At 43.1% G+C, this 144,179-nt stretch overlaps 2 protein-coding genes and 1 long non-coding RNA gene across 3 annotated transcripts in view; 1 reads left to right on the forward strand and 2 right to left on the reverse strand.

The window, feature by feature from the left end:
- Positions 1-12,356: 12,356 nt before the first annotated feature.
- On the reverse strand, positions 12,357-86,152 carry CWF19L2 (CWF19 like cell cycle control factor 2). The gene is made up of 18 exons (XM_081860201.1): positions 85,968-86,152; positions 77,120-77,230; positions 75,521-75,637; positions 71,273-71,386; positions 66,043-66,162; positions 64,251-64,335; positions 61,964-62,079; positions 59,391-60,187; positions 54,820-54,916; positions 54,364-54,456; positions 36,513-36,635; positions 35,600-35,737; positions 29,491-29,703; positions 24,896-25,012; positions 18,663-18,818; positions 15,555-15,635; positions 13,539-13,640; positions 12,357-12,916 (listed from the first exon to the last, which is right to left on the reverse strand). Exons 1-18 carry the CDS (start codon positions 86,049-86,051, stop codon positions 12,776-12,778), a joined length of 2,805 nt encoding a protein of 934 aa, XP_081716327.1. The 5' UTR covers positions 86,052-86,152; the 3' UTR covers positions 12,357-12,775.
- On the forward strand, positions 15,647-18,737 carry LOC309341411. The gene is made up of 3 exons (XR_014156313.1): positions 15,647-16,220; positions 16,587-17,844; positions 18,616-18,737. It is a non-coding gene; the product is annotated as an uncharacterized lncRNA (long non-coding RNA).
- A 17,320-nt stretch (positions 86,153-103,472) lies between the features above and the next one.
- The window catches only part of ALKBH8 (alkB homolog 8, tRNA methyltransferase), a 73,183-nt gene continuing 32,476 nt past the window's right edge, over positions 103,473-144,179 (reverse strand). Inside the window, 5 exon segments of the mRNA XM_081860351.1 lie at positions 103,473-104,170; positions 106,379-106,528; positions 113,322-113,578; positions 116,692-116,843; positions 119,517-119,623. Of these exon segments, the coding sequence (XP_081716477.1) occupies positions 103,616-104,170; positions 106,379-106,528; positions 113,322-113,578; positions 116,692-116,843; positions 119,517-119,623 (1,221 nt within the window). The 3' untranslated portion in view covers positions 103,473-103,615.

Here is a 144,179-nt window from a genome sequence, read left to right on the forward strand (position 1 = left end):
TGAGGGCCCCAGCCATCTCTATTTGACCCTCAGGGCTCTCCCCACACCCACCCTGCAGGCCCCCATTCCTCACTGGCCCTGCCTTTTCTGCTCCATGAGTATTTTCACTTGCCTGGAATGTGCCTTTGAATACTGACCTTGCTTCTTGTTTGCCTGGATGGAGGATTGAGAAGGATGTATGAGCATGCGTACGACGCAGCTACATTAGGGGGGGAAAGCATTATAAATGTGTTATAACACTATGACACCAGATAGTGCTGTAGTGTTCGATTCTTCGGCAATGCGATTTTGCATTGAGCTTTACAAAGCGTTTTCCTAAAACATTTTTTTTATGTGTCTAGATCCAGCCATAGACTCACCTATTACATAAACGTAAAATTCACACCAGTTGTTCCACCCACTTTTGCCCCTGGCCCCTGTTACTACTGGTATGTGGCCCCCTGAATGTAGTCCAACCTGAAAATGGGTCCCCAGCCCTTCTCTAGGGGAGGCCTTACTCCCTGGTTGACCTGACTTGGGGTAACAATTAAAATTAGAGGATAGGTCCTGCTGGTTAGGACCAAAGGCTTATCTCAGGTGAGGGGAACCTTTGGCCCTCAATCTGTTGCTGAACTACAACTCCCATCAACCCCAGCAAGCATGGCCAATGACTAGGGATGATGGGAGTGTGGGAACGTTTAGGGATGCGGGGGAGGATATATTGTCTAAGATATCCTATCCCAACTTGTCTTTACAAGGTCAACAAAATCAGCAGTTAACATTCCCCCCCTTTTTTAAACACACGCACAGCAGATAGCTTGCTCAGACTCATTAGAGTCTCTGTAAATATTTCCTGGTATTTTCCCTGTTTAATCCCTCCTAAAATAAGACGCTACGCAGTCTTAGATCATAGATCATAGAACATAGAATCATAGAGTTGGAAGAGACCACAAGGGCCATCGAGTCCAACCCCCTGCCAAGCAGGAAACACCATCAGAGCACTCCTGACATATGGTTGTCAAGCCTCTGCTTAAAGACCTCCAAAGAAGGAGACTCCACCACACTCCTTGGCAGCAAATTCCACTGTCGAACAGCTCTTACTGTCAGGAAGTTCTTCCTAATATTTAGGTGGAATCTTCTTTCTTGTAGTTTGGAACCATTGCTCCGTGTCTGCTTCTCTGGAGCAGCAGAAAACAACCTTTCCCCCTCCTCTATGTGACATCCTTTTATATATTTGAACATGGCTATCATATCACCCCTTAACCTCCTCTTCTCCAGGCTAAACATGCCCAGCTCCCTTAGCCGTTCCTCATAAGGCATCGTTTCCAGGCCTTTGACCATTTTGGTTGCCCTCCTCTGGACACGTTCCAGTTTGTCAGTGTCCTTCTTGAACTGTGGTGCCCAGAACTGGACAAAGTACTCCAGGTGAGGTCTGACCAGAGCAGAATACAGTGGCACTATTACTTCCCTTGATCTAGATGCTATACTCCTATTGATGCAGCCCAGAATTGCATTGGCTTTTTTAGCTGCCGCGTCACACTGTTGGCTCATGTCAAGTTTGTGGTCAACCAAGACTCCTAGATCCTTTTCACATGTACTGCTCTCAAGCCAGGTGTCACCCATCTTGTATTTGTGCCTCTCATTTTTTTTGCCCAAGTGCAATACTTTACATTTCTCCCTGTTAAAATTCATCTTGTTTGTTTTGGCCCAGTTCTCTAATCTGTCAAGGTCATTTTGAAGTGTGATCCTGTCCTCTGGGGTGTTAGCCACCCCTCCCAGTTTGGTGTCATCTGCAAATTTGATCAGGATGCCCTTGAGTCCATCTTCCAAGTCGTTGATAAAGATGTTGAATAAGACCGGGCCCAAGACAGAACCCTGTGGCACCCTACTAGTCACTCTTCTCCAGGATGATGAGCACCCTTTGGGTTCGGTCAGTCAGCCAGTCTTCTGTAAAGTCTTCTGTAAATTGATGAGCACCCTTTGGGTTCGGTCAGTCAACCAGTCTTCTGTAAAGTATAAAATGTTTACTCACAAGTAATTATCTGTTAACACAAAGATTCCCAGAAGGCAGACTTTAAAAGTTAGAACATCATTTAAATGTGGTGACTATCTCATGGGAGAAAGCCCCTCTTTTCTTCTGTTGGCCTTGAGCCAAGAGTGCATTTTAGTAGTGCTGTTGTTAAGATGGCATCGATAGAGACAAGAGAGACAAGATGGCCACCAGCCTGTGGTTCTGGTTCTTTCTACTTCAGGAGGGGCCACACCCATCTCAAGTTACACATAGGAAGTTTCGTCTCAATCCTGGAAAGCGGGAAGTTCCAGCTGGAGGACTGAAACAACCTTCATATCTTCTCTAGCAATGTTGTGTTTGACTGCACCTGATTCTTACATCCCACAGGGAGGTGTAGTTCAACAATAGCTGGAGGGCTGGAGGTTCTCCACACCTGGTTTATCTAGCCCATCATCCTGTTTCTATAGGGACCAACCAGGTGCCTATGGGAAGCCTTCAAACAGGAGATAAAGGCAAGAGTCCTCTCCTGCTGCTGTCCCCCAGTATGTGGTATTCAGAGGAATATTAGTAGCCATTGATAAGCCCCATTTTAAAGCTGCTCAAGTTACCACATCTTTGAACAGCAAGCACCATGATTTAACTGTGTGCAGTGTGAAGAACAAAAAATTCCTTCCAGTAGCACCTTAAAGACCAACTAAGTTAGTTCTAGGTATGAGCTTTCGTGTGCATGCACACTTCTTCAGATACCTGTATCTTCAGGTATCTGAAGAAGTGTGCATGCACACGAAAGCTCATACCTAGAACTAACTTAGTTGGTCTTTAAGGTGCTACTGGAAGGAATTTTTTGTTTTTGTTTTTTTGTTTTTTTATAAATATTTATTAAAGTTTTTAAATATAAATGCACAAATAATAAACGATCTTACTTCTATCACAACAATTTCATCACTTCTTTGGACTCCCTCACGTCTCCCGCTCCCATTTACATCGTTAAAATTTTTTTCCAAACAAATTATCAACTTGTTTACAATCTCATGTCCACTCATTCAAATATAATCTAGCACTTCTTCCAAAAAACTTTATATTTTCTTTAGTCTCACTTATCATCAAATTTAAATCTAGTTTAGTGGTGGCCAGTTTTTTATAATCTAGCATCCTTCTTAACATTCAACCAAATTACAATGTTTTTGTAGATACATCTTGAATTTCTCCCAGTCTTCCTCCATCTTCTCTTCTCCCAGATCACGGATTCTGACAGTCATCTCGGCCAGTTGCATATAGTCCATCAGCTGCATCTGCCACTCTTCCAGTGTGGGTAGATCTTGAGTTTTCCAATTTTTTGCGATGAGAATCCTTGCTGCCGTTGTTGCATACATAAAAAATGTTCGATCCTTCTTTAACACCTTCTGGCCGACAATACCCAGAAGGCAGGCCTCTGGTTTCTTTGTGAAGGTATACTTAAATACCTTTTTCAGCTCATTATATATCATTTCCCAGAAGACCTTCACCTTAGGGCATGTCCACCAGAGGTGAAAGAATGTTCCTTCATTTTCTTTACATTTCCAACATTTATTATCAGACGAATGGTATATTTTGGCAAGTTTAACTGGGGTCATGTACCATCTATATATCATTTTCATTACATTTTCCTTCAGAGCATTACATGCGGTGAAGTTCAGCCCAGTGGTCCACAACCTTTCCCAGTCCTCAAACATAATGTTATGCCCAATGTCCTGTGCCCATTTTATCATAGCCGATTTAACCATTTCGTCTTGTGTATTCCATTCTAACAGCAAGTTATACATTCTAGATAGTACCTTGGTCTTTGGTTCTAACAATTCTGTTTCTAACTTCAATTTCTCCACCCGGAACCCTAACTTTTTGTCATTTTTAAAAACTTCTTTAATCTGAGCATAATGTAACCAGTCTCGCACCTTATCCTTCATTTTCTCCAAACTCTTCAATTTCCAATTGTCTCCATCTTTTTCTAATATTTCCCAATATTTTGGCCATTTGGCCTCCATATTGGGTCTTTTTCAGGCCTTAGCCTCCAGAGGTGGGAATTTTTTGTTTTGACTATGGCAGACCAACACGGCTACCTATCTGTAACCAGTGTGAAGAAGTATTTTATTTTGTCTGTCCCAAATCTTCCACCCTTCGGTTTGAGAGGAATTGGATTAGGAGGGCTGGGAGACACTGGAAGGGTATGCATTCAGGGGTGAAGTCAAACCGTTGGAGAGCTGCAGTGTCTGCTGTGGCTGTAGAGACCAATACAAGAGAGACATGTTTTGTTGCAGCCGGGGCAGATGAAGGCATCTGGTTGTGCTGTTGCAGATGCACCAGGACGTTTCTTCTTTTTTTCCTTTGACATTATGAGAGGGGGAGGAAAACACCCCTCTTGCATCACTGGTGTTCTGACCACTTCGGGTTAAGAGGTAGAAATGAGCCATATGACCAGTTAGGAACAGCTGCTTGATTGAGTGTTAACGAAGATTTGGAAAGCTTCTGCCACAGCTTTTTCATGCATTACCATTATCAAAGTTCAGACAAAAGTAGGACTGAGAAGGGGGGGGGGGAATCTCAGGCATAGAGTTTATAAGTGTTAATGTTCAACTGAAGGAAGAGGGAATTTACATGGCCTTCAGAACTGCAGGAGGAAAACAAAGTTTGAAGCAGAATAGGAAAATGCAAGAACAATGTAAGCTTTTTGCAATACCTGCCCTGTGACATTATTTGACCAGGAAGTCCTCAAGTACTTGGCTCAGTAAATAATCCCTTGTTTACATTTCTTAAAAAGGGAAAACACCACATCCTTCTCAGACTACAACTCCCATCTGTGGCGTTCATACGGAGCCCTTGGTCGTCTCACGGACTATTGACCCGTACACCACTAATCCGCTGCCACCAACCAGGTCCTCCCTGGTAAAATCACTTCAGTCTCAGTCAGCTTTCCAATTCATAAAGAAGAGTGTGTTTTATTTCAGACATAAAACAAAACTTTTACAGCATTCCAAACGGTGTTGCTCTTTACTTTCTTAGTCTGATGTTCCTCTCTCTATCTCTTCTACCTCCTCACACTCAAGAACCCACTGCCCTCTCTATTACCAACTGCCTTTCCCAACCAGCCAACCCACAAATCCAACCACCCACCCACCCACAACTCCCAACAAACTCCTCCCAGAACTAGTTTTATAGACCCACTGACTCCACCCCCCTGGGTCCTGTCTGTGCAACCTATTTAACTATTTCCCCTCCAGCACTCTCTCATATATGTTAACGTCACACCATCATCTCTGCCCATTGGGCCATGCTAGCTGATGCTGATGGGAGTTGTGGTCCACAGCATTTGGCAGGCCACAGATTCCCCACCATTGATAGAGAAAAGTGATTTGAGTAAACGTGAGCAAGGCATGCTCAACACTTTAATACCTACAAAAATGCTGGTGACTTATGTTGTAAGGGTTTAAACACACTCACTCGGTCACCCATAACCCCCCTAAGTATTAAAATCTACTTTTAGCTTTTCTTTTCTTTTCCTTTTTTGAATGGGAAGGGAGAACATTTGCTTTTCACACACAACTCAGCATCCAGTTGTATCCAGGGTCAAGATATATTTATTCATACAGGTGTCAGATGACAAGTTAAACAATCTGTTGCTTCTCTACTGTACAAAACATGGCTCCCTTGAGAAATAAAAGATACGAAGAAAAGATCAGAAAGCTCTTGAAAGAACAGTTGAGAAAACAGAAAGCTTCTTGAAGAAACAAAATAAAAAGTATAGCCAACATCTCATTATTTTATTCTTGTAAATCTCCCATGTTTCCTGGAAAAAACAGGAGGATTCCAATATTCCGAAAGAAGAATGCAGATTCTATTTTTACTGTTTAGTTTTACATAAGAGTGGGTTTTCAAATTGTAGGTGTGTTTACCGCTAGGGACTCGGGTGGCGCTGTGGTGTAAACCACTAAGCCTTGGGCTTGCCAATCGGAAGGTGGGCAGTTCGAATCCCCGCGATGGGGTGAGCTACCATTGCTCGGTCCCTGCTCCTGCCAACCTGGCAGTTCAAAAGCACATCAAAGTGCAAGTAGATAAATAGGTACCGCTCCAGCGGGAAGGTAAACGGCGTTTCCATGCACTGCTGTGGTTTCGCTAGAAGTGGCTTAGTCATGCTGGCCATATGACCCGGAAAAACTGTCTTGCGACAAAGGCCAGCTCCCTTGGCCTGTAAAGCGAGATGAGCAACCCCCGAGTCGTTCACGACTGGACTTAACTGCCAGGGGTCCTTTACCTTTTTACTGCTACTCCCTGCCAACTTCAAGAAATCCAGAAATTCGCCTCTAGCTAGGGCTGCTTATATGCACACAGCAGCACATGAAAAAACTGGAGACGGTGGAGTGAGCAGAATGAAACGTCCTGAGCAGGTCAGTTTTCAGTGTGCATGTTTTACAGTGTAAGTTTCCAGTCCTCATGATGCAAATATACTGTGCAATGTTTGATGGAGCCTCAGAAACCAGGACCATAGGAAGCTGCCTTACACCAAGACAGACCATTGGTTTATCTAGCTCAGTATTGTTGACACTGGCAACTTGCCAAAGTTTGAGGCGGAAGTCTTCCCTGGCCTCAACTGAGGACACTGGGGATTGAGCTTGCAACCTTCTGTAAGCACAGCATGTACCCATCACCTTCTCCCTCCCAGGAGCCATCATGGAGGGACTGGTCATGGAACAGCAGATGCAAAAATAAGTTATGCAACTAGAAACTAGAAAGGAGAGCAACTTGGCTGCTCTGTCCCTAAAGCCTTTGGCGAAGCTGAGATTTTGCCTCAATCCCCATTCCATCCTATGACGTTAGCCCTGTGTTCAGAAGTGCCAGCCATATATTCAGGAAATAGGTATTTGACAAAGTTCTGAATTGCAGGTGCACTTGCACCATTCAGACCTCCTGCCCAGTGTGTGGATACTTACATAGACACACACACACACACACACACACACACACACTCAAAATTGAACCCAAGAAATCAGAAGTATTCGTAATTCTGAACTTTGAGCTCTTCAGATTGTCCCTTTCCTTCTTGTCAAACGTTCGCCTGCTCTAAAATCTACCTTTTTGCACATTGAGTCATTGACAGGTGTTTATAACCAGGTAAAAACATGTTTCAGCTGCCATTTTAGCTGCTGTATCTAAAGTTAGGATAGGATCATATTCACAGCATTGTGGGCTGTGGATTGGCATTTTGATTCACCGGCAAACCTGCCAGCCAGAGTTCTCATCCCGTTTTCAAAGCTCTTCCTGTTTTAATCTAAAATTTTGGAAAGCTTTTTCAGCTTCCCTCCTAGGATGACCGAAGCACAGAGGTGGGGAAAACAGGATCTCCCTCTGAAACACACGGAATCCAAAGCTTCTATCTCCAAGCTCCTATTGTTCTTCAGCTCCCAATTCTGATAAGTCCAAGTGATCATGGATTATCAGATTTTTGTAATCCAGCAACACGAGTTTAAGGATATATTGGAGTAACCCAGCCTTTGCCAAGCCGGCACCCTTCATATTATTTGGACTTCAATTTGCACATTGGCCATGTAGGTCAGGACTGATTGTAATTCACCCACCAATTAATTGAACCAGGACGGTAATGTGTTTATTTATTTGAGGCATCTGTAATACCTCCTTGACCCCACCCTACCCACCACCCACCCCCGGATAGCACAATAAACATTAAAAGGACGGTTAATGAAAATTTACAACAAAACAGGCAGGCAAAGCGAAAATAAAATATAATCATGCACTTCATTCTTCCCCATTCTTCTTTTGCTTGGGCAAAACGGCACATCTTTAACCTTTAACCAGGATGAAAACAATGTAGAGGATTATGCACTTTGGAAAGGAGACTATTCCAAAGCTCTGGGTCACCACATAGAAAGCCCTTCTCCAGACCCCTGCATTGCAAATCTCGCTCCACAAGTGGCCACCAAGAGTGTTGTCTCTGCAGCTTGGTATGGGGGGTGGGCAACATTCTTTCAGATATTTGAGACCCAAGCTGTCTGAGGCACACACTCTGTGCTGTTATAGAAGTACCTTGAATTGGGCCTGAAGTATCACAGGCAGCCAATGAAACTTTTAAAGTTGGCATTATTTGCAAGTGACTAGGAGGAGCACCTGCTAGTGCCTTGGCTGCCACATCCTGCGCGAGTTGTAACCCCCAGGCAGTTTTCCAGAAATGCCCATTTACTCCTCGGTAATGCATTCTCTACTAGGTTGCCACTACACACACTGAAGTCTCAATGCAGAAACTCAATGCAGAAAGACAGTGCTGCTGTCTGAGTCTGAAGAGAGAAATGCTACAAGAATCAGTATGTGCTGCGTATATGTACAGATCATGTGTGACAAGATGCAGTTATACGCCCCACAAAGGACTAATTTAATATAGAGTCAAAAGTCTGTGCAATTTCAGAATGAGAAGCCTATCCAAGTAAGACGCAAAGCCTCTGAAAGTGGAGGCCACAGCACAGTGGGAGAGCAGAGTTTGCAAGCAAGTGTAGGGTTCAAACATCAGCTTCTCAAGCTAAGGGGGGGTGGGGTGCGAATCCAGCTGGAGGACTGGGGAAAGCATCTTTGCCAGAGAACTGCTGCTGGAGTATACAAGCATAGGTCTGCTTCAGGCAAGTCAGCTTAATGTGTTCTTTGAAAACCTTGAAATAAATTCTACGCCATCTCCCAAGGCATCAAGCATGCTATTTGCAGGAGCCTCTTACAAGCCCAATTGTGAAGGGAAGCGAACTAACAATACTGCTTGCCTCCTTCAGTACTGCAAAAGGAGCCACAAAGACTATCATGGGGATAATGGCTGCAGTTCTTTTCCCTTGCATAGGACAACTTACACTGCAAATATCCAAGGAGCTGCCTCTTTTTGTCTGACCAGTTTCTGATACTTATCTTGGTCACTTAAAAAAGAAAAAAAAATCCCAGATTCTCTCCCTCGGGGTCAATGCTCTAGTTTCAGCTTTTCATTTCAGCTGGAAATTCCAGGGTTTTTAAATGACCGGGCCAAGCGACTCCCAGTATAGCATGACTTGGAAAGTTTATATTTGCTTTGGCTGGACTCTTGCCCCTTAACAGCAGCCAAGGCTCTCCTAGTCAAGTGCATACTTTAACATTCTCACCATATAAATGAAATGTATTTTGCATTGTATAACAAAGCAAACAAAAGGAGATACCTTTCTCCTTTAACCTCTGGAGCCACCCAGTAAGCCATCGGGAAGACAGAAGTCAGATAGTTGGCAAACTTAATGCAAGTGGGTGTTGAACTGTATTTGAGCCCAGATGATCGTTTAATGCAGATACAGCCAAGGAGGGAGAATTTATAGTGTGCATGATGGAGTCCTGTGCTGAAAGTTTAGGCTTAGAATGGGAAGGAACCTCAAAGGTAATCTTGTACAACCCTGTTGATGCAAAAAATTCTGCACTATGACATCTCTGACAGGTGGTCACACAACTTCTCCTTATCTATTATGTTTTCCTCTTTCAATTTTTGTTATTGATTTTCCACATTTATAACAAATATAACATGTAAAAAACACAAAACAAATCATCTTACAATACTAAAAGAAAAAAAAGTCATTACTTCTAGAATCCAAGTTAACTTTCATTGTAGTCAGACTTCCTTGATTCCCCCCTAACTGAATTTAATTGTAACACCTTTGTAACAGTTCTCCAAAATCCTCTTTCTAATACAACTCCAAAAACTCCAACATCTTCATCTGCCATTCTTCTACCGTTGGTATTTCTTGGGACTTCCAATTTTTTGCTAATAGCAGTCTTGCCGCTATTAAGTGGCATACAAAAATAATCTAACATCTTTTTGGGGCAATTCCAAAATCACAGAGCCTAGGACTTGCCGATCAGAAGGTCAGCGGTTCGAATCCCCGTGACGGGGTGGGCTCCCGTTGCTCGGTCCCTGCTCCTGCCAACCTAGCAGTTCGAAAGCACTTCAAAGTGCAAGTAGATAAATAGGTTCCGCTCCAATGGGAAGGTAAACGGCGTTTCCGTGTGCTGCTCTGGTTCGCCAGAAGCAGCTAAGTCATGCTGGCCACATGACCGGAAGCTGTATGCCGGCTCCCTCGGCCAATAAAGTGAGATGAGCGCCACAACCCCAGAGTCAGTCATGACTGGACCTAACAGTCAGGGTTCCCTTTACCTTTACCTAATCCTATTATTCCAAGTACAAAGGCTTCTGGTTTCTTAACAAATGTATTTTTCAACATTTTTTTTGACTCATTATAAATCTTTTCCCAGAAGTCCTTAACCTTAGGACACGTCCACCACATATGATAAAAGGTGCCTTCTTTTTCTTTCTCCTTATCTATTATGGCAAACCCACCCCAGTATATTCCACTGTTGAGCACCTTGCACTATCAGGAAGTTTCTCCAAAGGCTGAAATCTCATTTCTTGTCCTTTGAACCTCACTTTCCCCTGGCAGACCGAGAAGGAATGTCCAGTAATTAATCTGTTAGACCTGCAGGCATTGGTTATCTCTGCTTAAGACAGGAGAGGTTCAGATTCCTGAATAGGTATGTTGTCTGCTGGGTCTCCTGCTGCTGTAGCTTCCAAAGTAATGGGGACTTCCATACAATGCAGGGGTAGTCCACATGGTGCCCTCCAGGTGGACTAGAATTCCCATCAGCCTCAACCACCATGGACAGGGATGATGGATGTTGTAGCTCACAACATCTCAAAGGCATCATATTGGCTAACGTCAAGTCATCAATTTAGAATACAGTACTTGGCTCCATGCACTATTTTCCATGAAAAAAGAAATCATCACATGGATGTGTCATTGTCAAAGAGCGAGCCAGAAGTAAATCACACCATTCAAAGTCTGAGTTAACTCTTTATTAGCAAAATCACCATCTTCACAGACTTGATGCAGTGTCAGGCCCAATGAGCACAGCAGCTCATCCCTGGTAGGTCTGGCCCCTTGAATCAGTGGCCAATACTGAAAGTCCCCACCTCCCCACAGCCGTCTAAGTTCCCCCCGCCTCTAGGGCTTTTCCCAAGCAGAGACGACTTTGCCTGTGTGCAGCCAACCTCTCCCTTGGTGGTTTCCCAGCTGGTTCCTCCCACCATTCCTCTGCGTCCAACCAGTCCATGGCACAAATTTAGAGACTGGGCACTTTCAAAGTAGCTGATCCAGTTTTCTGGGATCCCAAGAATCTTGAAATAGTAACTTGTGTGCAGTGCACATGTGAACTATAGCTACAGTCCACCGTGGTTTGCAGCAGAATAACCAATGTATTCTAAGCACAAGTGTAATTCAGTTTTTGGCAGTGTTGTGACTTCCCCAAGGAGTTTCCCCAACCCAGCTTAAATTCCTGTAAACTTTACAAGTACTTTCCTTTAACCACCCAAATCTGAACAAGCCATTCTACTGCACAGGGAAGGGAATGTGTTATAATAATAATAATAATAATAATTTATTATTTGTACCCCGCCCATCTGGCTGGGTTTCCCCAGCCACTCTGGGCGGCTTCCATAAAAACCAGAGATACACTAAAATATCACAGATTAAAAACTTCCCTGAACAGGGCTGCCTTAAGATGTCTTCTGCGTGATGACTGGGGCCCCACTCCCAGGCAGCCCTGATCTAGCCCCTTCAAAACAAAACATAAACTATACAGAACCAATAAAACAACAACAACAACAAAAAGGAACAGCCAAAACCATAAACAAAACAGGTTCAAATACTTGTTTTGACATAACCTGTGAATGCATTTCCATCATGAGAGCAGAGCTAATATACTGTGTGCCCATGTGACAAAAGTAGCCTGCACTGTTTACCTTCCCGTCGCAGCAGTACCTATTTATCTACTTGCACTGGTGTGCTTTCAAACTGTTAGGTTGGCAGAAGCTGGGACAGAGCAGTGGGAGCTCATCCCATTGCGCAAATTCGAACTGCTGAACTTCCGATCGGCAACCCCAAGAGGCTCAGTGGTTTAGACCACAGCGCAACCCACGTCCCCTATTCAATTTCCACTATCTGAATATTATCAAACACAGATTTCTGGACCATCTATGTACCTTTCCTGGGATTCCTCCACGCCACTGTGCCATTTGAAATATTAATTCAGTTGCGAGGCAGAAATTCCCTTCCTGCAGAAATGACCTAAGTCATGCTTTACCCTTTCCAGTTTACTTTGTTCCAAACCTTTATTTTGTTGCTTCACTGAAAAACTGTTAGTTGCTGGACTTCAACAGGAGAGTGAATCATCTTGTCTCAAGATTCCTGCCTAGCTCAATTCTCTCTCTACCTAGTCACTCTCTCTTTGGGAGAATACTGGCATTTCCATTTTCACAAGGCTGTTGAGAAAGGTATTTGCCTAAGTAGTCTTTAATGCTGTTTAGCCAGTTTTAGAGATATTTTCTCTCTTTGACGTTTAAATGTCAATAAATCAATTTTCTTTTTAAGTGCACAGTGTGCATCTGACAGCACCTCCCAGAGGCCATGATTTAAACAAGGTATTATGAAAAGGGCTTTAAGAAAAAAAGCACACAGCAGAAAATATGAGGCATTAAATATAAATAAATGACATTGTGTTGAAATCAATTTTCCTTGTAAATAACTCAAATTAAATGTATGAACTGCATTCTTTTAAAATATATTCCCCCCCCCCTAAAAGTGTTCACTAGGAATGTAGAAAACATCCTGTCATCCTTAACACATGCCTTTCTATAAAATGGATTGATTTTATGGATCTTGATGGTCTGTTGGCAGGTACTGCATCGTCAAAGCTTCACTCTTTGCTTTTGGTGAAATCGTACGGTTTCCACCTCTGAGCAAAATGCAACACCTTTTTCCTCTGGTCCTCAAAGTTTTCTCGCAGTCCCTTTCTCCACAGCCTGGGCTCCAAATCCAGCATGCCGCCAATTATTTCCTTTTAAAGCAGGACAGACAGAGAAGAATATTACTGCTCTTAATTAACCTTGGAAACTCACACCTGTTCAAAACAAGGACTACAAAGTACAATTGGATTGATTGGGGGGGGGGTCATTCCAGCTCTGCATTTTAACAAGTGACTCACCCACATGTGCTCTATGCAAACTACTTCCTTTAAGGACTACGGGGGTGGAGTGGGAACAGGAGATTTAAACTGACAGCCACATCCCCTGCAAATCTACCCACAGCATTAGAAATTCTGTTTGTGGGGGGGAAAGAAGATTAAGTTATTCCCTAAATCCATTATTGAGGCCCCCCCCCTCTCTCCACTCACAATATTGATCCTGCTAAAAAAAATTAGTCCTTTACCTCCAGGCAAACATTTATTACAACTCTCACTTTGAATGGTAAGATCTCAACTTCATATAGAATGGCTAATTACACAACTCAAACCCTGAGATAACAAACATTCTTCATGTCCCTGGGATGTTATAAAGCACACAGTAACAAAACTGCCATGTATATTCAACTTTGCTAATATATGCAGTGAGCTTCTCAGAATGGAGCGTGCAGGAGGGTCTGCCACATCAGCCTCTTTGAACAGGTGACATCATAAATACCTTTCCAAAATAAAGGGGGAACTTGCGATGATCTTCAACGACATGAGCAAAGCCCCCTTGTAGGCCGAAGTCTACGGAGAAATAAGGCAAACCTTTCGGAACCTAAAAAGACAGAGAGGCCATTCATTATTTCATGCAAAGGAAAGACAGTTCATGGGGCTGTCTTTTGAAGCTTAAAAAACTGACAACCAGCTCATTCAGACATATCTTGGAGGCTGATGAAGCAAAAATCAACACATACACACACAATTCTTAAACCCTGAACTGCAAGGAACGGAACTATGAAGGGCAGAAACATGCCAATAAGATATCAGGGTCAGGAACTCATGGTTAAGTTCCCTCCTCACTAACTACAAACCTTGGCTACAGCTCACGTTTGGAAAACACACCAAGGCACACTTTGGCTTAGGTCAGAGCCACAGAGCGTTGAAGTAAGAAGGAGTAAGAAGGAGCAAAACGGCTGCATGATCTTCCCCCAGGAGACAGCAAGTTTGTCTTGCTGTCCCAATAAGCCATAGTTTGGCTTACCACGACGTGCAAACTGGACACAAACACAATGTCCTTTTACTACTAATAATAATACAGTCAGACCTCTTCTTACGTCCACCTCTGCTTGCGTCCATTTCGCCCAATATCCGCAGCAAACCCGGAAGTAACTGGTGGGTTTGCCACCGTTCGTGCACGCATAGGAGTGGCGATCGCCGTTTGCACATGCGCAGAAGCGAGCAATCACCAACCGCGCCTGCGCACAATGGCGCCTCTCTCAGCAACCCATTTCCACCTCCGGACAGACCTCCGGAATGGATTATGGTCGCAGGTAGAGGTTCCACTGTACTTTATTATTTATACCCCGCCCATTTGGCTGGGTTTCCCCAGCCACTCTGAGCAGCTTGCAACAAAATATTAAAGATAAAATAAAACATCAAACATTAAAAACTTCCCTGAACAGGAATAATAATAATTTACTAACAATTCCTCATGCTTTTTTATGGATTTTAAATATGCCGTCGTAGCGCACACAGTTTTCTTCTGCTGAGAAAAGGTCCAATTAAAAAAAGGATAAATGTAAACCAAAGAGTAGCAGTAAATAAAACTCTATACACTAGAATTCCCTCTGGGGAAGCATCAAGTGCTTATGACCCTTCCACTAACTCTGAAATGTGAATATGGTCCACACTGTCACTGAAAAGGACACATGAAGACTAATACTGAGAGGCAATGAACCATCAGATGCCCTGAATAAGGACCAGGAAATAGGCAGAAAACTGGGAGCAAGAGCAAGATAAACAGTACAATTCCCATCATCCCTGACCACTGGTCCTGTTAGCTAAGGATGATGGGAATTGTAGTCCCAAACATCTGGAGGGCCGGAGTTTGCCTATGCCTGAACTACAACTTCCAGCAGCCTTTCTGCACGACAAACTATATTCAGCAGCCGTCCTTGTGAAAAGAAGTCTATAGATTTCAGAGCTTTGCCTCTTGCCCCAGCCCTTGAGAAGGATATAAACCATCTTGTTGATTGGAAAGGAGGCTGCATGGATGCCAAGCAAAGACAACCATTTCCGTAAGCCATTGTTACATAAGGGCAGGCTATGCAGTGTGATCCTATACACGCTTATTCCAAAGTAATTCCTGCTGAGTCAGCGGGGTTTATACCCTAGCAAGTGTGTTTAGGATTGCAGCCCTAGACATTCTAATACTTGAGTCGAAACATTAATACGAAACCCTCAGCCATAACAGCTAGTGCCTTGAAAAACCAGGAGTAATATTTAAAAGGTTTGCGTTATTGACGTCAATTTATCCATTTTAACTTTCAGAACTCCAGCAGAAGATCTTTGTATTAACACCACTGCAACGGTATTTGACTCGTGAACTAAAATCTCACGTCTTACATAAACTGTACTTTAACTGTTCTGTGTCTTTTAAAACCAGCATCTTTTAAAACTTTTTTTTTGAAAATGAGAACAAAAAATAACAACTGGCCACATGTTATAAGGGACAAGCTTCAATACATACCGACTTGCGAACATCTTTTGAAGATAGATCAATCAGCTTTTTATTCATGGACCATTCTTCATCAGACTCCATTATGGCTTTCTGAAAAAATATTGCAACAACATATGAAACACTTTCAGAATGACACCATATGCCATAAAGTAGAACTTGATTTGTAATAAATAAATAAAAAGCAGTTAGAATACTGCATAATTTCAAGAACGAATATTAATTTTATAATGCCAGAAACTAACTTTGTGACATTTCTCCAATTTGTAGAATTCAATTTACATGCATTAATGCATAATGAAGACTGATTTTAGACTAATTTTATTCAGTGCCTTTCACTTTTTATAGCTTCACAACTGCGGTCTAACTTGGGCCTGGTACAATTACCTTGAAATGAGAATTTTCAGCTTGCCAAATTAAAAAGGCCACAGGAATTAATTAAGTTATATTGGCTCTTTTTTGTACATAAGAAAAACCAAAGGTAAAGGTCATGCTTTTGTTGCCAATGTTAATTAAAATCTAGCATACATATATTTTAAGTCGCTACTGCCACAAAACACCATCTAAATAGTTCCAAGTCTAAACCATGTTCAGACACTCAGCAGAGCTTCTATGTTAAGAGTGCTGCCCTATACTCCTCTAGATGCAGTGAAATAATGAAAGCTGCCTTGTACAGTGGTGCCCCGCAAGACGAATGCCTCGCAAGATGGAAAACTCGCTAGACAAAAGAGTTTTCCGTTTTGGAGGTGCTTCGCAAAACGAATTTCCTATGGGCTTGCTTCGCAAGACGAAAATGTCTTGCGAGTTCCTGCGGGTTTTTTCCCCTTTTCCCCCCCTTTTTCTAAGCCGCTAAGCCGCTTATCTGCTTATCCGCTAAGCCAATAAGCCACTAAAAGCCGCTAATAGCGCTAATAGCGCTAATAGCGCTAATAGCGCTAAGCCGCTAAGCCGTCAATGGGCTTGCTTCGCAAGACGAAAAAACCGCTAGACGAAGAGACTTGCGGAACGGATTCTTTTCGTCTTGCGAGGCACCACTGTATTGAGTCAGCTTATTGCTATATCCAGCTCAAAACGGTCTACACTGACTGGTATCAGCTCTCCAGGATTCCAGGCAGGATCAATTCCCAGGAGATGCCAAGATTGAACATGGGATCTTCTGGATGCAAAACTCCTGCTCTACCACTCGGACGTGGTCCTTCCCTCTTCTCTGCCTGCCTTGTTCTGCTGCAAGTGGAAGAGCAAAGGAGATCACATGTTGACTGCTCACTTTAACTGTTGAGGGGAAAACTTATTACACTGAGGCCCAGCCCCATTATATCCATATAGCGCTGTGAGCAGAAGCTGCATCCAAAACAGCCCTGTTGAAAACAATATTGTCAGATAAACAGCACAGCTCCTCAGCCAAAAAACAAAATAAGACAAACACACACACACACAAAAGTAACTCCACATCCAGCACATACAGATCACTTACATTGGCAACTTCCATCCTTGCCTTTGGGGCGGCGGCGAATTAGACATATTTAGTGCCTGTGTTTATTAAGCACTTAAAATGGCAGACGGTGTCAGAGACAGCATGAACACAGATGGTTATTATTATTTATTGAATATATAAACCACCCTTCACCTGAAGTTCACAAACGATTTAATGGCAGAATGTGCTCAGCCCCCGTTACTTAAAGCAAACTGCCCAAAACATATGAAAATACCTTTGTCTTTTTGACCAGAACTTCTTTTCCTTCATCTTCATCTTTGGGCAGGAGATGCTTTATCACATCCATATAAATACCCTCAAAAGTATGCCTGGTTTTGCACCTGTCAGTTAACTGAATTCAGGCAGATTCATGACTGAATTAGCTCCTGGCTCCCACGAAGGAACTGCCACTGAGACAGGGCATAAGTAAGGAGCAAAGCATGCTTTGTGTTCGTACGGCTCCCTCAGCTCCATTATTTTTAGTGTGGGGTGTTCGGTAGGGAGTTTGTGCAGTTGGAAAATCTGGTTTTTCATGCTGCCAACTCAGGGGCCATAGTGAGCTATCCAATCTGCACATCAGAATTAATATGATACAACAATACCTCTTTCCTTCAGAAGCCTATTTTCTGTACTTCCAGTTTTGCTCAAACAAATAGTTTGGGAAACCTGAAGAAGTGAAATAAATTTCACTTGAAGAAGGGGAGTTAAGTTAATCTGGTGTATTTTTTTAGGGAATCTATTTACTTTTTTGAGCTTCACACAGCCAACTTTAGTTCAGTTTTAAAAAAACAAAACTGCCAATTTAGTTCAGTTTAAAAAACAAAAGTGGTATTGTCAGAGTCACCCGTGGTCCCAGCTCACAAGAGACCAAAGTCCACTCCAGCTTATGTACAAAAGCTTTTATTCAAGAACATCAGTAGCTTTAGATCCGAGGTCCGTGACCCTACGTCTGTTACCCTTAGACCGCTGAAGTCCCCTCTGACTCGCTCCCCCCTCGACACCAGTTTAAGAGGCTTGTACTGGTCCACCTCTTTCTCTCTTTCCTTTTCCGCAGGGTCTTTCTGCCCCCCTGTGTTCTCTCCCTTCGGGACTCTCCCGAGGCTGAATCCTCTGCCGCCTCCTCCCCCCTCCTTCGGGCTTTGGGACCAGGCTCCTCCCCAGGACTCTCTTCATTTCCGCGCGCCTCCCATTTTGAACTTGGCGCGCTTACGTTGCTCTTGACCTTCCTTTCGACAGTTACATTGCCCTCAATACTACTTTCCTCCCCTTCCGGCAGCACGTTTTGCCCTGATCTCCTTCCCCTCTCTGCTTCCTGTTCTGCTCCTTCTGACACACTGGTCACTCCTCCCCCCTCACTCCGTTCCAGCGGAGCAGCCGGTCTCGCTCTCCAACTCCCACTGGGGGTTCCCCCTTCCTTTCCCTGCTCCTGACTGCTTCCCCCTCTAGCTCCCCTTGGCTTGACCAGAGGGGCTCCCTTTTGGGAGTCCTCCGATTCACTGGACGGACTCATGGACAATCTTGGGTCATTGTCATCCTCTTCCTCGTCAGTCTGGAATCCTTCCCCCTCACTCTGCGTCTCTCTCCCTGAACCCCTGACAGGTATGATCAAAATGCAAAACTGAGGAAACTGGAAAGTTTGTAGATACCTTGAAGTAGATGGGAGCCATATCACCCACTTCCTTTGGGAGGGGGATACATTCATATACCATGTGGTATCGCTTCTTTAAATTTAAGTTTGTCTCAAGGAAAACACAATCCAACTCTTGAGCTTCAAACATCTTCACCAAAGCTTTCCTGAATATCTGTAAAAAAAAGAGAGGCAATGGAGCAAGAAGAGTCAAAATACGCATAATTTTCAATCACAGAAGTGTTAGGCAACAGCTGCGGTTAAGTATCTGGCATTACTGAGAAGTCAAACTTTCATAGGTTAATGTCACATTGCATTCAAAATAAAATGAGCTCAACACTGGAACATGATGAGTAATTTTAATTATTTATACTACATGCATAATAGCAACTGTAGGTGTTGTTTTCTGTCAAATGAAAGGCGCACTGAAGTTCAAAAAATTGGAGGGCATCATAAATGGAGGCAGAAACCACGGGAGGCCTCAGAGTTTCATTTCCTCAAAAGTTTATACCTTGACTTGCATAGACTCCAAATGCCACCATCCTTCCACTCTTCCTTCCAATTACACAATTTATCAAAAAGTGACATTTTCATCAGGCATGATTGACCTTTAAGCCAGATACTAATATTTCCTTAAAGAAAAGCAATCTTGGGTCTCTCATCTCCATTGTGCAGAAGTTTACCCAACCTGTTACTGTAACAGACTTGACCTGTGTGTATACTCACTCATTTTCCTCTATAGGATAGAATGTCACAACTGATCATGGAGTAGATCAGTTTCTATCTTGAGTGGTGCCTAGAAGCTGGCATGTTTTAAAACAAACAGATAAGGTAGAAATCACAGTCTAGATTTCCAATAAATCAGAGATGATTTTGGTACCCAAACCTGAAATGGTGTGACGGCATCCGGCAAGAGGAGGCAGGTGCCAAGAACTTGTTTCAAATTGAGCTCATATGAAATTATAACAAGTTGGAAACCACAAGCCTGACGTAACTTAAGCTGACTGAGCATTTGAAATGTGCCAGGGCCATAAATCACAGAATTCACATTTCATTTTACAACCTCATTATCTTCATGGGCCACACTGGAAATAAACTCCCTTGTGCTACATTTCCAAACAAAACTGCATATTTGCTTTTGAGGTTTTGTCGTTCTAAACATTCGTGGAAAACATATGAAAGCAATGGCATTTGTTTATCACAAGACCAAATGATGCACACCAATGCACACATCCATAAATCAAAAGAAATATGCTCTTCTTTCCTGGAGAAATCAAAGTTGTTGCCTAATTCACACATTTGACAATTGAAGATGGTTGCACAGCCCTCTCCCTAAAAACTATAATGAACACATTATGGTGCTTTATACTAAGTGACTCTGACTGGTAAGAGTCCTCCAGGGTCTCGAAGAAAAATCTTTTATATCACCTGCTTCAGTGGGGATGGGCAACCGGATGAGTTATCCAGCACATTCATGCAGTACCAGAAACCACCATGGCACATGGGAGAATGGGGTACTCAATGGCGCAGAAATATTAGTTTGTGGTCATCTTCTGGCATGCTAGGATCCTGTGCTTCTGACTCTTGGTACTCCAGTAGAATAGCATATACATTTATTGTCAGGGTCGAGCTTTTGCATCATTTAAAGAATGAGACTTTTGAGTTACTAGGTCTTTCAGAGCCACAGGGTCAAGTTATGGAAACATTTCCCAAACTAGAATGGTATTTCCCAACTCTCTTGCCAAATAACACTTGGTTCTGTTGTGCAGTGGTGCACGTTTAAAACAATAGCTGGGGTGGGGGCAAAGTTTATAGCACTTGTGAGATCAAAGGAAGTTCTCTGCAAAATTTATTTAGAGAATATCTAAAGGAAGGGCACATGAAGTTTCCATCTCTGACTTTGCCTTACAGTTTACATTTCTCCCCGAAAAAGCACATCTGCCTCAAGATTGCTATGAAGCAGCCAAGCAAAGGCTGTGAAGGCAGGCTAACGGCTGTCAAGCAAAAATATTGGCACCAGGATGTCCGAGAAGCCATGACATTTAAATGCAAATTAAATTGAAACAACCCCCTGGCCAGCATTTTCAACAATCACACATCAGTAAGCAGAACTGTTCATTATCCTGTTCTAGTTGCGGAAACTAAGAATTAATTCAACAGCTGACACATTACTGCCTGTCACTTCCACTAGCACCCATTCTACCAATGATATTTTGGAGATTTTCAAAGCAAATTAAATGGGGGAAATGCTCTTTTGCTGCCACCACTGCAGCTACTAAGGTAATTTAAAAAGCTTCAAGAAGGCAGTAAATCAGTGGTAGGGCACTTGCTTTGAATGCACAAGGCTCTAGATTCAATTCCTGGCATCTGAAGCTCTGGAGCACTGCCAGTCATCACTGAACTAAATGGACCAACGGTCTTATTAAAAAAATAAGGCAACTTACTAGGTGGTTGTCTCTAAACTTGTAAGCTTTTGATAAACAACCTAAATTTGCTTTTCAAATTCTAGTTGGTCTAAACAACATCTCCCCTTCCCTGTGCAATACATAATTAACTTGCTGCATATATTCTTTTAAATAGAAGTGCCGTATCTTGACAAAATTTTATAGCCGGGAGATGCTGAGAGACCCCTGTGCATTTTCACAACTAGGTTAGAGGGATTGGTGCTGCAATCTTCCATTTTCCTGTATTCCTCCCATTTCCCTTGAGATCAGCACACTTGTGCCAAGCATGGCCTATGGAGATAGACTTGATCCTAAGCAAAACGGCCTCTCATTTTAAGCAATCAACTGAGCTTACATCAAGATATTAACATGAGTTTTTATATCCCATAGTACAGGCATGTCCAAAGTCCATTTCGGGGGCCTAATCCGTTTCAAGCCTTGGCATTTCAAGGGAATCATTTCATTGAATACATGCACAGAGCAAGAAAGACTCGTGTAAGAAAGGGTTAATGGTGGGGAAACTGTGATGTTACTTTTCAATTAATAGGACAACAGAAAACAAAATATACAGACTTAAGAACGTAAGAACAGCCCTGCTGGACCAGACCAAAGGCCCACCTACTAGACCACTATTATGTTTGTGCAGTCACCAACTAGATGCCCATGGAAAGCCGGCAAGGAGGACATGAGCCATCACTCTCCTGCTTATGACCAGCATTTGGCGTTCATATTGCCTCTAATACTGGATGCAATGGCTATCAACCACTGGTAGACTTATTCCCCATCAATTTATCTAACAACCTTTTAAAGCCATTTAAGATGTATGAGAGCTACATGTGCTTGCCTGGGGGATTACAGGGCCCATGGCCTCAGGGTCTGCATCTGTCTGCCCCTAAACTCTGTTTGCTTTTTATAAAATCAATACTTAAGCAAAGAAGAGCTATATTACTGATCAGCATTTGGATGGCAGATTTGCCAGTGTTCCGTTTAAAAGCAGGTGTTGCCCCTGTAATCACCTTCATGTGTTATTTTACCTTAAGTTGCTTTTTATCAGGTGGGTCAAATAATATATAAATCATCCTCTTATGAGACTGTTTCCAGGTTTGTCTTTAGAGAGCCTCTTTAGCATTTTTGGCAGAACAAACATCTTCACAGATGGTGAAAATTTGAAAATCTATCTTTAAGACTTCTTATGGTTGTCAGTTCTTAGCATATCATTTTATTTTATTTTGACTGGTTTTTATTGAGGGTGCGATTCTGCATTTTGTATTTTTGGCTGGCTGGCTGGCTGTAAGAAATACACAAATTGTTCTATATAAGGTAAAAAAAATAAAAATCCCACGTACACTTCTGATGTAACCAGAGTAATTTAAATCTATTAGACAACATAATGGCTCCCTATAGTTCCTTAAAATGGGCATGGTAGATAACGTTCATGCAATTCAGAAACAAAACAAAACTTACTATGCTTGTTTTAAGAAGTCCCTGACAGACTAGGCTTGCTATCAACACTGTTAACTTGGTATTTACAGAGTATTACTGAAATATTGAGGGTGACTGAAGCTTAGTGCATGATTTTGGGGTTTGCTTGTTTTTCATGCTTATTCCTATACGTTTCTAGCCTGAACTGGAATAATTAAGCCATGCACTACCAGTCTTAAGGATAGAGAGCAGAAAAAGATGTGATATGACAAATGCCTCAACATGTTGCAAGGGAAAGGGAGCATGAAAGAGATTTTGTTAACAGAAAACAAATTTAAAAGAGCTCTGAATCTTCTCAGTGATTATAAAAGCTCTGTTAAGACTTTTATTTATTTAGTGGGTCCATAATTAGCCAAGCTACTCTGGAGACATGCTCTTTGTGGAATAAAGGTATCTTCTAAGCATTTTTGCAGAATTTCCCAGGCATATTTAATTACACTTTCCCATTATATTGATATTCCAAGAGTTTATATTTAGCTCTTTGTTGAATTTCATTTGCCTCCTACATGAGACCAAATCCTAGAAACTTGAATGACCTCTTGCTCACTCAATTAATCCTCCCAAATAAACATTATCCTCAAATGTAAACTGTCCATGTGCTTTCAGTTTAATAACATTAATGTCTGGTTTGAGAATAAATTGTTACCAAGGAGCTCAGCTCACTGTTGTTTTAAGTATGCTTGACTCCAGAAATCTCCATGTAGTATATTAAGGAGACTCTTGATGCACCAAGGGCAAAGTTGTAGTCTGAATTTACTAACCTCAACTTTAGACTGATCAGTGTCAGAGACTCACACCAGGTATGCGAACCAGCATGAGAACTCTGGAAAATGTAAACCTCTTTTTTTTTTTTTTTGCTTGGTGTCTAACCTGACCAAACCATCACAGACACATCCCAGCTTGACCCACTTAGTGATTGCTCTATGTCTGAAGTACACAAGCTTGTTCAAGATAAACTGGCCCCATATTCTTTTATGCCAATTTGTAGATTTATTAGCCATTTAATGCGTTCAATGCTTGGCAAAGATGTGCAAGTACTACACTCATTCAAACAAACAGTATAGTGGTACCTCGGGTTACATATGCTTCAGGTTACATACGCTTCAGCTTACAGACTCCGCTAACCCAGAAATAGTGCTTCAGGTTAAGAATTTCGCTTCAGGATAAGAACAGAAATCGGGCTGCGGCGGCACGGCGGCAGCAGGAGGCCCCATTAGCTAAAGTGGTGCTTCAGGTTAAGAACAGTTTCAGGTTAAGAACGGACCTCCGGAACGAATTAAGTACTTAACCCGAGGTACCACTGTATTGAAGTTTCTCTACTTTCAAATCAGGTTATTTGGGCCGGATAAACTGACATGTTAAATGTCGCTAACCTTTATACACCCACTTTGTGTTATTTTTATACTTCACAACATTTATTCAGAATGCTTGATTTGTAGACTGAAGAAAAAGTCTCAGTTGCAAAAAGTTAAGTGTTAGCTATGAACTTCCCATAACTCTCTTAATGATTTCAGGTTTTTTACCAAAAACACACACATCTATTCAAAGTCTTCAAACAAAGCACTCAGAAGCCCCTTGTGTATTGTTCCAACAGATGATGGAGAAGGCAACTCATCTCTGAATAAATCTACCATATCACGGCTGAAAGGAGCATGCTGCATATAACGGCCCCCTCTCCACCCACCCCCAAGCGGCAGCCTGCCCTTCTCACAGCAAAAGGGACAATCCCACCAAAAAGAAAACACTAATTCCTACCAATTACAATGAAGGAGCAAACAGATGCTTACCGTATTTTTCGCCCTATAGGACGCACTTTTTGCCCTCCAAAAATGAAGGGGAAATGTGTGTGCGTCCTATGGGGCGAATGCAGACTTTCGCTGAAGCCTGGAGAGTGAGGGGGGTCAGAGCGCACCAACCCCTCTCGCTCTCCAGGCTCCAGGAAGCTATCCTGGAGACGCAGCCCTCTCTACAGCTAGCGGAGGGCTTGCCAGTACCCAGAAGCTTGGGGCGCGCTGAGCTCAGCACGCCTCAAGCTTCGGGCTTCGCGCAGCTCTCCCATGGCTAGCAGATAGCAGCCTGTTCTGAGGGCTGGGGAAGCTCGGGCTTTCCGCACCCGGGGGGGAAATAATTTTTTTTTTCCTTTATTTCCCCCTAAAAAAACTAGGTGCGTCCTATGGGCCGGTGCGTCCTATGGGGCGAAAAATACGGTAAATGTTTCCCCTTGAAATTAAGAGGACTACAAGTGCCAAGTTTGGCTGATTTATATCAACAGTGTTTAGATATGAATCCACACAACAAGTCACATCAAGCCTAAGACTTTGCTCACCTGGATTTCTTCCCAGATGTCTTCATCTAGAAGAGTGGCTGCAATGTGGTGCTGCATAGGAACTATCAAGCAATGGCCTTCAGTAAGAGATTGGTAGTTTGGCAATGACAGGTAGACCTAGAGAGAGGGGGGTGGAATACAAGATGGTTTAAGCTTCTATGTATTTATTTTATGTTCCGTCCTTCCTTCTGAAGGAGCCCAGAGAGGCAAATGCGTGTAAGATACAACAAGCGAAACACCTGAAAATAATTCCAGTACAGATGCAGACTGGGAAAGATTTTTACTTTTACCATTTTTTCCCCATGAAGCCTCTGGCACAAATCCCCTAGTCCCACACCCTGCACTACCTAAGCCAGATCTGGGTTACAAGTTAGATTCTGTGCTCTTAAAAAACAGTAGCCATTTCTTCTTTATTGCAGAATCAGTGTGCAACCTGATACCTGTAACACCTAGTAGAGACTTATTCCTGCAATTTCCACTTTGGAACAGAGTCTACAACCTAACAAATTCATGGCTACAAATTCACCCTAATTTTTGTACTCTCCCTCCCTTGCCTCCCCAGCCCCACCCTTGTTTAACAATTTCCATGGTTAAGAACTCCAGAGAACTGAAGGGCAGGCCACTTTTTGGTGACGTTTTGGTTGGGCTTCATAAATGTATTGCCCATGGTAGATTCTGGAATATTCTCTTATGGATCCAACAATGCTATTTATAAATTTATAAACCTCAGTATACGTAACTGAAATAATCACATTAATTACTCTCTTTTATGCTCCCTGCTGCTCTGGTCTCTTTACTGATTAACAGATCGCAAGCCCTCCAGAGCAAGCCTTTTATTCTCTGTAAGTTTGTTACTGAAAAAATCATCATCAACAACGCAAGCCTCTCGAAATAATCATTCTCCAGCAGCATTTCATACAAGAAATTCAAGGCAACTCAATTTGTTAAGACAGCTCACTTCAATGCTTAAGCCTTTATCCTCACTGACAGTATTTGGTCTTAGTCTATTCTGCTGTACAAAAAAAATAAAAATCTTTTGTTATGGCAATTATATGCTAACACATACTGTAGAAACACTTTTATTCGATGATGCAGGGAATTTTAAAAAAGTGAATGCTATGTCAGATATTATCAAAGAGATGCCACCTAAGACGTTATACCACATACAGAAAATCGCAAACACAATTTCATGCAACCCTGAGTCAGTGTATGCTTCTCCTATGAGTGGTTATACTTGTATTTTTCCTCATTTGGACAAAGCAATAAACCACATCTTAGGAAGGAGTGCAATGAGCCTTGCCTCTGCATGATCCTCCCTTCCCTTGTCCTCTGGCATAGCAGGGAAGATGTCAGAAATATGCACTTTTGTTTTAGACAAACTGCAGCCAAGTATTATATCTGAACCAGGACAAACTGTGTTTAATCTTAACTATAGTTGATTTGGCGGGAAAGTCAACTTCAAAGCAAAGTTTATGAAGCAGGATTGGTTCAACTAACCCATAGTTCATCAGGCATAGGCAAACTCCAGCCCTCCAGATGTTTGGGACTACAATTCCCATCATCCTTAGCAGTGGTCAGGGATGATGGGAACTGTAGTCCCAAACATCTGGAGGGCCGGAGTTTGCCTATGCCTGGTTAAGATTAACCCAGTTTATAACTGTGGTTAATTGAAATATTTAAGGTTCTTATCTCCTCCACACAACTGTATTAGAGAAGTAGAGAATTGGGGGGGGGGCATGAGGCCATTATGTAGCTATATACTCTGAACCAGGGCAAAGTATATAGTTACTGTAGGTAGTTCCAAGCACATAAAATTAATAAGCATAGGGAAATTTCCTATGTTGTTTTCTGAGCATGACATGCACCCGTCAGAGGTTGTGGCAATGCAATGTGGCCCCTGGAGCCAAAAAGGTTAATCATTCTCATCTTAAGACACTGGGAGAATGCCCAGATCTCTTTGCTGAACAGAGATATGCCTGTGAAGACGAATCTCTTTCTGACATACACTGCACAGAGCAATGCAGAACACTAATCGTATTTTACACATTTCAGTTCCTCCGCTGAGTCTACCAACTCCAAAATCTTTCCCTTCTAGACCATGCACTGCATCCGAAAGTTCCTTGCCTGTCTGCTTGCCTGTCTCTGCATATTTGTTTCCATGAAAAGACCTATGGAACAATCCAAACTCCCTTTGTGGGGAAGGGAGAACAGGCTTGGATTGGGCAGCCCTGCTGACCTCCACCTGCAGAATGAGTCCAGTATCACTCCACATGCAGAGCTCTCCCTTCAACCCACGGAATGTGCAGGTTCCTTGCTGACAGAAGCCACCAGAAAGCCCCTAGACAGGAGCAGGTGGGGCTGAGTCAGCCCAGTTCAGTCCCAGTCACTATGATGGCCCCAGGCTGGTGCAGAATCATAGAATCATAGAGTTGGAAGAGACCACAAGGGCCATCAGGTCCAACCCCTGCCAAGCAGGAAACACCATCAGAGTACTCCTGACATATGGTTGTCAAGCCTCTGCTTAAAGACCTCCAAAGAAGGAGACTCCACCACACTCCTTGGCAGCAAATTCCACTGTCGAACAGCTCTTACTGTCAGGAAGTTCTTCCTAATGTTTAGGTGGAATCTTCTTTCTTGTAGTTTGGAACCATTGCTCCGTGTCCGCTTCTCTGGAGCAGCAGAAAACAACCTTTCTCCCTCCTCTATGTGACATCCTTTTATATATTTGAACATGGCTATCATATCACCCCTTAACCTCCTCTTCTCCAGGCTAAACATGCCCAGCTCCCTTAGCCGTTCCTCATAAGGCATCGTTTCCAGGCCTTTGACCAAATCTGCCTGCCCCCTTCCACCCAGCCAACTTGCTCAGCAAGATTGCAGATGTGATGGCGGCCCTACCACCGCAGGAAGCCTTGCAGAGCAGTGGCCAGGAATGCACCCTTAGTCAGCCACATATATCCCAACATTGGCTACAGATTAGTTCCCCATTACTCTTTAAAACCCTGAGTCAGAAACCAGGCACAAGAACAACAGCCAGTACACCTAACAAATAAAGGGGTTTCTATACAAGATGCGTCTTCTCTCATATATTCCCTCCTAGGTTTTGAGATATTCAAGGCTCTAAAACTTCTGCATTTAGAGGTAAGGCTGACGGCTGTTCCTGCTGAAATAAACTCGGTCTAAAGAGATCATATGGCCATCTGCTTAAGGAGGCATTTGGCTGACTTAAAAAAAAAACAGTTTTACAACATTAGGAAACATGGACATCAAATTATGTAACCTATTTAAAAACTGAAGTGATGGGGAAAGGAAGATGAGTAAGGGAATATTGTGGGATACATGGTGAAGGATAATGGGTATATGTGAATATCTGAGAGGAAGCTAAAGAGCCCGAATTAGTAGAATATACTGTTCCTTTTCTTGTGTTTTAAGTTTTAGCCCAGTCATTACTGAGGTCAGAGCTAAGCATTCATCCTGTGGTCTGTTTCTGGTTATTTTTATCTACATTTTGTTGAATTGTGCATGTATTTTAGCTTAATGTTTGGTCATCCAGAAAGTCTAGATGGATCAAAGTCAGAATACTTTTTGGGGGCAATAAACTTGAGGAAATATGATTCTTGCTGAACTATGACAATGTTGAAGTAAACACATACTTCTAGCACGTTTTTTGAGGTGGGTGGGGCAAAGTCTAAAACAACAACAACAACAACAACAACAACAACAGGAGTAGTAATAGTAGTAGTAGTAGTAGTTTGGATTTGATATCCCACTTTATCACTACCTGAAGGAGTCTCCAAGCGGCTAACATTCTCCTTTCCCTTCCTCCCCCACAACAAACACTCTGTGAGGTGAGTGGGGCTGAGAGACTTCAGAGAAGTGTGACTGGCCCAAGGTCACCCAGCAGCTGCATGTGGAGGAGCGGAGACGCAAACCCAGTTCCCCAGATTATGAATCTACCGCTCTTTACCACTACACCTACAGAGTGTCCTCCTAACGTTTTAGGGCTACAACTCCCATCAGCCTCAGTCAACACGGCCAATTGTCATGATGATGGGAGCTATAGTTCAATGTCATCTGTACTGCAGCAAGTTGGTCTCAAGTAAAAACTTCCATATGCTCTTTGCAACTAACCCAAAATTTATTTTAAAAGGCAGTGACTGCTGTCTGTAGTGCTGCTGAAATCTGGATGACTTTGCTTTGCCTTTGTGGACCTTATTATGTTTTCTGGCTTCTAATTTCAACATCCCCTCTATGACCCTTTTTCTCTTACCATGACTTGGCCTCCAAATTATTTACCCACCTTATGCAACCTAAATATTCAGCTCTTGCATATCATTGCAGCAAGGTCACCTGCAAATCTGAAGTACTGAAGAAGATTAACTTGATCATTCAAGACAAGAGTCCTATCATTTTAGTCGCACCCTTGAGGAAGTGGCTCTTTCCTCCTAATTGGAAGGGCCGGGAACATTCAAAGGCAATAATTCATGTCACAAGAAGCAATCTCACTTTTAATCTCATAAAACCATGGAATGGAAAACAGCCCTCTTTTATTTCTTCCTATTTGCATCGCAGAACAGGCTGTGCTGCTTCCTTACCTTGTTACCAATTGCAATAATCAGGTGTTTTGGAAGTTCGGGGCTACCAAAGCAGTAAGGGCACTTCTCCATGCGTGCAGCAAGATGCTGATGCTCACGGATTGCTTGTTTCCTTTGCCTTCCCTCTTCCTCGCCGCTTTGCTCGCCCGTTGCCGCTTTGGAAACAAACATATCATCCAGAGTGTAGTACTCTCTATCCGTTTTCTCTGAAAACTGAAGGAAAAGGAAGATTTAGTCAGTGTGGACAAAGATGGACTTGGATCAGGGATTCCTCCTGGGCTATGAAGTTTCCTCGATGACCTTGAGCAAATCACCCACTCTCAGCCCAATCTCTCAGGGTTGTTATGGGTAATCACAGGTAACACTGCCTTGCTGGGTGGAAGGGCAGGGTACACATATGAAAAAAGTTGACAAGAACAAAAATTGCATAAAGATGAGGCACATTACAGCCTTACCTTGGTTTTCAAACGCCTTGGTAGTTGAACGTTTTGGCTCCAAAAACCGGAAGTGAGTGTTCCGGTTTGCGAACGTTCTTTGGAACCCGAACGTCCAATGCGACTTCCACAGCTTCCAGAAGAAGAAGAGGAGTTTGGATTTGATATCCCGCTTTATCACTCCCCTTCAGGAGTCTCAAAGCGACTAACGTTCTCCTTTCTCTTCCTCCCCCACAACAAACCCTCTGTGAGGTGAGTGGGGCTGAGAGACTTCAGAGAAGTGTGACTGGCCCAAGGTCACCCAGCAGCTGCATGTGGAGGAGCGGAGACGCAAACCCGGTTCCCCAGATTACAAATCTACCGCTCTTAACCACTACACCACACTGGCTCCAATTGGCTGCAGGAGCTTCCCGCAGCCAATCAGAAGCTGTACATTGGTTCCCAAAAGTTTTGGAAGTCGAACAGACTTCCGCAACGGACTTTGTTCGACTTCCAAGGTACTACTGTATTCTTATTATGTTATCATGCTGTTTGATTATTTAGGGAACATCCGTATGGAATATGATATATACGTGGCAAAATCCATACGCAACTGAAGTACTTCAATTCTGCATTAAATTGGCTGGAGTGGGGGTTGCAAGAGAATGTTCTGAACAGCAAATGAGGAGGGATAGGGTAGTTGGTTCTAACATTGTGACATTGAATTCCCCCCATAATTTTTGACATACTGACTACAGAAGTGTGGCCATATACTCTCCCAAAATCCAGTATCACTTCCTCATTCCAATTCATTATAACAAGTGATTATTAATATATATGCTCTACTATTCTGAATTTTGAAATAAAATTCAAAAATAAAGGGTATTGTTACCATCCCCAGTTCTGCACTCTCTTGCAGTACGCCACTATAGGAGAGCTCATCTAATCTTGTTTAAAATCAAAAGGCAAGTGAGAAAGTAAACAAAAGCAAAATGATCCTGCCCCCGGGAGATGATCTATAATGAATTGAAAAAAGTATTTAAGTATACCTTTTTGAAGAAACCAGAGGCCTTTCTCCTGGGCATGGTCGGCCAATTGGTGCCAAGGAAGGATAGAACCTTTTTTATGTATGCTACAGCAGCAGCAAGAATACTCATTGCAAAGCATTGGAAGACCCAAGATCTACCTACCCACCTTGGAAGAATGGCAGATACCACTAATGGACTATATGGAAATGGCAGAAATGACCGCCAGAATCCGAGATCAAGGAGAAGAAGAGGTGGAGGAAGATTGGAAGAAATTTAAAGCCTACCTACAGAAATACTGTAAAATTTTTGAATGCTGAAGACATTGAAATATAATTAAGGGGTTCTAGTGAACAAGATATAAGAATATGAAAGAAGGGTTAGGTTTTTTTGGATTAAAAATTTGGAAAATTAAATACTTAAAGGAATCTTTAAGGGATAATACCGAATAAGAAATGAGCTTGCTAAATTAATGTGTTAAATTGGAATACAAGAAAGGAAGGCGGGTGGAAGCAAGGAAAATAAGGTTATGAATGTTATGAATTTGAATGAGAGTTTTCCCTTTTTGTCTTTTTTCTTTTCTCTTTTCGTTTTTAAATTTATCTTTTTTATATTTTTCTATGTTGTTAACTTTGTTGTTTGTTGTTTATTGTATTATTATGTCTGTTACTTTGTAAAAACTCAATAAAATATTAATATTTTTAAAAAAATGATCCTGCCCCAGAAATGTGCCTTTTTTAGCAACTTATTATGAAACTGGTAAAACTGATCCATAACACTGTGAGGCCCCATTGAAATGTGATGGTGAAGATGACCACAGGCAAGGACCTTACATAAGCTTCCCATGGAAGTGTAACCATACATGCCAGTCAGATATTCCTGGCATCCAAACTACCCTGGTCTGACATATATGATTAAGTGAAGCCATTTTTATTAAACAAGATGGCAGCCGCATAGAGCACTTAAGTGTATTAGTACATACCCTATAACCACAGGCCAAAGGGGGTCTTTTAAGAAAGGCATGTTATTTGAACGATGTGATCCCCATCTACAATGCTGAAGCAGAAATCTCTGACTCTTAAGAAGCAGGACTGCTATCTCTCAGCTATCTTTTGATTATCAGAATTCTGCCCCTTTGGGGTTTCCTTGCTTGCTGGATTCAACGCTCTCTTGGACATCCAGAACGACACCAGCTTTGGCACGTCCTTCTCTGTTTTTCCTACAGAGTTTATATCCAGAGATAACTACGGTATGTTCCATTGGTTCTCTCTGTTCCACCAAGTATCCATCATCTCTATTCTATCAGTGCCGGCCTCTAATACCAAGCAGTCCAGTTCATCACCCCGCCTCAGAGGCATTAGCATATAAACACTTGAAGACTATCCTCTCTCTTCAAGTGCAGTGCTTTGGCCTCTGTGAATTGCTATGCTGTGCTCCTGCACTCACAAGCCTAGTTCTATGCCACCTGCATTTAAAATTCATCTCCGGGGGTGAGATTCATTCCAAATGCACCTCCTCAGCTCTTGCCAGTTTTACCCCCTCCCTTCAGTTTAACAGCTGCTCTACCACCTTTTCTGTTTTCATCGCCAACAGTGGGTTACCATCCCGGTTCAAGTGGAGTCCTTCCCTTTAGTACAGGCTTGGCTTGCCCCAGAATGTGCACTGCTGGCTAGGATGCTGAGGCACGAAGCTGGCTACAACTTTTCTCTCTTTCTTCAGTTTCCACAATTATGGGGGTGGCTTTTAGGAAAATGGCAGCAGGGCCACACACAAAAACCGATGTAAAAACGTATACTTTGCCTAAGAATGCCATCTCAAAGTATAGTGAAGAAAAGCTAAAAAATTAATAAATAAATAAAAAATCCCACCTTCTGTTATATAAAGTCCTGTTAACACATGCTTGCGTATTTGGGCTCTATTTATTACTACGGTTGTGCAACTAGTTTTCCATTCACCGTCTTTCGTAAGCTGATACGCTTCTCCCTTGCTTTCACCCACTGAACATTCGTTTCTCCCATAATAACACTAACGCAATCGCAATTCAAGATACACCTTCTACATGAATGCAAGAAGCGTTACTGCTGCTCTGAAAATCTGCCAGAAAGGAAAGAGGTATATAGATTGTATAAATTGGATCCGTGCGATTTTCAATTGCCATGGTAACACTGACATCACCCATTTTAAATGGAAGCATTTAGATTTCAGGAATGTTATACTCCAAATACATGACAGGAAGCTGGAAAAAAACCAGAATCCTGCTGGTGTTAGGAAAAATAGGTTTCAGCCGAAAGGATTGTGAATTAAATACACACACACACACACACACACACACACACTGTAAATGTATTTAGGGCTCAGTTCTAACGCAATAAAACGAAGGGAGCTTTTATCCAGGTGTTAATTAAATATTGCATTGATGAGGATTCATTATGCAAATTTTCCTTATTACTAGTTTAAGTCCTACTATGACTGTTGGAGCCTAGGTTTGCCAACTAATCCGAACATTACTAGAATGTCTGCCAACAGCTTCTTCCTACTGAAACAAAACAATGATACTTGTCTTGCACAATGGTGTATCAACTACACAGGGCTGGCTCCCAATAAACAATAGTGGAAAACAGCCACTACTTGTTTCACAAGCGTTAGTGCAATAGTTGACATGGTACTATGATTAGGTGAGTTCCATAGAACTTAAGATGTCTTCTCTTACACAAGCAGATCAACACCTGCAAAATTATTTTTACTTTTCTTGCACAAGGCTGGCTGGTGCTTACAGCAAGCCCCACGGAGAGGCATGTCCTTTCCCCACAAAGTTGGAAATCAAAACATGCCAGCAAAGCAAGTGCGTTATCCTGCATCTTGGTGATGTCAGATGCCTGGCAGGTGGGCAGCCCCAGCAACCTAAGTGGCCTGTGGGGTTCGTGGGATATCTGGACCCTGCCTGCTGGATAGATCCAACTTCCTACCCCTGCTCCAGACAATGTCCCACTGCGTCTGGATTGCCCTTGTCTACAATGCAAAGCAGCTTTCCGGAGGAAAGAGGTGGTATGGGCAGGTGAGAGATATATTCAGTAGTTGGAAGAATAAGGGAGAGGAGCTAATAGTGGTAGGGCTCTGTACTTCCCCTCTCACACTCAAGGCAGACGTCTATTTCCCTGTCCAGCTCATGAAACTTGTAAGTCCTTACATTTGGAACCTAGGAATCTGCCTTATGTTTATGTTTTCTGATTGCAGCATTTCTCCATGACCTCAAACGGAGGGGTATCTTTTCCATCACGTGCTTCCTGGCCTTTTTAGCTAGAGGTGCCAGGAACTGACACCGGGGACCTTCTACTTGTAAGCATGTAGTCAGCCACTGAGCTACTTGCATGCAATTTTAAATTCATCCAACTCCATCCCCTTCAGTAACTCTTCCCAACAGTATCTGGTTCTTAATTTTCAAAGGTGTTGAAAAATGTCTCTTCCCTAAAATTTAACACTTCTTCTTTTGCTACTCTTACTCTTTCCGTTTCTTGGAATCGATTATTTTATTTACTCCAAGGTGCCTTCCTCCTTCACAAATCTCTATTTCTACCAGTAATTTCTGCTGAACATAATGCTGCTTTAAAACCATCTAGTTTGACAGCTTTACACACAAGTGAAATCTAGTTGACTTTCATGTTGACAGCAAAGGCACTGAGACTGATCTCAATGTGATTTTACCATCAAGTTTTCAAGTTCAAAAAGTTTGTTTAAAGGATATATCAAGGCAAACTGAAAAATAGAAGATACCCTTGCTTCCTTACTGCACATTAGAAATCACATTTCATTATTTTGCTGGTTGCAACAGAACTGAGGAACAGCCGTTGATTTAAAATAATGCAGACACACCAAAGCCAATATCTCAGTCAAAAAGATGAATGAAAATCCTCTGCAGTATTGAAGGGCCACTTTCTCACACACATTTTTAGACTTTCAGCAATATCAAGAAGACGACATCCATTTCAACTGTATTTCCCCTCCTCCCGTTTTCCTTACAAATGAAAGCATGAAAGAGAAAGTCATTATATGGGTGTCAATTCTGTGCACTTCATTAATACAGATGACAAAAATGGCTTCAGATGGTGCTTTTACAGCAAAAATTGAAATTGCTACCTTTCAATTTAAGTTTATCTACAGAGTTCATATACTTGAGATTTTTATATGATGTTTTGCACCTAAGTATTATGATTCTATATACACTGAAAATCAGTATGGTAGCGAACATGGTGTACTGGGGTCAGTCCAGGAAAATCTGGGCTCAAACGTAAGTTGGAGGGCAGCCCAAATGCTGCTGCCTGTGAATCAGTTGCAAATGCTTCCTTGTTTCTCTCTTCTCCTGCCCCAGAACCCCAGTTATCTTTATTTATTTATTATTTGCAAAAATGCCTAAGCCACCAATATTAAGAAAATGATACCGTGATCTTATGAACAGCATACAAACAGTAAAATTATATTCATAAAACAAATATAAAGTACTGGAACAAATCACATTGTTTTCTCATACTTGAAACACTCACATGAAGATCTTGATACGTCTTAAGAGTATGTTATTCCAAACAGATTTTTTTAAAAAAGTTGAAAGTAAGGGTTTTTAATATATTGGAAGCGCCCATTAGGTGTCAATATAAATTCAGACACATTGGGCCTTACCTTTGATGCCATTCTCATGAAAAGCTTATTCTGATCCTCTGCTGTCCTCATCTTTTCATTTCTGACCAAATCATTCAGGCTCAGATTATCATCATCCTGAAAATAGCGGACCCTTTCCTTCTCCACGTGAGTAGTGACCTGAAAACGAATAACAAGTACACGGATATTCATTTGGTGCCACTGTCTGGTTACGCTAAAACAAATCCAATCTAAAAACAGCTTTATAAAAGTAAGTGAATGCAATTCAGCACTTGAATTTTACAAAGCATACCTAATTTCAGCAAAGTAGCCCCAAACAGATACAACAGGGAATTTGTGGAATTTCTCATTAGGCGCTGTCAACACAACAGTCTTTGGAAAAGGGCTATTCAAATTATTGGAAAATGTACATCAAAGGCAGGTGCTCTTACGCTTGTGGGGAAAGCACTGATAAGCATTTATTAGAACTAGGACTACATAAGATTTATTACTGCCACTCCAGAAGGGAGGAAAACAGATACCAACTTCATGTCTGTGGCTTCATGTCTTTCACAGTGCCCATGAGAGAAGAATGTGGAGATGGGGAAGTTATTGACTTTTGACTATTTCATGGCAACATCGTCATGGTTTTATGCTAGTTTTCTGTGTTGATCTGCTTTTGCGCTAACCATTCTAGTTTTGGACTGTACTTGTGTTTTATTGTTGTGCACAGCCCAGAGGACAGTGTTGACTGGGCAGGATACAAATGCCCCAAATTTATAGAAGTAAATTCTGAAAATAGTCTGGTAGCTTTCTTATATAGTACTTGGAGTTTCCTCACATCCTCCTGCCCAAACCCTTGTCCTATACTCTACATTTAAGAAAGTAATGATAGTAGTAATAATAATATTTATTATAACAAAAGATGTGAAATAAGCATCTTTATTACACATACCTTCTGCTTCCTTTTTCTGCCACTTGGCTCCAGCAGTTCTCCTGGAGTGTTAACAGGCCATGCTCTACCAGACTGATCAGTTCTGACAAGGACCACTTCATTATCTTCTTTGAAGCCTGCCGTCTGTACGAAGGCGTAAAAATAGAGGACATAAATTGAAATGGGGGTCATTTAAAACAGTTGTCGTATCATGTCTAGAAATGGCACTTATAACAAAACCAAAGAAAACAAGCTATCCAAAATGCAATTTTTCAGTGTAAGAACCTTATAACTGAGAGTGTTTCATTAAACATGGTTTAGCCATTATCAGATGTATATAAACAGTTTGCTTGGAATTATCCACTTCAGAACAACCTGAGCTGTAAACAGACCTGAAAAACTTTCAGTTGGAGGTATGAAATATTTTAAATAATTACATGCATAATACACAGCTATCCTATACATAAAGCATCCTTTAGGATGCCTGCTTTGGTCTTTCATGAAAGCAACAAAGGAAGCAAAGTGATCCAGTGACCTCCACATACACGAGAACTTGTAACCCTGGTTTCAAGTGGTTGGCAAACACAGATAAAAGGAACCTTGACAAGCACACTATACTCTAAACCAGAGTTTCCCAAACTTGGGTCTCCAGCTGTTTTTGGACTACAACTCCCAAGGCCAGTGGTCAGAGATAGTGGGAATTGTAGTCTAAAACAGCTGGAGGCCCAATGGGAAACCCTGCTCTAAACCATCATTAATACCAACAAGGGAAGGCAAGAACAAATTTGATCTAGAGAAGGTAAGAGGCATAGTTCTCGAGACTGGATTCTGGATTTGCTAACCATGATTTGCAAGTATCTAGCATTATATCTGTATCAGATTTGTCTGGTGTCAAAGAGTTGGGAAAGTATTTTTAAATTTAAAGAGGGGAAAATTAGAGGACGGTGTATAAGCTTCTCACTCAGTAATTAGAAAGCAGCAGCTCATTGTATGTTAATTGATTAAATTAGCTCTAATAAGGGGGATGTCATCAAAATTGGGCTCATTAAAATCCAGCTTTGTCAAGTTTAATAAATGCCTATATAAATCTCTATCCAAGTCATTTTCAGACAAATCAACTATGTGTCTACCTCACATCTGTTCTCCTTACCAATAATGACAGCTTATCCCTGACAGCTCTGTGAGAGTAAGAAAGTTCTGTGGGTATGAAAGCACCAGGGCTCTAAGGGCTTAATTATAGACTTCAGGTGAACCTACACAGAAATACTGGATAAAGGCCGCAAAAAAGTGGGAAAGAGAAACACAACTGCCCTTTACTACATTTTCATCAGCAAATGATCTTGCTCCTTCTTTATTCAGAAAAATAAGCATAGATTTTAACTTAATAAGATTTATTTATACATTAAACCTCTGCTCACAAGTGTCCAAAGAAATACTCTGGGCTATTCCCAGCTACTGGGCAACCTCCAGTTACTAAACAACCTCAAATAAAAATTCTGCAAATTGTTTAACACAGAAGAAATAATAAGTCATGTCAAGACCGTGCATGTATCTGTCTGGAGAAAGGTCAGTATTTCTCATCAGTCACACATTGGCATGTAACAGAATTCACTGGAACATTTGAGGAGTGCAATGCAACAGGCCTCTCATGCTCACCAGATGTTTTATATGTCATATACTGTAGTTGTTTTGATTTATTTCCCGGTGTTTTAAAAAAATTCAGATCCAAGCCCCTGTGCATACAGGTTCTGAAGACATGCTTCCTATAGCCCTGTTAAACTTTTTCTCCACAAAGACCCACTGTAAGTCACCTATACCTTATTCAAGTGGATACATATCCTGAAATTCTATAAAATATCCTAGGGTGGCTTACAATTAGAATACAAATACAGGAAGTATAATCAAAACTATAAGAAAAAAGCATTATTGATACCAAAAGAGGCAAGGGTATAGAAGCGATTTTAAGAATGGAATTCCATAAAAAGCTCTCCAAAATTGTCTTACACTTATCAAGACTCCACTACCATAGCTAGTGAAGAGCAGTGAAATCCTATGCAAGCTTACTCGGGAAGTAAGTCACATTGTGTTCTAAGGGGCTCGCCCCAGTTAAGTGTGCACAGCATTGCACCTTGGAGTCTTACAGTGAATCCCACACAAGCCTTTCCAGAAGTACTATTCGGTTGGATGGGGGCTTACTCCCAGGAAAGTGTGCACAGGATTTCAGCCTTAACAATGACACAAGAAGCCCTGGCTTCTTTTGAAGTCAAGACCTGCCTTCCACAAGCACACTCAGACTTTTCTCTGAAATGCAGGATTGATACAGACCTGTCTACGGTACAATGACTGAATAATGTATGCCAAGTAAACTGGTTTTAAATCCAAACTATTTAGACCAGGGGAAGCTAACCAAGTGGCTGCCATGTGTTGTTGGGCTGCAACCACTAGTCATAGAGGAAGTTGGAGTTCAACAACATTTGGAAAGCACCACCATCAGGGTATGGGACGCGGGTAGCACTGTGGTCTAAACCACAGAACCTTGGGCTTGCCGATCAGAAGTTCGGCGGTTCGAATCCCCGCAACGGGGTGAGCTCCCATTGCTCAGTCCCTGCTCCTGCCAACCTAGAAGTTCGAAAGCACATCAAACTGCAAGTAGATAAATAGGTACCGCTCCAGCGGGAAGGTAAATGGCGTTTCTGTGTGCTGCTCTGGTTCGCCAGAAGCGGCTTAGTCATGCTGGCCACATGACCCAGAAGCTGTACACCGGCTCCCTCGGCCAATATAGCGAGATGAGCGCCACAACCCCAGAGTCATTCACAACTGGACCGAACAGTTAGGGGTCCCTTTGCCTTTCCCAATAGGGTACCCATGATTTAGACCAGGAAGAATGCTATTAAAAAGGAAGTTTGTCTGAACAAGAATTCATACTAAATGGTTAAAAGAGCCATGAAAACATTTGGTTTTCAATGAGATAGAGCCGTTAGAAAACCTAGAAGCATAATCTACCTGCCATGCTACCCACACCACCTACAGAATTATAGTTGGGGTATAATTACAATTAGCTGCCCTGGGGGCTGCAGAAGTAAGGAGAACAACACCCTGGACCTCTGCCTTTGCCTACCTTTGCTCCCCATTATCCATAGCCAGAAGGAGCAGCAGTCAGGAATGATGGGGGTTCAACAACATCTGGGAATCCAAGGTTAGGAAAGGCTGAGCTAGAGGAACAAAGACCACTAGGAGGATGTACTTCATGGCAAAGACATCCAGTGGCAAAGAGAAGCATATTCTGGTCGTAGTCAATGGCCAGAAAATTGACAAATACAGGGAGACTGCTTCCAGTCTACATACTAGAAAGAATACCCGAGACCTGAACACAATGAAGATCTCAGGAAACAGGAGGGACTAAAAGAGGAATGGCCCATATGGCCATAAGCGATCTCAAGATTTGGCCTGAAACAGAAGTGAGCGGGTGTGAGGGAGCATGAATAAATGTCACAAAACCTTTCTACACTAATGACTGATTGTTAAGAGTGGTACTAACTATCCTTAAAGCAATTATAAGGAAAGTAATCATGAAGCATATTATTATTATTATTAAAAACAAAACAAAACAAATTCCTTCCAGTAGCACCTTAAAGACCAACTAAGTCAGTTCTTGGTATGAGCTTTCGTGTGCATGCACACTTCTTCTCAAGAAGTGTGCATGCACACGAAAGCTCATACCAAGAACTGACTTAGTTGGTCTTTAAGGTGCTACTGGAAGGAATTTGTTTTGTTTTGACTATGGCAGACCAACACGGCTACCTATCTGTAACTATTATTATTATTATTATTATTATTATTACTACTACTTCCATCCCGCCTATCTGGCTGGGTTTCCCCAGCCACTCTGGGCAGCTTTCAACAGAACATTAAAAACAGAATAAAACTTCAAACATTAAAAACTTCCCTAAACCATGGTTTGTAAATTGTAAATTGGAAGCTAGCAATTTTTCTGCTTTCCTAGTGTTAACAGGGTTTCATGTCACATGTGCACCAATGCAAACGAGTTTCCCTCATAAAATGGGGACTGAATTTATGTATCTTGGTTTGGATTGCACTGTAGTTTGCAATGGTATACACTGAATATGGAACTATAATTAGCACCAGGAATGGAAGCTAGCAATGCAAGAATTGTATGGAAGAACAGAACTCATCCCCTAAGGACAGCTTCTGATTTGTAAATCATGACCTACAGAGATCTAGCATTCAGTCTAAACTTGTCCAAAGAAAATGATCCATAATAGTGGACAGTTTTAAATATATTTACATTTTTAAATAAGGATTGCAATGATTCAAAACAGTAATTTCTGATCTAGTCCTGCTTTCTGGGGCACTAGAATGAATTATTTAAGTTTAGGTTATCTACATTCATTGAGCGTTGCCCACATCAGTGTAAACTTATGAAAATAGAGTTTTTGATTACTCAGATAGCTGTTTATTCAAGTGTTGTGCACATCCCCCCCAGGTCGGTTGAATTATTGAGACTGTGTGGAAGAGACTCTCACCAATTAATGCATTACAATCCAGGAAGGCCAAAACAAAAAACTCAAAGGATGGCGTCTTAAGTGAAATACAATCTTAGGGACTTATTTGTGTGGCCTCTTGAGAGGGAGACTGTTCCATAATTTAACAGCAGAAAATGAAAAAGGCTCACAATGCACACAGTTTAATTTGCAGAACAGCCAGTTGACTCTGAGCAGCTGAGCAAAGGAAGTTGACAGAGGACTGATAACTTGAAGTCACCAACTATTAAACTGGAACTGCTTCTCAATGTTTAGCAGCTAAAGAAAATGATAAAAATTTCAGGAGTCCCTATATCACAGGGACAGGAAGGAAAAGACCACTGCTCAAAAAGAAAGGAGTGTGTTAATGAGCAGATGCATATTGCATGATCTCAAGATGATGCAAGGATAACTGCGGTTCTACACCAAGTGTTAAACAAAATTAATCCAGGCATGATATCACGAAGGCATTATAGATGATATATTATGTTTAAAAAGGTAAAGGGCCCCCTGACCATTAGGTCCAGTCATGGCCAACTCTGGGGTTGCGGCGCTCATCTCGCTTTATTGGCCGAGGAAGCTGGCATCCAGCTTCCAGGTCATGTGGCCAGCATGACTAAGCCGCTTCTGGTGAACCAGAGCAGCGCATGGAAACGCCATTTACCTTCCCATCAGAGCGGTACCTATTTATCTACTTGCACTTTGATGTGCTTTTGAACTGCTAGGTTGGCAGGAGCAGGGACCGAGCAACGGGATCTCATCCCATCGCGGGGATTTGAACCGCCAAACTTCTGATCGGCAAGTCCTAGGCTCTTTGGTTTAACCCACAGCGCCACCCACATCCCATATAACGTTTAGATAGAGACTAAATCTTAAAACAAAATGCACAACTTCTGTTCAAAGATTTAGCTAAACGACTCCCATTAATATCTAACTTGAGTAATTCCGTGCCTCTCAATTTGTAAGCAAAACAGGGACACCCAAACATAGGGTACCAGGAAGATCTATGGTCACTTACTTCCAGAAAATATGAATGTCAACCGTTTGCTGGAAAAAGAGGGGGCCTGCTTTGAGCCCCCTGCAACTCATTGTGTCCTGGAAATAGGGATGAGATTCACAGAGGTGTGAGAGGAATATGTGCCACTGAGAGTTGTTTTTATTTAAAAAAAGGCTTCCCCTACCTGTACTTTAAGTGGAAGATATATAATGTAGGAGATGGGAAAGGGGTACCTTTTCCTTTTCCCACTCTCCAGAATACTCCCCACCAAGCTATACAGAAATAAAACATTTCTGAGAGCAGCAAAATATAAACACATACACTTTTGCACTATGTAGAATACTTGTGGAATATTGCAGGGAGGTAAAAAGGTAATTTGTTTTCTCTTCCCTCCCTTCTGAAAAGTCTCTCCCCTCTACGATCCCTACAAAGAGCCTGATCCTGACTAGCCAAACCATTCCTGCCAGGGGCTGCGACTACAGGGGAACTTTTGTTGAACAGCAGGCGCCTTCTGTGCCAACATCTAAATGCCTATTCAAAACTTTTTTTATTCTGCCAGGCCTCTGCAGACCTACAGTTATCATTTTAGTGTTGTGAGCCACTTCGAAATGTTTTGTGATTTAACATTTATAAATACGTTTATTATTAGATACTTATTTATATACCCCGCCTTTTTAACCAGACAGGGACTCATGGCGGCTTACAGATAAAATTTATAAATAAATAAATTAGACAGTTTCATGCCTGCAAATGGGTAACAACCGGTCTTTATCAATGATATCTGCAGTCAGTCAGGTTGTGACAAAAATAGTCTAGGATCTCAGTACTAGCTTTACAACCTCTGGTTGGCATTGCAGCTACAGCAATTCCACTAACTTAAGCTGCTTTTCACTTTTGTTGGTTTAGTTTAAACCCTTCTCTCTTTTTCTCAAGCAAATCTATGGTGTCTGAACCGCTTGACCAAAACTCTGCATCCTATTTCAAAAGCAGCCTTAGAAATAGTTGCTGGTCTGGGTTCATTTGGTGAGTAGGAATTACCACTAGGCTCTGAAGTCTTTCCTTAGGCCAGACATTTTGTAGAAAAGATTTCTACAGCCTTCGAGAACTTACAAAATCTGAAACAGCACAATTAACAATCTAGCCGTCAGTTAAAGAAGTAGATGGGAAGTCAATAGTAATCGCCATACGAAAGAACATAAAACATTAATGGCCAAAGATGTAAACCCACCAGTTCAGTAATAATAGTAATATCAACAGCATCAAGAACAATGTCTGAATGATGAAAGAGAGCAGGAGTAGTTGCTACCCAGATAGGCAACCTCAGCTGTCAGGCTCCCATCAGCTAAATGTACTTAAATATGCACATATTACAAACTGTGCAGTTAATTGAAATAACTTCCACACACCCCAGATGCATTGGCTAAAAGCCAAACATCTTCATCTAAGGAATATAGCTTAATTACTCATCTTAAACTGTGTAATTAGTTTCATGAAAGTGTTTTCCTTACGTTTTGGAGACTATTGGCTAATGAACCTTAGAACACCAATTACACATACTGTTATACTGATGAGCTTCCTTCTTAATGGATTTTCAAAACTCAAGCATCTCTAATTTTATCAACACAGAAACAGGGATGTACCAAATTAATGTTTAGTTAACATATAGTTTAGATTTTGAAAATGGGCCACACATGGTTTTGTAGCCTTCAAATATTTGCACTCTCTGAAATGAGGGAAACAAGCAGTGAAAAACTGATGCCTTTTATGAAATAATCTAATTTTGGGTTATGAGCATTCAACCTGCCAAATTTAATGCTGCTCATTTAGACAGGATGAACACACTAAAGTTTTGCTCAGACCTTCTGTACAAAACCAAAAAGTATTACTGTGGAAATCATCTACTTTAATAACTTTTTAAGACTTTACAATGGTTTTCAAGAGTAGTATGATATTATTGTCTAGGAACCACACTCTGAAACAAGCCCTTCCTGTGGTTCATAAGATGTAATAGTGTTCTACAACATTTTGCTTTTGTTCACTGAAACACAGCCAACCTGTCATATGGTTAAATAAGGCTGTAAGCCTGTAAAACTGAAGAACCACACACCCAGAGAAGATTACCTTCTACATCCCTGCATGACTCACTGCCCTGGCCTTGCCCTCTTTCCAGTCAGCCTCCACTGGGATCAGATAATTCAGCAGCCTCTGTGCATCAAGTAAGATTTAAATGGCAGAATCATTCCCAATACAGATTTGCAGGACACAAGGGCAGATGCTGCTCTCTGCTTTTCTACATGAACTCTGAACTTAACACCTTCCACTTAGGAAGCATGCTCAAAACAGTGACTCATGCAGTAACTGTGAAATATATATACTCTGAAGGTAGGCAGTTCTTAGGTCTAAAGCTGGCGTGATATTTGACATGTGATTTAATTTAATGTGTCTAGTTCTGTCCTTCTAAGTAACAGCCAAGAGGTGTTTAGGACTGTGACGAATGGGAGTACAGCGGTACTTCGGGTTAAGTACTTAATTCGTTCCAGAGGTCCATTCTTAACCTGAAACTGTTCTTAACCTGAAGCACCACTTTAGCTAATGGGGACCTCCTGCTGCCGCCGCGCCGCCGGAGCACAATTTCTGTCCTTATCCTAAAGCAAAGTTCTTAACCTGAAGCACTATTTCTGGGTTAGCGGAGTGTGTAACCTGAAGTGTATGTAACCTGAAGCGTATGTAACCCGAGGTACCACTGTATTTTTTGTTGCATTTAATATACAGTAATGTCTAGGGCAGCCCTTAATCTTTTTAGGAGCTCCAGAAGAGAAAGGCAGAGTGGGTTGGACTTACTGTTGTAGTCAAGCTCAGTTTTGAGAATGATTAGCGAAGCAACCCATTTCTAGATACCAGCAGCTGACTTATTCCATAGCTTAAGTTGCAACTCTATGGAGGGAACTGCTGAGCTACAGAAAACTAAAACCTTAAAGGGCACCTAACAGTGAGTTTCTAGTTCCATCACTCTATAATATTCATGAACTGTGTGTTGTCGGTAATTTTTTATTTCATACTTAGCCTCTCTCACTTTTTGAAAGATAGCAGGCTTATAATCTAACTGATCAAGTCCATGTATATGTTTACTCCTACATAAGCGTCACTGAGCTGAGCGGGGCTTACTCACAGGTAAGTGAGCTTTTTAAATAAATGGTTGTATTGGCCTCAGCCAATGCTAGGCAAATTGGGCTGCCTGCAGATCAGAGGGAAGCAAAGCCCCCGACGCAGAGAGGTGCCAAATAAACAAAAAATACAGCTATCAGAAGCCAAACATTACAAGCCATCTGCTTCTAATAGTGGCAGCATAAGACAGAAACTGATGCTGTGTCTACTCCCCCTCTCTTCTCATTTTCTAAAAGAAAAGTATTGTTCTTCCCCTAATACTGCCCTTAAAAAAAGCCAAATAAACGTTAGTGAAAAATCTGTATGTGCACAAACACAGTGGCAATTCACCAAATGTGTTGCTTAACTAAGAAACAAGACTGTTCTTGTTGAATGGCTGGCTGGTGTATTTTCCAGAGCCAAGTTTGGTCTTATCTTGTCCTTGGTACAGATCACTTAGCCGAGCAACTCGCATTGTAGCTGACAATTATTTCTGGTTTTTGTAAATGCACATTCTTTAAGCTCACTCTGCATAAATAAGAGAACCAAATAGCAGTGTGGAAAGCAAATGTAATCTAAAAAGGACTTTGAGGGAGAAATGCATTTTTCAGTTGAAAAATTCAAGCAAAAGAAGTGGCAGGTATTAAAAATTATGATGAGTTGGAAAACATTTGCAACTGGGTATTCAGGCCACAACCCATCTGTTACTAAATGCATGCTATCATCCAAGTTTCTGTAGGAGGCTGCCTGCATTACATGCACTTATCTCATTACTAAACCCTAAGGATGCAAAATCTCATTAGTTCTGACAAACAATACTATTTTCCTGGGTATAATATTTAGAAATGTTTCCAATTTATCTTTGATTAAAGTGGTTAAAAAACCTAGGGGGGAATCGAACTTTGCGCTTCAATGAATGTTCTGTCTTCACAAGCCTTGCAGCCTGACAGATGGAACGAGAACCCCTCTTCTCCCCCAATGCTGTTCTGGGGGTTCCCCATACCCTGTCCAGAGCCAATTTGGGGGGGTGCAGGGGCAGGAGAGCAACAAATGCCCACTGCCCATGTAGAAGTCTTTGCAAAGGCCTTCTATTGGTGGGGTTATTGGGCGAATGCCGCTCCTACTTCTCAAGAAATGTTGAGGGCAGAGTGTCATGGGCTTAGCACATCATGCTGTTATATTTCAAGTGTAGCCAGGATCCAAAGAACCCTGTTCTTTGTTTCACATGCCCAAGGAAACTTTGGGCTATTATTCTCCCAGCAATGTCCCATGGTGTATATCAAACCTCTTTTAAAGGTAAAGGGACCCCTGACTGTTAGGTCCAGTCGTGGCCGACTCTGGGGTTGCGGCACTCATCTCGCTTTATTGGCTGAGGGAGCCGGCATACGGCTTCCGGGTCATGTGGCCAGCATGACTAAGCCGCTTCTGGCAAACCAGTGCAGTGCACGGAAACACCATTTACCTTCCCGCTGGAGCAGTACCTATTTATTTACTTGCACTTTGACGTGCTTTCAAACTGCTAGGTTGGCAGGAGCAGGGACTGAGCAACGGGAGCTCACCCCATTGCGGGGATTCAAACTGCCAACCTTCTGATCGGCAAGCCCTAGGCTCTGTGGTTTAGACCACAGCGCCACCCGCCTCAGTAAAAAAAACCTCTTTTAGGATAGTCTTAAAAGGAGCATGCCATACAACAGGGGCAGGGAAGAGGGAAGAGATCTACCAGGAAAAATACAATACAATACTGTACAATACAATACAATACAATACAATACAACACAACACAACACAACACAACACAACACAACACAACACAACACAATAATAAACATTCCACTGGATATGCTTAAGCTCTTGAGCACATCCAAACTATCTTTATTTTAAACCCCTTATGTCTTACGTTCATGTTCAAAACAAATATCCAAAACAGCTAGGAAAAAAATAAAATATGGTGTTAAAAAATGGCTAAAACAGCAGAGAGGCAAACAATAGCAGGAAAAACGACAGCAGCAAAACAAACAAAATCCATTTGAGACAAATAAAAAGAGAAGTTTACACACAGCACTGGAAGGTCAGGAGGGGTGAGAACAACCTCAAAAGGAAGAGACTTTCACTAATGGAACAGAACTTTTCCTTCCTCTCCTCTCCATTGCAGTCCCTCGCATGCCCTTAAGATCAGATGGGGGGATGGGGAACCCACTGGAGAAAGTTTGGGGGGCAAGCAGGGGGAGAAGAGGAAACATAAGTGCTGCTTCCCCAGGGGAACTCCACTGACATTGTTTTGCATACAACCCATAGTTTCAAGTAGTGCCTCCAGAGAGGAGTAAAAATGGCATTATAACAATCTCTCCTTTTAACCATATTATCTATGTAAAACATTGGCATCCTGCCTCTCGGCTTCAAAGATTCCCAACATAAAAAACACAAATATGGCAACAAAATTAAGCATATTAAACTCAACCAACATGTCAACGAAACAGCTGCAGCAAGCCCTATTAAAACGAACAATGTTATTGGTTGTCTATGCCAACTGAGTCTAGTAATCTGGAAGAAAGTTCCATGACGGTGCTTTATGTCCTGAAAGGCCCTGTCTTGTCTCTATCCATCTCACCTGTGAAGGTGCTGGCATTATTCTGAGCATAGGTGCAGACAATAATCTTGACTGGGTAAGTTCATAAAAGATCTGGCTGGCAGTCCATTTGGCACAGAACCTGCAATTCTAGAGGCTCTCCTCTTCCTAGCCCAGGACTCTTCAATGAATATTAGGGACTGACTGAAAGCAAGGACAACTACAAGAAGGGATTGTCTAAAAGCAACCCAAAATTTAGAGACATGGAAAGAAAGAGAATCTGGCCAATTTTGCCTCTGCCATTAACTACCAGTACTACTGACAAACTGTTCACAATGTCGTTTCTTATACTTGTTGCGCAATTTCTGAAAAACATTCAAGATTTAATCACCTGTAATAAAATCTCTGGCATAAATTTTTCTTGTTAATGTCTGAAATAAGAACACATTGTTGCTATGAAGATCCTGAACAGCGTATTCTCTGCTGCGGTACAAATATATATGATGTATTTTATCTTTTCCTAAGATGGCTTAGTCCCCAGAAGTCTCTGGCAGATTCATAAAACGAACTGTATTCTTACTAGTATATCTCTGACATGTCACTTGTCAAATTTCAGAGTTTGCCTGCCTTATTATGCATTTTGTCATGCTTGCAGGCACGGCTCACCTGCTTTTGCTTCTTCCATTTTAAGCAAGCTTTCTTCCCCTCTGCCTCTACTCGACAGCTTGACTTTTTCAGTTTGTGGTGTGTATTTAACCCGAGCCTCTATTACAGTGCCTGTATCAACTTTGTGCACCTTCTAGGATGTTTAATTTTGTAATTGTTCCTGTCATTTCCTCCCAACGTCAACAGGATATTGAATATAAAACCACACTAATTACAGCATTATTTGGATCAGAACCTGTGCCCCATGTAGCTATAATAGTTGCGTCTCCTGTTGTTGGTTCCGGCCTTAGCCTGGAGGAAGTCATTTATTGTGTCTTGAAATTAAATGTCCATGTTTCACAAGGTGACATTGTCCTTGACAACATGAGCATGAATTGGGGGGGCGGGGGGGGAACGGGACATGCTCATTATTATTTTTGCTGCATTAGTAGCTTCTAAAAGTAGAAGAGGCAGAAGTTTAACTGCTCAGGGAGGCACAAAGGACATTTAGGGCTGTTGCAGACATAAGAAGGAAGGATCTTATCAGCATATTTAAGAAATTTGGAGTGTGCTGCAGGACTGCGTGCTCCCCCACCACCCGTTAAACAATGCAAGGGTTACATTAACCAGTGTTAAATCCAGGGCTTTTCAGAAGCAACTCACAGGAACTCAGTTCCGGCACCTCTCAGGTAGACACCATTGCCATTCAAAGAGAAAAGGGGAGGTGTTCATGGTGAGTTCCAGCACCTCTTTTTCTAGAAAAATAGCACTGGTTAAATCTAACCAAGTCCCCCAATTAACCAGCATTTGAAGTCGGTTAACTAGTCAAGCCTATGCATATTTACCAAGTAAGCCCTACTGGATTCAATAAGAACTATTGAAAGCATGCACAGAACTGCATTTTAATTAACTGTGATTAATGTGTGTGGCAGCCTGTCCCTTAGCTTCTCTTAACGTGGGAGGAAGTGAATTCATTCCAGGGAGGTAATGCTCAAATCATTACATCTACAGTGGTCCCTAAAGAAGAGAAGAACTGCACAGATTCAGAGAGAACAATCAACAGAAATTTTGAAACTGTAATTCAGCCTTGGAACACCACAAATCTGTATTAAGTTGATTTTTCAATTTGGTACCATGCTCAAGGGGCAGCAGATGATTTCAGTCTTGAAGGTAAATTTCAAATACTTCTTGTGTACAATCAACTTTCAAAACATACCCAGAATTTTACAAAACTGTCAATGCCATAGTCGAATTACTAATCCTGTTAAGATCTCAGAGCATATACACTCTGAAACAGCTACTGCAAGTTCTGAGTGTTTTTACTTGCAAATAAGCATATATTTTTAAACAAAAATGGGGAAAATAAATAAATATTCTCTTAAGAATTCCAAGGAAACTACCAGAAATTCTGTTTTTGGCTTGCATTCAGTTTAATTTCCTTCTTATGGCTCATGCATCATTATTAAAGAACTATCTGAAACAATCACATTGGAGTAAAGAGATTTGCTTTTGTTATTTGAATGCCAAAAATAAAAGGAAAGGCTGGCTGTTTAAAACTATACATCACTGAAGTAGCCAGCTTTAAAAAAACTACAGAAGAATTGTCACAGGAATTTCTGTATTATAACTGTGTAGACTTGGGAGGTCAAAAGCTAATTTGATTTTTTTGCATTTGTGCATTTATGTGTTATCCTAAGGAGAACTTTTGCATAACAAATGAATTCCAGTCGATCCAGCAGTCTTGAAAGCAAAATTAGTATTTCTTGCCTTAAAGCTCTTGAGCTAACAACACTGAAACCAGGATGTTGAATTATGTTGATTTATGATTTATGATTACAGGTCCACAATGTGAAGTTTAGGTTGATGTCAGATACTGACATACTTTAGAGGTGTGAATGCAGGAAATTTGATCAAGGTGTCCTAGATTGCCAATTAGTTTTTTCTTCCAGCTTACGCATGGACATTTATTTAGTTCAGTTTGCTTCCTAATGCTTCTTTGAAGATTCAACAATTTTAAAATGCTTACTTTTGACAGGGAACATCGTAACAAGGAAAAGCTTAGGCACCTTACCAATACAGAAAAGTATTTAAAAGCTTAATCTACCATAAAACTGCCTGAAATCTTTGGAGGTGGGAAGGTTAAAACTCCTTTGGAGAAAAAACTATGTCAACCAAATAGTGCACTTCTAAGAAGCATGTTGTCTTTGTCCACGGAGTTTTCTTGGCAGGGATACTGGAGTGGCTTGCCGGTTCCTGCTCCAGGTGGATCACATTTGGAACCTAGACAGCATCTTAAAAAGCAGAGACACCACCTTGCCAACAAAGGTCCATATAGTTAAAGCTATGGTTTTCCCAGTAGTGATGTATGGAAGTGAGAGCAGGACCATAAAGAAGGCTGATCGCCAAAGAATTGATGCTTTTGAATTATGGTGCTGGAGGAGACTCTTGAGAGTCCCATGGACTGCAAGAAGATCAAACCTCTCCATTCTGAAGGAAATCAGCCCTGAGTGCTCACTGGAAGGACAGATCCTGAAGCTGAGGCTCCAGTTACTTTGGCCACCTCATGAGAAGAGAAGACTCCCTGGAAAAGACCCTGATGTTGGGAAAGATTGAGGGCACAAGGAGAAGGGGATGACAGAGGACGAGATGGGTGGACAGTGTCCTCAAAGCTACCAGCATGAGTTTGACCAAACTACAGGAGGCAGTGGAAGACAGGAGTGCCTGGCGTGCTCTGGTCCATGGGGTCATAAAGAGGCGGACATGACGAAACGACTAAACGACAACAACAAGAAGCATGTTGGGGACAAAGAATGAGAAAGAGCTATTACAAACCGTGGATCACACTCCTCTATCAAGTATATTTATTAAAACAAACATATCATAGCTGAGCATATAAACAAATTAATCAAACCTGATACAATCACTCCTCTCCAACGCAAGACTTGATTCATCTCTATGACTACTGAAATAATGGAAGTAAAGGCACTGTAGAATATTATTAATTCCACTACATGTATCATCAGCCTACAGCTCTTCCTAACCAAAGACCACAATATGCCACAATCGGGGAAAAATCAAGATAGCGGTGGTTTTAAATGGGATGTGGGATGAATGTTTGCTATTAAACAGAGAGCCAGTAGGCCAGGGCTGTTGCAGAATATCACCATTCCCTGGGGATGCATCCAGGAGTCATCAGATTGAGCTCTGGATACTGAGATAAGCAACCTGCCAGCAAGATGCAATCTCCAGGCCTTAATGCTTACAGAAGAAGGAGAAAAATGCATTTTCCCTAAGATTGTCCCTAATTTACTTAACACTGGCGTTAGTTAAGCATTCGTGTAACAGAACTGGGACAAAGAAAGATTTTTGCGAATTATAAATGCCCAAGTTTGTGAACTGTTAATTGCGAATCACAATGTTGCACAAATATCCAGCGATACCAAAGAGGTTGAATTACGCTCCCTGACTTAACATTAGAATCCTCAAAACAAAACAAATTCCTTCCAGTAGCACCTTAAAGACCAACTAAGTCAGTTCTTGGTATGAGCTTTCGTGTGCATGCACACTTCTTCAGATACACTGAAACAGAAGTTTCCAGACCCTTCTATATAGTGAGAAGGTGGGGAGGGGTATTACTCAGAAGGGTGGTGGGAATGGGTGATTGGCAGATAGCTGTGATGAGCCTGTTGACGACTCTTAACGACTGCAATAGGTCTTACAGGAAAAAGCAAGGGGTGAAAAGGTGAAAAATGGCTTTGTCATGTATAATGAGATAAGAATCCAAGGTCTTTGTTCAGACCAGGTTTCTCCAGGTTTCTCCATGATTTTAAGTTTGGTGATAAGTTGTAATTCAGCAGCTTCTCTTTCCAGAAATAGACTGGAAAGAGAAGCTGCTGAATTACAACTTATCACCAAACTTAAAACCATGGAGAAACCTGGTCTGAACAAAGACCTTGGATTCTTATCTCATTATACATGACAAAGCCATTTTTCACCTTTTCACCCCTTGCTTTTTCCTGTAAGACCTATTGCAGTCGTTAAGAGTCGTCAACAGGCTCATCACAGCTATCTGCCAATCACCCATTCCCACCACCCTTCTGAGTAATACCCCTCCCCACCTTCTCACTATATAGAAGGGTCTGGAAACTTCTGTTTCAGTGTATCTGAAGAAGTGTGCATGCACACGAAAGCTCATACCAAGAACTGACTTAGTTGGTCTTTAAGGTGCTACTGGAAGGAATTTGTTTTGTTTTGACTATGGCAGACCAACACGGCTACCTATCTGTAATTAGAATCCTCAAATTAACTTCAAATAGTTACAAATCTTGTTCTAAAGAAAATTTGACACACAGCAATTATAGAAGACAAAAGTAAAAATTTTAAAATGCGGCTGCAAAGCAAGGCATCGGAGAGTGGAGGAGTCAACGACTGTGTTACTAGTGTAGCTCTTTGTATCCAAGCCGTAAGCCACAAATCTCTCAGATTCTCAGAGAGAAATTGGTCTCTTGATCTTTTAGAAGACTCCATCCAATCTTCTTGTAGCTGGATATTCCCAAACATTGAACTCACAATACTAAGGTGGTGCTACCTCTCTATCTCTCCTCCTTCAGACTTCAGCATAAAAGCCACTTATTTAGCTAAGGCCTTTTGGCTTAACCTCTTTAGTCCTCCTCATCAGCTGGCATGAAGCCTAAGTACTGTATGTGAAACGGTACTTGCTCACATTCATCCTTCATTATCCTACCTCTTCCTTCCCACCACTGCCTACATTTAGACTGTAAACTCCTCAGACAGGAGGTTTTCTTTGGCTTATGCTACTCTGTGGAGCTCCATATACCGTATTTTTCGTCCTATAGGGCTCACCGGCCCATAGGACGCACCTCGTTTTTTTAGGGGGGGGGGAATAAATAAAAAAATATTATTTCCCCCCCCCCCAGCCGCGGCTGCCACCCCAAGCCTTGTGCACACCTGCCTGAAGCACGGGGCACCCTCCGCAGGGCTCCGCGTGCTTCGGGCTGCAGGCTGCTGCCCCAAGCCTTGCGCGCCCGGCGGGACCTCCTGCCGGGCGCGCAAGGCTTGCGGACACTCGCCCGAAGCACGGGGCGCCCTCTGGAGGGCTCCGCGTGCTTCGGGCTGCAGGCTGCCACCCCAAGCCTTGCGCGCCTGGCAGGACCTCCCGCCGGGCACGCGAGGCTTGCGGACACTCGCCCGAAGCACGGGGCGCCCTCTGGAGGGCTCCGCGTGCTTCGGGCAGCAGGCTGCCCCCCCAAGCCTTGTGCGCTCGGCGGGACCTCCCGCCGGGCTTGCAAGGCTTGCAGATAGCTTCCTGAAGCCTGGAGAGCGAGAGGGGTCGGTGCGCGATGCCTCTCTCTCTCCAGGCTTCAGCAAAAGCCTGCATTCGCCCCATAGGACGCACACACGTTTCCCCTTCATTTTTGGAGGGGAAAAAGTGCGTCCTATGGGGCGAAAAATATGGTACACTAATGGCATAGCAGCAGCAGCAGCATTTATCCCCCAATGTACAAGATATGCAAACACTCATGCAGATTAGGAGTATAGTATACCAATTCAGATTCTTGGGTCCATCTCAGAGTTGTCTACACTGACTGGCAGTGGCTCCCCAGGGTTTCAGAGAGGAAGCCTTTCCCAGCCCTGCCTGGAGACGCCAAGGATTGAACCTGGGACCTTTGGTATGCCAAGCAGAGGCTCTACCGCTGAGCCACATCCCTTCTCCACTGAATGTATAAACTTAGTTGAACATGGCATTTGCTGTGCTCAACTGTGTCTTAAAGATTTTCACAGCTTCACTCCAGAAGATAATATGTTAGCACACAGCATTGGTTACTGGTTGTTTTGTAGGTACTCTCTCCCGATGCTAACAAACCATATTCAACGACACCACAGCTCTAGGTGCTGCAATTCTGTCACTGCTGCTTTTGTTCCAGACTCCAAAACACATACAGGACATGGTTTCCTTACCTCCTTCTCAAACTTTCTAGCTCGAGTCTGTGCTCCGCTTTCTTTCAACCTGCGTGCATTGTCAAGCTGGGTCTGAAGCTTTCCTGCTAAATCCTTTAAAGAGAACAAATATTGTTGAATTTTGTTTCACTAGTAATACCAAATGCATCATATACAGATTTTCATTTTTATATATGCCACTTTTCAAGAAACACCTTGCAGCAGTCAACAATCCTTACTACAAGCATCAAGAGCTTTCACTTCTGGCTGCTATGTGTACCAAAGGCAAATCAGTGAAACCCACTGAAGGAATTAAATGTACATTTTGGTAAATGGGCTTAATTATCTGAAGGCTTCAGGGCTCCCAGATGCTTTGAACAAAGATCTCTCTTTATTAGTATATGTTTCAACTCTCAGTGCTTCAGTCTGAACATATAGCAATAAATTAAGCACACTCAATACTCTTGTTCTACATACCTTGTTTCCCATCAATTCTGCTTTTACAATCTTGGCTCCCAATTTGTTCATCTCCTCATCACTAAGAATTTGGGGCTTTTCATCCTCTGAAACAGACCTGGTCAAACACACACAAGCCATGCAGCATACAGAAGAGGAGAAATAGAGAAAACATACGTAATCAACACATGCACCCCCATTCACTAAGGCCAATGCAAAGTTGAGAATGTTGTTATAGACAAAGTACCTTTCTTTTCTTCTATTACTATACCTACATAGTTGATCTTTATTTGTTTACAATGCTATCGTAAAATTCTGTAAATTAATTGATAAGAAAGTATCTGCTAAATATCTGTTTGACCCATGACAGCAGTGAAGAATCACAAAGTAAATGAGTCATCCCCTAGTAAAGTAATTCTGACTTCGTATTTTATTCAAGTTTAGAAAGAACTGCTTCTCCAGATGTAAAACATTATTTAGAAAAGAAGTGGATTTTATAAGCCCTTAACAATGTAAGCCATCCCTTATCACAATTCATTAATAAAGTAATCATTGCGCGATGTGTTACTGTATCAGATTTTTATACTCTTGCAGTATTACAGAAACAAGTGTGGTTGATATCTGCACACATTAGAGCACCAAGCTCATGACTTTTTCTTCCCATTCCCCCCACGCCACTCCCCTTTTCTTAATGTTTTTGGCTGCAGGACTTCATAAAGATGAAAGCAGCTTTAAGAAGAAAATTAATGGGCAGCTAATTAAGGCTTCTAAATATTTAATTGAAACTTAAAGACAACTAAATCAATATTTGTCTCTCCTCCCCGTTATAAAGAGAGGCTACTTTGCTCAAAGATGAACTTAATGAGCACATTTAATGCACATTTTAGTAGCTCCAAGTCATGGGAGAAACATCTTTAGGGTTTCTCTTCCAAATCCGAACCCTTCAATTACAATTCCACAGCTATTTGAGACTAAAGAAATTCTTTCTTTAGAAGTAACCATGCCTTTTATTTCCACTGTATTATAACCTTCTCCTTGCCCTAGCCTCAAAATAGCACATGAAAAAGTCTACTGGGTAGCACCTTAAACTTAATTCTGTAATTAAATTTAAGCAAGGACACATCATTTTTGCCAATGCCTCGAGGCCAAATCCAATGCATTTCTAGTGGGCTACCCAATACACTGCAAGTTGTACTCCTAACTCCCAGGCTAAGGGAGGAGTTAGCAACCAGCAGCAAACTTTGCTCAGTGCAGATCCTGGGAGCTCGCAAACAGACCTCGCAATCTGGGGCGTTTGCAAGGGCGTTTAGCGGGGGAGGCCCAGAGTTCTGTCTCTTGGTGTGCATAGGACCAGAAATATGGAGGGTGAGGGAGCTGCTGCAGTGACCTGTAACACTTGTGCCATGTTTGTCCTTCTGCCAGAGAACAAGCAACAATACAATTGTAGCAAGTGGAAGCTGGCTGTCTTGCTGGAAGTGAGGGTGCAGCAACTTGAGTCCTGCCTAGCCACACCTCAAGCACCAGGACAACATGCAGAGTTACTTGATAGAGCTGAGTTGGCTGAGACTGAGCACCAAGATAGTTTGGGTGCCCCCCCCCCAAGGTGGATAAAGATTGCCCATTTCAAGAGTCTAACCCTGGAGGAATGTGATGCACAGAAGTAAGACAGTCACAAAACACACTTTGTCATTAGAGTTGCAAAATTGCTTCCATGCTCTCAACCTTGGACACTGATTCTGGGAGGAGGTGTAGACCAGAGGAGCTAGGATAAAAGAATAAATGATGTAAAGAGGGAGCTGCAGCCCAAGATAGAAGCTACTTTAAATGAATTGAAATCTCCAGGGCCCGATGAGCTGAATCCAAGGGTAATAAAGGAGGTTGCAGATGTAATTTCAGAGCCTTTGTCTATTATCTTTCAGAATTCTTGGAGAACAGGTGAGGTCCCTACAGACTGGAGGCAGGCAATTGTTGTCCCCATCTTCAAAAATGGGGGAAAGGAAAACCCAGGTAACTAGTGACCAGTGAGCTTGACATTGATTCCAGGGAAGGTCCTAGAACAGATAATCCAACAATTGGTCTGTGAGCATTTAGAAAAGGATGCTGTGATTACTAAGACCCAGCATGAGTCTCTCAAAAATAACTCATGCCAGACCAATCTGATTTATTTTTTTGATGGAATTACAAACTTGGTGGATCAGGGAAATGCTGTGGCCATAGTATATCTTGATTTCAGTAAGGTTTTTGACAAAGTCCCCCATGATATTCTCGCGAGGAAGCTGATAAAATGTGGGTTGAATGAGGTAACTATTAGGTGGATTTGTAGCTGGCTGACTGACCAAACCCAAAGAGTAGTCATAAATGGTCCCTTGTCATCCTGGGAAAAAGTGACAAGTGGGGTGCCGCAGTGTTCTGTCCTGGGCCAGTTGTTGTTCAACGTCTTTATAAATGACTTGGATGAAGGAATTGAGGGGATGCTCATCAAATTTTCAGATGACACCAAAGTGGGAGGGGTAGCTAATGCTGTAGAAGACAGAATCAGCATTCAAAATGACCTTAACAGACTGGAGAACTGGGCACAAGCTAACAAAATGAATTTCAACAGGGACAAATGTAAGGTCCTGCACTTAGGCAGGAAGAACCAGATGCACAAATATAGGGTAGAGGACACCTGGCTTACTAGCAGTACATGTGAAAAGGATCTAGGGGTTTTGGTGGACCACAAGCTTAAGATGAGTCAACAGTGTGATGCAGCAGCAATTCTAAGCTGCATCAACAGAAGTATAGTCTCCAGATCAAGGGAAGTAATAGTACCACTCTATTCTGCTTTGGTCAGACCACACTTGGAATACTGTGTCCAATGCTGGGCACCACAATTTAAGAAGGATGTTGACAAGCTGTAACGTGTGCAGAGGAGGGCAACCAAGATGATCAAGGGTCTGGAAACTAAGCCTTATGAGGAGCGCTTGAAGGAGCTGTGTATGTTTAGTCTGTCAAAAAGGAGAATGAGAGGAGATATGATAGCTATCTTCAAATATCTTAAGGGCTGTCACATGGAGGAGGGAGCATGCTTGTTTTCTCCTGCTCTGGAGGGTAGGGCTTGAACCAATGGCTTCAAGTTGCAAAACTTTCTGACAGTAAGAGCTGTTCAGCAGTGGAACAGACTCCCATAAGAAGTGGTGGACTCTTCTTCCTTGGAGGTTTTTAAACAGAGGTTGGATGGCCATCTGTAATGGATGCTTTAGCTGAGATTCCTGCATTGCAGGGGGTTGGACTAGATGACCCTCGGGGTCCCTTCCAACTCTAAGATTCTATGATTCTATGAAGTTTGTGTTTCTTGAGACTTAAAAGTTTTTTGTACAGGAAATGCAAATGCTTGGGAGAGAGAGAGGTTAGAAAGTGAATCCACTCAACTCAGGTTTGTCTAAATGTGCATCGTAAATGTAGCACAAAGTGTTTCAGTCTTCCAAGTATTTCAAGTAAGTGGTATCATCAACTTCGCATCTAGGTAGTGCCATTCACCCTGAAGAATCAGAAACACTTTGCTCCACATCCCTTCTCTTGGGCAGAATACTAAAAAAACAAAAAACTATTTCGCAGTGTACAGACACACTCAATTGCCATCCAAGTTGAAAAGAAAAGCATGTTGTCTGCATACAAATGAAATAAACATACTAACAAGAGATAAAGTTTATACCAAGGCTAATAGCTTTTTAACATAAAAGGTTCTGTGGATTTTTCCCAAAGAAAAAGTTCAGAGCTGAACAGCACCCACTAGCATCATACCCTCGATATTTGCTTTGTGCCTCCTAAAACTTTTTACATCTCTTATGTTTTATCCAAGGACCAGGGGCAGGAGACAGAAAAGACCTCCAAAGAGCACAGAACAGGATTTAGTCCCATGTGTTTCAAGCCTTGGAACATGTCTTAAGAGGCTAGTGGTTTAAATTCATTCAGATTAAGTGATTCTTCAGGGGCATGTTGGACTTAATGAATTATTTCCGGTGCCCCCTTCAACATTTCCTCTCCCCCATCCTTTCTATTCAAGTAACCTGGCACCTTTATGAGTTTAGACTTTATACTGTAAGATACCCTGTGATCATCGGATGAAGGGTGGTATATAATAGTGATAGTCCCTGCAACAAATATGTGTGTGGATGGTAGGCGGGCCAAGAGGGAAGCCTTATCCCACCAGGCACACAGAGCGTAATTTCCGGCACCCTTTTGTTTAACTGCAAGGCTTCATTTGCTTTCGAGGCCGGCTCTCAACTTACAGAATTTGAAAAATAGATTAAAGTTCCCCTGAGCAAATGCCGTACGTGTTTCGCTTGCCATTGAGTAACTACAGAGCTCCATGAATTAGGGGAAGGACTTCCATATAAACGGGAAATTGTTTCTAGGCTGATTTGGAGCAACAGCTTTTTTAAAAAAATGTTTATTTTCTTTAAAATTACACAAGCCTCGTGACATGTACTTAACCAGGATGTAGGCAGAAAAGTGATGATCAACAGCAATGAAAAGGTTGCAATCCTAAAAAGTAAACCTCAAGCAAAAATAGTCAATACCTTCCCACAAAATAAAATAAAATTAAATACCCGATAGACGATTTGCTGTCCAGTGGCTCCTTTTTTGGTACAGCGCCTCTGGGGATCTCCTCCTGTTTCTCTCTTGAATCTTTCTCCCTACTGGTAACAGCCATTTCAGTATTTAACAAGTTTTCATCAAGGGTGGGTCTTTCTTCTTCTTCCTTGGGTTGTGCTTTGCGCCATCTTGGAACTGCACCTTTTGGTATCTCTTCTTGTTTATTTCTTGAATCTTTCTCACTATGGGTAACAGCCATTTCAGTTTTTAGTGGGTTTTCATCCAGGGTGACTCTTGCATCCTCTTCCTTGGGCTGTGCTTTGCGCCATCTTGGGGTAGAATCATCGCTATAGCCAGGCTTTCTGAAACCACGACTCATCAAACTAGGAGTAAGTAACTGGGATGCAGGACTCTGCAGCCTGCTGCCTGGGTCCCCATCATCATTAGGTTTCAAAAATGCAGCTTTGAAAGGGCTTGAAAAAGGTTTATCATAATTTCTTATCTGATAAGACTCCTTTGCAGTTCTATAGGCTTTATTGCTATGCCTTGGTCCTCTATCTTCTGTTGGTCTGTCTCTCTTGTAACTTCTCTGTTCTGGAGAATATTGTTTATTAAATCTCTCCTCCAGTCGTTCTTTCACTGCACGTTTTTCTATACTGCTTTCCTCTTGCTCCCCTTTTTCCTCCTCCTGTTTCGTACTACATTCGTTTCCTGAATATTTCCATTTCTGCCAGCCTCTCCTATAATAAGCTTTCTGGGGGGCTACTGCTTTTTCAGCTTCTTCAAGTCTTGACTGAAATTGTTCCATTGACTGCAAGAAAGAAGGGAAAGCATATGACATTTTAGCATAAAGCAGCAATTGAGAACGTAACTGCATGACGAAAACAGCATGGTCCCTTCTTAAACGAACTATGTTTGAAACGGACACACAAGCTATATAAGTCTGCTAACATCCCAAGAACATCACAGTGGTACCTCGAGTTACATATGCTTCAGGTTACATACGCTTCAGGTTACAGACTCCGCTAACCCAGAAATAGTGCTTCAGGTTAAGAACTTTGCTTCAGGATGAAGACAGAAATCATGCTCCGGCGGCGCGGCGGCAGCAGGAGGCCTCATTAGCTAAAGTGGTGCTTCAGGTTAAGAACAGTTTCAAGTTAAGTACGGACCTCCGGAATGAATTAAGTATTTAACCCGAGGTACCACTGTAATATCATTCACTAGTTCGTTATTCTATGCTTTCCTGAAGCAGCTCATAGATTCCCTCCCTCCATTCACAACAATCCCATGCAAATTGGACAGGTAGGTCACCCAGTGAGCTTCATAGCTGAGCAGGCATTTTAACCCAAGTCATAAGAACATAAGAGCCTGTAGAATCAGACCAGTGGCTCATCTCAAGATGCCTCTGAGAAACCGCTCCTGCCGTTTCCAGTGGCTGGTATTCAGAAGAATTGCAGTCTCCAAACATGAAGTCTTGAGAGTCTAGGCTACACTACATCAGTTATACCAGCCTTTCCCAAATTTGTGCCCTCCACGTGTCTGGAATTAGCACTCCCATCAGCCCCAGCTGGAGTTGTAGTCCAAAACATCTGGAGGGCTGCAGGTTGGGGAAGGCTGTGTTATACAGTACCAGAAAAAAACTCTATTTTATTGGCCGATTTACATTTTCTCTAATCCCAAACTCAAAAGCCCCACTGGTTTTAACAGGAGATAATCCAAAGCTAACTCCATGGGGCTGAATCCAGACTCTGTTATGCGTACAAAAAACCCAGCTGAAATCAATAGGACTAGGTCATGACTAACTTACATCCCATCAATTTCAATAGGTCCATTCTAAGACTGGATTCAAGCAACTGAATTACAGCCTTAGTCTCTCTATCACTCCTATCCATATCTGTGAGCTGCCTCTACAATGCTAAGACTTGCAACCAAGGCAGCACTAAGTAATTGTCCCATCACTGAAAGGATGTACACTTGCACAATAGGACTTCCACTCCCTCTATTCAACCCACTAGCACCAGATATGGTTGTTTCTCTAATATGAGCATTTGCCTAATCCTCAGAAGCAGATTTGGGCAGACACAGGCAAGCTGGCTTGCACTAATGGGATGGTTACTTAGTGCTGCACTGGATTCAATCCTAAATGCTGGTTTTCAATGTACTTATCTGGATACACTGAAACCATTTAGAGATACTGGAGGAAATGTGTGGCCCAATACAGATAGGCTACTCTGTGCACAGGACTACATTTGCAGAGCTCTGACTAATGCACACACAGCTGGACAGCAGCCATGAAGTGAACACTATCAAACATAAACTATATGTTATCACAAACGAAGTGTTTACTTACTTTTATAGAACTGGACCTATACCTGTGAGTCCAATTATAAATTATAATTTTATATCTACATCAATATCTACTGAAACCATATGAATTAAGATTGGATTGCATTGGTCCTTTCTATCTTTCCTTCTTTTTTGCTTGAGACAAGGTAGATTTACTTATTGATGCTTTATGAGGGAACAACGTTTTTCCACTGCACTAATATTTTATGGTAGGGGGAAATAGTACTCTTCCAGAACTTACACCATATCTTTCAGCCACAATTTCTTCCAAATCCCGTTTCTCTCTCTCAGACTGCTCCTTCATTCTTTGGTAGGATTTCTTCAGCCAACTTAACCCACCATCTTCGACTGCTGTCACTACAAAAGAAAGCAATTAATTGGGATATTTGCATACTACAAGTTAACATCATAACCTTATCACTAACTACATATGTCGTGCGTCACAGATGTAACATATGCTAGCTCTGCCAGAAATATACTTCACACTGGCACGGCTCTCCATTCTGAGCTCATGTTCTTACACTTATTTGGAAACACAGCCCAACTCGCTTTAATATTAGTCCTATTTCAAATGTGTTGAGAGCAGAATTAACAGGCTCCCCATCTTCTTGCCAATCATTATTCTAGCAAATTCAGAGAAGAGGCTCCGAAAGAAGATTGTTATTCAGTTTCTGCTTGAGAAACTGGGAACGTGGAAAGGGAATCTATAGAAAGCAAACTCATTATCACAAATAAGGCAGCGTTCATAAAGAAAGCATGAGGGTTATTTCATACATTCCTTTTTTTATAGATGTACATCTAAACCATTTAAACTTGAATTGCCCAAATATGCCCCTTGGTGACTTACTTTCCCAAATGCAGTTCTTAGTCTGAAGTATTTGGCTCTATCACAGCCTTTGCCAATCTGGTGCCCTCCAAATGTTTTGGACTACACAAACGGGGAGCCACCACAGGAAAGGCCCCCACTTGTGTTGCCACCCTCCGGACCTCTTATAGAGTAGGCACACAAGGAACGATCTCAGATGAGTCCAGATCAGTTCACATGGAGAGAGGTGGCCCTTGAGGTACTTCGGTCCTGAACTGCGTAAGGCTTTATAGGTCAAAACCAGCACTTTGAATTCAGACCAGAATCTGATTGTCAGATACTGCAGCCACCAAATTATGCACCAGTTGAAATTTCTGAACCACCTTCAGAGGAAAGCCTACGTATAATAAGTTGTGGTAATCTAACCTAGAGGTTACCAGAGCATTCACAACATAAGTTAAGCTATCCCTGTCCAGACAGGGGCACTGCTGGGCCGCCAGCTGAAGCTGATGGAAGGAACTCTGCATTACTGAGACCACCTGAGCCTCAAGCAACAGCCAAGGATCCAGAAGCACCCCCAAATTACGTACCCACTCCTTCAGAGGGAGTGTAACCCCATCAAAAGCAGGTAACCTCCCATTCATTCAGTCTAGGCAACCACCCATCAATAGTGCCTCAATCTTATCTAGATTGAGCTTGAGTTTAGTGCCTCTCATCTAGTCCATTACCAAGGCAAGACAACAGTCCAGCACAGCCACTGCCTCACCTGCAGATGTAAAGGAGAAGTAGAGCTGTGTGTCATCAGCATATTGCTGACAATGCAATCCAAAACTCCAGGTTACTGCACCCGGTGGTTTCATGTAGATGTTAAACAGCATGGGGGATAAAATCAAACCTGGAGAAACTCCACATTCAAGATTCCATGAGGTCGAAGAGGACTCCCCAAGCATCACCCTGTTGAAACGACTATCCAAGTAGGACTGGAACCACCCTCCCCTAACTCAGACCGCCACTCCAGAAGGATACCTTGGTAGTTTATTCCACCTTTCTTCACCTCCAAGCAAAGAAGGCTCTTTAACAGGACATACACAGAACTGAAATATCGAAACATTTCTCTGGATGATATAATAGGTAGATGGGATTTGTTCCTGTTAAGTCTTTCTAAAAGGGCAGAGGAATAACTTTCATATGACAATCTCTACCATTCAAAACACAACTGTTTGTGCAATTTTATAAAGTGGATACAATGTGTTGAAAAGTACATTTTTTTCCCTCATCTGCTCTTACCACAAACAGACAAAATAACCCTTGAGAAAGAAGTGAAGTGGGGGGAAAGGTTACATAAATAATATTCTTCACCAACTGCATCCCGATTTCACTTCACTGAAAATGGGACTCACAGAGTTCAGCGGCTGAATATTTTAAAGCTACAATGTGTGTAATGGAATGAAAGAGACCAAATGAGACGACAACAGTTCATCATGTCCTAACGCAATCAGGTTTTCTGTTTTAATTAGTTCACAAGGAAAAATTCCGCTGTACAAACTGAAGGTCAAGCTACTCAAGGTTTTAAAAATATATTCTGCAAGGATATGTGCTAAGATTTTAATTCAGAGATCGTAGTAGAATCTGCATGCAAATATTTAGTTTTCTTTTAGCATGAATAAGGGGTTGCAGAGAAGAGAAACAGAGCTGCCCTATAACTTGTATAAAAAGATGTTACCTTTTGCTGATGTGCTCTCTTGCGTTGGCAAGCCTGTGCCTCCATCTTTCCAGTAGGGGTTGAGCTCTCTTTCAGAAAGAATGGCCTGTTTACAAAACAGAAACAAAATCAACGGCAGCTTTGTGGAAGCCCCCTTCACCCCCATACCAAGCGCACTTCAACACTAGCTGCATCTTAAATAATTCTGTATGGAGCATCAGCTTTTTTATAAATGTTGTGCTTTGGCTTTTAAAAATATGTGGCTGCGAAAATATGAAATCTAGCGAGGTTGAGGATATCTCCCATTACTTACTAAGCAGCAGCTACCAGTTGCCTTCCCGGCTTCTCAACACCACGCACCACTGATGCTTACCAGGAGGGAGAGGGGGAGAAGTTAGGGGGTGCATGTGTGGCAAGAAGGAACTGAAGGTAGGCTCCATTGCCATACCCACACTGTGTCAAGCTTCCTGGTCGATATGATATGATACGATACGATATCTTTATTGTCATTGTCCCTTGCGGAACAATGAAATTGGAAAAACTACATAAAACTACATAAAAACTACATAAAACCAGCACAAAACCAGCACAAAACTACATAAAACTACATAAAACATTCAAAAACCCCTACAAAACTCTAAAACCCCATTTTAAAATACACTATACTACAGAGACCCCTTATGCTGTGTTTAGAACCAGAATTGCATTAGCGTAGAAACTGTTTTTCAGGCGGCGAGTCCTGGTCTCTTGCCCCTCACTCTCCCAGTGAGCAGAAACCATGTTTGGAAGTTGTGAGACCACACCCCACCTCCACCGCCCTGCCAGCCACTACTGCTACTAAGTGGTCTTTTATATGAGCACCATAGGTACAAATTCCTTAATTGTGTCCATTGGTGCCTGTCAAATTGAGGCCTCCTGGACCAGATATGTATTTTGCTTGCAGGCACATATGTGTTCACTACCACCCAAAAAAAACAAAATTTGCTAAGAAAATATGAGCCAGGATTCAAAAACCCTGGAAGTGGGTAGCTGGGATGTCCTTTTGTAAGATGGCACTTTTAAATACCTATAGACCTTACTCTACATATGATCTGTATTGGAGAGATTACTATTTTTCTGTTTTATATTTTTCCTTTGTGTGTGTGTGTTTTGTTTCCTTTATTTCTTTTTTTAATGAGTCGAAATGATTGTTTGCTGTACTTATATTGTGATAGCCTGTGACTTTAAACAATAAAGATTCTTAATTTATTCAAAAATATCAATAGCATTTAAAAAATATAAAATTCCCTAACTGAACTGAAAATGGAGAGTGCTTTAGCTTCATCAAACTTGTAATGCATTAAATAAGGGTGGGGGTGATCCAATCACTTCTTTGCAGTATCGAAGATTCAAATAAAAAGTAAATGAAGAATTGGTTTACTTAAACTATCTTGATATAAATGATAGAGTGCTTTGCTAATATTCTTACCACATGACTGATATGTTTTAGACACCAAAATGGAAACCCAATATAGAACAAATCAGGATTGTTGGACAAGTTTGTTTAGGGCCCGTGGGGAGCTGTTTTAAACATATTAAGAAGTAAAAAGGTTGCCTACCAAAATTGTCTACTGAACGTTAATCAAAGAACCAATGACTTATTTTGCAGAGCAATGCCTGATGCTGATGTTCAATAAAAAAAAGCTAAAGTCCCAAAACAGAAGGCTGCTACTTGAAGAAATCCAATTTTTGTTTAAGGCAGCTAATAAGTACCGTAAGCTTACTACAATTACTAGTTTCTTATAGCACTACACTAGTTAAGAACCTAGCATACCTGTTGATCTTCTTGTGCTTTCTGTTTCTCCAGTAATTTTTCCATTTGCTTTTCAGCCTTCATTGCTGCTGAAGACAATGTTTTCACAGACATAAAATCCAAGGACATCCACTCATCCCTCTGTAAATAAAACAAGATAATTTCTTGCACATTATGACCAACTCAAATTCAGTAATGACCTTGTGATGTTGAAATCAGAATGCTCGGTCGATACTTTGAATACTTTTTTTGGGTACACATAAAATAGGAATTTCATTAAAAGGTCTTATGAGAATTCATAGACAAGATTCCTCTAATATTCTTTGTTTTCATACTTGTGTGTGTGTTTCTGTGTGGTGGTACATGTGGGAGTGAGAACATATGCAAATTCATATCAAGATTAATAATATGGATTTTTCATTCCCTCCATTTGGGTCTTATATTTTGTGACTCATTCCTCCAGGAGAATTTGCATACCCCTAAACCCAAGAGTGCTTAAAAATAAATGGCTCTCTTTGCACACAGCTTCAGTATGTGTCCAGGCCAATTTGGCAGATGCATCATCCATCATGGGTCACAGGTGCACTACAGAGCTTTCATGCAAGTAGCTACTCGAAACTGTGCCCAGACATCAGATGGACCATTAAGTGGTTCCAATTAGTGTACATATTTATCTGTGCCTTCATTTGGAAGCACAAAATTGTGTCTACAGTGTCAAGGGCTGCGTTGAAGGCCTTTCAAGAAAAGCAATTTCAGAAGCCTAGGACAAAAATTAAATGAATGGGATGATACTGGCAGCTGTACAGTAGCACCTGCCACACCAGACAGACAAGATGATGCACTCCTGACACAGAGGGGGGCAGCAAGTAGGCAGAACAGGGAAGGTGCAGCAAGAATGCATTTGGATTTACAATAAAATGTAAATCCACATTACGGCAATACCTCTATTAGGAAAATCTTCTTGTCACAAAATTGTGTGCAAGCTTTTTGGACTCTCAGAAGATGTTGTGAGAGGGAAGAGGAGAAAAGCTGGCTGATGTTGAAACCATGGAGGGCGCATTTAGTGGTCACCTTAAGATGGAATGTGAGAGGAGACAGCAGACATTCAAATTACAGTCTACTAGATACTATGAAGTGTGGTGTTTCACCTTGAACTGCCCCAAAGATTGCTGGCAACAAATCTGAATTAGTTACTGGAATTTACATTTTCAACAATGGAGGATCAACAATTGATCTCCCAATTCTGAAAATATAAAATCCAGCTGCTAACTTGGATCTGTCTCCATCCTTAGGCAAACGTTTAGGTAGAGTTTCAGTTTCTATGCTTCCCCTACTCCTGCTTGTTACTGTAATTAACATTCCAATTTCTGCAAAAGCTTGGTGTGGTTGGCATCACAACACAACAAGCATAAAAGCAATCAATTCAGAATCAAAAACCCATACCACAGAATGAAATAACCCTAGCCTGCTCTAAAACTTGCCAAAACAAATATTTTAAGTTGAGTTCCAAAATCTTGCAAGATCTGCAGGAATGTTCCCCAGCTGAGTCAAGGCGTTTGTTCTTTTCTCCAAAAGGCAGTGTCAGTTTCTTATGGAAACCAGTTTCCTCTCTCAGAGGTTTTGAAGCAGAGGCTGGATGGCCATCTGTCATGAATGCTTTAGCTTATATTCTTGCATTGCAGAGGGCTGGACTAGATGGCAGATAGCCATCCAATCTCTGCTTCAAAACCACCAAAGGAAGGATAATCCACAACCTCCCAAGGAAGTCTGTTCAATGGTCAAACAACTCTTAATAGCAGAAAGTTCTTCCTGATGTTTCATCAAAATCTTCTTTCTTGTAACTTGAAGCCATTGGTTTGAGTCCTACCCTCCGGAGCAGGAGAAAACAAGCTTGCTCCCTCTTCCTAGTGACAGCCCTTCAGATAGTTGAAGACGCCTATCATATCTACTTTGAATCCCCTCTTTTCCAGGCTAAACACACCCAGCTCTTTTAGCCGTTCATTGGTTTCCAGAACCGTGACCATCTTGTTTGCCCTCCTCTGCACACATTCCAACTTGTTAACCTCCTTCATAAAGTGTGTTGCCCAGAACTGGAGACAGTATTCCAGGTGTGGTCTGACCACGGCAGAATACAGTGGCATTACTTCCCTTGATCTGGACACTAGACTTCTGTCAATGCAACCTAGAACACCATTAGCTTCTTTTGCTGCTGCATCACACTGTTAACTCATGTTAAGCTTGGGGTCTACTAAGACCCCTAGATCCTAGACCAACTGATTAATTATGAACCCTTGAAGATGCACTGCAAAATTTAATTGCAGAGAATCAGCTTGGTGTGAATTTGCAGACCAACAAGTCCTTGGGTGAACCCCTGGACTGAAGATTTTTGCTTAGTTGTCAAAACTCAACCTTTACAGCCTGTCCAGATCAGTGAAGCCAGAAAGAGCATTTGAAATTATAGAAAGAGAATTCATCAACCACTAGCCACAAGTGCCTAGAGGAATAACAATTCATATAAATTAGCAAACTTTGCGTGAAAACCTCACATGATAAAGCAGCAGAGAAACCTAGAGAGCAATTATGTCCCCCAAAAAACCCTGGAGCAAGAATGGACAGCAGCTAGTTGTTGTTGGTTGTTTAGTCATTTAGTCGTATCCGACTCTTCATGACCCCATGGACCAGAGCACGCCAGGCACTTCTGTCTTCCACTGCCTCCCGCAGTTTGGTCAAACTCATGCTTGTAGCTTCAACAACACTGTCCAACTATCTTGTCCTCTGTCGTCCCCTTCTCCTTGTGCCCTCCATCTTTCCCAACATCAGGGTCTTTTCCAGGGAGTCTTCTCTTCTCATGAGGTGGCCAAAGTATTGGAGCCTCAGCTCCAGGATCTGTCCTTCCAGTGAACACTCAGGGCTGATTTCCTTATTGTTTTTGTCCATGGAGTTTTCTTGGCAGGGATACCGGAGTGGCTTGCCAGTTCCTGCTCCAGGTGATTCACGTTTAGTCAAAACTCTCCACTATGACCCGTCCGTCTTGGCTGGCCCTGCACAGCACAGCTCAGAGCTTCTCTTGAGTTATTCAAGCCCCTTCACCACGACAAGGCAGTGATCCATGAAGGATTGCATGTAATCCATGTCACATGCAAAGGCATGTGACATGAAAGAAAACCAAGACAGCATGTGGACATTTAACCACAGTGCATTCACAGTCCTAATCGCTGGAGAAATGCTGCCACACTTTTGTTGAACCAACCAGAAATAAAGCATTTGAAAATAGATCCACCTCTTTCTAAACTTTGGTGAAGCACATGGCTTCCCAATGCATAAGTGAATAAGGCCCACTAGTTTCTCCCCAACATCTTTTTCCTCTCGCCATGAAGTAATAAATAAACTGACTTCTTTAAAACATGTTCTAATTATTAGTTTGTGGACAAATAGATGATCAAGCAACCTAAAAAACTGTAATACAGGTTTAGGAAAACAGAACGTTCACTTCTTAAAACTAAAGCTTTTGTGTGTATATGAATTCCAGAAAGCACATATTAGCATTCAACTAGCTTTATAACCAGCCAAATTCTTTTTTAAATTAGACCAGCACGCAGAATTTTTCAGCTGTTCTCTTCCTGTCTCACTGATTTCTTGACATATCTCATATTCAATTCCTCCAGGGTACGTCAGCCAAATGGAATAGCTAATTCGTAGTATGATTAGGAGGGCTAGAGTCAACAGTTAGGAAACCCACACAGGCTCAAATATAGTAGATTTGAAGCAATTTTGCCCTCCTCTTCACCCTAAATGCACCCAGAGCAGCTTACAGATTAATAATAAAGCATTATCATAGTGACCACAAAACTTCCATGCAATCAGTATTAGTCTATAAACAAGAACACTTGCACAGGATACACATTTTTGTTTCAGAAATATTAAATTTGTTTGAGTCAATTTTTGTTGTTGTTTAGTCGTTTAGTCATGTCCAACTCTTCGTGACACCATGGACCAGAGCACGCCAAGCACTTCTGTCTTCCACTGCCTCCCACAGTTTGGTCAAACTCATGCTGGTAGCTTCGACAACATTGTCCAACCATCTCGTCCTCTGTCGTCCCCTTCTCCTTGTGCCCTCTATCTTTTCCAACATCAGGGTCTTTTCCAGGCAGTCTTCTCTTCTCATAAGGTGGCCAAAGTATTGGAGCCTCAGCTTCAGGATCTGTCCTTCCAGTGAGCACTCAGGGCTGATTTCCTTCAGAATGGAGAGGTTTGATCTTCTTGCAGTCCATGGGACTCTCAAGAGTCTCCTCCAGCACCATAATTCAAAAGCATCAATTCTTCAAGCCTTCTTTATGGGCCAGCTCTCACTTCCATACATTACTACTGGGAAAACCATATCTTTAACTATACGGACCTTTGTTGGCATCGAGTCAATTAGGCTACTAAATATTTTTCTACTACATAGAAATAACTCTAATAATTATATAACTGGTCAGAAAATAATTCAGCTAAGAAAAAGCTTACACTTGCATGGCAGTCCCCCCCCCCTTTGTGGATCACCCACCATGGTAAGGTACACCTGTCCCCGACATTATTAATTCAGAAGAAGTTTAAAAAAACAGCACCTGGATAGCTCAGCTGGCTACATTGTGGTGCTGATAACAGGAAGGTTGCAGGTTTGATCCCTGTATGGGCAGCTGCATATTCCTGGACTGCAGGAGGTTGGACTAGGTGATCCTCAGGATCCCTTCCAATCAACAATTCTATGATTCCTGTTCAACCAGGCATTTGGCTTGAAATTACTAGCTAGCTGAGAGAATGTGAAACTGTTCTTAAATGCTTTAAATACGTCTGTATTTTTTTTAATTATACCGACCATAGACTCCTTTGAGAGAAAGGGCAGGGTAGAAATTTAATTAATAAATAAACTCAGGGGTAGTCCAAAGGGAGGGACTGCTCTCCCGTGACATTTTCTTGATTTAAGCCATCACCATTAATACAACCCTAAGCCATCACCCATCACCTTTCTAACCTGCTCATAGCTGCAGAGAAAAGTATGTGGGTTCCCTGCCTTATTCCTTGAGTGCCGCTCCTGGGTGGATAATATAAGCTGGATGAGTGCCATGAAGAAAAGCATTAAAATCCCTACTCTCCAATCCAAAAGAACTCTCCACTTCCCTGAAAGTTAAGAAAACCACCACCTGTTTCAGCCTTAAGTCTTAAAAAAGAAATCCTAAATACTTCAGAACAGTTAACCACAGGTGCTTACCTGAACTGCCTTGGGACTTCCTGAATCATCTGATTCTTTCTTGCTCGCGTTCCAGGCCTTTTCTGTGTTCGAAGACTGTGAAACTGAAGCCTCCACCCATTCCTCTGATGAATCCTAAAGACAAATTGGAGAGGCGGGGTGTAAATTGAAAAGGTCTGAAAGGTCTGAAAAGACTGAAAGGTCTTTATGCCTTTAAAATCAGTCCAGTTTTAAAAAAAATAGTGGCAGACTTTCAGAGGGCTACCTTATGTCATGAAGAAAAAGGGAAGTAGAAAGAAATTTCAAATTAATAAAATTGGGGTGGCATTACATGCATTCACGAGCAGGAGACATGTAGATAAAAAGTGTCTGTCAGGAATGGCTGAGATGCATTCAAGCATATTTTTTTTTCAAAAAGAAAAGCAGGACCAATTTATTAGCTTGGATGCCATCACCATTAATACAACGCTAAATAAGATTGCAGACTACTGAACGTTGAACCCACTGTTTCAAAGAATAATGATTTATGTGTATTTTTCCTGTATTAAAATGACCTCTTAAAAATGAGGCAGGTTTTCCCAGTATCATTTGATTCTTACAAAACTGGGTTTATAGCACTATAGAATGGGGGTGAGGAGAGAAAAGGCAACATTAATACTGCATTTCAATTCTTTTCTTTTAAATGAAATGGGGGCAGAATTAAGAAGGCATTCAGGAGAGAAACCTAATCAAACTGTTTGGGGCCAAGTCACTTGAAGACTCATATTTCCATTTATGCCTGCAGACCGTAAGACCATCGTCTCAGGCCCTTTTCTATGTGTCCCTGCCAAAAGAGGCAAGATGGGAGGAAATAATGTTTTCAAGGGTAGCACAATTATTGAATAGCCTCCCTAGAGAGACTCACCTGGTGCCTCATTTGCAGTCTTTTTGCTATCATGTGAAGCCCTTTTAATTTTCCCAGTCTTTAGAGTTTTAAGAATGTTTTTGTGCTTTGCATATCTTTGATGCTACAGTTTTATTTTGATGTTTTTTAAAACGTCAAAATACATTAAAAAAAAATTAAAATTGTCCAGTAGCACCTTAGAGACCAGCTAAGTTTGTTCTTGGTGATTGCAATTAGTCCTACAGAAAAAAGGAAGGGATAGTATGCAGATGATTAGCATATGTAATGAGACAGGAATCCAATATCTCAATTAAGACCAGGTCTCTCCATAGTTCCTGATTTATGTTACATTTTATATTTAATGGGCTTTTAAAAAATCTGTGAAAATTTACATAGTGAACAGTACTGAATTAAAACACTACAAATATAACAGCATTGTTGATTCAATCCCTGATTTTATATGAGAAGAACCTAAACACTGAAATAAGACCAGGTCAAAGTAAATTCACAGACTAAGAGAAAACATCCTGGCCATCAGATATAAGGAGTTGCCTTACACAAAGTCAAACCAGTGGTGAAACTAGCCAAGTATAATGGAGTCTGACTGGCAGTAGTTCTTCAATGGTCTTCTGCTTACTTGAGGTCCATTAACTAGAGATACCAAGAACTGAACCTAGAACCTTGCACATGCAAAACACGTGCTCTAATTTTGTATGACGTTTCCCCTGAGCAGCACTATGGTACAGATCACAGCCACTGAAAATGCGTCAGTAGAAGCAATAAATTTGAAGAAATATTTTCCTTCCCCAAGCATCCCACTAAAAGCACCACCATCATCATTCTGCCTGGCAGGACAACATATCTAATGGCTAACTGACATCTGTGCTGAGGCTACTACAGAGATGTGATGAGAGACACAGTGAGGAATTTGCCTCAAATTTCTGCTTCTTCCAGAAACACCCACAAATGTGAGCAGGAATGAGTGCTAACTTGATGATGTACTGCTGTGAACTCAACTTTCTGTCAATTCGCTGAACAAATTGTATCTGCCACTGGTGTTGAGTTTGAGAGGATTTATAATGACAACAGAGAAAGCACTCTCTTGGTGTAGAAAAATACATTAAGATCGTATTAAAACTTTCTTACAAAAATAAAAAATTGCAGCCAACGTTAAGCCCAAACAGATACGCTTATTGCACCCAGTTGGCATCAATGCCCAGCAAAGGCCCAAGAGATTAAGATTTTTAAGAGACACCAAAATGCTACCAGTCGGGTGGCGGGATTTAAATTAAACAAACAGAAAACCAAGGTGCTGGGAAAAAATTTGACAGACATAGAGTCAGAACGGTTTCAGAGAGAAACAGAATTAACTATGGTTAAAAAGGTAAAGTACCTAGGGGTAAACATAACAGCAAAAAACCTGAGTCTATTCAAGGATAACTATGAAAAATGTTGGTCTGAAATTAAGAGAGACTTGGATAGTTGGACAAAATTGAAGCTTTCTTTGTTAGGCCGAATTGCTGCTATTAAGATGAATGTATTGCCAAAAATGTTGTTTTTGTTTCAAACATTACAGATTGTGGACAAAACGGAGTGCTTCCGGAAGTGGCAGAAAGATATATCTAAATTTGTCTGGCAGGGCAAAAAGCCCAGAATTAAGTTTAAGATATTAACAGATGCGAAAGAAAGAGGGGGCTTTGCCCTGCCAGACTTAAAGTTGTACTATGAAGCCGCAGCTTTCTGCTGGCTAAAAGACTGGCTACTTCTCGAAGACACTGACGTACTGGACCTGGAAGGTTTTAACAATGCTTTTGGTTGGCATGCATACTTATGGTATGACAAAGTTAAGATCAATAAGGCCTTTAAGAACCATATTGTTAGGAAAGCAGTGTTTAATGTCTGGACAAAATATAAAGACTTATTGGAAAATAAAACTCCAAGGTGGCTTTCACCTCTGGAGGCTAAGGCCCGAAAAAGACCCAATATGGAGGCCAAATGGCCAAAATATTGGGAAATATTAGAAAAAGATGGAGACAATTGGAAATTGCAGAGTTTGGAGAAAATGAAGGATAAGGTGCGAGACTGGTTACATTATGCTCAGATTAAAGAAGTTTTTAAAAATGACAAAAAGTTAGGGTTCCAGGTGGAGAAATCGAAGTTAGAAACAGAATTGTTAGAACCAAAGACCAAGGTACTATCTAGAATGTATAACTTGCTGCTAAAATGGAATACACAAGACGAAATGGTTAAATCGGCTATGATAAAATGGGCACAGGACATTGGGCATAACATTATGTTTGAGGACTGGGAAAGGTTGTGGACCACTGGGCTGAACTTCACCGCATGTAATGCTCTGAAGGAAAATGTTATGAAAATGATATATAGATGGTACATGACCCCAGTTAAACTTGCCAAAATATACCATTCGTCTGATAATAAATGTTGGAAATGTAAAGAAAATGAAGGAACATTCTTTCACCTCTGGTGGACATGCCCTAAGGTGAAGGTCTTCTGGGAAATGATATATAATGAGCTGAAAAAGGTATTTAAGTATACCTTCACAAAGAAACCAGAGGCCTTCCTTCTGGGTATTGTCGGCCAGAAGGTGTTAAAGAAGGATCGAACATTTTTTATGTATGCAACAACGGCAGCAAGGATTCTCATCGCAAAAAACTGGAAAACTCAAGATCTACCCACACTGGAAGAGTGGCAGATGCAGCTGATGGACTATATGCAACTGGCCGAGATGACCGGCAGAATCCGAGACCTGGGAGAAGAGAAGATGGAGGAAGACTGGGAGAAATTCAAGATGTATCTACAAAAACATTGTAATTTGGTTGAATGTTAAGAAGGATGCTAGATTATAAAAAACTGGCCACCACTAAACTAGATTTAAATTTGATGATAAGTGAGACTAAAGAAAATATAAAATTTTTTGGAAGAAGTGCTAGATTATATTTGAATGAGTGGACATGAGATTGTAAACAAGTTGATAATTTGTTTGGAAAAAATTTTTAACGATGTAAATGGGAGCGGGAGACGTGAGGGAGTCCAAAGAAGTGATGAAATTGTTGTGATAGAAGTAAGATCGTTTATTATGTGTGCATTTATATTTAAAAACCTTAATAAATATTTATAAAAAAAAAACAACAAAATGCTACCAGTACTGGCACTTGCCTTAATTCAGATGCTATCCAGTTACAGTGGAGACTGAATCCACACTCTTTGTTTTAAAAGGGATTTATGTTGTATTGTACTGGCAATAGTACTTTAAACATACAACGTATTTGTCCTTTAGAAGTACATAAAAAATATATGAGCGACAATGTCAAATATTGGTGGCAATAGTTTTCGACCTACTGGTGACTCCGATTATTAAAACTTACAGAGGTGCTATCCGATGAATCATTGTTTTTTTCAACTTTATGCTTCTTGCTCTTCTTTTCTTTTTTATGTTTTTTTGAACGCTTCTCCTTTTTCTTCTTTTTGGTAACAGAATGTTCCTAAAGAAACACCGATATCAACACATCAGGCTACAAGACTTGAAGTAATAAGGCACACCTTATTTTATGAAATAGCAATATGAATCTACACGTGAAATAAACATACACAGTGGTACCTTGGTTCTCAAATGCCTTGGTACTCAAATAACTTGGAACCCGAACGCTGCAAACCTGGAAGTAAGTGTTCCGGTTTGCGAGCTTTTTTCAGAAGCCAGATGTGCTCCATTTTGAGTTACACACTTCCGTTTTGAGTGTTACACTGATATCTGTTTGTTATTGCTATTTATTTTGTGTTTTTGTTTTTGCGGCTCTTTTTGTTTTTGTGACTGTGTGGAACCCAGTTCAGATAATGATTGACTTACTGTGTGACTGCAGTACATTCTTTATTGCTTTCATTTTATGGATAAATGGTCTCATTAGATAGCAAAATTCATGTTAAATTGCTGTTTTAGGGGTTGTTCTTAAAAGTCTGGAATGGATTAATCCATTTTGCATTACTTTCTATGGGAAAGCACACCTTGAGTTTTGGAACGCTTTGGTTTTGGAACAGACTTCCGGAACAGAGTAAGTTTGAGAACCAAGGTACCACTGTATGTTGATATAAGCTGTAGCCAGTGCTGTGCAACCATTTTTCCAGAAGCTTCAAATTGTTATGATGAGATTTCCTGAATCGTATCCCAGATTAGATTAGCAGAGATTAACACAGTTTTGAAAAGTTAAACGAGAAGCTATAAGAAGGTCCACAGCTGCCTTCTGTGAGAAATTATACACATGTTCCGATGAAGTGGGAAACTTCAATCCAGGAGATCTCAGAGGTTCAGGTGTCAGTGTTAAAGCTCATGCAGGTATATACAAGCAACCCATTTAAAAACAGTTAAAAACAGTTACATACATCCTGTAAATGGAAATACCCAAAGATGGGGCCATCACAGAAAAGGATCTTGCAGAAGATTTGTTTAAAATATTAATCTACTGTTTAAAGAAGCCTCCATCTTCTCCTATATGAATCACATGGTCCTTAATATCTTCTTCAGAGGGTCTTTCCCAGAAGCCTCTGGCTTCAGAGATATAATAGACAATAGTGAATAGAGAGCCTCTTATGTAAGTGACGCTTGTTTTGGAATTAGCCAAGAACTTTTTAATCCACTGTTTTTACTATTATTATACTGCTGATGTTTTAATTTGAAATCTAATGAAACTTTCTTTTTCATCCTGAAGTCATTGAGAATTTCAGCAGGTGGTATATTTTAGTTTTAGTTGGTTACCTATCAGGAAACAGACAGTTAAGCACGTTTGATATTTGCCTTTAAACTATTGTTACCTATCCGCATACCCTTGCAACAGGAACAAGTGAAAGCCTTTTTACAGAACAAATGAATACAACCGCAATGCCAAAAACAGCATCATTTTATATGATGCTGCTTTAGCATAGTCATTACACATTAATCACAAGTATTTATTAGTTGGTGTGACAAACATCACCTTTCCCAATTCTTCTAAACGTTCATTCACATCAGACAGCATCCATGTATCCTCCCCTCGCAGTCGCTTCAGTTCTTTGCGTCGCTCTTCTTTTTCATAATCTACTTTTGCCTTAATTAAGAGAAAAGGAGAAAAATCAACTTCACTTTGGTGAAATACAGTACTCTAATTCTGGGCAAGTATGCAACTTTTGTTACTTTAATCTGTCAGACCACTGGTGCATTAGAATAGCGATAACGGCTTTTTAAAAATAGAAGAATTACAATCATTGCTTCTTCACTGAAAGCTGGACTAAGATCTGAAAAGTAACGTTATATCTGACCACACAAGCAAAAACTGAATTCCCAATCTAGTCTATTATAACAAAAACATAATTAAGTCATCCTGCAACACTTTAAGGATTCAGGGCCCATATTAAAAGCAGAGTTTGAGCATAAGTGCAAAATATGTATAAATTTCCCCATTTTCTTTTTTTGCAACATAAGCAAAGTGTTAGAGAGTGGATGCAGCGGAACAAGCTGAACACCTGGTAGTTTTATCAGCCAAAGCACAATGATTTATTGGGTCATCACTTCACTCACTCAACCAAGGAATGATAAAATGGCACTAACTTCCACCACGTTACCTCCTCACTCATTTTACAAAAGCTTTCACAAAAGTTCGCTATCTGGTCCTGTGAGCTACTGCACTGAAAAATAAATGCCTACAATAGAGTACAGACACCGCTATAATACCTCTGGGTAACTATAGGTACAGTGGTACCTCTGTTTACGAACTTAATTCGTTCCGGAGGTCCGTTCTTAACTTGAAACCATTCTTAACCTGAAGTACCACTTTAGCTAATGGGGCCTCCCGCTGCCGCTGTGCCGCCACCGCACGATTTCTGTTCTCATCCTGTGACAAAGTTCTTAACCCAAGGTACTACTTCCAGGTTAGCGGAGTCTGTAACCCAAAGTGTTTGTAACCCGAGGTGTAAACCGAGGTACCACTGTACCAGTGCAACATTACAACTTGCAGTGCTGCACTAGGGCTGTAGGCTGATCTAGGTCTTTCTAACTAGTACAGCAATGTAAATCAGCACTATTGCTATCTACAAAACCTTTACCAAATGGATAACAGGGGTTATACATGCCGCAATACAAGTGCCCTCTTTAGAGATTCAGTCTGAACGCACATGGGCTAGGCGTGTGTTGGGGGCTCAGGGCAGGCTAAACCTACAACATCTCAGTGTATGCTACCCCCAACACACCCAACCTTCACATGTTTAGCACAAAAGCTGGAAGGGGACTTCTAGGTATGAGCAGTAGGATGCATTTAGAAGCGCTCCCCATACTTTCCCACCCAAAGCAGAAAGGTTAGAAGCAGACACGCTCAAGGAGGATGGACGCATGCCCTGCCACGTCTTCAGGCTGACTTCCTGAAGAAGGGTAAGGAAAGGCAGTGGTGAGACAATGGCAACAAGGAAATCACATCAGGCATCCTGATCGGTCATCAAATCAGGTGCCATCCTTGAAGCCACCATCTAATATTGTACCTCAAGTAACTCTGTGCCCGTCAAAAATACACACCCCCTTAGGATTCAGGAGGATTTGCTAGCAAAGATTTGGTCACCAGGTTTCAGGCCAGACCAGAAGATACTGGTGATGTATAGCTCCTCCTCCAACAAACAGCCCTATGCTGCGGTCTCCTCTCCCCACCCCACAAAAGATATCCAGTAATGCAAAGTATGTGATGCGACATCACTGTACTACAAATCTCCCTGCCTCATTAAATTAGCTGGAAAAAGCAATGGTGTGACCAAGTGGTTTATATTACTAGAAGTAACCGGGATTGGGAGGGGGGGGAGGATATGTGGGAACTACTCTTTGATGTCCAATTACAAGCTTGGTCACTCAGGGATATTTCATTGAAATTAATGCCAGGCCAAAAACATAGTTCAGGTGTTAATCGCCGAACTGTGTACTACAGCGCTTTCTCTACCTACTCTTCTTTATTCTTCTTTGGCGATCACTCATAGCCAAGTAAGATTGTCTTCCATGAACACGGTCTTAACAGTGAGTCCGTAAGTGAGTGTGGGTGTAGTTGATGGGTGTTGATGTTGTCTACCTAGTGCCCTCTAGATGATATTAGGCTCCTACTCCCATCAGCCCAGTCGAGAAGGTCAATGGTCAAGGAGGATGACAGCTGTAGTCCAACAACATTTGGAGGCCACTATGGCTGCATTGTGGGTTAAACCACAGAGCCTAGGGCTTGCCGATCAGAAGGTCGGCAGTTCGAATCCCCGTGATGGGGTGAGCTGCCGTTGCTTGGTCCCAGCTCCTGCCCACCTAGCAGTTCAAAACCACGTCAAAGTGTAGATAAATAGGTATTGCTCCGGCGGGAAGGTAAACGGTGTTTCCGTGCGCTGCTCTGGTTCGCCAGAAGTGGCTTAGTCCTGCTGGCCACATGACCGGCCAGTAAAGCGAGATGAGCGCCGCAACCACAGAGTCGGTCACGACTGGACCTAATGGTCAGGGGTCCCTTTACCTTTTATGGCAGCATTACACATGTTTCATTCCTAAATTACAGTATTCCATCATTCCCACATCCAGGTCTGTTACACTTTCATTTAAACTAGCCCCTTGAAAACTTTTTTCGTCCAGACTAAAGCAGAAACAAAAAATCAGGCAGTGACCTCTTGTTCCATTAGCCCAATACAATCACACATAGCTTACTGACATCAATCTCTTTCTTCCCTTCTGTATTTTATAATTAAATCCCCCTGCTAGTTGCTGGTTTCTTTCCTGTGGTACAAAAGCCAAGCCTAATTACTTCACATTTTTCAACTCTCACCCGGTGCAAGCTTTTCATTCTAAGCCAGAGCTCATTAGTGCTGTCCAATACCGCAGAAATACCTGCCAATTTTCCTTTTGCCCTTACAGATTAATTTATACCTTCCAGTAATTTTGCCTCATGTCATGAGCCTGGCTGCATTTAACTTCTATTGTTCCAGGCACAATAGGAAGTCTAAAGCTTTAAATGCACCTAACAGATGTGCGCACACAAATGCACAAATGTATCAACAGGAACTTCTAGTAGCTAGGTTTGCTGTTGCATAAGTGGAATGGCCTCTAGAGATTCTTAAACACTTTCTGAGAGGACATACTAAGATAACAGAAGGTCATGTTTGGAATGTGTCAATGAATTCCAGCTCCTGACTCACTATTTTCACAACATAATCTTCAAAGTTCATGACAATACAACCTCACATTGCAAGAACCATGATCGACTATGTATCCTTTGGCATAAACTAACCATATTTCGTGCTTTGGCTACGAAAGTGTATATTTCAGTACCTATCCAGTCACGTATGCTGATAAAAGATCAACTACTAGCTTTTTAAAAAATGTGTTTCAATAATGCTGAATGCCACTCCATGAGAAACTGAACATGTATAGATCACAGGAAGCCAGCAATTTACATAGGGGTTACATTCCAAGGATTGTGCCTAAAGTCAAAATCATGTATAGTCAAAAAACACTGGGTTCAATGATGGGTGGGACTGGCAAAGCCATTTTCCTCAGAACATCCCATTTTCCACCCCCTTTTTAATTTTATCTTTTACCACGCATGTAAAGCTGAATGTACACAAGTTAAATGTGTGTAAATTGTGGGCTTTCTGTGCAGTCCTATCTGGGTGAGAGATGGAAAGAGAGTGGTTATGTTGCTGCTTGTTGTTGGAAAATGCCCTGGGGGTGCCTGCGCATGCCAGAGGATGCAAACTCTGAGCATCCTCCGGTACGCGCAGCTCTGGAAATGGCATCTCCCTTCTCTTCCAGTGCGCTTCTAGCGACATACATCAGAATGATATATGCACACTAAGCTTCTGGCACTTCCTCAGCAAGAAGAGTGAGACATCGTAGAGCTAATTTACTATTTATTTACACATTATGTACAGACAAAAGCATAATGGCGTCCATTCTCTCCAGCTCCAAGAGAACAAACAGAACAAATAAAAGTGAAAGTACATTACAGAGGAAGACATAAGACTGTCTTCTGTTTCCCACACTTGTCCCATACAGGCATGTGATTTACAACCATCTCATCTGCAGCATCGGAGGAGTGAAATTGCTAACACTTGTTTAATACTAAATTGCCCTAGGTGGAAGTGGATAAATAGGCTGCCTATGAATTATGCTTAATTGCTGCCATGAGTGAGATTTACCTAACCAGCCACATCAGTGGAAGCTCTGTGCAAGGACTTCCACTTGCGCAATGGGGCTTTCCTCCCCTCACACGCCAAAATTGGCTTGTGGGGGCTTGGAGAAACCCTAGAAATAGCACGTAAGCAGGGAGAGAGAGGACTCATTCCATCTGGCAAGCTGCAGTGCTTGCGCAGATAAAACAATGAGAAGAGTGCAATGTTGTATTCCACCCTATGCGTTTTTGTACACCAAAAGTTTGCTTTGTAATAATTGGTGGGTTGGGGATTAGATGTTTTCTCGGTATAGTGAGTGGTAACTGCAGAGCAGTTGCTGCAACAATGGGACCACACCACACTCCCCTCCAACTTCTGCACTCTCATCTGGCGGGATGCATGCAAGCAACCTGAGACTTCTCCTAAATGGAAGCCCTCGCTGCTCTTCCCTCTTCAGGCCCCTCTTGGCTCTAGGAGACAGAGAGGTGAGGGATGGCAGGGATTTGACTAGCCTGTCACTCACCTGAACAGCCTCTTCCTCCGACATGTCCTGTGTGCTCATCTCCATCTCTGATGGCTCTGACCATTCTTTTCCCCCTCCCTGCCTTGCAGGCAGTGGCAAAGCCCATAAATCACTGTCCTCCTCTCCTGCTGGAAGAATAGTCTCTAGAAACCCCACTGCGCAGGCAGGTGGAAAAACTAGTACATTTTAAAAGCAAAAAACCCCAGAAAACTGGACACCATTATATTCCATTATTTGGAGGACAAAATGTTAACTATTTGAGTATGTTCACCTTTGCAAATGAATATAGAAGCCACTCTAGAAAATTCTTGCGTAAACAGAACGAATGTAACAAAGATGGAGACAAAAGGATACTTTTTAAAATGCTTTCAAAACCCCTTCTCTATGAAATTTCAGTGAAAATCACCATTTTACCACCATTTGGCAGAGGAATATTATGGTCTATTAAATCCTGCACAAAAGCTCCAATATCTCTATGGAGTGAGAGGCATTTTTCATAAAATTATAGCTATATTCCTGAGAGAGTTGACATAGTTTCCAGGAGGCCCTCTTCAATGTTCTCAGAAGCACTGCTAAACCTCACATTTTTCACAAGCAGGATAGAAAAAGAATTTCTAATGCACTTGAAGGAACAGTAAAATACACTACAATTTCTATCTGCTGCAACAGATAGAGGACCAGTAGCATTTAAAAACAATGATTAAAAGGGTTATTGTGATGCCACACCATATCAAACAAACTGCTTTTAAAACTCCTCTCACTTTTAAAAATGGTATATCCTGTAAGGCCATGGCAGGTGGGGGGAAATGCTTAAGCCAAAACAGAAGCTAAATCCCTCTCAGCCACAAGTAACTAATAGATCTTGAGATCTAAGCTATTGCCTGCTCACACCATAGTTCAATTACAATATAAATAAAAATTAAGTGCAAATACATCACATCTTCTCAAACACGGATCACATATTGAATTCATAAGCAAATCTACAAAGGATAGGCAGAAGGAGAAAACATAGTGACTTGGACTGTCAAACAGGAAGCTTTTAATTACTGGATGATTGGAATTCAGTTCTAAGAAATAAACTGTTGTGGGTGAACCTATCAGACAACATAGCGATTCTTCAACAGCTCTTGTTTATTCAGAGGCCAGAACAGAACTGAACTGAAGGGCTCAGTCAGCCTGCTTATATAGAGCTCCAGTAAGTTACTGTAGCAACTTTCTAAAACTATCCAATCACTGAACGTTACTTTTGATCCTTCATTTGCATAACTATCTACAGTATCCCCCTGCTGGCCCAGGGTGAGAACTTTAGTACATAACATAAACCCCAGGTGCTTTAAGTCTATTTTGTTACTTTTATCTTTACTACTAATAATTTAATTATTTGTTGAATTCTACAATATTATGCACAATACATGAGAGTCAGGTTGACTGAGCTCTATGGAGATTACCTCCAAGAAACTACACACAAGTACTAGATCAATCTCACGATTTCCTATCTAACAGGCTAAAGCAGATCCTACACAGCTATTTTTTATTTTTGTATGAAATGTCAATTCAAAATGAAACCTGGTCATTGCATTTGTTTCCACAGTAATCAGATACCTTCAGAAATACTAGTACAGGTGCTGAAAGTGTCTGACAGCACCAGCTGATGCACCCATGATGACATCCCCTCAGGCATCACAACTGTTTTCAAAAATACTCTGGTAACTGCAATTCTACTAAACCAGTCTCTATTTTGATGCCCCAATCCAAACCAATGAGCTAAACACGACCAAGCATTGTCACTTTTTCTTTCACACATTCTGAACTTCTCCAGGGTAGAAACTCTGTTCTAAATAGCCTTTCCCCAACGTAGAAAGGCAATCTGCACTAAAAGATTTTTTAATCTGCCATGTTCCAACATCCCTAGCAAACTTCCTCAGTATTCAGCCCCATGCCACCTTGCATTTATCAGGCCATTTGTTCAAAGCTGCTTGGATCATGTGTTTTGCATACTGCCATCATTTAAACAAGAAAAAAGAAACCAAGAAAACTCCTGCTTTTAAGAGCACAACTATGGGTTACAGCAGTCAGGGGACCTTTTCTGAAGACAACATCCTTGCATCGTGTTTTCCCACTAACATGTAGCATCACTTATCCCAAATCATGATATTCTGTTTCCCTTCACACCATGGGCTGCCACTAGCAGGAATGGGGCAAACATGAGCTATCACAACATGGAGTAAATAATCCAATATGTTGTGGAAGCAAAGGAGAACTCAACTTGGGAGTGCCTTTTCTACCACTGTAATCCTATACACTCCACTGCTTTGCGACTATACTCGATTCATGAGAAAGGCTTCGGGAGCAAACCCTGAGGAAAAATCTGTAGCTGCTGCCTTTCAGGACATCTTCAGAAGAAAAAGCTAAGGAGTAAACCCTACACAGTTCCCAAGTGGAGTCCCTAAGATGGTTGGATGGTGCCTTGTATGCCTCCTTCCATCAATTCCTGCAGTCAAGCTAGAGCCAAATGTATTGCTCTGCTTTCCTTTGCACCACATCACCAAGGCCAAAAGGGTGGAGACTTGTCAGCTGGGCAGCCCAGGCTTGTGCCCCAGAGAGATCATCTGCAACTGTCATCTGAGGCCCCTCACCATGTACCCCATCAACGAGAGCTCAGAAGCTGGCAACACAAGAATGGGCCTTTTCAGTGGCAGCTCCCCACTTATGAAATGCTCCACCCAGGGAGCCTCACCTAGCACCATCTTGATTAATTTTTAGGCAACTGGCAAACCTTTTCTTTTTACCTGGGCTTTTCACCCTTATTTGAAGGGTTTCGGGAACTTGTGACCTCTTTTAATGGGGCAGGTTCCATAAGAATTCTCTCTTATTGGAATAGATTTTTTTTTAAAAGCTTTTTCATTGGCTTGCTTCTTTTAAATGGTTCTACCAGTAATACTATGCTGTAAGTCAATTTGTGTCACTTTTATGAGTAAAGCAAGTAATAAATATAAATAATTATAACAAAGTTGGGTGTCATCACCCTCAAATTCGCTGATGACAGCTCTCAACAGCTTCATATAGATGTGAAACAGAATGTATGACAAGATCAATCTCTACTGAATATCTCCCCCAAAGGATAAATCCCACAGAACCAACCAACAATCAACCAAAGCTATCCTTATATTGCTTGTGCTTTTCTGAACATTTTCCAGCCCTCCAGCATCCATTCTGAGGTGTGGAAACTAGTACTGTACACAGCACTTCAAGTTCAGTCACAACACAGATGTGCATGGTGGCATTATGACATCGGTGAGTTTGTTTTTAATCCCTTTCCTAACAATCCTTAACACACAATTCATCTATTTGGTGCACGTGCATTCACCACATTGGACAAAATTATGAAGGGGGGGGGATTTACAAACAATTTCTTTCACACACGTAACTTTTGTGTAGGAAAGCTGTGTGGTGTACAAAGCAACACTTAGGACCAGTTGAACCCTAGGTGGAAATGCATACACAGAAACGACAGAAGTTCAGCCGATAAATGCGCAGGCGATAAACATATAACCTGGCCTTGTGATCTTTGGATGAAGGGTGCTTCCTGAATTCAACTTTAAAAAATGTAAGACCTAAGGATTCATAGATGGAGACAAACATCCTCATGAAGATGTCCTAAATATAAGAGGGCAGCCCACAAAAGACCAAACCCGCACTAGTTTTAACTGCAATTGCTCCTCTCCCACCTCCTCACCCAAAACTCCTGCGGTTTGGGAAGGGTACTCAGAACTACCACAAAGGGGTCCTTAGCCCCACTCCGAGAACTACATTTCCCAGAGTTCTCGGGGATACTTCCTGTAATTACAGAGGAATTTAAACATGTCTTGCCGTTGCAGAGAGCTGCTGTTCCGAAACAGGGAAATGGCCCTATTACCGGGGGGGGGGGGGAGGATTCAAAACAAGGGCAGAAGGGGGGGTGGGGGAGCGAGAACCTCATGTTATTTACACAATAAAGACAAAAAAGGGGTGAAAAACGTCCCGTCGACGCTTGAATGGGGGCGGAGGGAAGTGAGAAAGAGAGGAGGAGGAGGAGGAGGAGGGTTCCTTCGGAAGTGGGGTGAGAACAGGGCCCAGCAAAGGGGTGACAAGCCGAGCCGGTCCGTCACCTGCTGTAGCAGCGCCTCGCGGTGGCGGCGCCTCTCTTCCTTGCGCGCCGCCAGAGTCCTCTCGCTTTCAAACCCGGACGCCATGCTTGTTAAGGGAAAACGCCGAGCGCCGCCGTAAAGCAAACCGGCCCCTCTTTCCGGGCCCCGCCCCCCGCGCTAGTACGCGTGCGCAACCATGTAAAGAAGCGTCGTAAAAAAAAAAGCGAGGGTCGGAGGGAGGAGCGAAAGGTTACGTCAATGGTCTCCGCCTCCGCCTCCTCGCGCGTGCTCAGTGTTCCTAGGCGTTGCCATGGAGTCCCTTTTCCTGTTTGCCTCAAGGGCAGCGTTCGAACTGGTGACGCCCTGCAGCTGGATGCAGAGGCGCCGCCAGCCTTGGTCAAATGAAAGAAACAGCCCAAGGCTTCATTAGGGAGTTACTATTTTCCTTTCTCTTTAAAAAGAAAGAGAGGGAGATAATCTCAGCGGCATTATTTATTCATTACTATTTGTTACATTTGTTAGTCGCTTTTTTTTCTTGCGCAAGGCAAAACCCAAAGCGTCTTGCAACCAAACAAAACAAAAAAAAAAACCGCACATAAATACGTTGAGGCCAAGGAGAAGTGAAATGCATTGAAAACATCCCACCTAATGTTGGACCAAGACTGAAGCGATGTAGATTCAAACCCCCACTTCAACCATGAAGCTCACTAGGGGATATTGGACCTGTTACTCCTTCTTCACCTAACTTGCAGGGCTGTTATTAACATAAGGATGTTCGAAGAGAAGACAAGCATCACAAGAAAATGTCAACGGGGGGGGGGGTGTGGAATTTAGCTTAAATATTTTGAAAGTTTTTCTAGAAAAATAGGTGCCGGTACTCACCATGAAGTTGTTGCAGTAAGTGCCAAACTTTTTAACAACAACAAAGAGGTGTTGGTACTGTGTGCCCTTGAGTAACCCCTGAAAGGGTAGCAGTTTCTACAGTGTGTGTCCTTAAAGGTTAACTTTCAAGATATTGAAGCTAGATTTCCCCCTTGACATTTTCTTGTGATGCTTGTCTTCTCTTCAAACACCCTTAGACACGTAACATTACACGTTGAAGTTGCTTCCCACTGCATATTTTTAAAATGATTTCCTCTTAGACACCTAATCACAAGGGGGTGGGCACAGAAGTTGGATTAGGCATCCGAGGCCCAGATAATGTAACAGGGCTAATTATATACCATTGCATCGCAGCCACACAAACTTTACTTTCAAGTCCAAGTTGTTCCTGGTTCTGAGTTGGCCAGGTTTTCTTTCTCTCACCCTCCACTGATTCAGGTAACTTATTGCAAGCATTGATCATGGAATCAATGAATTGTAGAGTTGGAAGGGACCTCAAGAGTCGTCTAGTCCAACATCTTGCAATGCTAGGAATCTCAAATAGATCATACATGACAGATGGCTGCTCAACCTCTGCTTAAAAACGTCCAATGAAGGAAAGTCCACAACCTCCCAAGGGAGACCAGTCCAGTGTCGAACAGCTCTTATTACTAGAAAGTTCTTCCTCATGTTTAGTCGGAATCTCCTTTCTTGTAACTTTAAGACATTGGTTTGAGCAGGAGAAAACAAGCTTGTTCCATCTTCCTTGTGACAGCCCTTCAGATATTTGAAGATGGCTATCATATCTCCCCTCAGTCTCTTCTTTTCTAGGCTTAACATACCCAGCTCTTTTAGCCTTTCCTCATAAGGCTTGGATACATTCCAGCTTGTCAAAATCCTTCATAAATTGTGGTGCCCAGAACTGGACACAGTATAACAGTGTCATCTGCAGATTTGATGACCATCCCCTCAATTCCTTCATCCAAGTCATTTATAAAGATCTTGAACAACATTGGGCCCAGGACAGAACCCTGTAGCACCCCACTTGTCAGTTTTTTCCAGGATAATGCTTTATTTCCAACATGGAGGAAATCCTAAAGGGAAGGGGTAGCCCCCCCAAATAGCTCAATGAGGATTGAGCATGCTCAGTGTCATGGAATGCCAACTAACTGTTGGAGTGGAGGACAAAAAAAAATGGAGGCAGGGAATAGAAAAGAAAAAAACATGAAAGGCTGCAGAGCTGGCTGGTTGGAGCCCAAAACAGAAGCATATTTTGTTGCAGTGCCCTCTTGTAATTACAAATACTGTAGTTGCTTCAATAATCAGCAACATGATGAAGGTTTAAGAGGAGCTGGCCCAGGCTTGTAATAGGATTGCTCTCACTCAAATATTTACCCCACCTATTGCATTTCTAAAATAATATAAAGAGCAGTGTCAAAGTGTGAGATAGTTAATCCTACTTATGTCATTTTTGAAGGGGAAAAACGTCCTGCAAGTCTTCCCTCAGGCTCTCTAATAACCATAGGAAAAGCATTTTTAATAATAAAAAAGATAAAGGGGAGGGAGAGGGCATTATTTCAACTGCCTGTTTTAAAAATCTTGCCTAAGTATAGATTCATGTTTACAAGAGGGTGACGTTTTGCTCACCTTTGCTCTATAATCCTTCCTACTGGGAGGAACAGCCATGTTAATAAAAGACAATGGTCTCCGGTGACATTGCTCCCCATAACTGAACTCCAACAGGGAGGCATTAACCTTTGCAGTGTGAGTCACCATTTCCCATTTAGCTGAGAGTTTTATGTACTCTCAGCATGAACCACTGGCGATTTCCACAATGAGTGATTGCACATGCCTCCTTCAGTGCCATGCGCAATGTTATTCACAGAAAAGGCAATCATTCTCTTTTTTAAAAAAATAAAAGGCCAGGAGGAAGAAATATTATTCAGTGTCTGTGAGCGGGGGCATTGTGAGGAGCAGCTCCTGCAAAAAGGAAGGTTTCACCAGGGTGTCAAAGGCGGGAGGGAAATGCTTCTCCCTCTTTTTGCTCAGGGAGCTTGCGCTTTGTTTGAGACAATGACGACGAAAGCTGAAATTTAATGGGTAAAGCCTGGATGTTGCTGTATGAGCTCTCAATCTGAACTCCAGACATAATTCAGTATTCAGAGAGCAAAAACGCCATAACCCACGAGACAGAAAGTGGTAGGACAGGGTGTTATGGGAAATGGCAGCTCTGGAGACCAAAAATGGGCTCCATCTAATTCTGTTTGTTTCTGAGAATTTCTCAGATCAGTCTCTTTGCTTTTGAAAATGATCCCTTGGATTCAACTGGGGCTATTTTATGTCTTGACCAAAATAAAAAATAAAAATAGAGTTAGTCTATTGAGAAATCATGGGACGGGGGTAGCGCTGTGGGTTAAACTACTGAGCCTAGGGCTTGCCGATCAGAAGGTTGGTGATTCGAATCCCTGCGATGGGGTGAGCTCCTGTTGCTTGGTCCCTGCTCCTGCCAACCTAGCAGTTCACAGAAGCATGTAGATAAATAGGTACTGTTCCAGTGAGAAGGTAAACTGCATTTCCGGGCGCTGCTCTGGTTTGCCAGAAGCAGCTTAGTCATGCTGGCCACATGACCCGGAAGCTGTCCACCGGCTCCCTCAGCCAATAAAGTGAGATGAGCGCCGCAACCCCAGGCCACGACTGGACCTAATGGTCAGGGGTCCCTTTAGCTTTACTGAGAAATCATACGAACAACCAAAAACCACCCAGCTCCCCTGCTTTGCACATTGCTGGACACGTGAGCTCTAGTTCCATGGTAAGCAACAGCATTGCATGCAGAAAGCACCAGGCTCAGTTCTCAGCATCTCCAGGTAGGGCAGGGAGAGATCCCTGCCTGAAACCCTAGAGAGCTGCTGTCAGTCAGTGTAGACAATACTTAGCTGGGCGGCCCAATGATCTAACTTGCATAAGGCAGCTCCCTATGTTCCTATGAGTGGGGAATCTGTGCTAGCAAGCCCCCAAAAATGAACAGAACTGGTGGCTGGCCCTCTCCCATTTTTTTCTGTGTTAGTGCATGTGTTGAAGATGTACAAAGCAGGAGGAGGAGGAGGTGAAGTGGTGCACACTTTTTTATTACCATTGGGTGATAGTCAACTAAATTGTTGTCCTAGTGAAAGGATTGGCACTAGTGCAATGGGATTCCCCCCCTCCCTTTCCCCTTGTGCATACCCTCAACCCAGCCACAAAATTTCCTTTTGTGGCTGGGAGGCGTGGGCAAACCCAGAATAGGTTTAGGAAGTGTATACAGTGGAGGAAAGAGGGAGATCATTCCATTGCACAAGGAAAATCCTTGCACCGATAGAACAATCTGCTTAATGCTATGTTGAATACAACCCATTATCCTTGCAATCATTGCTCCCTTCCTTCCTTCCTTCCTTCCTTTCTTTCTTTCTTTCTTTCTTTCTTTCTTTCTTTCTTTCTTTCTTTCTTTCCTGCCTCCCTATAAATACCTAACCCTCCATTTTGTCCACTGTGAAGCAAGTGAAGCGCGTCTGAGGCATTTGCTTTGGCAGAAGTTTATTATTGCACAATTCCAGTGGCAAAACATTTTTTTTTTTTTAGGTGTGGATGCACAGGTAAGCAGATACCTGCCTACATCCCCACAATGGAGTTTGGGTTTCTAGAACTGCTGGATACTCATTTTTAAATGAATGAATGAAGGTGTGCAGAAAATGAATTGGAAGGTGGGGAAGTGATAATTGATGGGACAGGACAAGATTATACCATGTGAATACATCCCATCAAGCCCTATCCCCTAGCATAGACACGAAACATCAAGATGGATATAAAATTGAATGTTAACGTGGGTGGACAAAAGTGCAGAAGAGTCTACAGGAAAAAATGGATCTGTGTACATACATATTAGTGCCCCATTATGGTCCCAACTAGACAGACCTTCTGTACCAGTAAGAGTTGAATCAAAGGGGGAGAAACCTGCCTAATGTAGCTTATCCTGTCATTGCAAAAGCTACACCTGGTGAAATTTTTCTTTTCTGTGCAAAATGTAGACACACAAATCATCTTTGGGTCCAGAGCAAGGAACCTCACGTGTTGACATCCAGACACAATTGTGCCAGGAGCTTTAAGAAAAGCAAGTTCAGGTCCTTCAACTTTGTAATTTTTAGGCTGTTTATGGTCAGCTGCAGGGAAACGCACTATTGCGGGAGAGATCATAGATTGAAGTGGCTGAATTGTTTAAAGCCTTCAGCAGCAAAAACATTTTTGAAATACACACAGCTTCATTTTATGCGTCACCGATTGTGAGAAATGTGTGTGAGTCTCAGGCGCTGCTATGCACACAAGAGCGCGAGGCCAACATCTTCACAATCCAGAGGGCAGGACCTCATACGTAAATGCCTCCACTGTAACATTTAAACAGATGGATTAAAATTTCACACACCAGATGGTTTCAGATAGTCATTGTTAGGGAATAACGCTAACAGCCCTGTATCAGGTTTTTAACATAATCTCTGTGCTAGGATAGATATTTAGCCATAAAGAAATCTACAAAGTTCACACCAGAAAAAAATATACCCTAGAACATTTACCCAGCAAGCAGAATTTCCTCTTATTTAATTGGTTTTTGTTTTTCTCTAATCATCCCTTAAGGATCCACTTACCTGGGAGTAACTCCCATTGAACTTAAGGGAGCTTACTTTTGAACAGATGTGTGTTAGATTCAGCAATCCAGTTCCAACTTCAGTTCTTGTAGTTTTCTATGTGAGGATACAAGAATATGAGGAATAGCTATTAATTTCTATATCTCTTGTTGAAAGGCAACCCTATACATGGGTACCCCATCTTCCTTTGTTTATTGGGATCAGCAGCCTATCTAAAAAGAAACTTACCTGTGTAGGGTTACCTGTTAAATGGGTGTCATGTCCTAGTTCCTACACATGCCGCATTAAATATAATGCCTTAATATGATGCATTACACATTAATTATACCAGCAGAAGATGCACCCTGAGTATGGGTTCATAGTGTTCTAATCACTATTTATTTATTTTTTGGCAAACCATACTCGCCTATCAATCAGATGGCATTACTACAATGGGCTAGTGACAGCTGGTGTGCAGGACTTGGGGACTTCAAAGCATCATATCAGCTGGTGTCATTGAGCTGCCAGGTGATTGACAGGTGAGCAGCCCTGCCCACCTCTCAAATTTGGTCCACAAGGCCAATTCTGATAAGGTTCTGGCCCATGTAGTCATCCCTGCTGTATGCACAGGGACCAATTTAAGTAGGATCATCTAATATTTTAATTCATGGAGTGTAAAATGTGTCTCCTGTAAAGGCTAGAACTACCAGGAACGGTATTCATGCAAACCAAGTCAAGGTGCAGCCAGACAGCTGAGTGTCAGGACCATCAGGACCATGGAAAGCTCCCTTGCAGAATAAGGTTCTGAATTAGGCTGAATGTAGATTCTTCAGATGGTAACTAGGAATGTTGCTCCAGCACTAGTTAGGAGCTGACCAACTTCATGAAGTCCTGCAGACCTTGGTTGATGTAAATTATAACCCGCTCTTATTGTTCACACAATCCCAGAGCAAGAAACAACATAAAAAAATAAAACAAAACAAAATGTAATGCAACTTCATATAAAATCAAACAATGTGCTAACAATATAAGCCATGTGAGTGACACCCCTTAGGCCAAATACTTGGGTGAACATCCATGTTTTTTACCTGGCATCAGAACCCTATTAGTGTTGGTGCAGGTCACAGCTGAGAAGAGTTGAGGGGCCACTGCTGAGAATGCCCTCTGGCTAGTCACTACATGCTACATCTCAGAGAACTGCAGAACTGTGCGAATGGCATCCCCCAATGACCTCAAAGCCTGGGCAGGCATATAAGGAAGAAGGCACTCTTCAGCTACATGGGTTCCAAGCACTATTTCCCTAGAGAGAGCCTGATTATAGGTGTGATGGCCTGGGATTCGGACTCGGAGGCTGAACCTGAGGAATCCCAGCCTGCACAGGATTCCCTGCCTCCAGAACCAGCTGAGCTGGGGCTGGGGCTTGAGCCTGAAGGGTCTTCACCTGTGCTGGATCCTCAGGTGCAGGCACCAGCTGAGTCTGCTCTGGCTCCTGAGGTGATGGAGGACCCATTGCCTGCAGGTGCTCCACTCTCAGCCCCGTCAGGGGAAGCTGAGGTTGCCTCCGGGTCTGGTAGCCCTCCAGCCTCTCCTGAGCTGCAGAGGCTCAGGGCAGAGAGGTGGAGGAAACTAAGTTCCTGCAGGAGGAGTGCTCCCCTCCAGGCCAGAAGAGGCGAGTCACCTGTGGACCAGGGCCACCCTATGCCTCGGGGCAGATAAAAGCCAGCCAGCCCCAGTCCCAGGTTGCGGGAGCAACATTGTTGGTTGCTAGTTCCTGCCTGCACCTTGTCCTGCTTTTCTGCCGGTGCTCCTGACCTCACTCAACTCCCTGCCTTGGACCCAGCTTCAACTTTGATGGACAGCCTCCATACCACACCCTCAACCTTGGACTGGACTCGGACCTTGCCTCACGGTTAACCCACGGGACCAGCACAATAGGTGAGTACTCTGACGGTGCTGAAGTGCCTCCTGCAGCTTGTACATGACAAGGTAAAGGAGAAAGCCATTCTGCTGTAGAAGGTGGTTCTGGGTGCAAGGTCAGAGTTACATTATTGGGAGCCAGGGAAGGAGTTCTTCCCGACTGCTAGGCCTTTACCTCCATTGAAGCCTCTATTGGGGTGATAATTTTGGAGCCTCCCTACTGGGGAGTTTCAGGGATCCAATCAAGTTCACCTAGGGAGTCTTTGGAGCTCTCCTCTGACCAGGAGTGGTCATGGTCTTATACCATGAAACTATGGATCTGGCTTCTACTGCCAGCTATGACCGATGGAGTTCCACACATAGAATAATAAGAGTTGGAATGGTCACCTAAGTCAACCTGCCGATCAGTGCAAGATCTTTCAAGAAGCTCTTTCCCCCAACCCTATGAAAGTCAGCAATTGGGGGGGGGGGTCCTTGCTTGGATTTAGCTATGATAATATGTTTAAAGTTTTTCCTTTTTTAAAAAAAAAGATACAGTGCAATAAATGAGAAGCTGTATATGCAGAACTAGGCCTAGAAGCTGTATATTAATTAAAAGTGCAATTTGATTATCTGTGCAACAGAATGAAATTATGGCTCTTGTTAATGACATAAGGCTCTTGCTAATGGGATAATTCCAGATAAGTGAATCAGTATGCTCATCAAATTAACGCAGTGATGGACGACCTGTCCTTTCCCACAGCATGTTGTGAAACATAGCACTGGCCTACAAACAAAGTGGCAAGGAAAAGAATGAATTATTATTATTATTCTTAATTGAATTTACATACCGCCCTATACCCGGGGGTCTCAGGGCAGTTCACAGAATAAAATCAAGATATAAAACCACAAAATACATAATAAAAACAAAAACAACCCAATACCCCCCTACCCCATATAATGTGATTGACTTGCAACACCAGTTAACAACAATACCTGCTCACCTCAGTTCCCCTAGCGGTGGAGCATCCTGCTGGTCAATGGTCCATCTAGTCCAGCATCCTGTTCTAAAATTGGCCAACCAGATGCCTGTGAGAAGCTCTCAAGCAGGATCTGAACCCAACAGTACACTTTCGCCTCCTGGGGTTTCCAGCAGTGAAGATGCCTTTGTCTTTGTCCTGAATGTTCCAATATCTGGCTTCACTGGATGGTCCCAGGTTCTAGTATTACGTAAGAGGGAGCAAAACGTATTTCTGTTCATTTTCTCCAAACCATGCATTGCTTTACACCCTTCTATTGCGTGTCCTTCCCCTTCCCCACCTTGCCTTTCTTGTAAACGAAAATGTCACAAATGTTGCACAAATGTTCTGTTCATTTTGGCTGCTCCTTTCTGCAACTTTCTCAGTTTCAGAAGATTTCCAGGAGGTGCGTTTGACAATATATAGGCCCTCCCCTCCTCACAGAAGCTGGCTGGATACTTCTGGAACCTACCACCAATAGGGGTCTTGATGTTCTACAGATCCTCCCCACCAATCCTGCCTGGCTGTGATGGAGACTGTACCACTGTAGTCTGCAGGTGGTTAGGACTGTCTTTCTGAATGCTCCTCTTTGTTAATAATATTAAAAGAAGAGGAGGAGGAGGAGAAGGAGACAAAAAAGAAAATGAGCACAGCAGGGTGTGCCAGCTCTCTTGTTGAAGGAAGCTTTAGCTTTTTCAGGTACAGAAGAATTACCGTACATGTGTGGTTTCCCCCCTGCAGCCTCCACCACCTCATTTCACTGCATGTGTGACAATGAACTTTGCGAGCAATACTGTCGTAATGAACCATCACTATCATTTTGCTTTCGTTACGTTAGAAAGGTCATCCCAGAATTCATAAACAAGCTGCACCATTTATCTGAATTTCAGCTAATCCAAATGTTGTCCTTCTTACTTCATATTTCAGAGTTTGCTTGGCAGAGTACTTTATCTAAATTTTTGAGTGCTTAGGCCTTGTTCATGCCAACCTGAGCCTTTTAATGGGATCTGCTGTCAGAGGCAGCAATGCTCCTGAATACTAGTTGCTGGAAACCACAGGAGGGCAGAGTGCTCTTTTCTTCGGGTTCTGCATGAGCGTTTTCCATAGGCCACTGTGAGAACAGGATGTCGGACAAAATGGGCCATTGGCCTGATCCAGCAGGTAGTTCTTAGGTTCTTATGCTTTATTTTTTACTTCTGTTATCTTGTCTGGCTATTATATGGGGCTAACTACTTCTCAGCTGGTGGAACGTGGGTGAAACCACAGAGCCTAGGGCTTGCCAATCAGAAGGTTGGCGGTTTGAGTCCCCTCAATGGGGTGAGCTCCCTTTGCTTGGTGCCTAGCAGCTTGGTCCCTAGCAGTTCGAAAGAATGTCAAAGTGCAAGTAGATAAATAGGTACCACTCTGGCAGGAAGGTAAACGGCGTTTCCGTGTGCTGCTCTGGTTCGCCAGAAATGGCTTAGTCATGCTGGCCACATGACCCAGAAGCTGTAAGCCAGCGCCCTCGGCCAATAAAGTGAGATGAGTGCCACAACCCCAGAGTCAGTCATGACTGGACCTAACAGTGAGGAGTCCATTTACCTTTATCTCTCTCTAACATTTTTGTTTTTAAGTTGCACCTGCTGACTTCTGCATATCAAGCTTCTGTTTGAAGCACAAAATCAGATAGCGTGAGGGTTTTTTAAATGGTTGGAGAATGCAGATGTACATAATCTAAAACCCAGTTTACCCATAGAGTTCCAGTTGCCATCACAAACTACTGGGCAATTCTGCATCTTTCCCAGGCAGGGCCATACTAAATCATTGATTTTCATAGTGACACTGGGTTTTGCACAAAAGTGTGCAAGGGTTTTCAGAATCAGCCCCCAATGTCCCTTTTCAGCCTCTAGCTAGAACTTCCATGGACATTTGCAACTGTCTGCTTCTAACCTACTTGAGCAGCCTCTCGGTTTCCCGCTGCCATGCAGAGTGATGGCTGTGCTTCTGTGCTATATTTAATATCTACCATGGTCATTTATTTTAATTGCTCCCATCTCGGTTCCCATTCCACTGGGCTGTCTCCATTTAATTGGCTGCCATTTGTCTCAGCTTCCCACTGTCATGCTCATTTATCTGGTGCCATTAACCCACAGCGGCTGCAGCGGCTGCATTAACCCAGTTCTCTCTTTGCACCTTCTCCTGGCCTCCCTGTTCTTCTGCTGGCTAGTGCCTCACATTATAATGTGCAGCTCTCTCTTTCACCTTCAACAAAGGTCTAGCCATCCTCCCCACTTCCCCTTTCTCCACCAGGTAGTGAATTTTCCCATTCTCCTCCATTGGCAACTTTTTATTCTCATAAATTTATACACACCACTCAGTCTAAGAGGGCAGTGCAGGGCCTTTCCCTGGGGGAAAAAAAGGAAAGGCTATTCAGAGGGAATGTTCTATGTATTTATTTCATTTATTGATTTATTTATTTTTTTATAATAATTTTTATTAAGGATTTTACATTACAAGAAATAAAAAAGAAAAAAAACAGGAAAAAGAAAAAATATCCAACAAAAGTTGTTAAAAACAATCAATTTTTTCATCTCCTTATTTTTCATTTACTTATTTCTCGGACCTCCTCGTACCACCCTTTTTTGTATTCCAAATCGAATTATTAATTCAACAATTTCTTTCCCTCTTTTTACTACCCAAATCTTATTCTTAAATTATTACAATCTTAAATTTTTACTTATATAAACCCATTTTTTCATATTCCATTAACCCATTACAGCTAGAAACCACTTAGTTCCATTCCAACATTATTCTAAAATTCCGTAATTTTACAATATCTCTGTAAGTAGTCTTTAAATTTCTTCCAATCTTCCTCCACTGACTCTTCTCCCTGGTCTCGAATCCTGCCGGTCATTTCCGCCAATTCCATATAGTCCATCACCTTCATCTGCCATTCTTCCAAAGTGGGTAGATCTTGTGTCTTCCAATATTTTGCGATAAGTATTCTTATAAGTATTCTTGCGATAAGTATTCTTGCTGCTGTTGTGGCGTACATAAAGAAAGTTATATCCTTCTTTAACACCGATTGGTCAACTATGCCCAGGAGAAAGGCCTCTGGTTTCTTCAAAAGGGTATATTTAAATACCTTTTTCAGTTCATTATATATCATCTCCCAGAAAGCCTTAATCCTTGGGCACGTCCACCAAAGGTGAAAGAATGTGCCTTCATTTTTCTTACATTTCCAACATTTATTATCGGGCAAATGATAGATTTTTGCAAGCTTGACTGGGGTCATGTACCACCTGTAAATCATTTTCATAATATTCTCTCTTAAGGCATTACATGCCGTAAATTTCATACCGGTGTTCCATAACTGTTCCCAGTCTGCAAACATAATATTATGTCCAACATCTTGTGCCATTTTATCATAGCAGATTTAACCGTTTCATCCTGAGTATTCCATTTCAACAGCAAGTTATACATTCTTGACAAATTCTTTGTTTTGGGTTCTAACAATTCTGTTTCTAATTTTGATTTTTCCACCTGGAATCCAATTTTCTTGTCCAAATTATATGCCTCCATTATCTGATAATAATGGAGCCAATCTCACACTTTATTCTTTAATTTCTCAAAACTCTGCAATTTAAGTCTATCTCCATCTTGTTCTAGAATTTCCCAATATTCCGGCCATTTAGCCTCCATATTGAGCTTTTTCTGAGCTTTCGCTTCCATCGGTGACAGCCACCTTGGGGTTTTATTTTCCAATAAATCCTTGTATCTTATCCAAACATTGAACAATGCTTTCCTAACAATATGGTTTTTAAATGCTTTATGCGCTTTGATCTTATCATACCACAAATATGCATGCCATCCAAATACATTGTTAAAGCCTTCCAAATCCAAAATGTCTGTGTTTTCAAGAAGTAGCCAGTCCTTAAGCCAGCAGAAAGCTGCTGATTCATAATAAAGTTTAAAGCCTGGCAAGGCAAATCCACCTCTTTCCTTTGCATCTGTTAGTATTTTAAATTTTATTCTAGGCTTCTTGCCCTGCCAGACAAATCTTGAAATATCTCTCTGCCACTTCTTGAAACAATCCATCTTGTCCACATTTATTGATTTATTAAGGGGCACCCCGGGATACAGGTGGTCTGTGGGTTAAACCACAGAGCCTAGGGCTTGCTGATCAGAAGGTTGGCAGTTCGAATCCCTGTGACGGGGTGAGCTCCCGTTCTTCGGTGCCTGCTCCTGCCAAACTAGCAGTTCTAAAGCATGTCAAAGTGCAAGTAGATAAATAGGTACCACTCTGGCGGGAAGGTAAACGGCGTTTCCGTGCGCTGCTCTGGTTCACCAGAAGCGGCTTAGTCATGCTGGCCACATGTCCCGGAAGCTGTACACCAGCTCCCTCAGCGAATAAAGCGAGATGAGCGCCGCAACCCAAGAGTCGGCCACGACTGGACCTAATGGTCAGGGGTCCCTTTACCTATTCAGAGGGAATGTTCTATTTCATTTATTGATTTATTAAGGGGTAGCCCAATAACTCAGACAAGGCAGCAATATATGAAGGACCCTTTCCCTGGTCATCAAAAGCCAGCTATGTCCCTGTTAAAAGCAAGAATGGTGACCCATGACTTAAGACCATCGACCTAGTTTCTTCTGAGCTAAGTCAGGGAGCCTGGAGACGTCTACTCCAATGAGGTGCTGTGCAGGCATTACTGAACTCCCAACTCCCATCACCCCTGAGTGTTGGCTATGCTAGCTGGGGCTGCTGGGACTTGTAGTCCAAAACTTCTGGAGGACACCAGGTTGGGAGAAGCTGGCCTAAAAACTTGGAGGAATCTGGCATATGACTCATGTTTAGCATCTAGGTGTAGAAGTTTCATTTTCAGCCAAGTGAAATAAGCTTATACGGTTTGCAAATAAGAGCTCGCAGCCTCCACTCCCGAACTCTTCAGGTTCTCTTCGAGTGCTTAAGAAAAGCTGAAGATAATCAAGCAAACAGTTTGGTTAATTCACATTAGCCCATCGTTTGCTTCACATCAGGGGAAAGCTGCTCAATGGAAATCAATGTCTGCATTTTAAAAACTGTTATTGCAAAGCTTTGTAAATATTATAAATTACAATAGTCACTATCCTCTGCCTGAACTCCTTAAATGATGTGCAACGATCAAGGAACATATTTCATGCATTACTTTTAATTTCATTTCTTGTCTGTTAAAAAACACACATATAGTTTGTTCAAAAAGCTAAAAAAAAAATGCAATTAAAGAGAAGCCACAGAAAAAATATTATAAATAATGCAGCATTATTGCTGTTATCATTGCTTTCTTCCTGGAGGTACCTAACTGGTCTATCTCTTCCCCTTCGTTATCAACTGCACTTTTCTTGGGAGACCACCCCCCCACAACTTAAGTCCACTGACATTGCAGGGTAGGAAATACTTTTCAGCCCTAGGGCATCTTAACTTTCGGGGCAATCTTCCAGGGTCCCATGTCAGTGACGGGCAGGGCCAGGGGCAGAGTGATGATGGTAAATTTTACCTTTTCACAGCTGCTTAGTTCCTGCACACCCTTACGCAACTCTCTTATTCCCCAATGCAGACAAGCAAGTGGCATTATCAGAGTTCAAGGACAATTTTCACCCAGTCAGAAACTAATACTCTTCAGTCGGAACTCGCCATGAACATCTCCCTTGTTCTCTTAGAATGGCAATGGCTCCCATCTGAGAGGTGGCAGAATTGAGTTTCGGCAAGTTCCAGCTGGAAAAAAGCCCTATGTTTACTTGTGTTTTTACCTTATATATTTATCCTGGGAACTGCCCTGAGGCGGTATATAAATCTAATAACAACAACCAACCACAACACTAAATTAGGGCAGGCAAGAGGGTTGATTGAATGCATCTGGCCTGCAGAGACCCCCAAGGGCCTGATGGAAAGACCTGGGAGGCCGCATTTGGGCCTCAAACTTGAGGTTCCCTACTTCCGCCTGATTGCTAAGATATGACAATAGCAAGGAGCAACAGCAGTGGGCCCAGGAGATTGTGGGGGTGAGCTGTGGGCCTTAACAGATGCCTCATAAAGCTGACCCCTGATGGCAAGTCCTGAGGCTGTTCAGCCTCGTGGATGAAATCAGGAGTTCCTGAGATAAGGCAATACCTCACAATTCTAGGCCATTTGTGTGTGTATGTGTGTTTGTTTGTTTGTTTGTTTGTTTGACTGATTGGATGTATCCCTTCTCCCCCCCCCCCCCCCCGCACATGCCTCCTTGAATTCTTTCATTTTTGGTGGCTCACGAGAGTGGAAAGTTTCAAGGTGCCGAGAAGGCAGAAAGGTATTTTATTAGTCCCATTTGATAAAAGGTCAGAGAGGAATATAGACTTGCACACAGCTGCATCTGAGTGGAACAGCTCACATTTTACATGCAAGGAATCTGAGGTTTGATTCCAGGGTTGGACACTATTTGTTTAGAAATACGATTGCAGAGTACAACCTCATTTATATATATATGATTTATTTATTTTTTGTGTTTGTATCTACACAATTCCACATTACAGGCAAACTTAATGAGGATTCTGTGTGGCTACATTTGAAATTCAAACTATGTGATGTCGGCAGCAGGGCCCTAATTTATTTCTGTTTTCTCAGAGAGACAAAACATGCAAGCATAATCTGTAGATAATTAGGGGGAAAGCATTATAGGAATTCTAGCAGGAGACATATATTTCCGAAATGCTTGGTTGGTGCCGCCAGTTTCACCCTTTCTCCCTTCCCCTTTCATCCTGCCTATAAAGCCATTGTTTCGGCACCTGCAACCAAAAAGACCCACATAGATTATGATCCTTCGACCGGTGAAATCACGTCTTCTTGTTTAAGTTTTCACAGCATCCAAAAAACATATTTTTAAGACCGCTCGCTGAAGAAATTTGCAAAAATTAAGTTTCACCCCCTAAAATGACACACCATATTAAGTATTGGGATCTTGTTATCCATTGATACAAGTTCGTTTGCTGCTTGGGGGGGCACCCTGTGGGTGTCACCACCCACAAGGCACCTGATTGATGGACTTTGGCGGTGTTTCTGTGGAAGTTCCCCCACTGTTTAAGGATTTTCCAGTTGTGTGTTTTTCCCCTCCCCTCCCAGAGTGGATATTGGATAGGCAGGCCGTTCCACTGGTGTAGCAGCTGAGTATCTCCAGTGTGACTATAGTATTGCTTGACCAGTGTGCTTTATATTGCCATTTGCATTGTGTTGTGGTTGAGTTGTCTGCTATGTCATTCTGGCAGTCTCGCTGGGCCTTGCAAATGCATTTGCAATAATGAAAGCAAATGCAAAGGAAAGTAATTGGTTATTGATTTACCCTCAGGGCTATAAGCACGCAGTCTTAAAGCCAATGAGAATTCCTATCCACCCACACATTCTCAGGGTTAGGAGAGAGAAAAATATTCTCCTCACCCCAACATGAGACAGCATCAAAGAGATGAGCTGAGGATTCTCAAGGTAGTTCAAGCTATCACATATTTCCTGCCCAGCCAGCGCTGGACATCTCCAAGACATCAGTTTCTCTTACTTTGGCACACAGATGTGTTTACACCTACACTTGCAAACCTCAGCAGCTTATTCCCGTGTTAATGTCAGCAATAAAGCACCTGTTCGTCCACTTTAATTGGCAAGAGCCTGTGAGAATCATGGCAAAGAGATACCCCGAGAGCACCACACATACCTCAGCTGAACCAAGTAGTCTAAGAAGCTGTTAGGTGTTGACCTACTTTTGAGATGGGCTGCAGCTGGGGGTCCAGTTAGCTCCATGTAAAGGAAGACTAGAAAGCCAGTAGCTGGGGTAGAGGTCAGGCAGACATGAGGAGCAAAGGGATCGGAGACAAGAGATGTGTTTGTAGAACAGCTAGAGGTCAGGTGCCAGAAAAGGTAGACCAAGGCTGAAGGGTCAGAGTCAAGGACAGAGACATGCAAAAGGCTGAGTTTCAAGGAAGGATGACAGCACTAAAGGGACGAGAAGTGGATGTGAGGCCTCAGGCAGGCATTCGTCACAGTCTCAGCAAACTGTCAGGAAGGGGAAGCGGCAACATCTTTACAGTCAAGATGCTTAGGCTGATGAGCTGGCTTGGCCAAAAAGGGCTTTATAGCAACAGATGTGTCTAAGTAGACTTGGTAGGATCAGCTGACAGCATTTGGGTTAAAACTGCAGCCTAGATGGTGCGTGAACACACACACACACACACACACACACACACACACACACACACACAGAGCCAGCCTACTCTGCCTGGCCTCAGGAGGACTGGTGGTGCAAGAAGTAAGGAGCTGGAGAGCAGGGGCTGGATATCATGGTTCGAGACCTGATTGGTGCCTTACAGAAACCTTAGACCCCTGCCTCTTTTAACTCAGCCCTCAATCCATTGCATTCCATCTAAAGAATAAAATGTCAGGCTTACAAAGATTGTGGAAGGTAATGGGAACATTGCTGAGAACCAGAGATGAAAATTAAATCACTGTAAAGAGTTGGGGAACATTTGTACATAAGGAAACTGGGGAAATGAGCCAATAACTGTGCTGAACATTATGGTCTCTTGTGATTCTGGATTAGTTTAAAGTTTATAAGTCTCTGCTTATATTGCCTTTTTTAATGGGTTCTTCTGTTTGTTTGTTTTTCTACTTGCCAACGCTACTTAACTTTATATAATAAACTTTTACATTCAGTACAAACATTTGCTCTTATGCTCTTTCCATGTAACTTCACAATCCATTCTCCTCAACCTCCTCTGATTTCTTGAGCACCCATTCATTTATTTATACAGTTCCAAAACCACCATTTTACTTTATTTTTATTTTCTTTACTCTCCTAGACAATCCTTCACTTTAGGCCCATTTTCTGTTATTCAGCATCTTGTCTTACTCTGCTGGTTGACTCAAGTTACAGATGCTGCATTTAGTGACAAGTCCTGATTCAACTGTGTGTTCATGCAGCCGCTGGGGCTGTGCTTGTTAAGGGGTGTAAACTGCCTTGAGTACCTCAGTGTAGAAAGGCAGAATACCAAATTTAACAAGAGAAATGAAATACACTTGGTTGGTAAAGCCAGAGCAAGATACAAGTTCCTAATCCCAGCAATACTGTAAAAAACAATATTTATTTTATAAACATAAAGCCACAGCTAAAAGCCAGATGCCGCCCAGATACCCTTTTGCAACCAAATATTTATGTCAAATACATTCCCTTTCCACTTTGGCAACCTGCAAGGTTTTGTTGAAAAGTTACTGCTTTTCAAGAACTACACACCAGTTCCCTTGGTCATAGTAACTCTCTTGCACCTCTATGCAATCTAGCCTCTTGCAGAGCGCTTCCAGTTCTCCTTTGGAGAAGACATGGTAATAACGGTGAAATATGGGACTAAGTTCCTGCGAGTCTGCAGAACATCCCACAGGTTGGTGAGACTGGACATGCCTGGATTTCTTCTTCACACCACCTTTCAGGTGCCAAGGGACCAGCAAGTCTTGGGAGCCAAAGGATGTTCTGTTGGTATGAACGGGCAGTTTGGCATGAACGGCCTGGTTTGCATTGCAGCACCTGCTCTTGATATGACCGGTGCCCCGGCTGGGTTGCACTGAACTTTGAGAGTCACTGTCACCTGTTTCCTCTACTGTGTCACCGCCGAGCTCTTCCAACACACCACCGCTAGTTCTTTTTTCTTTCAGGTATTTAGACTTCTGGTTCTTGTATTCCTGTTCCATAGCCCAGACATAAATGAGGGCTCTTCCACCCGGCCTCAGCAGCCGGACTAATTCGCAGAGAGCGGCCAGCCTTCTCTCCTGGTCAAGGGGGAAAGCAGATCAAGTCAGTCCGAAGGTTAACAGCAGCAGGACTGCAAGTGAGAGCAACGCCTCAAGTACAGCAAAGGAAAACTGATGTGCTCTAGTGGTTTATATAATCAGGAACACCTGTACTGCTCTTTATCTGTTTATTTGGTAAAATAATTTTTTTACTGCTCTGTAATACCCAAGGCAATTATCAACCTCCATTTAAACGTTGTTGTTTTGCTCTTAAAAAGACTGCTTATGCTTGCCATTTTTATGATTGCTTGCTCAAATGAAAAAGGAGCAGCCAACGTCAAATGTAAGGGCATTGTTGTAAGGTGTGCCTAAGTAAGAAAAAAAAGGATAACAACTGGTGCCTCAATCTGGATGTTTCATAACAAGACAATCCATAATCTGGGCCCTGGCTCTTCTATGCAAGAAGGGTTTGTTCCTCCCACCTACCAATGGCATCTCAGATGGTGGTAGGATACAGAACAGGACTCCTCCTCCCCTAAGAACTGAAGTGTGTGCACAGGTTCATATGGGCAGAAGTAGCCCTTTTGGTATCCAGCGCCAAGCCTTGGGCACCATAGTTTTCTGTGTGCTGAAACGTGTGTTTGTTGCATATAGGAGCAATCCTAGACACAAGACGCTGGAGTAAAGCAAGCTGGCATAAATTAAGCAGCTGTGAAGTATACCAGATTCAAACTCCTGCTTAGGAGTGGGACTACTGCTGACTGAGCCAACCTAAGCCTGGCAGAGGGAAAACAAGCACTTAAGACAGTGTTTGAGAGACACCACCTTTTCTGCTGGTTTAATTTATGCTAGGTGGCCGGGTCTCATGACCATTTTGAACAGGCTTAGGGGTTAGGTAAAGGTAAAAGGACCCCTGACTATTAGGTCCAGTCACGGACAACTCTGGGGTTGCGGCGCTCATCTCACTTTATTGGCCGAGGGAGCCGGCGTACAGCTTCCGGGTCACGTGGCCAGCATGACTAAGCCGCTTCTGGCGAACCAGAGCAGAGCACGGAAACGCTGTTTACCTTCCCGCCAGAGCGGCACCTATTTATCTACTTGCACTCTGACGTGCTTTCGAACTGCTAGGTTGGCAGGAGCAGGGACCGAGCAATGGGAGCTCACCCCGTCGCAGGGATCCAAACTGCCGACCTTCTGATCAGCAAGCCCTGGGCTCTATGGTTAGGGCTGGGCAATATATCATCCAAAACCGGTTTGAAGTCCATATCAGCTTCATAGTTTTTGACCTGGCAATATATCGCAAATTATCATGTGTGTGTGTACGCTATGCAAAAATCACAATGTGGGAAAAACCATGAAGCCAGATAATGACTTTACATAGTTCCATCCTTATTTCAGACGTTGTAATATATCAGTATATCACAATGTTTAGCTGGTGATATATTGTGATGTTGAAAATCAGATATCGTCCAGCCCTACTTAAGATCCAGCCTGAGTCGCCCCCTCCACACATGCTTTTTAGGGCTTACGATGGCTTAAGATCCACCAGGCTCAACTCAGCCAGCTGGGCCCTTGCTAAGCCTGGATGGGGAAGGTATCTCTGGCTGAGCCAAGAATGGGGTGTTATGCCAATGTAGCCTGGCTGCACCAGAAACCTCCCAGCTCAGCCAGAGACCCATTGGATGGATCCTAACCCTGCCCACCCTGGTTCATCTGGCTATAGGATGGCTCTTTTAGCCAGCTAATGGCTGAGAAGTTAAACATGGGTGTCCTGATAGCCTAGCCCCACCCATCATCGGAAAAGAAAGTGCAATGGAAACCAGCTCATATTGGCTGAAAGCCAAAGTGGATGATGGGTCTTGGCCAAGACCCCTGGGAAGCTGCTGTCCTTCGGAAGAGACAATGCTGGGATAGATGGACAAGCAATCTGACCCAGTACAGTCGTAACTTGGTTCTCGAACGTAATCCGTTCCGGAAGTCCATTCGGCTTCCGAAAACGTTCGAAAACCAAGGCACGGCTTCCGATTGGCTGCAGGAGCCTGCAACACCCAATCAGAAGCCATGTCAGACATTTGGTTTCCCAAAAAGTTTCACAAACCAGAACACACACTTCCAGGTTTTCGGCATTTGGGAGCCAAAATGTACGAGTACCAAGGCGTTCAAGAACCAAGTTACGACTGTATAAGACATCCAGTGTTGCTGTGTAAAGGAAATGGCAACAAATCTTAGGGAAGAGTTTTAACTTACCACTGTTGAAAAATGGTGGATGACGGCAATGGAGATACAGGCATCACATGAGCCACTTCGTACTGGTGCTCTGAGCGCATCGCACACGAAGGCTTGAAATCCCTTCTCTCCACAAATGTCCACAAGAGTCACGCTCCGGTCACAGCCAAACTGCAAGAGAAAATGGGAAGGACTGCACTCTTAACAAGATACATACATGAGTTTCATGCGGATTTTGCAAAAATCACCTACAGGCAGGAGATCTACTTTCCTTCAGACATCTCCCCCCCCCCCCCCCCCGCAACAAAGCCTGCAAGTATTTTGAATTTCTGGCACATTTTTTCCTTTGCGGAAGAAATAATTGAGTATCTCAAGGTTGGATCTCACTTCTTCAAAATTTTAACTGCATACTTGTGTAGAAATTTGAAGAAAGGAGGAATAAAAGAGGACTGTCGAGATGTGACATGCTCAAATGGCACCTCTGGATTTCTCCAGCATGTGCGGTAGAAATGCCATCTCCTTTGAAATGCTGCACTGTGATGGCTGTCTTGTCTTCTGAGCCTCCTCTGTCCCACAATGTCCCAGTAAAGTAGTTCGTTATCATTTGGATTTTGCAGAGGGTGTCAAAAGCAAAGTGCTCCTTACTCCCAGAATAAAATAATTTGGTTTCCTTTCCTCAAAATGTCGTTGGCCTTTGGTAGAAGCTAACACCTTTTTTTTTTATTTTTAAAAATGCAATTAAATAAAAAGAATTTAAAAAGCATTCATTGCAAACAAGGCAAATTTTGACCAGCAGCCATTTCTACCAGGAAGCTGCTTTATATAGTCTATTTAGTTCAGAACTGTCTGTGTTGATTGCCAGCTGCTCTCCAGGATTTCAGACAGGGATATTCCATCCCAGGCCCAACTGGAGTTGCTGTGGATTGAAGCTCGTACCTTCTGCATGGACGCTAGATGTTCTACCAATGAGCTAGGACTCCCTCCCTGAAATCTTGAGAAAGATGAAAGAAATTTAAGGCACCACAAATTCAAACAGGGATTTTAGCCAATGAAGCCGCAGCACTTAAGAGTCCAATGAGGTTCAAAGGTTTAAGTAGCCTTATAGCTCAGCTGGTTAAAGCATGGTGCTGATAACACCAAGGCTGCAGGTTTGATCCCTGTATGGGACAGCTGCCTATTCCTGCATTGCAATGGCTTGGACTAGATGATGTTCAGGGTCCCTTCCACCTCTAGAAGTCTATGAACAATTCTATGAAAGGGTTCCATGTACAAACAAGGAGCTGAAAAGAGGAGAAAGTGAGTGCTTCATTGACTGTATCTGTGGCCACCTTCCATGATTAAAAAAAGAGGCACAATTCTTCTGGTTTCAATCACACTCTGTCCCAGATATGTACAGTATAAATTGACTGGGAAGCAGGAATTCAATCAAAAAGACAATACTGGAGTGACCTTGAAAAGAGGCAACACTGTACTCTGATGAAATGTAATGAGCTGCAGCTAAGCTAGCCAAGAGGAAGAAAGCCTACGACCGGCAGAATATGAGGTTCCTAATTTGCATCTAAATTATATCAAATAATTGTGAAGTCGGGCTTACTTGTAACGTCCTATGTATTAAAGCGAATCCACTACTGCCCAAAACAAAAGATTAGATCTTGCACTGGGAGGGGGGGAGGGGGGAAGACCCGGGAGCACTGCCTACCTCAATTGAGATGCAGAGAAGAAACTGCAAAGGCTACACAGGCTTCAGATTAAATTTGCATTTGATATAAATAATACGATGGGAGCTGCAGGCATGCCCATAATGACTGGACACAGATAATTACGAGTTGCTAAGAAGGTGTAATGATCTTACTGGATTATCAGAGGCACTTTCATATTATTTTAATTAACTCATTCTTTCTTCCCCCCCATGCTTATGTGAACCAGGGTTTCATCTGGCTCAGCCCATCATCCCGTCTGAAATCCCAACGTTTAGCCTTGCAGCGGGTGAAGTAGCAAAGATGAACACTCCTGAGCATCTGCAGAGTGCCTTTGCCGCACATCCATAACCATACATTTGAAGCAGTATTTTGTTGTTGTTTTGTCGTTTAGTCGTGTCTGACTCTTCGTGACCCCATGGACCAGAGCACACCAGGCACTCCTGTCTTCCACTGCCTCCCACAGCTTGGTCAAACTCATGCTGGTAGCTTCGAGAACACTTTCCAACCATCTTGTCCTCTGTCATCCCCTTCTCCTTGTGCCCTCCATCTTTCCCAACACCAAGGTCTTTTCCAGGGAGTCTTCTCTTCTCATGAGGTGGCCAAAGTATTGGAGCCTCAGTTTCAGGATCTGCCCTTCCAGTGAGCACTCAGGGCTGATTTCCTTCAGAATGGAAAGGTTTGATCTTCTTGCAGTTCATGGGACTCTCAAGAGTTTCCTCCAGCACCATAATTCAAAAGCATCCATTCTTCGACAATCAGCCTTCTTTATGGTCCAGCTCTCACTTCCATACATCACTACTGGGAAAACCATAGCTTTTACTATACGGACCTTTGTTGGCAAGGTGATGTCTCTACTTTTTAAGATGCTGAAGCAGTATTATACCACCTTAAACAGTCATAGAGTCATAGAGTTGGAAGGGATCCAGAGGATCATCTAGTCCAGACATGTCCAACTGGTTGACCATGATCGATAGGTAGATCCCCTGGTGATCCTGATCGTGGGCTTAAGTAAACTGCAATCCTCTCCCACAAAAGCTCAACAACTCTGGTCAATCCTCAATGACAATGGGTAGATCACTGCCAGTTTATTCGTTTATTCATACTGGGAGTAGATCACAGTCTCTTGGGAGTTGGACGGATCTGATCTAGTCCAACCCCCTGAAATGCAGGAATCTCAACACATGGTCCCCCATGGCTTTCCCCAAAGAATCTTAGGAGCTGTTCTGTTTTTCCTGTCCACATTTCCTGAGGCTGTGAAGGAAAGAAACCAAAGGGCCATGGTTTCACCCTAGAACAGAGCCATATTTTTTGCAGTGGCCACATTTATTTCTATTACCAGGTTAGCGACGGAGATAGGAAGATGCAAAATATAATAATTATTAGGGAGCCTGCCATCCACAAGATGCTGATTATCTCCCCAAGCTCAGGGAACAAAAAGAACCACAGGATACTGTGGTCATTTTAGCTTTACCTCACAATAACTAACTCCTCCTGGTGGAATTAGATCATTTAAGTCCATTTGAAACCTGATTGATGCGACTCATCAGAAAGCTGATGGAGAGAGAACTACATCTAATTTTGAAATCCAGCCACCAAATGAAATTATGTGGCTCCCTAGAGAAACATCTCAGCTATAACTAATAGCATGAGAGTCTCGAGGAAGCAAATTAAATTCGGGCAAATTCATACAAACACAGCAAGAAAGATGACAGCATGCAGCCACAGTGCGAGACAGAGAAAGGAGAGAGAAATTCCCTTGCTTCACTTGTTCTGAGTCAGACCTTTAACATTTCTTTCACGTAGTGTTTTGTTTTCCCTCACAGAGAGCTGCCGCGTCACCTTTCAGAGAGAAGGGGCTGCGTCTAAAAACGAGAAGGCCATCTCTCATGGCCACAAAAAGGAGAATTGTGTCATATACCCAGTGGGCTCCCTATTTTTATTTTTGGCTTTCTTTTCACCTGTCTGCTGTTTTGAGTCCTTCACCTGCAAGATATGTTCCCTTTTCATTGGCTAATAAAGCAATACTTTGATTGAAAGGATGTGTGAGGTTCCCATCATCCCAAATCCATATTTGCCTTTTGGCCAGTGTAGCAAATCTATCACTCGCTTCCAATCCCCACGAGTCTCTCTCAAAAATCTCTTGGTAATTTCAAAACTCCTTTGGCCATTTCTCACACACTCTCATCAAACAATTCAGACCCAAGCTAAACCACACCAAATTTATGAAGTGAGCCGTTGTGATGTTGCTGGGCATACTGCAATAATACTGGAGCAACCTGATGTATGTTTATTATTATCATCGTTATAACCGGCAGGCATGTTTATCTCCCTTCTTTCTGCTCACTGATAAAATAAAAGTCCCTATTATAATTCCCTGTCTGGAATTATAATGCATCTGCTTCAGGCAATTTATTTTTAACCAGAAGGAATCTACTGATTTACAAGTGGGCGTGTTTATGCCTGAATGTTGTAGCCTGAAAATAATTATTAGTTGATTTGGGATATTAACTACATTGCAGACGCCAGACTACATTGCAATGAGAGAGCTTGCTGGAGAGACAAATCTTAATGAAGAGTGCTGCCAAGAGGGAGAAAGTTAAGCAACAAGAAAGCTTTCCTTGGCCTCTTCAGGAGCAAGTCAGCTTGGGATTTGCTTACTGTCTAAAAATGGCTTTTGAACTGTGTGCCAGTTAACATTTTTTTACTCGTAGGGAGCAATCTTAAGGCTAGGGTATATCAGCTGAGATGTCAAAGGATTTGGTAGAAGACCAGCTACACTGGCAGAAGCAAAATATACCACCATCATGAGAGATAGGCCAGTGGAAGACTTCAGATATGTCGATTGAACATCAGAAGAGCCTGCTGTATCAGGCCAACGGCCCGTCCAGTCCAGAACTGTATTCTGATAGTGGCTGACCAGATACCTATGGGAAACCCAAAAGCAGGATTCAAGCACAAGGGCTTCAGGCACTCTCTACTCCTGTGGTTTCCAGCAAGTGGTATTGCTGCCTCTAACTGTGGAGGCAGAACACAGTCAAAATGGCAAGTAGCCCATTGATTACCCTTCCCTTCATGCATCTGTCCTTTAAAGCCATCTAGGTTAGTGGTCATCACTGTTTCATATGGGAGCAAGTTCCATAGTTTCACTATGCACTGAGCTGATTAATGTTGCTGGAATATTCCAAACTAAGGATACCCGAAAGAAGACTAGAGAAACACATTTGTGCATGTAGGCTTTGTGCTCTAAAGCAGGGGTGGCCAACTCACAACCCACGGGGCCATATCTGCCCTACAAAGCAATTTTACCTGGCCCCTGGTAATCTACCTACTTTTAATCAGTGTGGGGTTAACATTTCGCCCCCAGTGTGGTAATGAAAGTGAGGGATTTTCTTCTACAATGTCATGTTTCACGTCTCTGAACTGTGCATGTAATTCCTTGGCATTGTCTAAGCTCCTTTTTATTAGAGCTATGAAGCTCTTATGGGACGCGGGTGGCGCTGTGGGTTAAACCACAGAGCCTAGGACTTGCTGATCAGAAGGTCGGCAGTTCGAATCCCCGCGACGGGGTGAGCTCCCATTGCTCTGTCCCTGCTCCTGCCAACCTAGCAGTTCAAAAGCACGTCAAAGTGCAAGTAGATAAATAGGTACCGCTCCGGTGGGAAGATAACCTGTGTTTCCATGTGCTGCTCTGGTTCACCAGAAGTGGCTTAGTCATGCTGGCCACATAACCCGGAAGCTGTACCCTGGCTCCCTCGGTGAATAAAGCGAGATGAGCGCCGCAACCCCAGAGTCGGTCAGGACTGGACCTAATGGTCAGGGGTCCCCTTTACCCCCCCCCCCCTTTATGAAGCTCTTACTGCTAGTTGCCATTGACTAGACGATGGTTTGGAAGGCAATGTGGTTCCTCAGAAAACAGAAATTGGTCCCCTTTGCTCTGGGAGCAGGGGTAGGGAACCTGTGCCCTTCAGGGGACCTCAACCAGCAGCCAGGGATTATGGGGGTCGAAGTCCATCAAAATGTGAAAGGCCACAGATTGCCCACCCTTGCTCTACTTTGTCTTTCCCCCCCTCTGGCTTTGTACTTTGAACAGCAGCTGTGAAAAGTACTCTACAGCTGAAGCAGCTCTCCTGGGGTTTTAATCTTCAAGCACTGCCTGAAAGTGGTGGGGGGTGGAACTTTGCTCTCTGTGTTATCACATTTTCTTGGGATTATTATATATAACCTCAGGTATCATTATATGGTAATATAGCATGAATCCAGGCACAGTCGGCCAAACCGGTTAGGCTTGTAATGGCAAAATTTAGTTGTCAAAATACAGACGCAGCAGTTTCAGGACACACTGGAGAGGAAAAACTTCAAGGCAGTGGGAAAAGCCAAGATGGGACTGGGTGGCACAATTTCAGGGGGATCCCCAGCTGGAACCAAGAGCTGCAGAAGCCAAGCCTAAGAGCTACAATTGTTTCTGCACAGGCTTGATGGGCTTCTATGGAGAGCAGCGATGTGAAACACTGGTGGTAACAGCAGGCAGTATAAGTGTCCTGATCCATATCTCTGTCCCCACCAGGAGGCAAGATGCTACAGCTGCCCCTGCTGGCTTTGTGCTGGTGGACCCTGGACAAGAAAGAGAAGCCAAGAGTTTCAGAACCATGGAAAGCAGCCCTGCGATTGAAAGGAGGAGGAGGGAACGAGTTCACTCAAAGATAAAGGAATACTGTTCATTTTTATTCATCTCAAAAGCGAGTGCCAATCTGCCTCTCTACATCCATAATTTGCAGCCGAGTGCATTACAGTCAGTGCCAGCAACTGACAGCCAGGATCCCACCATGATGGCAAGCACATGCTCCAGGTTCCAGATTCGGCCACTCACAACCCTGGCTTGGTTCTGACACATGCCACAATTGTTACGACAGCTTTATTGGGCTTTAGGAACTCTTTATGATTTTGAATGGCCTGTTTGAATATTGGCTCAACTCAGGTGACCTTCCAAAGCCAAATAAAAGTGAGAATCGCCATCTGAGGGATTGGAAACATTAGTCACAGGCTCCTCCCCCTGATTCCAGCATATGTATTTGAAACTGGACTACTGTGTTGTAAGTCACTTTGTGGGATCTTTTTGGAGGGAAGGGAAGGGAGGAAAAAGAAAAAGGAAAAAGGAAAAAAGAGGAAAAAATTTCCATGTAGGAAAAATGTCATAGGAGATGCAATCCTGATAGGTTAACTATCCCCTTCAAAGCAAGGCGGACTGAAACCACATAGTTCCTTACCATATGTAAGTCTTTGCGGAGTCCTAAATACTTTCCGTTGCCACAGCCGACATCAGCCACAACAGCCCCACACGGCAAAGTCCTCAGGAATTCAACCACTCGCGGCCATGGGCTGTGTCTCGTGCTACTGAAGTGCGTGGCAATCCCTTCATACACCTCGTGGACATACTTTTCTTCTAGCTTCGAGGCTTCACTCTCATTATCCGGGAAGGAGGGCTCTGTGTCCTTACGCTGACTGTCACACACAGAAGGATAAGCTACAGGGTAGGAAAGGATAAGGATTCCTTTGTCCGTAAACAGAACACAGTGCTCCAAACCAGAGCGGTCCATTTTGGATTGCGCTCACTTAACAGAGAATTCTGAAAACCGCACACCAAATTGCACATTTTGAGTTTCAGTTTTAAAATTGAATTGAATTGAATTTAAAATGGCACATCTATTACCTAGTTAGTGATCTACACTAATCTATACATTTGATGAACTAAATCAGTGTTTCTCAAACTTGGGTCTCCAGTTCTTTTTGGACTACAATGCCCATCATCCACTGGTCTTGCTAGCTAGCTGGAGACTCAAGTTTGGGAAACACTGAACTAAATGGTATATCTCGGTTTAAACTGAGATACTCTAAAAGGATCAGGGTGCAAGAGTATGGTATGGGCAGAGTAGTTACTAGACCTAGGTTTACATCCTAGGAACTGTATCTGAAAAACACTACGGCCAGGATCCCAAACACTAGAAGTATTCTACCCATGCATAGGGGCTTTCCAGATCCTACCCCTTGTACTTTGAGCCCCCTGTGCACCCTACAAAATTCTGGGGATCTATTGGAGTGCCATCTCTCAAGGCACAAGGGGCTTCTACTAGTAGGGAAGATTAGCAACCCTATAAGCCTGATTACAAAGACTCACTTTGCATGTCTGCATGTAACTGACAACATTAACCATGGTTTAGAGTTACATTAAACCGAAGTTAATGGTTCATGTGAAACCATAATACCAAATTCTGGCTCAAAAGAGAACCATGGTTAGAATAAACTGTTGCATAGTTAGCACCAGTGAACAAATAACTCTTCAATACTTTTAATATTGAGATGGGAAGGGAGGGAAGACTTCTCTTTGGGGAGGGGAGCAGGGGAGGAGAGTGGGTGTGTGCCCCTAGGCTGGATCTCAATTTGCAAACCATGGTTTCCATGCTGTATCTGCACCACGTTGCATGCAAAAATGGTACAACTGCATCATACAAGTTTAAATAAGGGCGAAAACAGGATGCTTCAGGGCATGGTGTGGAACCAGCAACAAAAAGCCCAAACTTATATTGGGTGACTACATAGAACCACCCTCCCTAGGTGTGCCGATGTGGCAACAAACCTTAACAGCAATTCCCAAAGTTTACACGATAAGAAGCAAATCAAAAGTCTTTTTTTTTTTCTTGGAACACATCGATCAGATGGTTTTTGCAAAACTGTCTGAACTACTAGAGCTATGCTCGACTCAAAAGTCTTACTTTGATTAAGGTGCTCGTTCTGTGCTAAAGGGTGTTCTTTGGCCACAAGACTGCTTTCTAGAGGCTAAAAGATGGGAAATATTGCTTACTCCTGCTGCACTTTCAAAGACAAATTTGTTGCCAGTCGAGAAGAAGGGGTAGTGGTTTGTTTTTAAAAGGAGACAACAAAGAAAAAAGGTTATTTCCAGGTGAAATCAATATTGTGTAGCAGCAGACCAACCAAGGAATAAAAGCCCTGTAGTGAAACAGACCCAGTCAAAAGGGCAGGAATCTAACCGCTCAGCTGCTGCTGCTCCACCCAACCAATCAGAGGTGGCAAAGCTGGAGAGAGGGTGGGGTTTGGAAGGGACAGCATTAAGTGTTGCAGAGGAAATGGGTCAGCCCTGAGTGAACCATGGCCATAGCTGTCAACTTACAGGTTTGACAATAAGGGACCAGCAGCCTCAAAAATAAGGGATCAGCAGCCAAAATAAGGGATTTTCCAAGCACAGCTGTGTTCAACTTCTGAGCCCCTCCGAGCCAAAGGTAGAAAGCCCAGCCAGCAGCCAAACGAAGCCTCAAGCGGTGGTTTCCACAGTGCAGCAACCCGGCAAAGGGGATGCAGCAAGGAAACCCACCGTCCCCTCTCCGCTGGGAAGCGCTGAGCAAAGGCGATTCCCCAGGCAACGCGGCCGATTTGATCGGCACAAGGCATGCAAGTTCCACCCCCCAGTCGTTCTTAGACTCCTTATTGGGTAAGCAATGCAGCCAAGCAACACAGCTTGAGCCTCCCTGGCTGGCAGGGAGGGAGAGGAGCTGCTTCCTTTGAAACCCGGGAAATTTAAGGGACATCATCAATAAGGGACAGCAGCGGGACACGGCGCTGGGATAAGGGACTTTCCCACCAAATAAGGGACGGTTGACAGCTATGACCATGACAAGTTGAGAGTCCTGGGAGTGGGAAGGGGAATGGGACCAGTAAGAATGTAGTGGTCACCAGAGGTCACGCCCTAGGGCACGGTTGGCAAGAATATCCAGAGAGGAGGGAAGAAGTGCCCCTACTGCAGGCTGTTAGCTCTCATAGGCCTTCCACTCAGCCCTAGTTTATTCCTTTGCCCAAAGTGGGGCTCCCATATTGCCAAGACAGCTTGTTCCACAACTGGAGGCCAGGAGAGCTCAGAGACGAGTGCCTGACGCTTCTGATGCAGGAGGGATAGACTATATGGTGCCCTCCAGATGTTGCTGTACTACAACACCCATCAGCCCGGCCAGCAGCATGGTCAATGGTGAGGAAGGCCAGAGTTGCAGTCCACAACATCTGCAGGATACCACATTGGCTACTGCTGCGATACTTGGTAAGCGTCCCAAGATGCTGTAGCCTCAGCAAGACATGCTGAAGCGTGCTTTTTTAAAATGCATTTCTTTTACAGAATTTGCATGCTGCTTAACTGGAAAAACGGTTTGCATAAAATATACATTCATATTATTGATAAAAGTCAGAAGTTGAAAACGAATTTACCCAAAATAATTTAAAATTATAAATAAGATCTGCAGTTAAAATACTCATTCTAAAGTAAAGCACTCATTAAAATATATGTTGACTTTACATAGCTGGCCAGACTTGCCTAAAGAAAAAGAAATTATTTAGCAGGTGCCAAAAACAGTATGGTTAAGGTCTGGTATCAATGGGCAGGGAGTTCCACAGAGTCAGAACTGCCATGAGCGTTTGATTCCGTACAAGTGTAGAATGAACATGGCACAAGGTTTAATGAGGAGCAGTTAATCCAGCCATGCCTTTAAGAGCTGAGGGCTAAGTGGGGGGAGCATAGCCTTAAAGGAGAGGGACCCAACAAGCTCCACTGTTTGTATCTGAACAACTGGAACTTACAGCAATTGCAAGGGCTTCTCCTGACTTTTCTGAAAGTGAAAGATGTCCTTTCTCCCCTCTTGTTCAAGGTTAAATCTCCAATGTCAGCAGTGACAGCTCCAATTTTCTGTCCTTCAGATGCTTGAACAATGTCAAACTTCCTAGGTGTGATGCTTTAAAACAAAACAGAAGCTAGGATTATCATTATTATCATCTATTTTTTTATAGAATATTTATTAAAGTTTTCAAGAGTAATACAATATAAAACAAAAAGAAAAAACAGCAAAAATACAAAAATAAAAACAACTAAAAACAGATAGAATTTCCATTTACTTATTTTCTTTTAACTTATTTTCCAGACCTCCTCGTACCTCCCTTTCTTATATTCCAATTCAAATTGTTAGGTCAGCAAATCCTCACCATTAGTTTTTACTTATTTGTACACCTTATTTTTCATATCTCTTAAGCATTACAGCTGGAAACCACTTAATTTCTGTCCAACATCATTCTAACATTCATTAATTTTACAATATTTCCACAAATAGTCTTTAAACTTCTTCCAGTCTTCTTCCGCCGACTCTTTTCCCTGGTCTCGGATTCTGCCGGTCATTTCTGCCAATTATTATTATTCTCTAACATGAGGAGGAAGAATAAGAATAAGAGACTGGATTTGATATCCCGCTTTATCACTACCCGAAGGAGTCTCAAAGCGGCTAACATTCTCCTTTCCCTTCCTCCCCCACAACAAACACTCTGTGAGGTGAGTGGGGCTGAGAGACTTCAGAGAAGTGTGCTTGACCCAAGGTCACCCAGCAGCTGCATGTGCAATAGCGGAGACGCGAACCCGGTTCCCCAGATTACGAGACTACCGCTCTTAACCACTACACCACACTGGCTCACCACATGACAAACATATTAGATAAAATGGTTCATGGAAAGCTATGAAATAATGAGACAAGTGTCTAAACGTCTATGTACCTGGGGGGGGGACCCATCTCAGGCTCTGCAGGTTTCGGGCCACCAGCTGTTGAAACACCAGCATTAGAAGCTTGGCCTGATTCCCCAGTTGGGGGTACAACAGCCCCCCAGAGACAGCTGGTTCCTCCTGCCCTTCAGAGTTCGAGACTATGACATTGCCGGGCTAAAACCAATTGCTCTGCACTACAACATATTGCTGCAGGTCCCTCTTGGATCTGCATACCTCATTTGCTGACATTACGGACCTAGGACCCCCGTACCTATGGGACCACCTCTCCTGGTATGTCCCACGGAGGACCTTACAGTCTTCAAATAAAAACATCTTGTTTTTCTCCCCCTAATGTCTCAACAAATGAAACGGATTTGTAAAAATGTTACATGGAAAAAATACGAGAGACATTACACTTACTTCTGTAAAACAAGAATTTTTTAAATAAAAAAAACAAAAAAAATAAAAATAAAAACATGTTGGAGATCCCGGGCCACAGGGAGATTAGGCTGGCCTCAACCAGAGCCAGGGCTTTTTCGGCTGTGGCCCCGATCTGGTGGAACGCTCTGTCACAAGAGACTAGGGCCCTGCGGGACTTGACATCTTCACACAGGGCCTACAAGACAGAGCTGTTCCACCAGGCCTTTGGCCAAGGCACAGTCTGACCTCCTCTCTCCTTCTGTAATCCTCATAGAACTCTAGACCAATGGTTGCCATTAATTTGATTCTGAATTGATTTTAGAATGTATTTCAATTAATTGACTGTGATTTTATGTAAATTGTGCTATTTTTACTGTTGTTAGCCGCTCTGAGCCTGGTTTTGGCTGGGGAGGGTGGGATATAAATAACATTTTATTTTTATTTATTTATTTATTTGCAGACCTTGATATTGACAAGGGAAATGCCCACAATGCAGACCTTTCAGAGCAAGGGCAATGCCCTGGATAGTGCCTCAAAGGAGCCTGGATTCAAATCGCTGATCAGCCATGATGTTCTCTTTGGGCAAGACGCTGCCTCTCCATTTAATCTACCTCACACGGTTGCTGAGAGAATGAAAGTGGGAGCAAAGACCCATAAATACCATTTTTGAGCACCCTGGAGGATTGGTGGGATCGTAACATAATGAAGAAATCTGTCTGGTACAGGAAAAGGAATCTTGGGAACTATGTTGCCCAAGTATCCCTCTGTGCAGTCTGTTTGAGCTTCCTCAGGGAAATCCTGCAAAACTCCAAATCTTTCTCACATCCAGCCTTTTCGCCCTCAACTTGATAAACGAGCTTCATTAATGCAGAATTTGCCATGGAGGGGCGGTATATCTGTCCAGGGGACTAGTTGAGAGCCCCTCAGAATTGCTGACTTGAAAAGTCGTCAGCGCTTGACTCCCAGCAAGACAAGCGCTCAGCTTGTTATTGACTTCTATGCTGCTGAGCCGAGTTCAGCTGTGGCAGAATAAACTGCAGCAAATCGTATTATTGCTTTGCGAGTTTGAACAAAGCAGATCTGAAAACCTGGTTTCTAAAGCCTGGTTTCTAAAGCTGACATAAATGGGCATATCTTCAAAGGGCCCACGTCCCCGCCTATCACCTCTATTCCTCTAGCTCATGAGTGGAGAACCGGTGGTATTCCAGCTGCTGTTGGACTCCAACTCCCATCAGCCCCTGCCAGCATGGCCAATGATCAGGGAGGATGGGAGTTGGAGTCCAGGATCATTTGGAGGACCACAGACTCCCTAGCCCTGCTGTAAATAAACAAAAAACAGCAAATGGATGATCATCATTAACTGGTGACTGCTAAAGAAACAAGAAGGGAAGTCTGCTGCCAGTCTGCTCTGCCATTTTTATGCATGTAATATCATTAACTTGTGACTGTCAACACCTACCCATGGGTCCAGAGGTATCTAGATTCTCCAGACATTACCAGCAAGCTACGCCGAGGCAGCATAACCGCTGCGGCATGTCCATCTGGATGTTTGAAATCCATAACAATCTGTGGAAAAGAGGGGGAAATCATCTGTTATTTCTGAGAATTAACTGTAAGTAGGCAAGATTTGTAGTGATGTATGGAAGCGAGAGCTGGACCATAAAGAAGGCTGATCGCAGAAGAATTGATGCTTTTGAATTATGGTGCCGGAGGAGATTCTTGAGAGTCCCATGGACTGCAAGAAGATCAAACCGATCCATTCTTAAGGAAAGCAGCCCTGAGTGCTCACTGGAAGGACAGATCCTGAAGCTGAGGCTCCAATACTTTGGCCACCTCATGAGAAGAGAAGACTCCCTGGAAAAGACCCTGATGCTGGGAAAGATGGAGGGCACAAGGAGAAGGGGACGACAGAGGACGAGATGGTTGGACAGTGTTGTCGAAGCTACCAGTATGAGTTTGACCAAACTGCGGGAGGCTGTGGAAGACAGGAGGGCCTGGCGTGCTCTGGTCCATGAGGTCACGAAGAGTCGGACACAACTAAACGACTAAACAACAACAACAGGCAAGATTTGCCACAGAAGTCAGCATTTTGATTGTGTGTGTATGGACACAGCAGGATTTGCACTTAGAATCACAGAGTCTTTGGGAACACAGAAGCTGCCTTGTACGGAGTCAAGCCATCGGTCCACCAAGTTCAATACTGCATACACTGACTGGCAGTGGCTCTCAAGGTATTCAGGAATGGGACATTCCAAGGTGTACCTGGAGATGTTGGAGATTGAACCTGGGAACCTTCTGACTGCAAAGCAAAAGCTTTGGCACTGAGCTACTGCCCTACAATTTTACAAGGGGTTTTGTGATGGACTGGCTGGATGCAGAGAACTGATGGGAGGCACCAGTTGGGAGAAGAGGGAGCAGACTGGGAGGAGGAGGCTGGCAGAAGCTGAAGAGGCCACAGGGTTTAGTGAGCAGGAAGAGTCTGTGACAGAGAGCACTCCAGAACCAGAGGCTGGAGAGGAGGGGGGCCAAGAGGCAGCAACGTGTCAGGCTCATGAGGAGGCCGGGCTGTCCCCCACTTCTGCTGCGACCAGCTCCCCTCCGGTTTCCCAGAATCCAAAGCAGTATGATGAGGGCGGAGCAAAGACCAGCAAGACGAAGGAGCCTCAGATTGCTTGGGAAGGAATCAGGGAGGAGGAGACTTAGGGGGTAGTGGGAAGGCAGGGACCTTCAGTCCCCACAACTGCCTCATAGGGGCAAGTTCTACCAGGACGAGTTGCTTTGCTCACTAGGCCTGGCCTCCTGAGCTGTCTTGCTTCTTTGACTAAAGAGTTAACTGAAGCCGTGTGAGTTATTGCTGACGTGCTCCTGTCAGGTTTGGACAAATTCATACAGAATAAGGCTATCCATGGCTATTAGTCAAGGCAATGATATACTACCTCCAGGATCAAAGCCAGTATGATTCTGAATACCAGTAACTAGGGTACATCATGACAGAGCTATTGCCCTCGTGTCCTGCTTGTGGGCTTCCCAAAGACATCTAGTTGGCCATTCATTGACGTTTAGGGTAGCCTGCCAGGGCCTAGACATCACCCCCAGGGGGTTTTTTGCAGTCCAAGGCAGGCAGCAAAAAAACAAGGAAACTTACTAAGTCCTTAAAGGACTGCCATACCTGGCTGGTGGGGCTGTGCAAAACTTGGTGGGTTGCAGGTTGTATGGACCACACAGGGAGCAAAATAAAAAATGAAATTACCGTATTTTTCCGTGTATAAGACTATATTTCCCCCCAATTTTTTTAAGTTTAAAGTTGGGAGTCATCTTATACAGTGGTACCTCGGGTTACATACACTTCAGGTTACATACACTTCAGGTTACAGACTCCGCTAACCCAGAAATAGTACCTCAGGTTAAGAACTTAGCTTCAGGATGAGAACAGAAATTGTGCGGCAGCAGCAGGAGGCCCCATTAGCTAAAGTGGTCTTCAGGTTAAGAACAGTTTCAGGTTAAGAACGGACCTCCGGAATGAATTAAGTACTTAACCAGAGGTACCACTGTATTTAGAAGCATTGCTGCCTCCAACAGTGGATATTATAGTGGCAATATGTGTAGAAGAATACATGGGAAAACATTCTTCCAAAACAAATTTATTGATATGCATCAACCAAATTTTGTAAAGGCAAAATATGGCTAGATGGCTTATGGGGGAAATTAAAAACAATATTCACAACACAATAGAAACAGAGTGTGAAACAGAAGAAGCTGTTAGGTGGTGGAGGGAAGTCACAGGGTGAGGAATAAGGAAAAGCTATTTAGATACATACACATAGAACTGAAAATAGCTATAATTCGAAATGTACTGTAAAGTGTGTTATGAAGATGTCATGGAATGAAATAATTTAAAATAAAGAATATCAAGTATAAATCCACATTTTGCAAGAGGGTTTTGCCCTAGTTCCGCCTCCTCAAATGCCATCGTAGAAGCCTTCCAGAAAGTAATTTCTATCCCACTTTTAATAATAGCAATAATAATTATGGTAACAATAATCCTTTTGCAGTTTCGAAGGCTTCTGTTCTGACTCCGCCTTGCTGAGGCCACTCGCTGAAGGAGCCAGATAGCATCTCCCTGCCTCTTTGTAAGTCTTTATCCCAGCAGCGCAATCCAAGTCACCACTTCTTTGTCTCGTCCCCCCCACACACACACCCACAGACACAAAAGGAAAGAGAGGGAGGTGCATTAAGGCTCCTGGTCTTCTTTTTAATTCACTAAGGACTAGCAATCAATAGCGCTACTTCTGCCACTGCCAAATCAATCCGCCTCTCATGACAGCTTTCCTCCACAGGAGCGATTTCCAATTACTATTTTCACTTCTACCCATTTTCTTTATTCTCAGAGGTGGCAAAGCCAATGAAGATCAAATTTCCAGCTTGCCCATTGTGCACCGCTAGGGACTACAGTCAATAATACGTGTTATATATACAAATTTTTATATGTGTCTATATTATGGGAGGCAATGCTGGATATTTGATCTCGCACCATCCTTTCCAATGTTTCTTTCAAAGGGGGGGGGTTCGGAATAGTGTGTCTTCACACCCAGCCCTTCCCTCAAAAGCGTGAGCGATACGCATGAAGCTAAGAATACCACTCTGCAGTGTAAACATGACGCTGGAGCAAGCGTTCGTGACGAGGGAATGCGTGGCAGAGCATGCAAAGATGCCTAGATAGACATCGGAGCAGGCGCTTGCATTCTGAAGGCTGCTCCCACTGCCAAAGGCATGGGCAAAATAATGCAAGGGGGGGGAAGCAGGGGGAGGTGGGGTGGGGAGAGAGAATTCAAAGAGAAGAGCAGCTGGGAGAGAAAGGGGCATTTCTTTGAGCTAGGAAAGTTCCACAAGGCTGCTTGCACAGAGGTGAAATTGCATTTGGCAGGCCATGTAGACAAAAAGAGAGAGAGAGAGAGAAGGAGGGGGAAATCATTCTTAAAGAGGCTATATAGAAAGTGAGTCATTGTTTGATAATGATAGCTATAACATTGGCATGGGGAATAAGGGATGCAATGTGATTTTTTAAAAAAGAAAGAAAGAAAGAAAGAAAGAAAGAGGAACAAAAGCCTTGCAAAGTGATACCTTTATTTGGATCAAATTCTGCAGCTGCAGGATTACACTTAACGCTTCATTCGGCAGATCTGAGGGACGCAACAGCTTGCAAACTCCTACCACGGGGGTTGAACAGCAGCTCACCTCTTTTAAACTTCTATTGAAATGGAACCTGCTTATCTATTACATCTCCTATGATAGATAGAAGCTGAAGATAGAAGATTGAAGCTGAGGCTCCAATACTTTGGCCACCTCATGAGAAGACTCCCTGGAAAAGACCCTGATGTTGGGAAAGATGGAGGGCACAAGGAGAAGGGGATGAGATGGTTGGACAGTGTTCTCGAAGCTACCAGCATGAGTTTGACAGTGGAAGACAGAAGTGCCTGGCGTGCTCTGGTCCATGGGGTAACGAAGAGTCGGACACAACTAAACGACTAAACAACAACAACAATGATAATGATGATGATAATAATAATAATAATAATAATAATAATAATAATAATAATAATAATATTTTATTTATACCCCGCCCTCCCCAGCCAAGGCCGGGCTCAGAGCGGCTTACAAGCAATAATAAAAACAAGATGAATGATTACAAACTTAAAAACAATAATAAAATACAACATTAAAATAATGGAACATTAAAATATTAAAATGTAGCCTCATCGCAGGAGGAGAAGGAAAAGAAAAGAAAAACAAAAACAAAAACAAAAACAAAAAGGAAAAAAAAAGAGAGAGGGAGGGAGGGAGGGAATCAAATTGGCCCCAAGCCAACAGCCAGGCGGAACAACTCTGTCTTACAGGCCCTGCGGAAAGAAATCAGATCCTGCAGGGCCCTGGTCTCATGAGGCAGAGCGTTCCACCAGGACAGAGCCAGAGCTGAAAAGGCCCTGGCTCTGGTCAAAGCCAATCTAACTTCCTTAGGGCCCGGGACCACTAGGGTGTTGTTATTTATGGACCTTGAGGCTCTCCGTGGGGCATACCAGGAGAGGCGGTCCCGTAGGTACGAGGGTCCTAGGCCGTGAAGGGCTTTAAAGGTCAAAAGCAGCACCTTAAATCTGATCCTGTACTCCACCGGGAGCCAGTGCAGCTTGAAAAGCACTGGGTGAATATGCTCCCATGGCAGAGACCCCGTGAGGAGCCTCGCTGCAGCATTCTAGATAGATAGATAGATAGATAGATAGATAGATAGATAGATAGACAGACAGACAGACGATAGGGAGATAGACAGACAGACAGGTAGGTACATGATATACCGTATTTTTCCCTCTATAACACGCAGATTTTTTCTCCTAAAAAGGAAGGGGAAATGTCTGTGCGTGTTATAGAGCGAATGTGTGGTCCCTGGAGCCGAAAAACCAGGCAAAAATCAAATCGCAACGCTTCAAGGAAAAGGGAAAACTGAAAAGAGGAAGCGGCTGCTTTCCTGCATTCTGCCTCAGGGTCTTACTGCCCACCCTCCTCTGTTTCGTTGCTGTGTTTGCTGAAACGGAACAAAGAGCAGGGAAAGCCCCTCCCCTCCAGGCAAGCTCCGGTGCTGCTGGGGGAGAGGGAGAGAGAGGGGGGAGGGAGAGAGAGAGGGGGGAGGGGAGGGGGAGGGAGAGAGGGAGGGAGGGGGAGAGAGAGAGAGAGAGAGAGAGAGAGAGAGAGAGAGAGAGAGAGATGGCTGGCTTGGGTGGGGGGAAACTTTTGTCTTTCTTTCCTCCAACCCGTTAAATCCCTCTCCTGCATTCTTAGCCAGCTGCTTCTCTGCACACCCCTCTAATGTCCCTTCTTTGTTTTTCCTTCGCTCCCCACTTAAAATGTGGTTACAAAGCATAGATCCACATGGATCCTCAGGATCTTTGCATTGGGTCACCCCAAATTCACCATCAGATCACATAGCATGTCCATGGCTACAGCCTGCCCCCCCAAAATCACGCACCCACTGTTGCCTGGGGCTGCAATGGTGCAAAATTGTGGTTAAAAAGCATGGATCCACATGGATCCTCAGGATCTTTGCATTGGTTCACCCCAAATTCACCATCAGATCACATAGCATGTCCATGGCTACAGCCTGCACCAAAAAAATCACGCACCCACTGTTGCCTGGGGCTGCAATGGTGCAAAAACGTGGTTACAAAGCATGGATCCACAGGAATTCTCAGGATTTTGGCATTGGGTCACCCCAAATTCACCATCAGATCACATGTCTGTGGCCACAGCATGAAGCCCAAAAATGATACATCCACTGTTTCATTCAGAATGTTTTTTCCCTTGTTTTCCTCCTCTAAAAACGATGTGCGTGTTATGGTCAGGTGCGTGTTATAGAGCGAAAAATACGGTAGATATAGATAGATGTTTCTGCTCTTACACACTTCTTGAACACAGGAAGCTGTCTTATACTGGCATGATTTGTACACTACACTAAGCCAAACCATGACTAAGTGTGAATGAGCAAGTGTGAGAGCACACTTAGTGCATGCTGCTGCATTCTGCACTTGTTACAGCTTCCAAGTCCTCCTTGAGGGAAGTCTCATGTGCAGTGCATTGCAATAATGCAATATGGAGGTAACCAGGACATGGGACACCGTTGCCTGGTTACCTTTCTCTGCAGTAAGAACTGCAGCAAGTATGAATGAACTTTCAAATCGAAACCAGTGTATCATCCACCCATCAGATGGGAGCGAAGCAAGAGATGGGTCAGTAGCCAGTGCAGATCAGAGCAAGAAAGAAGAAACGGGATCTAAATCGGCTGATGTGCTGATGTCTTTCTTCTTCAGATACCAGGAGAGAGAAAGTGTTTGGGTTGTATCCAGCTAAGTCCTACTCGAAGCAGGCTCATTGAAATTAGTAAAACTTGTGGAAGATGAGGATAAACCATGGCCCAAACTTGAGTCCAACATGACAGATGCGACAACCATTACATGTTCTTTGGTTCTCTAAAAACAAATTTAGACCTTGCCCCAATTTTCAGAACAGATGCTTATGTATGACTTTTAAGTGCTAGACAGAAAGGAGTTTACTTGTCTCCTTCACTATCCCCCCTCTTGGCATCTCATCCAACGTTCAATAAATAGCATAGGCTATGGTATCAGGAGACAGAGGGACAAAGGCATTAAATTTCTGTGTGATCTTTACGTTAATGGAACGCCAATCTCTCAAGAACAGCTAAAATATAAATTAGGTAACCAGCCTCTCCTGTGGCTACTCTTGACAACAACTTCGGAACATAAACGCACAATAAATCTTTCTCAGAAAGCGTCACTCATCATTTAACCTCCAATTAAAAATCAGAACGCCATATCAAGGAGTTTAATTTCATCTTTATATAAATTTGTTTTGGTTGCTGAGTACAACAAACTGAAGGGGACCACGATGGTGTGGGAAGGACTTGGATTGCATCATTCTTGTTTATACTTTCCTCAGATTGTGGCAACAACACCCCCCCCCCAAAAAAAATATAAATCCATCTCAGAGAGGAACAGAGAGTTAACACTGAAATTAATTCACTGATGGTATTTAACCCCTCGTGGATTGGCATATATGCCTCCCTCTTCCTCAGCGAGATGCTGGCATGGGTGCCAGGAGAAGGCACATATGTCCACATGTGGTGGTATTGTGCCAAACGCCAAAATTCTGTACCTCAATTTTCCAGGAAATAATTAAGATTATAGGTCATAGTGATTCCCCTCTCCCGCCCCCTGTAGCACTACTGAATATATTTGAAAACGGAGAAGCACCATCCCATTGCAAAGAATTGGGGTCACATTTGCTGAACAACTCCAGGCACGCCTGGAGGATGCGGACCATTTGGATCCCTTCCAATCGGGATTCAGGCCTCATCATGGGACTGAAACTGCCTTGGTCGCGCTGGTTGATGATCTCCGGTGAGCTAGGGACAAAGGTGAGAGCTGTTTCCTAGTTCTGCTGGATCTCTCAGCGGCCTTTGATACAATCGACCATAACATCCTTCTGGACCGTCTAGAGGGGCTGGGAGCTGGGGGCACTGTTATACAGTGGTTTCGCTCCTTCCTCCTGGGCCGTGTTCAGAAAGTGGTGGTGGGGGATGAGTGTTCAGACCCCTGGGCCCTCACTTGTGGGGTGCCTCAGGGTTCCGTCCTCTCCCCCATACTTTTTAACATCTATATGAAGCCGCTGGGAGAGATCATCAGGGGGTTTGGACTGGGTGTCTATCAATATGCAGATGATACCCAGCTCTACCTCTCTTTCAAATCAGAACCAGTGAAGGCGGTGAAGGTCCTGTGTGAGTGCCTGGAGGCGGTTGGAGGATGGATGGCGGCTAATGGATTGAGGTTGAATCCTGACAAGACAGAAGTACTGTTTTTGGGGGACAGGGGGCGGGCTGGTGTGGAGGACTCCCTGGTCCTGAATAGGGTAACTGTGCCCCTGAAGGACCAGGTGCGCAGCCTGGGAGTCATTTTGGACTCACAGCTGTCCATGGAGGCGCAGGTCAATTCTGTATCCAGGGCAGCTGTCTACCAACTCCACCTGGTACGCAGGCTGAGACCCTACCTGCCCGCGGACTGTCTCGCCAGAGTGCTGCATGCTCTAGTTATCTCCCGCTTGGACTACTGCAATGCGCTCTACGTGGGGCTACCTTTGAAGGTGACTCGGAAACTACAACTAATCCAGAATGCGGCAGCTAGATTGGTGACAGGGGGCGGCCGCCGAGACCACATAACACCGGTCTTGAAAGACCTACATTGGCTCCCAGTACGTTTCCGAGCACAATTCAAAGTGCTGGTGTTGACCTTTAAAGCCCTAAACGGCCTCGGCCCAGTATACCTGAAGGAGCGTCTCCACCCCCATCGTTCTGCCCGGACGCTGAGGTCCAGCGCCGAGGGCCTTCTGGCGGTTCCCTCATTACGAGAAGCAAAGCTACAGGGAACCAGGCAGAGGGCCTTCTCGGTAGTGGCGCCCGCCCTGTGGAACGCCCTCCCATCAGATGTCAAAGCGATAAATGACTACCTGACATTCAGAAGGCATCTTAAGGCAGCCCTATTCAGGGAAGTTTTTAATCTGTGATATTTGAGTGTATTTTTGGTTTTTATGGAAGCCGCCCAGAGTGGCTGGGGAAACCCAGCCAGATGGGTGGGGTACAAATAATAAATTATTATTATTATTATTATTATTATTATTATTATTATTATTATTATTAACTGCTGCCTAAGCTATTATGGCTAGACATGGGAAGGACTTAGTAGGTGCCAACCTTGTATCCTGGTATAATAAAGAGTGGGAGATTGCCTTATTTGGGGGGAGAGAACTTATTTACAAATTGAGATTGGCTAGAGAACAAAGCAAGACAGACATTCTTTGTGTGTGATTTTATTAAATATGTTAATGACGATTCGCACAACTTAAGCCCACATCCAACATTTAACAGATTTTGACTGATTCAGTAAAATATACCCAACTGTCCCCTCTCCATCCTCTTTTTCTCTTCTGTACACCATTATCTGCAACTCATTTTATAAGGCTCTACATATCCTACTGTGCAAAGATGTTCTCTATCCATTAATCTATTTTTACCAATCTATTTTTTCAAAAAGGCTATATTCGGTATACATAAATCAAAATGTTTTGATACCGTATTTCTTCAAATATAAAAAAGCTATTTACAAATATATATATATTAATGAACCTATGTTTGCCGTGCCTGTTGAAATCTAAATCTTAGTAGGACTAAAGCAGGCACGTCCAACTCCAAGAGACTGATCTACTCATAGTATAAAAAGACCAGCTGTGATCTACCCATTGTCATTGCTAGGAGTTGTTAAGCTTTTTTGGGGGGGAGGGGGGGTTGACCAAAGTTCTGGAGCTTTTTTAAGGGGAAGGTTGGCCAAAGTTCTGAAGCTTTTTTTAGAAGAGAAGAAGAAGAGTTTGGATTTGATATCCCGCTTTATCACTACCGGAAGGAGTCTCAAAGCGGCTAACATTCTCCTTTCTCTTCCTCCCCCACAACAAACACTCTGTGAGGTGAGTGGGGCTGAGAGACTTCAGAGAAGTGTGACTAGCCCAAGGTCACCCAGCAGCTGCATGTGGAGGAGCAGAAACGCGAACCCGGTTCACCAGATTACGAGTCTACCGCTCTTAACCACTACACCACACTGGCTCTCCCTTTTAGGGGAAGGTTTGCCCAAAGGCGATCACTAAACTTCAGGCCATGATCTACCTGGGACAACCCTGTGATCTACTGGTAAATCACGATCTACCTGTTGGATATGCCTGGACTACAACATTGGAAACAATCCTTTGCTTCATAAAATTGCTTCCCAGTCCTTTCTGAATGTGAGGCCGGATCCTTCCAATACAACCATTTGTACCCCGGTGGCAACAGCCCGGCTACTCTTGCTTCCAGGGTACATATGAAAGAGATGCCCGCCCCCCACTCTGGACAAACCAACATTGGCAAAAAGTGCTCTCAACTATCACTTGATATAAATAATGCTAATTTGAAAGTATATTGCCTCCCAAAGCCCTTTCAAAGCACAATGAAGTCTCCAAGCTGCATCTAGGGTCGCTAGATCTAGATCAGGCTTCCTCAACCTCGGCCCTCCAGATGTTTTTGGCCTACAACTCCCATGATCCCTAGCTAGCTGGACCAGTGGTCAGGGATGATGGGAATTGTAGTCTCAAAACATCTGGAGGGCCAAGGTTGAGGAAACCTGTTCTAGACCAATGATGAGGAGCTGGTGGCCAGCCAATTTGGAATGCAGGCAAATCCCATCTGGTGACGTACAAATGACTTGACCTCACATGTCTACAATACACAACTTGTCATCTTATCGCTTGTCCAATAACGCCAGGCCACAAGGCACCCCTACTTCTCCTTCCTATCGATTTATTTGGAATTCGAGTCTGCCTGCCCTAAGCCACAAAGTATTTGCTGCTGAAAGTTTGCTGCTGGGAACTTTTGGCTCCTGAGGCCAAGAGTTTAACAGTTTTCATTGCCTCTTGATCTCTCGCGCGCTGACTAGTGTAGCGAGAACTTAATCCCCCCCAGGAAAAGTAATGCAGGCCTTGGGCACCTCGTGCGATTACAAAGCCAAGGATTCAAGCCAGGCTCCCAGCATAGCCTGGTTTATTAAATTTCACCAACTGCCCACGCTCAGCTTCTTACAAAAGGCTCCCACTGTTTCCTCAGCCGCCTTCCTTCTACGAACAAGAAGCATTTAATGCTGTTAAGTCTCCGTATTGTTTGCCTCTTTGAGAGGATTTCGCTATATTGAAATATGCCCGGAACCCATAAATTTAGCACTGATGCAGGCAAGTGCCGTCACCTCTGACGTGGTCAGACCCTCTGGATGCATCAGAACATAAGGGCTGCCTTGCCGGATCCAGAGCAAGGTCTGTCTAGTCCACTATTCTCTTCTGAATGTCAGAACAGTGTGCTTACGAGCGGAGCATGACAATTATGTCCTTCTGCTTCTCTTTGTCCCAGCAGCGGGTGTACTTATGTTCCACTTGGCCACAACTGTCGATTTTGTTGACAAGTGAGGCCTGCAACAAAATGTTGCAGTATGGAGTGTGCCCTGTTCAGGATTCCAGCTGCCCCATTCCATTCCCCCTGCCAGCCTCTTGGCTTTCCATATTCAACCTCTGTAGAGGGAAGTAGATGGGTATTTACTTACTCCTTAATAACAAAACCCAACTCCCAATCCAGCGCTTCTCCTAAACCCGTATGGCTATCACCAGCCATTCTCCTCCCTTCTGAACCCTCAATTTACTGGTAGCTCAGTAACTGTGGGGTACAGGCATAGTACAGACCCAGACAGATACAGCTGTTATGCCCATCTAATCATTTTAGGTGCATACACTGGCATGAAATAAGTCCCCAATTTTTACTATATTTTTCAGGAGCTCATCTGCCTTCACATACCCAGGAAAGATAATTGGTGACGTTGTCAGCATCCCAAAAGAGAGAAAGATTGAGAGATAAATATTTTATTTAACTGATTTCTTTGTAACAAAACACAGCCATCTGGAGACAATGTTTTACTTGCAACGGGGTTTTACCCTGTTGGTGTCCATTGTAAATTTTCGGTTTTGCACTGTGCCTGGCACATAGCTCTGGAGAAAGCATCTGTCTACTCCTCCAAATCTACCATATGCACACCTAATCCCCCTCCTCCTTTGGGTACCACTCCTCGCCATACCTGCAGCACCATCCCAGGTACATGTCCCTTCTGAGGCTCACAGGGGCTGCAGCTCAGGTTCAAAGCCCAGAGAGCTATTGCTAGTCAATGCAGAATCACAGACTTCAACCTTTTCAGACCTGGGATTCACTTTAATCCCAACATACATTTGGGGACCAATTTCTTAATTTCCCCCCTACTTTTATGTCCCTTTCAGCTCAGTACATAAGCTCAGGAGTTAAGTCCCAGTTCCACCTAAGAGCAAACACTTTCTTATTCTATTATTGAGCAAGAGCAAACACTTTCTTATCTATTATTGAAGGGCCCCCAAACAACCACACAAAGTCACAATTGCTATGTTCCCTCTTTTCTTTCCTTCTTTCCTTATGGGTGGAATTTGGGTGTAGCATGAGGGAAAAGATGCTTCCAAGCAGGAATTTCCATGGCTTGGGGGGGGGGGCTAGACTGATAAGGGTCCCTGAAATTCCTGTTCGTAAGTATTATGGAGGATTCTCCAGGCCTGACAAACAAGAAAAGAGTATATGTTTAAACAAAAACTACTCTTTAGCAAGAAGTTCGACATACTTAATGAAAGCCATCACTTTGGTCAACGTTATCGTATAGGAAACATGTGGATTTAATTTCAACGCAGCATGGCTTGCTTTTGAAATGGATTTGTAAAAACCCATTTGGGGAAACTGCTCTCTGAGACTGCAACGTTCTTACAGTTGTGCTTAACTCCTAATGAAGAAAAATTGGGATTCGTGGAAACATGAAATACCGCATTCTCAAAGACCGCATTCTCTATTTTATATGCAAAATAAAAGATATATAATTTACTCGAAATAGGTAGATGAAACCTTTCGTATCCCTCCTCAGCAGGTTGGGGACAGGTAAAGGACCCCTGGCCATTAGGTCCAGTCATGGCCGACTCTGGGGTTTCGGCGCTCATCTCGCTTCATTGGCCGAGGGAGCCGGAGTACAGCTTCCAGGTCATGGGGCAGGTAGAAGCAGTCAAAACAACACACACAACTCCTCAGGTTAATAAGGTATGCCACACCTGCTCAATCCTGGCCCTTGAAGCAAAGCTGGCATCAATGGTAGGCACTACTGAGCATATGGCTAGGCTCATTCATGAGAAAGGGCCTCTCTCTGGCCCTTGCTCTTATGACCTGCTCACCAGGCCTCTTTAAAGATGCAAGCAATGACAAGAGAAAGGAGATACAGCAACACCCTCCATTTGCCTGGCAGACTGGTCGAGTGAACAGATTGCAGAGACAGTAAAGACTTCTTGCTCCATGATTGCAATCATGGGATTTTTGTCTTTCACATGATGGTATATGTTTTGACTCCACAGAGTGGAAAGTGACGGAGACAGGATGTTTGTGTTACTGTGTTCCGTGAAGTGGGACTATTGTCCTTTGTTCATTCCCTCTTTGCTGTCTGATGATAGAGAGAAAGGGAGCCATGTTGCAGTGCTCCGTGTGTGTTTATATGTAAATAAAGTAGATTAGCCAAAATGCTGAGTTGCTGAGGTGTGTCACGCATGATGGACAAACTCTGTGGATCCCTAAGTGTGCCAGTGTCAGTTGGCATCGGTCGCTGTGATGTTCGGGCTGAAGAAAGCTTTTGAAGCTCCCAAACGATTGACCAGGAGGAAGAGAACATGCCAGTTGGGCATGTGTCTCTGCCAGGGTCCTACTCAAGTGTAGGCTGAACTCCTGACAGACTGCACATTGCCCAAGCCCCATTGGAGGTTGCCGCCAACACACTTCTACTGCACTTGCTGCTGGTGTGGCGGCTCCTCCATAAAACTGCTTTAAACAGCTTATAGCAGAGTTTCTTCCTGGTGGCAGATGACAAGAGACTATAAGACTAGTGCAAAATACTCAGTCAAGAGTTACTTTATTTCTTGGCTGGTTCACAAGCGACTATATAAAAAACTATTTACATACATCTTTCCACCACAGTGTGATAGTACTCTTTCCTCCTGCAGGCAAGTACAACCTGCAACTTCCTCTTTTATTTTCACCCCCAGCTGTAACCAATCAGCCTAGATTGCCACTCCTAACTATTAAAGAAAACTTCTTTAAAGCTACAAACACCTTTTTCTGTTTCTTTGCAAAATGACTTCCTAACAAGCCCCGCTCGAAAATCCTGGAACTGCCACTACAAAGAAGAACATCCTACAGAAAGAATTCATTCTTTGATTGTTAACAGACCTCTAAGGAAAGGAATGTGGGTGGGAAGCAGGTGGCGCTGTGGGTTAAACCACAGAGCCTAGGGCTTGCTGATCAGAAGGTCGGCGGTTCAAATCCCCGCGACGGGGTGAGCTCCCTTTGCTCGGTCCCAGCTCCTGCCAACCTAGCAGTTCAAAAGCACATCAAAGTGCAAGTAGATAAATAGGTACTGCTCTGGCGGGAAGGTAAACGGCATTTCCATGCGCTGCTCTGGTTCGCCAGAAGCGGTTCTGTCATGCTGGCCACATGTACCAGAAGTTGTACGCCGGCTACCTCGGCCAATAAAGCGAGATGAGCGCCGCAACCCCAGAGTCAGCCACGACTGGACCTAACGGTCAGGGGTCCCTTTACCTTTACCTTAAGGAAAGGAAGTTCACAGTTGTGTTATTGCTGCTCTTCACGTTTGTTGCAACAGGTGGTACGATCCAAATGATGTCCCCAGTTGCTTTTTAGCAGCCACAGTGTTACTAAAAGGTCTCTGGAGGTATGTCCAACCCAAGCTCGTTAAGGGCTTTTAAAGATTCAAATCAGTGCTTTGAATTGTGCAACTTGCTCCCCCACCTCTCTGTGGGTACACATGTATACACTTGTAGTTAGTGCTTGGCAAAACAGCATTCGCACTCAACACTGCCCGTGCCAAAGAATAACTTGCACATCCCACAGGGGAGATGCCCTAGATAGTAAGATAGTGCCCATGTCACCCTGTGGGCTCAACATTCCTTTCCTTTCTCGGGCAGATATAAACAGATATTACACCGCATCAAAAGCAAAAGCAACAAGAATATATTTTGGCTGAAATTTCCATCTGACAAACTATAGCGCTGGTATACAGATTCATAAATGTGGTTTTGCTAGTTATACAAATATTTGACGTTTTGTTCTAAAATCTCCCCTCAGGGCTCAAAAGGACACTGCTGTATATAGGACATTTTATCCTGGCATAGTAATGGAAGTATAAATCCCCGGGGCTACGGCTTTTGTGTTGAAGATATTATCCAAGTCCATTTTACATCCCGGAGGGACGATACCGCCAAACTAGTGATTGCCAATTTAAGTTTGCTTCGCTGCTTGAAAGACCAATTGTGCCTCCTTCTGGTTTTATCATTCCACAGCCTCCATCTGCATGCAGAAAACTTTTCCGACAAAATTTGCCACAGCCTTAAAATAGACTCTTGTAACAAAGGGGGAATGACGTCACAGGCTTGATGAAATTAGCTCTCTTTATTCAATCCCTGAGCAGAGGTACTGCTGAAATGCAACAGCTACTTTCTAATGCCCCACAGTTCAGTTCAGCTCAGCTGCTGCTAATTTCTGACAGGCATCAGTTGCAGCCAGGTTCATTTCATGCTCTGATCTTCCAAAAATAGCTCTGAAAGTTTGTTTTTTGTTGTTTTAAGTAGCCACCACTGGTAGAGCTCTTGCAGAAATTAAAACTATTATTGAGTGGGTTGGGGGGGTTAAGTCCTAGTCCGCTTGCAGCTCCTTGAGGGTTTAAGGGAGGGAGAAAGAGATATAAACGCTGACCTGCGTAATTGAGGATAACAGATACAGTGGTGCCTCGCAAGACGAAATTAATCCGTTCCGCAATTCTCTTCGTCTAGCGGTTTTTTCGTCTTGCGAAGCAAGCCCATTGACAGCTTAGCGGATTAGCGCTATTAGCGGTCTAGCGGCTTTTAGCGATCAGCTGAGAAGCGGCTTATCAGCGGAACAGCTGATAAGCGGCTTAGCACTTAGGGAAAGGGCGGAAAAAAGCGGGGGGGAAACGCGGGAACTCGCAAGATTTCTTGCGAAGCAACCCCATAGAGAAATTCGTTTAGCGAAGCGCCTCCAAAAACGGAAAACCCTTTCGTCTAGCGGGTTTTTCGTCTTGCGAGGCGTTTGTCTTGCGGGGCACCACTGTACTGAAACCCTTTAGAATTCATATTAAGAATGTAGCAAAAAGGGAACAGTAAGAATGGGGATGAGGATAACACAGGTTTAAAATGTCAAATATAATAAAGGAGAGGCAAATGGGGGGGGGGATGGGCAGAAGCATGCCAACAGCCCAACTGTTCAATTTAGAGGCCAGGTAACCTAGGAAACTGCCCCTCAGTTCCAGTCCTGGAGGCACAAAATGGAGCACCAAGATAGTACGGTCAGACACAAGCCTAGGATGAAAGGGAGAAAAACTGCATGGCGGTTGCTAGGCAACTTCTGCCACCCTCCTATTCTCTAGAAACAACAGTGGTTGCCTAGCAACTGAGACCTGCATTCTCCTACCTCAGTAGAGGCCTTGGTCAAAAAGAGCCTGGAGTCTTCTTGTAAACCTGCACCAACAGAGGCAATGGGAAAACAGGGGGAAGGGGAGGCAGAGTATTAATGTGTGTGAGGGAAAATATCTCAACATAAATAAGAACATAAGAAGAGCCTGCTGGATAAGGCCAATGGCCCATTCCGTCCAGCATCCTAGTCTCACAATGGCCAACCAGGTTCCTGTGGGATACTTGAAAGCAGGACCTGAGCACAAGAGCACTCTCCTCAATATCTGTGGGATTCCCCCTTCCTCCTCACTCCTGGCCTTCTCTGGAGGATGGAGCTTGCTCCAAGATCCTTGCAGCATATGTACATTACACATAGTGGGTGGTATTTAATAAGAAGATTGTTATCTCACCACCTAATATTACAAAAAGCTCTCTGTCAGAACTGCAGTGGCTAACCTTTGGCCCTCCAGGTGTCAGGCATAGGTCATCAGTAAAACAATGGAAATCAGCCCTGAGTGCTCACTGAAAGGACAGATCCTGAACCTGAGGCTCCAATACTTTGGCCACCTCATGAGAAGAGAAGACTCCCTGGAAAAGCCCCTGATGTTGGGAAAGATGGAGGACACAAGAAGGGGACGACAGAGGACGAGATGGTTGGATAGTGTTCTCGAAGCTACCAGCATGAGTTTGACCAAACTGCGGGAGGCAGTGGAAGACAGAAGTGCCTGGCGTGTTCTGGTCCATGGGGTTACGAAGAGTCAGACACGACTAAACGACTAAACAACATCAACAAAAAACACCTGCTGTCAGTGGCCTTAGCTCTTTATTCAAAGAAACAAAACAGCGCAGGCCTAGTGATCACAACAACTCTTCTCCGTAGGTCTTGCCCCAATGAGGCAGTTGCAAGTACTGAGGGACCTTGCCTTCCCACTGCTGCCTGAGACTCCTCTCCCAGTTCCTTCCCAGGCAATCTGAGGCTCCTTCATCTTGTCTCTCGCCTCTTTGTCTTTGCGCTGCTCCACCCTCATAATTTCTCTGCATGTTCTGGGATACCAGGGGAGAAGGGCTGGTTGCAGGAGGGGGAGACTCTCTGGATTCTTCAGCAGCCTGACTAATTTCTGTCTCCTGTTCCCTCTCCTCTTCTGCCTCTGTTTCTGGGCTTCTCTCTGCCATAGACTCTCCCTGCTCACTAAACCCTGTCACCTCTTCAGCTTCCAACACCTCCTTCCTCCCAGTCTGCTCCCTCATCTTCATCAGACCATTCATTGTGATTCCATCACCGGTCTTAGCCTCCTTCCCCTGGGGGTTCCCCAGTTTGATGCCTCCCACAATTCCTCTGGCCAGTCCATGACATCAGGTGTTGGTGGACCACAATTCCCAATATCCCTGATTATTGGCCAGGGCAGTTTGGGATGTTGGGAATTGGAGTCCCACAACATCAGGAGGGCAAGAGATTAGCCACTGCTGTGTTAAAGCAATTCCACAGCATGATCCACTGTCCTGTAGTAATGATGAGATTAAAAAAAGGAGATACACGACAAAAACAAGACAGGAAGTCGAGATAACGCTGACCAATTAATCTGGAAATAGTTGCTCTGGTTATGTACCTTGGGAAGGAGACATCCATCTGATTCACTGACTTCAATGGCGTTTATTTCTGGCCGAAGTGTATAGGATTTCACTACAATCTTACAAGTACTTGTATTGATTAGCGAAAAAGTACAGAAGGGCTGAGCCTTGATAACAGACAGTAAGAACATAAGGGCCCTGCTGGATCAGCCCATCCTAGCATCCTGTTATCACAGTAACCAACTAGATGCCTACGGGGAGGATCACGCAAGCAAGACCTTAAATTTGCAGCAACACTCTCTCCTCCTGAGGTTTCCAGCAGCTGGAATTCAGAAGCATACTGCTCCCAATCATTCTCGCCTTGCAGTAAATGGACAATTGAAGACATTTGAAAGATGGACAGTGATTCCCCCATGGAGACACAATTTAAGCAGAAGTAGCATTTTCTGGATTTTGCTGTAGCTCTGATTGCCCTGCGGCAAAAAGTGAAAAATGATGCGGCAAAGTCAACAGAAATGTAATTCTGCAACTTTGCATTAAAAAAAAAAGAGCTTAACTCACTCTGCAATTTTCAGGATTTTTTTTTATAATAGTACAAAACACACAATGAGAATCCTTCTACCAGAGTGCCAACTTGAATAAAAAAATTGGGGGGGGGGACACAGATAAGCCCCCCCCCCGCATAATTGGTCACATGATGCAGCACCCTCACACCATTTGAAAGACAATGTCCATTAACGGGGGGCAGGGGTGGCCCCCTCAAATATTTTATGGGAGGACAAAGAGACCTCAGCCCCTATGAGTTGGTTCTTTGTATGCTTCCTACAAAGAACAAGTATCTGTGTCTCATTGAACATGCAGGTATCCATCAAAGCAGAACCTTTCAAAAGTAACTGCTTTAAAAACGATGGTTCTTTGAGGGGGGGTTTTACAATCAACATTTTATGAAATATATAAATAGACACATTATATTTTTGTCTCTTTGGGTGAAGATACCCAACTCTTTCATTACACAGATACTAGTCTGTGCCACCCTTCTCATTGGCTGCCTGTAGTTTTAACTTTGGCTTTAAGAGAGACGCTCACTTAGAAACAGGCTTCACCATGTTTTTGTGTGTGAGGCTGATGAGCTGAGGAATTTTACAGCGTGGGGTTCCTTTTGAAGAATCAGAATGAAAGCTGAAACCATACCTTTCCAGAAGCCTTGCAATACATACATACATACATATACATACATATATAAATATATACGGTATATATATATATACATTTATATGGAAGTACCAACAGCAGGATGTAAGATTTGCAGGGTGAGTCTTTGAGAGAAATGTGGGAATATAAAGAAGCCAGAGACAAAAGAAATAAACTAGGGCAAGTGTCTTAACAGAATAGCCTGTCTAATTTTTATTTTTAAAAAGGGGAGAGAGTATACAGGGACCCACATGCTGGGCTGAAGTGTGCTCTCATTGTGAGGCCACATTCGCCACTCGCCGAGCCTTTTGCATCAGTGGAAACTACCGTAGTTGCTGAAAAGCCCTGAAAGGAGCCTTGAGAAGCCCCCTGGGATAGACTGGTACAGAATTACAAAATCACAAAGCTGGAAGCTTTTGTACAAAATCACAAAGTTGGAAGCTTTTGTCTCAAGCAGGGAACAGAGGATGAAAAAGACCTTTCTCTGCCATGGACCCTGGAGAGGCACTTCTTGCAAGAACAGACAAAACTAGGCTAGACAGACAAACGGTTTGGCCTGCTGTGAGACAGCTTCCCATGCTCCTAAGTGGTCTAGTGGCTGTGCATGCAAGGCAGATTCTTATCTATGGGGACCCTGTCTGGGGAGGGGATTTTGCTTGGTTGAAAGAAGGGTTTGGGGGCGGGAGTACCTGTGATGGTGCAGAGCAGAGAATGAAAGGCAAGGAGGGGTAAGGGTTCAATTCCTCTCGAAAACACCTTTTTACAAACAAAAAATTAGAGCCTCGTCCCTAAGGATGCTTAGCTCTACAAAATGCAGCTTCATCTGTCACATCTACTTTGGCAGTTTGCAAAATGGGACCCCGACTCTTTCCGTAGGCTCACGCCAATGAAAACTGTTTAGAGCTTGACAGAAGCTGAGCCTGAGTTGAAGCAATGCTTCCGCAGCAAGGCAGGCATGCAGGAGGCAGTTTGTGCATCTCTAGAGACACCATCCGGAAGCCATGAATACAACAGTCACACCTAACCAGGCAGCTTAAGAAAAGGCCATTTTGCAGGTCTGCCTCTTTGCATTTTCCAAGCGAATAGGTTATTTCCTTCGGGGAAGCAGCATATTGGTAGTGAGCTGCAACACAAGCATTTGTTTTATCAGGAACACATAAATCAGGAGGCTGCTGCTTATTTAACTGACAGTAAGACAGAACAAGGGACGCAGGTGGCACTGTGGGTTAAACCACAGAGCCTAGGGCTTGCCGATCAGAAGGTCAGCAGTTCGAATCCCCACGACGGGGTGAGCTCCCGTTGCTCGGTCCCTGCTCCTGCCAACCTAGCAGTTCGAAAGCACATCAAAGTGCAAGGAGATAAATAGGTACCACTCCGTCGGGAAGGTAAATGGCATTTCCGTGCACTGCTCTGGTTCGCCAGAAGTGGCTTAGTAATGCTGGCCACATGACCCGGAAGCTGTACGCCGGCTCCCTCGGCCAGCAAGATGAGCGCCACAACCCCAGAGTTGGCCATGACTGGACCTACCTTTAAGACAGAACAATTTGACAGTAGAATCATAGAAATGTAGAGTTGGAAGGGACTACAAGGGCCATCTAGCCTAACCCCTGGCAATGCCCAATGTGGGGCTCAAACTCACAACCCTGAAATTAAGAGTCTCATGCTCTACCAACTGAGCTATCCTACGCAAAGAAATTACTATAGCGTCCTGGGAACGGGGGAATCCCAAGTCTCTGATGTGCAGAAAGAAAATGAGGATCACAATTTTATTTATCACGAGCAACTTATTGTGTTAGCTCCACATAGGAATAGCTACAATCATTTGAGTATTTCTAGGTAGGAATCTGAATTTGGAACTTAAAGATACCTGTATTCTGTGACCAGAAATCCCACTATTTTAGTCATTACCCAAGACTGAAAAATGCCCCCCTGATCAATACAGGTTAAGTACTTAATTCGTTCCGGAGGTCCATACTTAACCTGAAACTGTTCTTAACCTGAGGTACCACTTTAGCCAATGGGGCCTCCCGCTGCCGCCACGCCGCCGGAGCACGATTTCTGTTCTCATCCTGAAGCAAAGTTCTTAACCTGAAGCACTATTTCTGGGTTAGCGGAGTCTGTAACCTGAAGCATATGTACCCCGAGGTACCACTGTAGTTCCACCATTGTTCCTTTTCCTGGAGCACCAAGAACATCGAAGGCAACCTGAGAGAAATCTCAGGTTGCATGCCACTCCTGTCTCAGGTAAGGGGATAGACCGAGTGTATCTTGGCTGAGGGTTCCCAAAATCCTAGAGCCAGCATAGTCTGGTTGATCACTGCTCTGTGATCAACCTGAACAGGCCTGGCCAGCACCCCATTTAAACGAACTGTGCCCAGAGTGGTCATGTATCCTACTTTACAGAGGACAGTTCTCTTATCTGAAGGGTTGCCTGGTCCAAGTCCAGTACAGGGATAAAGAAACATAAAGGAAAACAGAGGTCTTGGAATTTCCCATCAAGCATCAGGACCACAGGTTACCTGGTCACAGTCTTTCCCACTATGATGAGATGTACTGAATTTCCATTTAAAGTTTCTATTCTATACACATAAAGTTGCATATGCAAATTATATGCTAATCTTTGCCATATCTTTTGACCTATTTTTGCCGGTGCATTTTGTGTGTGTGTGTGTGTGTGTGTGTGTGATGTGTAAGTAACCCCCTGAACTCTACACCCCTAGAACAAGCCAGAGGGAGGTTCCTACACAAACACCCACAGGTAGACAGATTCCTCAGCAGATAAATCAATGTGCAAAGGCCTTCCTTGAGAAAGGAAGCTTTAAAACCACTGGTTTAAAGTGGATTTTTCTTAATGCTGCATTCTCCCTTTTTATTATGTTTTCTGGTTGTCTCATAATCACCACCTACACAACCCTAGCTATAATACCCTACCTTTCTACAGAGTTCTCGAAAAGTGTTTAGCCACAGTGTTTTCTGTCTGCGACAGGAGAATAATTGCACTTCTCCACTTCACAGTAATGCGATAAACCGCAATAAACCTTCAGTGTGCTCATTTGCCTTCATGGTTGGAGGTCTGGTTAAAAACCTGAACTGCAGAAAAATCAAGTGAAATTTTAGACATTATGTACATGGTGTGTTTTTTTTACCTTTCGGGAAGTATGATCCATTCCCCAGTTTTTATTACGTGATTTTCTTAATTATGAATGCAAATTCAATGCAAGATGCAACAGAAGGATTTTTAAAAGGGTAATAAATTACTTGCAAAATGAAGAAGGCCTGGGATTATTTTTTTTGCAAGCAGAGCAAACACATTTTAAAGGATGGGCTAAGATGGTTTCCTACAGAGTATCTGCTTACAGTTGACTTAGTCACACAAAATTTCAGGTAGGGATGTGCACATCACAATATGAATCAAAGGATGTATCCAATTGTTCGGTGACGTTCCGATTAATAATAATTACTATTATCTCATTTCCTCTTCTTCAACTATTTAGGGTTGTTGTTTATGCAGCCAAAACAGAACCACCCATGTAAAAATAAAAATAAAAAAGGTAAAGGACCCCTGGATGGTTAAGTCCAGTCAAAAGTGACTATGGGGTGCAACACTCATCTTGCTTTCAGGCCAAGGGTTTCCGGGTCATGACGAAACCACTTCTGGCGCAATGGGACACCATGACAGAAACCAGAGCGCATGGAAACGCTGTTTACCTTTCCGCCGCGGCAGTAGCTATTGATCTACTTGCACTGGTATGCTTTCAAACTGCTAGGTTGGCAGGAGCTGGGACCGAGCAACGGGAGCTCACCCCATCGCACAGATTCGAACTGCCGACCTTCTGATCAGCAAGACCAAAAGGTTCAGTAGTTTAGACCACAGCGCCACCCACTCCCTGGAACCACCCATGTACAAGAGAGTGGTATCAGCAACCTTGATGTAATTTTGATATACACAGGACAAATTTCATGAATACGATGAATCCTATTATGGAAACAAGTAAGGGAACCCCAAATGAAGGTGACTGTCATGAGTTCCCACTGAAATGTCATGTGAGTGGTCAGACTCGGAGGAGGAGGAGTAGCTCAGGGAGTTAGACCTGGAGGAACCAGCTTGGTAGACGTTACAGATTACAAACCTTTAGAAATGTCTAATCCCAGGGAGGACCACAGCAGTTTAGGGGGGTGGGATTTTACCCTCCAAAGAAGGCTCAGGCAAACTCTCAGGACTGTCTCCCATTACCTCCCTTCCAATAATGCCCCTCCGCCTCAGATTCTCCTCTGGCCCCTGCCCCATCGCACAGGGACCTCCTTCTTCAGGGAAGGCGGCTGGAGCAAATCTGATGCCAAGCCAGCACCCACTCCACCTCTGGCACCTAGGAGACCAAGATGTAAACACGCATACCCGCTCACTACTTAATTTGCTACTCCGGCTGCTACTAATCACCAGTTACACAGCTTTCTAATCTACAAAGACCTTTACAACCACACAGCATTCTATGCCGGATGTTTTACAACGAATGCACCAATGTACAAAACATATTACAGAATCGCCAGGAACAAGGATGTTGCCAAAGGCAAAGGCTGCCACAGCAGGAACTGATCCATCAGGCAATGACTGGGCTGTTGCAGCAGCCTTCACCAAAGCAGGGAATTAATATTCTGTTACAAAATGGCATCAAAGACCTGGACGGAGCAGGAGCTTTAGGGAATTTTGTTGATGAGATTCATCTCTCACAGTTACTTTTTCAGGCAAAGAATGTGGATGCTGGCGTTCTCTTTAAAAAAAACAAAACCACCCATGAATTCTGTTTATACTTTACTGCCGGACACATGGCTGCGTTTGGGTGGAACTTACAAGGGCATCTCAGCAGTGAAACAAAGACCCGTCCTGCCGTCCTCAGTTTAGCAGCTGGCATGTGTCTCTGCCACTTCCCCAAATTCTTGCTATGTGAACTGGGCAGAAGAAGCAGACTGCCCCCATCAAGCTCTGTTTACGAAGCCCAATTCCCAACTTTTGCCTTTCTTAAGTGATCAAAACTGCTGTTAAATAAGTCTGCAAGCGGTTATAGGAACATAGAAAGTCTGACCACTGGCATTGTCTACACTGACTAGAAGGCACTATCTGGGGTTTCAAGCAGGAAACACTCCTGTCAGGGCTTGGAGTCAGACATGGGTCAACATGAAAGACACAGGGCTCTGTTGTCAGTGAAGCTGACTCTGTATTCAAGGAAACAGCATGCAACTCAGCAACACTTCCCAGCAGGCCTTGCCCCTATAGAGCAGTTGCCAGGACTGAAGGCCTCTGCCTTACACCCTCTCTAATGCTCATCCTCTCCCGGATGCTTTCCAAGCAGTCTCAAACTATGCATGTGCATCAGGCTTAATCTTCAGTTAAGAAAGGGTCAGGTGATGGCAAAGGTCTCTGCCTGAGAACCTAGGCCTCATCTGCAATATACCTCTAAAGCTGTATCATAACCCTTTAAGGAGTCATGGTTACCCCCCCCCAAAGAACCCTGGGAACTTCAGTTTATTGAGCATCTTGAAAGTTGTTACGAGCTACAATGCTGAGTGAGTTTTAACAATCAATCCCTCTTCCCAGAGAATTCTGGAAATTCTAGCTCAGTGAGGGCTCTAGGTTCCCTCACTGCGAGAAGCA

This window comes from Podarcis erhardii, assembly GCF_964252035.2.
Source record: "Podarcis erhardii genome assembly, chromosome: 4".
NCBI lineage: Eukaryota > Metazoa > Chordata > Lepidosauria > Squamata > Lacertidae > Podarcis > Podarcis erhardii.

Bases quoted from the DNA above. Each gene is read 5' to 3' on its own strand.
- CWF19L2 (XM_081860201.1), bottom strand. From the start codon at position 86,051: ATGGCGTCCGGGTTTGAAAGCGAGAGGACTCTGGCGGCGCGCAAGGAA. The intron at 64,336-66,042 runs GTATGCTAGGTT...TTTTGTAAACAG, and splicing joins AAGCACAAGAAGATCAACAG to GCCATTCTTTCTGAAAGAGA. The intron at 25,013-29,490 runs GTAAGGAAGCAG...CCCTCTCTCTAG, and splicing joins TTATTGCAATTGGTAACAAG to GTCTACCTGTCATTGCCAAA.